The sequence below is a fragment of the Perca fluviatilis genome, chromosome 7, assembly GCF_010015445.1.
Source record: "Perca fluviatilis chromosome 7, GENO_Pfluv_1.0, whole genome shotgun sequence".
Lineage (NCBI taxonomy): Eukaryota > Metazoa > Chordata > Actinopteri > Perciformes > Percidae > Perca > Perca fluviatilis.
Window position 1 is genome coordinate 5760582 of NC_053118.1, and position 144179 is coordinate 5904760.

Genomic DNA, 144179 nt, shown 5'->3' on the forward strand with positions numbered 1-144179 from the left:
TCAATGTGACCCCACGTTATTCAATGGTATTTCTCCACTAGCAGCTCTGGCCTCGGGTCAATTTGCTACCTCGTTATTCGATGGTATTTCTCCACTGCAGCGGCTCTGGCCTTCGGGGTCAATGTGACCCCATGCGTTATTCGATGGTATTTCTCCACTGCAGCGGCTCTGGCCTTCGGGGTCAATGTGACCCCATGCGTTATTCGATGGTATTTCTCCACTACCGCGGCCCTGGCTTTCGGGGTCAATGTGACCCCATGCGTTATTCGATGGTATTTCTCCACTGCAGCGGCTCTGGCCTTCGGGTCTCTGTGACCCGCGTGTGCTCAATGGTATACGGGGGACGCTGGCCTGTCTTGTAGTAGTAAAACAGAAAGGGTAAGGGAAAAAAAACAAACCTCGTATTGTCCTACTAAACACTTTTATTATACACACACACACACACACACCCATACACGTATACACTGTACACATTCGTCTTCTTGTTTTTGTCATATTTGCTGCTTCTTCTGCTTCTTCTTCTTCTTCTTCTTCTTCTTTCGGACCTTTGTACTCGGTTCAGCAGCCGGCATGGCCCGTTGTGTGACTCTAGATTGGAAGCTGCGTCGGGCTCTCGCCCTCGCGGCACGCAATGTCCCCCAAGTTGAAGAGGTGGGAGAGGACACAGAAGAAGAAGACACAGAAGAAGAAAAGGAAGAAGAAGAAGAAGACGACGACGACAGCGAGTCCGACGACGAATGGTCATCAGGCGGGTGCGAGTCAGACGAGGAACGAGACAAACACGACCACGCAGGAGAAGACGACTACGCCGACGCCGACAACCGAGACGAACAAAGAGGAGGAGAACGAGGAGGACAAGAACGAGGAGGAGGAGAATGAGGTGCAATCGCAGAACCCCAAGAGGGTGTACGGCACAGGGGAGATGAAGACAACGAGGGCGCAGACGACGACGAGGGCGACGACGACGACGAGGAGGAGAGCGAAAGGTTCGTGTCGAGAAACGGCGAAATCGAATGGTCCTCGACCACGTATCATCCCCGTCGCCCTCGACCTCGCCGCCGCTGTGGCGCCGAATGCGAAGAGGAGGAAGAGGACCGACAACGAGACGACGACGACGGCGACGGCGACGGTGAACGAGACGACGGACGAGACGACAAACGAGACCAACGCCGAGGACGACACCGACAAGAGCCGGGACCCACAGAGTACGCGGCCGCTCGCGTTCGCGACATACTCTCCGCGTTCGAGCTGTTTGTCACGCCGCAAATACAGGACAAGGTACTGGCCGCCACGAACCTGGAGGGCCGCAGGCGGTACGGCGCAGACTGGAAAGCCGTGGACGCCACGGAGCTGTGCGCCTACCTCGGGCTGCTGCTCCTCGCCGGCGTGTTCAGGTCCCGACACGAGGCCGTGGCGAGCCTGTGGCACGAGGACAACGGCAGGGCCATCTTCCGCGCCACCATGGACGAGAGTTGCCAGACAGACTGCTAGTCTGCTGCCTGCGGAGCACGTGTCTAGGCCACTTTCACGTTGTCCCCGTTTGTTCTTCTCACCCTCCGCCGTGGCACAAGTCGTGTCTCGTGTTGGGTGTTGTGTCGCGTTTTGTTCTTCGTCAACCCCCGTAGTGTACAATGCTTGTGTGTGTGTGTGTGTGTGTGCGTATGCGCACACGGATGTTTTTAAATTTTTGATTCTTCTTTCTGGTATCCTCGTTTATTTTTATCTCTTTCTGCTTCTCATTTCCTCTTTGCACTCTGGTTCCTCGCCCGCCGACTCCTTTCCCTTGCTCCTTCTCGTTCTCCATTGTTGACGACGACACGGACGCCGACACCAAGGTCGATGCGCCTTCCGCCAGTACATACCCAGCAAGCCCGGCCGGTACGGCCTCAAGGTGTGGGCGGCCTGCGACGCCGCATCCAGCTACGTGTGGAATATGCAGGTCTACATGGGCAAGTCCGCGAGCGGCGCCAGCGAGAGGAATCAGGGCGCCCGCGTGGTGATGGACCTGACCGAGGGCCTGCGGGGCCCGCGCAACGTGACGTGCGACAACTTTTTCACCTCCTACGAGCTGGCCCGGCGGCTGCTCCACGAGAGGCGCCTCACCGTGGTGGGCACGATGCGCAAGAACAAGACCAAGCTGCCGCGCGCCTTGCTCGACACCAAGGGCCGCGCGGTCTTCTCGTCCAAGTTTGCCTTCACGCCCACCGTCACGCTGGTGTCCTACGTGCCCAAGAGGAACAGGAACGTGGTGCTGCTGAGCACGCTGCACACGGGGGACGCGCGGGTCAGCGCCGCCAGGCACGCCAAGCCCGACATCATCCTGCACTACAACAGCACCAAGGGCGGCGTGGACAACCTGGACATGCTCGTCGGCACGTACAGCTGCCGCAGGAAGACGGCGCGCTGGCCCCTCGCCGTGTTCCACAACATCCTCGACGTGTCCGCCTACAACGCCCTTGTGCTCTGGCGAGAGCTCAGGCCCGAGTGGCTGCGCGGCAAGCTCGACAGGCGCTGGGCCTTCCTCGAGCGGCTGGGCCGGGCTCTCGTGACTCCGCTCATCGAGAGACGCCGGCGTCTGCCTCGCACCAAAGCGTCCGCCGCGCTCGTCAAAGCTGCGACGAGCAGGGCGGCGGCCGGCGGAGAGGTTGACGGAGACGAAGACGAAGACAAAGACGGCGACGAAGACGAAGACGCCGACGACTCGGAGCCGACCGCGCCCCGGGTGTCCGGCAACAGGAAGAGGTGTCAGCTCTGTCCGAGGACAAAGGACCGCAAGACACACACCGTGTGCGGGGCCTGCAAGAGATACGTCTGCAGGAGCTGCACGCGGACCTACTGCGCGGAATGTGTGAGACCGTAGCCTCTTGGCACCGGTGTGAGCTTGGACTGTGTGCTCTGCACAACGAGCAAATGGACAAATGACGTGAACGCAGTGTGTGTGTGTGTGTGTGTGTGTGTGTGTGTGTGTGTGTGTGCAACAAAGTGACATGAACAACACTGTTGAAAATCTTTTGAATAAAAACCCTTTGACATATATCTGCTGTGTGAGATGTGAGATGATGTTACGCACGCACCCACACACACCCACACACACACACCCACCCACACACACACACACACACACACACACACACACACACACACAAGCCGGGGTCCCGTTGACCCGAAGGACGAGGCGACGGCGGTTGATGTGAAACCATACACGAAAGGGTCCCGGGGACCCAAAGCGCAACGCCGGGGTAGTAGGACAGTACATAAACTAAACAAGTCCCCGTGACACGAAGGACAACACAAGGGTTAATCCTTGAGCAAACCTGCAACATGCAACAATTCTGTGATCAACTTTTGTAATGTTATTTCCCTGTTTGGAATTAGATATTCTTAAATCAATAAAATGATAATCTACAGTATTACAATAAAAGCACACTTTAGTATTGATTCCAGAATCATAGAAATGTGTCATTGTATTTTGTGTTTTCCATGTATAAAAAAGCATATTTAATTTAAATAAAGTAATTGTGATAGAATAGTACCTAACATGCAGACAGACACTCGTGATTCTCGACAAATGCTTTTGGAAAAAAAGCAGAATGCAAATAGATTGTTATATATGTATATTAACTGTTTAATATAACTCACCTATGAATAAACATCATCCAAGATGTTAAAGAAGTATGAGAGCCAGAGAAAACTGACCCATTTCTTATGGATCTGCACACAAGTCTTTGATGTTTCCTGCACATCCTAAGAATAAAATGCAAGACATGATAAAAATTATACAGAGCTGTCAAAACGTTTAGCACTTCAGTAGACTCAGTAGGCTACTACACTACTAAATAAGGGCATATTCCCCCAATTTATATATTTTTAAAATCATTTTTATATCTATCTGTGACTTTTTCCACACACCATGATCATGTTTATTCCTTAAACAGACTAAAGCCCAGTCTCATCGACCGTCCTGCACAGAGAGTATGCCAGGCAGACACAGAGCTGACAACCTCGCAGCTAAACTAATGTATGCAGTGGAGAGAGACTCGGACATACGGTCCGTGGACAGCTGTACACGAGCGCTGACCGCGGAAATGTCTGAGCCTCTCGGACGACTGCTGGTTAACGGTTACTGATTAAGTAGGGTCAGCTATCTTAATTCATGGCACATTGATAAATACATAAAAAGGAAGGAATATAGCTAGAGATCAAGAACTCACCACCAGTATCCAACCTTGGTGTTTACACACTTTTTCATTTCCATCCGTTTTCCACACCTAGGGCATCTCTTTTTTTTTACATAGCAGTTTCTTTTGTTGTAGCCATTTCATCAGTTTAATATCCATCCTTTTTCCTCTTACGATTTTTTCTAACAGTTTCTTTACGATGCTCATGATGAACACTGCGTCAGAATCAACAGCCTCAGTTAGTATAGAGGGCCGAAGTCATGCCCCTTCCAGTGGACCTCAACTCGGAAAAAATATGAACGGTAGTGAACGGGGAGAGGCAAATTAGTTTTTTGATCCTGTTTGAATTGAGCCATGGATTACAAGTATGATGTTCGTCAATTTAAAAGATAATTTTTCAACTGAAGAAAGTCTCAGTTAGTCATAGGTTTGTCATATGACCACTTAGTTTTGTGTGAAACCGCTCAGTGAACTACATCTCCTGTCTCACACAATCTACCTCACCTAGCTTGATGGTCAACTTGCTCGTTAGCTAGCTAGCTTAGCTCTGTTCCACAACACATGTAACGTTATCTTAACTGCTGTGTTTTATCCAGTGAAGTGTTTTCAGCAGATAAGCAAAAGAACAAGCGAGATCCTCTGCTCATTAGAGTAATGTTACATCCCCGGTAGGATACACACAGACATCGTAGCTTCAGCGAGACGTCATCCATGAAGTGTGTAGTTTTTCTAATTACGTATTTTCACAGTCTTATACTTCAACAGTTTAACAACAAACTGAGACTTTCTTCGGTTTTAAAAATAATGTTTTAAATTGATGAACATCATATTTGAAATCCATGGCTCAATTCAAACGGGATCAAAAAATAATTATTATCTCTCCATTGACTCTTTTATATTTTTTCCCGAATTAAGGTCCCATGGACCGGAAGTAGAAGGGGCGGGACTTTGGCTCTCTATAGTCGACCTAGCTAACGTTACCGGAATTTAAAATATTGGTGCGATGAAAAACTATTGGCTATCTTATCCATCGGCCCCTGGCACTTCCTCTTCTTACATCTCAACCATAGACTGTAAGGTACACAGCTTACAGGAGTTTGCTACCAGTAGGCGGCGGAAGCGGGACTTAAACGCTGATTTGCGCTTCATGAAGAAAGACAGCACACGAACAAGACTTTAGGCGCCAACGCCATCATTCTTGCTGAGGACCCCGAGGACCCTGATCGCTCCTAGGTAATGTTAATGATCCCATACTGTATACAAGCTTTACCCCGGTTAACCCTCATTCTGCATTCTTCAGCATCTCTGACTGTTCTCCAGAGGTAAAAGAAATACCTCTGTGTGCATACTTACCACTTGACATGGAATAACGTGCTGACGTGTAAGGTAAGCGTGTTGTGTCACTTCCGGTGTTCCCGTGTTACAAACGCTAGTTTGCTGCTCCAGCAAAAACGTACTCAACTCTGCTTTATTGTTTAAATTAGCGGCTATTTGCCTGGATTGCATTTGAATTACAATTGTTCTACTCAAGCACTTTATACTTAGCTTCACTTACAGCGACTGACTCGCTGAATTTACAATTGTTCAAACGCTGTGCTACTTTAGCTTAGCCATTAGCAATGGCTAATTCATCTCCCTCTCTCTGCTCTTTCTTGCTCTGTGTGTCAAATGTTTAGCTATTCCTCTGCCTCCTTTAGTGATAACGATACATGTAATAAATGTAGTATATTCGCTGCTCCTGAGGCAAGGCTTAGTGAGTTTGAGGCTCGGCTCCGCACCATGGAATCAGAATCATATGCTTCCGTAGCTAGCCAGCGCCATGTAGCTCATACTGTAGATTCTGCAGCTTCTGCTAGCTGTCCCCCGGCAGACCCCGAGCAGCCGGGCGAGTGGGTGACTGTCCGAGGGAAGCGTAGCGTTAGATCTAAACCAGGGAGTAGGGTTGTGCCGATGGATGATATCATCGTCCATCGTGATGGCTGCCCGACATCACGATGGAGAGCAACCATCGTGATGTGTCTCCCCCCCCGGTCAAACACACTAATCCTAGTCGCGGGCGCTGGACGGGAAATTGACAAGTGCGTTGGTCTTAAACTAGCAAAGACACAAAGACAAGATTGGCTGTAGTGATACATTCTCTCTCTCCCTGTCAGCTGTAGCTCGCTCTACCTTCTAACGTTGGACACAGCGGTCTCGAGTGAGAGAGAAAAAAGCGTTAAAAGTGGAGCGCTATCACACTTTCCTTTCTCCCCTCATTGGACTAAGTTTGCCGACACTACTGTCTGTGTGCGTGCATCAATAAGTAAGTCTGAGGTCCTGTAGGTACGGGACGATGTTATGCAGGATTTATGAATGTACGTTAGCAACTAATTCACGAGGGTGCTATTTTACGTGTGAGCTAATATTGCGCATCTATTCATGTGCGCTGCAAGAGTTGTGTTTCTGTTTATTTAATGCGTTATTCAGTGCAAACATAACCGTGAATGTAGTTTAAACTCAGTAATGATGGTATGTTAGGTTATTACTGTCGCTCTGTTGAAGGCAGACGTCCCACTGTCGTTACGCAGATCACGGACATCTGATTGATTTTACTGCACCGTAGTTAAGTGAAAGTAGGTCATGTTGTAAAACCTACCAGCAGGGCACCATTTACAGAGGGCATTTAAATGTATCTACCGCTACCCCCCCCCCGTGCCCGACGACGATATCATCGTCCATCACGGTGTTTTACTGTAACCATCGTCAACTGCCAATTTAGGGGACATCGCCCAACCCTACCAAGGAGTGCACATGATGACGGTCGCTCTAAACCGGAGCATCTTCGCCTCTCTAACAGTTTCTCCCTACTCAGTGATACACCCACTGAGCAACCCGTTCTCATGCCGAACTCGTAAAATAAGTACGTTTGGGCAGTGTCCTTCAGCGTCTGATGCGACGAAAAAGGCACCCTTCGGCGTATTTGTGTAACGTACTGGGGAGAACCGCAGTTGGATGAGATTTAGCGAGTGGTATGTAAGAGGAAATTGCTGTGTAAGGAAGGTGGTTGGGGTGGTGGATGGGTAAAACACCGGACTTTCACTCAGGAGACTCGGGTTTGTGTCCCGCGTGTGGCATTTTGTTTCCCCGTCTCCGGCGTGTGTTTCCCGGCTTTTGAGGCGTCCTTTCCCCGTTGTTTTTCTTTTGTTTCCCCCGTCTCCGGCGTGTGTTTCCCGGCTTTTGAGGCATCCTTTCCCCGTTGTTTTTCTCCTAAACCCAACCTCCGCGATTCCGTTATTGTCGCGCTTCACCCGTCCCGACCAAGCGCGTCAAAAGGGACGGGAATAGTGGCGACGAAACCAATCAGCTAGCTAAACTTCAAGCGTGCATTAAAGATATAAAATCCTGGATGACCTATAATTTTCTGATGTTAAACTCTAGCAAAACTGAAGTTATTGTGCTGGGCCCTAAACACCTCTGAACCTCATTATCTAAAGACTTAGCTACTCTGGATGGTATTGCCCTGGCCTCCAGCACTACTGTCAGAAATCTAGGGGTTATTTTTCATCAGGATATATCCTTTAACGCCCATCTAAAACAAACCTCAAGAACAGCCTTTTTCCATCTTCGTAACATTGCCAAAATTAGGAATATCCTGTCTCAAAACGATGCTGAAAAACTAGTCCATGCATTCGTTACTTCCAGGCTGGACTATTGTAATTCCCTACTGTCAGGTTGCTCAAATAAGTCCCTTAAGACTCTCCAGCTGATCCAGAATGCTGCAGCACGTGTTCTCACAAGAACTAAGAAAAGAGATCATATTTCTCCTGTATTAGCTTCTCTGCATTGGCTTCCTGTAAAATCCAGGATTGAATTTAAAATCCTTCTCCTGACCTACAAAGCTCTAAATGGTCAAGCACCATCATATCTAGAAGAGCTCCTAATACCTTATTGTCCCACTAGAGCACTGCGCTCCCAGAATGCAGAGTTACTTGTGGTACCTAGAGTCTCTAAATGTAGAATGGGAGCCAGAGCCTTTAGTTATCAGGCTCCTCTCCTATGGAACCAGCTCCCAATCTGGGTTCGGGGGGCAGAAACTGTCACCACATTCAAGAATGAACTTAAAACTCTCCTATTTGATAGGAGATAGGAGATTTGATAAAGCTTATAGTTAGGGAGTGAGGAGTTACAGTATCCACCTAACTGGCCCACCTGCTTCTCTTCATAATTGTTAGATTAATAATATATAACAAAAGTAGAGGGAGGCAGGCCAGCACAGCCCGATCCGGCAGGGGGAAGTTTCAAGCCCGAACAGGCCACCTCTCCTTATGACCTGTCTCTCTTAGTTACGCTGTTATAGTTCTAGACTGCCGGGGGACTTCCTTCCTTTGACACACTGAGCTCCTTTCTATTACCATTTGTGTTCATCCCGTTCCAGAAATGCTTGTTATTAATCCTAGCTTCTGGGGAGTTTACTCCCTGGAGTCCTTATGTTTTTTCCCCCAGCGTATTTCCTTGGAGAACGTTGGCACCAAGATCCTGGTTGCAGCTGTCGCCGTGGTCCTGCTGCACTCCCTGCTGAGCTCAGCGGTGCCCTGCAATGTCATCCTGCGTCCTGCTAAACCCTGCTGCTTCCTGCTACGTCCATCCATGCTCTGCTGGGCCACGCTACATCCTGTAACGCCCTGCAGCACCCTGATATGACATGAACTATTACGACTACCATTTTAAGTCACTGTTCCATTATTAATGTGACTATTATCGCCACTGTTCATCGCATCCCCAACCGGCACCATCAGACACCGCCTACCAAGAGCCTGGGTCTGTCTGACGTTTCTTCCCAAGAGAGAGTTTTTCCTCGCCACTGTCGCACTGCTTGCTCTTGAGGGAATTACTGCAATTGTTGGGGCTTTGTAAATTATAGAGTGTGGTCTCGACCTACTCTATCTGTAAAGTGTCTCGAGATAACTCGTGTTATGATTTGATGCTATAAATAAAATTGAATTGAATTCTGTTAATATACATTTTAGTATTTGTGAGATGTATTTATTTGGGCTGTGACTTATATGTATATATAATGTGGGGATTCTGTATTTTTTCAGTTAATGTTCATATCTTAGAATTCCAAGCACATGTATGTATTTTTACTTTGTGAGACGTTTTTATAACACATGGCCTGTTAACTGCACACATCCATTTTTGGTTTTAAAAGACACATTGTTTTTTGAAAAAATGGGTAAAATAAATAAACTGTTTAAGTTTGTATTAGTCTCTTGCTGCTCTTGCTCTAGTGTACAATAGGCTCAAAGGATGGATGTTAATGTTGATGTTAAAGGATGTTAATTACAGCACACGATATTGCACTACTAACTTGTATAGGCCTACCTGTGGATACACACCTGTGTTGTGATGGTGTGTATTCTGAGGTACACACTATGTTATAAAGCCCCTATATGCAGGGTGATTTACTGTAGACTTTCTTAAAATGGCTAACATTACAGATATAGTGGAAGTGCACATCTTGTCGAGTAAGGCTGCAGTCAATCATGCTAGAGTCTTTAATGTAATCTGTGGTGTTTACTGTTCAAGAAATGCCTTTAAGCCAGTCCCTTGTGGTGAAACATAAAAATACTACATTACAAATAAAATTTGGGCAAAATGTATTTTAGATATATCTCTATTCAGAACATGTCCCATGTGAGTGCTGAACTATATTACTAGGTTACTGTATTTCTACTAATTAATTAATGTGAAGGCAGCATACTACTACTGCTGTAGTTACTGTTCTCAAGTCACCATTACACAACTAAATATTTTCATAATGATATTCAAACTTTTCAGAACAATGCCTTCTACAAGAAGAGGCAAAAGAGCCAAGCAGTTTCCTTCATCCATCGACGCAGATAGCATTGGTGGATCTGCAGAAGTTGAGGAACTTCACAATGTAGAGGAAATGAAATGTTACAGGAAGCTGGAGTCGAAAGTAAGTATGTTATTTATCACACTGATCCTTTGTAAAACAAAGTGCAATGGTGCAGATAGTAAAAAAAAATATCAACTATTAGATGAATGTAGATAATCAATAAGCATTGGTGTAGTATTTTCCCTTTTGTGATTGTAAAGCACAAAACAGAGAAAACCAAAACGTTATACTGTACTGAACTGTCAGAATCTATTTCCTTGTGATTTCTTTTAATGCTTTTTTTTAAATCACATGTAGACATGTATTTTTTCTTTTTTTCTTAATTAAAGCACCAAGAACCTCATCCACATTGGCTCCGACAGCCAAAGCAATAATTGAGCAGCAAAGACAGAAAATAACAGCCCTTGAGGATGAAAGAAACTTCCTAAGAGAACAGCTGAAAAAAGCACTGGACAAACCTCCCATTGCTGCAGGTGATATATCGCAAGCTCACTAAAGAAGGTTGATAAGCTTGTAGACAGATTGCAAGCCTTAATAACATCAATTGTATTTGTGGGGTTTTCATTTTTTTCAACATAGTATACTGTATATACAGTATGTTCTTATGCTACAATTGTTGTGCAATGAGAGGGGCCGCAGGTTTCATTTTCCCCAATTTTACTCCCATTTCAAATCTTTTTGTGTATGTACTAAATGTAACTGACTTAAACACAGCACTTAGTTTTCAATGTTTATGATCTAAGCTCCAACCATGTCCACATAACATTTTCTACGGGGCAATGATTTATATTAATACAGTGCAGTACTTCCAGAAACAAAAACATAAAAAATAGCTCCTCCTACCTAACAAATCAATTTATTTTTCAACGTTGGATAGTACAATATTATTCTTCTTTAACTTCTTTTACTTTTCCAGGAAAACATCAATCCCCTTCAGGCTCAGATTCATCTGATTCATATTCTTTAGACTCCGAATCTTCCTCTTCATCCAGTGACAGGAGGAAGAGGAAGAAGAAGACCAAGAGGAAGAGCATAAAAAAGGATAAAGGGGCACAGTTTGGCAAAAGAAGTAAGCTAAATGTTTTGTTCGAACTTTTAATTGGCAAATAGTCTAATTTGTTGCACAGTGCAGGGTTTCATTATCAAAGTTACTGTGACAAGCCCATCTGCCCAACATGTGAGAGTCCTTTACATTATACAACATTATATGTGTGGCAAGAAGCAATGCTTTATTGAACTGCAGGATGTTCAGGGTGACAGGACTATGGCTTGGTAAACAAGCCAATGTGTGATTTTTGTCCATTATAAAACAGATTGGGAGCCACTCAAGACCCTATATGTTGTAACTTTTTCTTTGCCCCAGAACCCCAGAAGATGTCCAACACAGGTACATGGCGGTCCTTAAAACCTTCCAGAAGACCCGAAGTGTCAACAGAAGTTGTGAAAAACACAACGTGGATCGAAACACCATCGCCTATACTGCTGTGATTGCAGAGGTCCATTTGGCAGCTGATAGTGAGGAGAAAGCTAGGGTTCCACCCTTTCCAGGTGGCTCTCTCCTAAAATATGGGAAGTAACTTAAGCTTTTCCTTGACAGGGAGCCAAATTTTGCAAAAATTGAAAAAAATATGAAGTAAAACGTACCTAATTCGTTTTTGTTTAATATTTGAGAAAAAATGTAAAATTTTGAGTTGAATGCTGCAGATTTTAGTTTTAGGGGAAATATTTGTATTTATAAGGTATGGCTGAGGTTACATTGATTTTTTTCCCCATTTGTATCAAAATCAGCCATTTGTGTTTTGTTAAAGGTCCAATATGTAATATTTGTACTGTAATAAATCCAAAAATGACACCAATGCCTCATCAGATATTAAGGAAACATGTTAAGCTGAAATACTATCTTTTCTGACAACAATGCTAATGTCACTATTTTTTCTTTTTGAAATTTACATTCCGTGACGGAATTTCTGTTTATGTTTTGATCTGTGTGTTGTTATCAACGGCCCAGTTTGACAGGCAGGCCGGGTTGCCAGATATACCTGTAAAAACGTAAACCCAGCGCGCTACAGCTGTAACGATAGTACAGCCATGAAAGCAGCAAACAAAAGAACAGGATAAATGGAGATAGATTCTACCCGACCTAAAAAAACAGTTGCGTGACCAGAGACGTAACAACCCCCTGGTAAATATTGGAGATGTATTTGAAAGATGGAGACAGCTTAGATCCCAAAAGGACGCAGAATTGGCTTATTTCCTCCTGAACAGGTAAGCATAGCTTCAGGCTAATTTATCACAGCCACTAGGGATGGGCATTTTAGGTCATTTCAACATTTGTGTACTCACATTGAATTATATAGCTAGAGTACCCGAGTTGGTTACTCGCAAAAACAATTGAGACATAGCCAGTAAAGTGATCCCGACTGGTCCTGGCTAACGCCGCCATGCTAACCCTGCTAACGTTACCAGGAGGACCAGGCAAGCGGGCCATGGCTGTTTACAAAGTGTAGTTCCAACCCGGTCTCACGGCAGTTCGTGTGAATATAAACGTTATTCTTAATCTATTGATACGTGTTCACGGAGACGTTTTTCTCGTTTTTTACGTGTAAATGTCACGTTATTTTCTCGGGGAAAGGACGCCGAATGTCACGTTATTTTCTCGGGGAAAGGACGCCGGGAGGCGGCCGAAAAGGAAGTTCCATAAACCGGGAGGCGCCCGCGAGGCGGCCCGCTGGGGATGCGCTGGATGAGGCGGCCGGGAGGCGGCCGATTCGTGTTGTCCGCTACGTAAAAACCAACAAAAACGTCTCCGTGAACACATATCAATAGATTAAAATAACGTCACATTTACACGAACTGCCATGAGACTGGGCTGTTCAGTCGGCATGGTGGTGGTATTTTTAGCAGTTCCTATTGTAATTCTAAGCCGAGGAAGTGTGCCTGACTGGCGTGTGGAGAGGACGGTGAGGCTGTTGTGTTTTTAGCGGTTCATACTGTAATTTTAAGCCGAAAAAGTGTGTCTGTCAGTTGCTTACAGAGCTCCGCGTGCTTTTATGACTGTCAATATAGCCAGCATCTAACGTTAGCTACTCCGCTGTGCTGTGGAGTAATGTCTGGCTATGTGAGACTAGCATCTAACGTTAGCTACTCTGCTGTGCTGTGAAGTAATGTCTGGCTATGTGAGACTAGAATCTAACGTTAGCTACTCTGCTGTGCTGTGAAGTAATGTCTTGCTATGTGAGACTAGCATCTAACGTTAGCTACTCTGCTGTCGTATATATCTATGCTCTGCTGTGCTATGGAGTAATGTCTGGCTATGTGAGAAAAGCGTCTAGCAACATTGTTGTGAATGCTGCGGTCTCAGCCTGGCAACCCCCGTGAACTTCGAGTCTGGGCAGGAGGGGGCGGGGGAAACGACTCTCCAGTATTTTGAATTGGTAGTGCAGTAACTATTTTAACCGCTAGCTGCCAGTATTACATACAATATTACATATTGTACCTTTAAGTAAATAATTAATTGATGGATATTAGTATAAAGATGTTCATACATGGCCTTCCTTTGTTCATACATGGCATTCCTTTGGAGTTTTACATACATCAATACTATAAAATGTTTTTTGTATTGTATTACCCTGAAATAAAATAGAAACAGGCAGTTTTGCATTTTGCGGCACTGATTCATGGTTGTTACACAGAAACTACCAGAAGCATTTCCAGGTAATATCTACACCTCTGTTATTCTAATATAACCATGTAATATAATAGAAACAGGCAGTTTTGCATTTTGCGGCACTGATTCATGGTTGTTACACAGAAACTACCAGAAGCATTTCCAGGTAAGAAGTTAAAAGATTAAACATTAACATAAGTTAACATAAAGGGAAATGTTTGGAACATAAAGGGTGGATGAATTTCAGCATTATAATATGGTAATTACCATAATTATTAAATAAGTTTAATCTAATTTGGAAGGTATTACGCTGATAGTAGCCTATAATATATCACCTTTTTACCCCAGTATTACTGTGATGTATTACCACGTTATTACTTTGGTAATTACATGATATTACCTATATATTACCTCTTTATTATCTCACTGTTACCCCACTATTACCATCTTATTACGGAGTCGTAATATGCAGTGCTGCCTGCATTTCTTTAAACCAATCACAATCGGCTTGGCCGGCGCTAAGAACCGGACGGAGCCATGGTGCCTCTGCTAAATAGCCTCGGTAAGGAACTTCATTTGGTGGAACATTTGCACCCCACAAAAGAAAACGCCACGTACAATATTAAATTAAGTTAACTGTTGACACAAAACAGTAACCTGATCTATTTAAATTAGCTGATACATGGCTAAACTTAATTTGCTCTTACCAGTGTATCGCTGTGTGTACTTGTCTACAGCAATCCCAGCATTGGTCCCAAAGCGTCCCAGTTAGAGAGTAAATGCAGCTCAACACATTCTTTGTGAATCTTTACAATCATTCACTGAAAGAACCAAGCAGGTCTGCCTTATTGTACAATCCAGTTTTAAGCATGTAGATTAGATTAGATTCAACTTTATTGTCATTGTGCAGTGTACAAGTACAAAGACAGCAAAATGCAATTTGCGTCCAACCAGAAGTGCAAAAAAAGCAGAAAAGTGCAATATACAAGTATACACAGGTGGTGCATAGGCAGGACAAGAACTATATTGCAGTGTTATAAGAGCAGAATAAATATGGCTATGTAATATGAATAATGTATGAACAACATGTACAGATATGTGCAATGTAGTAGCAGTGACATTAGTAAGAATAGAAAGAGTAGTAAGAATAATATAGATATAGATATATGCAGTGTATTAACAGAATATATATATATATATATATATATATATTGTGACGACCCCTCCCAATCTGCCTGCCTGTCATGTTCTGCTCCTTTGTCTGCAGGTACTGGGAGTGGGCGGGTAGGTGGAGCTGGCCATCTGGGTGTGGCTTACAGAAGGCATAAAACACTGCCTTCCTGGGAGTCTCACTCTCTCTCAGCTGGTCCTACTGCATCCATCCACCATTTTGTTCTTTGTTTGGTTTGTTACACCTTACAACACACATCACACCATTCATTCACTCATCCACACATGGCAAACACGACTGATGTCATCTACATTTACACACCCCACTATTGCATTTATGTTGAGTTAAGTTGTATTATTAGTCTATTTAGTTAAATAAACTACTTTTTGGTTACTCTATCTGTGTGTAACCTCCCTTTTGTTGCCGGCTTTGAGCCAGATGGTAACTATATATATTCAATTCAATTTTATTTATAGTATCAAATCATAACAAGAGTTATCTCGAGACACTTTACAGATAGAGTAGGTCTGGACCACACTCTATAATTTCCAAACAACAATTTTGGAACCAACAATTCCAGTAATTCCCTCAAGAGCAAGCATTATCAGTGGCTATTGCGACAGTGGCAAGGAAAAACTCCCTTTTAGGAAGAAACCTCGGCAGACCCAGACTCTTGATAGGCGGTGTCTGACGGGGCCAGTTGAGGGTGTGATGAACAGTAGCAATAATAGTCATAATAAATATAATGGAACAGTGACTACAATGGTAGCACACAAAAGGAAACAAATGAAAACAGAATATAGTGTGTGTGTATATATATATGAAAAACAGAATAAATATGGATATACTGAATGAACCATATAGACAGATATGTACAGTATGTATAGCTATGTGCAGTGTGGTAAGAGCAAGCATTAGCAGTGGCTATTGCGACAGTGGCAAGGAAAAACTCCCTTTTAGGAAGAAACCTCGGCAGACCCAGACTCTTGATAGGCGGTGTCTGACGGGGCCAGTTGAGGGTGTGATGAACAGTAGCAATAATAGTCATAATAAAGATAATGGAACAGTGACTACAATGGTAGCACACAAAAGGAAACAAATGAAAACAGAATATAGTGTGTGTGTGTATATATATATGAAAAACAGAATAAATATGGATATACTGAATGAACCATATAGACAGATATGTACAGTATGTATAGCTATGTGCAGTGTGGTAATATAAGAGTAGTAAGAATAAGTGTATGTGCAGGATGAATGGTATGAAGAGCAGTAGAATATGGCTATGTATAGGTGTAATTACAGTATGCACATCTGTAAATAAATAGAACAGTATGGGTGGGGTGGGGTAGGCTAGTGCAAATTGTCCGTGGGGTAGGGGTGGCTTAGTAGGTTAAATTGTCACCGGGATGCAGAGCAAGAGTTCAGTAGGGTGACAGCCGCAAGAAAGAAACTTCCTCTGAACCTGCTGGTACGGGTGTGGAGAGACCTGAGACACCTCCCGGATGGGAGTGGGGTGAACAGGCTGTGGTTGGGGTGAGAACAATCTTTGATGAAGCATCGCATGCCCTGGATGGTCTCGATGGAAGGGAGTGAGGAACCGGGGATGTATTGGGCAGTTATCACAACCCTCTGCAGTGCTTACCAAACTGTGACACAGTTGGTGAGGATGCTCTCAGTGGTGCAGCGGTAGAAGTTCACCAGGATCTGAGGAGACAGGTGGACCTTCTTGAGTCTCCTCAGAAAGAAGAGACGCTGGTGAGCCTTCTTGATCAGGGTAGAGGTGTTGAGGGTCCAAGAGAGGTCCTCAGAGATGTAAACACCCAGAAACTTGAAGCTGGTGACACGTTCCACTTCAGTCCCGTTGATGAGGATGGGGGGGTGTGTGCCAGCTTTAGACTTCCTGAAGTCCACAATGAGCTCTTTGGTCTTCTTGGTGTTGAGAGCCAGGTTGTTGTCAGTGCACTACGAGGATAGGTACTGGACCTCCTCCCTGTAGGCTGTCCCATCATTGTTGCTGATGAGACCAATCACTGTAGTGTCGTCTGCAAACTTTACAATGGTGTTAGAGCCATGTACAGGTGTGCAGTCGTAGGTGAAGAGGGAGTAAAGGAGAAGGCTCAGCACACATCCCTGTGGTACGGTGTTCAGGGTGATTGTTGAGGAGGTGTGATTATCTAACCTAACAGACTGAGGTCTGTTGGTTAGGAAGTCCAGAATCCAATTACAGAGAGAGGTATTGATGCCCAGTTCACTGAGTTTGGTGATCAGTTTGGAGGGGATGATAGTGTTGAATGCTGAACTAAAGTGTAACAATGCCTGTAACAGCATTCTCACATAGGTGTTGCTATCGTCAAGGTGGGACATGGCAGAGTGCCGTAGAGATGGCATCCTCTGTGCTCCTGTTCTGAAGGAAGGTGAATTGGAAGTGGTACAGTGAAGGTGGTAAGTAGGTCTTGAGATGTGCCAGGACCAACCTCTCGAAGCACTTCATTATGATGGGGGTGAGTGCAACTGGACAGAAGTCGTTAAGGCTTGTTGCAGTGGAGTGTTTTGGCTAGTGACAGATTGAATATGTCAGTCCAAACCTCAGCAGCTGCACAGCACAGGCCCTGAGTATGCATCAGGGGATACCATCAGGACCAGCAGCCTTGCATGCATTCATCCTGCTCAGTGCCACACACACGTCAGTGGTGGCGAGTGTGAGGGGCTGGTGATCTGCAGGCATATGAGTCAATGTCAGTGTGGGAGTCATGGATGGCCTGAGTTGCAAAGTCAGTGTTACCAAGACGCTGCTGAGGTGCAGAGTCAGCTCACTCTGGCCACACTTTGACCGTCCTTACTGTTGGTTTTACACATTTGATTAGTGCTAAGTACTTGGGCAGTAGAAACAGAGAGAGGTGGTCTGAGTGGCCTAGATGGGGGAGGGGAGCAGCTTTGTATGCATCAGCTACATTAGTGAAAACTTGGTCTAAAATATTTTCTCCTCTTGTAGGGCATGATACATTTTTATGGAATTTTGGCAGTACAGTCTTTAAATTTGAGTGGTTGAAGTCACCTGCAACAATGTAGGCTGCCTCAGGGTGCAGTTTGTTGTTTACTAATAGCAGAATGCAGTTCTTTCATGACAATCATAGCGTTAGCATCAGGAGGTATGTAAACTGCTGTTATTACAGTTGATGTAAACTCTCGGGGTAAATAGAAAGGTCTACACTTAACCATGAGATACTCAAGGTTAGCTGAGCAGTGACTCTCAGTGATAGTGATACGTGCACCACGTTTTGTTAACATAAATGCACAAACCCCCACCTCTGGTTTTGCTGGAGTCAACAGCTGTTCTGTCCGCATGGAGGAGGCAGCGTCCAGCTAGCTCGATAGCGATGTTGGGTATTCCGCTGTTAAGCCAAGTTTCTGTGAAAATCATGATGTTGCAGTCCATAATCATTCTGTGTGTGGTGATCCGCAGACGCAGTTCATCCAGTTTGTTCGCCAGCGAGCGAACATTGGCGAGTCGATGTGGAGTTAGCTTTAGCCTCTGCCGAATTCCACCGTGAGATTTAATCAGGTATAATAAAGTCTATTCTTTAACATTTGGTAACTGAAGTTGAAACCAATAAATTAATTTGATTATGTATGGTGAATTGTTCTGTTACTGGCTATGTGAATTAATATGTATACTGAAATGTACTGTAGAGGTTTCCAACAGCAGGACGTTAAGCAGTCTGCAGCTGCCGTTGTTGGAAAAACAACACAGACGGTGCATTCACTTGAAACTAGTACCCTCGTGGTGCATTCAAAGTTACTGTAAAATACCCTATTCTCTATTACCATATTTTTTTTATTTTTTTTTAAATTATATTTATGTATCGGTTCAGGCACCATTTAGGTACCGGCACCATTTTAAAAGTATCGTTTTCTCACCGGTATCAGAAAAAACCCAAACGATACCCAACCCTAATGTTAACGTACTCAGTGATTACACACAGAGACTGCCCAGACTGCCAGGACCGAACGTTAAGGCAGTCTCCCTGGTCCCCCTACGTTTGTTGGACTGATTAAACAACTAACCTGAGGCTGCTACTCTCCTCTCTCCTTTGTTCTGGGCAACAGTCTCAGAATAATAATGGATTCATAAAGGCAGAGGGATGTTAGGGAGATAAAACAAGATCTGCTTCCAGCCTAACAGTCTCTAATCACTCCTGGGATTGTCTTTGAGCTCTGCTCTTAAAGACGGGGAAACTGAACAAGAGAGACATAATAAAACATGGATAGACTGTTGCGAATGTATCAGAGCGAGAACGCTTCAGCCTGCAGTGATCTCTTTGTCTCTGAGTGGGAGGGGGGAAAAGATAAGTCACAAATATTGATTTCTTGCATCACGCAATTAACTCATATGAAGATAAATATTTCCTATTGACGCATTTTAAACAGTTCTAAATTACCTCGAAGGTTGAGCCAAAGTTAACTGTCAGGATCGGTTTCTGAAATTACCTTTTCAGCCAAACCACTTTATGGAATCGATGGCCTGAATAAGAAGCAATTAATTGACCTTGCAATTCTCTGTGAAGCTGCAGTATGACTTCTCCACATGCAAAGCATGGCCTTAGTCATATATATATATATATACTCCAATTTTAACATGAGAAATTACTTTTGTCAGCTGGAATGCTTTTTTGCTGTCTACAAATGTCAACCTAGGCCAAATTGCAACAGAAGCAAGCTCAACTGATTTTGTATCCTCAATATGTCCTGAGTAAGGAAAAAAAAGCCCTGATAAATCCCATTAGGGTTTCGAAAAAGACCCAAATATAGCCTATTCATACGCCTATTAATTATTTTTCTCACGTGAATAGGGTAAACATTTTAACCTTTAGAAATCACCATGAAAATGACACATTACGTACTTCAAGACAAACAAAAAATGTTTTTTGAAAGAAAACAAATTAATCAAAGCAAGTGCATGAAGGTAATCTTCCCCAGTGTTTCTTTTTGATCCTGTCATGTATTTCTATAGAAGCAGCCAGACTATTATTCTCTCCTCAGAGGAGCAGACAGCCAAGCACTGACATCAGCAGCTCCGTCTAATGGATCCCTCCCACTGCTCTGCAGCCTCCCAGTCTCCTGAAGGAACACTGCTGCTGGTCATGCAAAGCAGTCAGTATGCACTGCAGTCTTTTCCAAATGTTTCAGTGCTCTTACGTCCAGAGGTTGTGGCCATCTGTCGGCAGCGGCCCGCTGCCCTCTCCCAGGTCTAATTTTGTTGGCATATGGCACTGAATATCAAACCAATGCCATGCCGCCTGCAGGCGCAACCACACTGGCACAGACTGAAATACAAAGGTGTGCATGGAAGCATGTGAAGCACACATACACACACTAATTTACTCACACACTATTTAGCTGTAAGGTCAATCAGTAGAAAAGCAAAGACACACGTCTTTTGTGTAAACTGAACTTAAATGAATAAGCATCAAACACTGGGTTATTTAATTATAATACATTTATGATACAAACCGTGCCAATGCAATTTAGAAATAAATTTTAAGGACCGTGCTAAAGGTTTTGCTTTATTGTCCTACTATTACATGGAAAACACTGTTCTAGAATATAAAATAGTTATTCTTTTCTTTCCTAGAAAGACATGGCTGAATGGAAGGTAATAAAAACATTTAAGTAAATTATACACTATGTGTACTGTGATATGTTTTAGAAAAATTGTATATTTGAACCATGGCATTAACTGTGAAAATATGGGCTAAAGCATGCTAATGGTGCAGACTTAGGAGGAGTTGAATAATGGCCACAAACACTACATTAAGATGTCGCAGTGACGTTGACTTTTGATCTTTTGGATATAAAATGTTATCACTTCAATATTTTATACTTTTACAGATTTGTGTGAAATGGTGTCATGATTTTTTTAAGTAACAGTGGCCTTGACCTTTGACCTTCAGAAGCCAATCAGTTCAAATTTGAAGAAATTCCCTCCAGGGGGTCCTGACACATTGCATTCACAAATAACATAACGCTTCTGGCCACAGTTTTTAGCCGGCCCAGAGGCATAAAAAGTTGCTAACTTGACACATTCTCATTCCCAGCGCATCAAAAGGCAACGCTTGGTCAGGTGCCCTCTGCATTTGTTACTGACACAAAAAGTCTCCTTTAGCATATTTAGTCGCTCTTGGTCGGGACTCTTGGCGTGACTTTTTGGGTCGATTTAACTGACATGCGGCACAAAAACGGGACAGTTAAGTGGACCTTGAGTTAACATAAGTTTTTCTTCAAGATGTCTTAACAGTGTTAAAATTACAGTAATGATGCAGTGTACAAACTTGCAGAATAACAGTCTGGAATTACTAAGCAAAGCTAAAATGACTGGTGCTACGTCTCAATTTGGTTACTTTCGTTCAATCAATCAATCAAAAATGTATTTATAGAGCACTTTAAAATCCAAAGAGGACACAAAGTGCTGTACAGTAAAACAATAAATGGATACATAAAAGCCCTAAATACAAAACTCACACGACCCATATAATACAAATAAAAACAATAACAAACCATACAATGAACCAATACGATCAATATAACCAAACATGAATTGTCAATTTCAGTTTTCAAAGGCCAAAGAATAAAGGTGGATTTTAAGAAGAGACTTCAAAATAGACAGTGAAGATGCCTGTCTAATGCCTGTCAAATCGTTCCACAATTTAGGAGCTGCTACAAAAAAAGCACGGTCCCCTTTTAGCTTGCGCTTTGTTTTAGGCACAATTAGGAGCAGTTGATCGGCTGACCTGAGCAAACGGGTGGGTCTATAGGGGTATAGAGATGTAAGGAGTGGCAAGGTCATTTTGGCATTTAAAAGCAAATAAAATAATCTTAAAATGGATCCTTTGATATATAGGCAGGTAATGCAATGATGATAAAATGGGGGAAATGTGCTTGTAGTTACGTGTTCCAGTTAAAAGACGTGCAGCAGTGTTTTGCACCAACTGGAGACGAGCAATAGAGGACCCACTGACCCCCACGTACAGTTCATTACAGTAATCCAGCCGAGTGGTGACAAAGTCGTGGATTACTGTCTCAAAGTGCTGCCTAGAAAGGAATGGCTTTATTTTGGCCAATTGCCTCAAATGAAAAAAACTTGTTTTAACCACTGACCTAATCTGTCTGTCCAGCTCTTAAACTGGGTCAATTTTAACCCCTAGATTAGTGACTGTTGGCTTAATATATTGACTCAAGGAACCCAAATCAGCACAAGGGGTCCCAGCGGTGCCACCAAAAAACATCACTTCTGTCTTACTTTCATTAAAACTTAAAAAGTTAAGAGCCATCCAGGCCTTTATGTCATCAAGACACTTAAGTAATGGACCAACAGTTTCATTCTTTTTAAGAGGGACATAGATCTGACTATCATCTGCATAACAGTGAAAAGACATACCATGCTTCCTAAGTATGGAACCAAGCGGAAGTAGATAAAGAGAGAAGAGAAGAGGGCCTAAAATTGAGCCCTGTGGGACCCCACAAGACAGAGGAGCAGAGGAGGACACAAAATCTCCACAGCTGACACAGAAAGTTCTACCTTCCAAATAGGACCTGAACCATTTCAGTGCAATGCCCCTGATGCCCACACACCGCTCCAAACGAGAAATCAGGATTTCATGGTACACTACGGCACTGTGTCAAAAGCAGCAGTCCAGATCAAGAAGCATCAGAATAACACAATTCCCAGAGTCAGTAGCTAAAAGAATATCATTAAAAATTTTTAGAAGAGCCGATTCTGTGCTATGTAGGCTTTTAAAACCAGATTGGAAAACTTCAAGAATATTGTGCTCATCCAAGAAGGCCATTAATTGACTGCAAACTATCTTTTCAAGGATTTTTGCCATAAAGTATAGTTTAGATATAGGTCTAAAATTTGCCAGATCTGCAGGATCCAGCCCAGAATTTTTAATTAAGGGGTGGTCCCTAAACTTTTGAAACATACAGTAGTGCAACCTACTGTATGTTTCAAAAGTTTAGGGACCACCCCTGAGGAAAGGCTACTATTTAAAACTGCAATAATAGATGGCCCTATAGTAGGAACAACCTCCTTAAAAAGTCGAGGAGAGATAGTATCATTTGGAGAACCTGAGGGCTTCAAATGCCCAACAATCTTCTGTAAGACAGACAAAGTCACAGGTTCAAACTTGTCAAAGACAGCAGAGCAGAGGACAGGGATTGAGGGGTCATAAGCCGAAGGTGAGATTTGAGCCCTAATGGTAGTGACCTTATCAATAAAAAAGTGAAGAAACTTTTTACATACACCATAGGAGGCATCAAAACAGACAGTTAGCGGTACATTGAGAACTGAGTCAATAGTCTTACATAAAACACGAGGCTTGTTACAATTTGACAGAATAATTTCAGCAAAATATTTCCTTTTAGCTTCTTTCAAACTTGTCTGGTAATACCTCCAGCAGTCTCTTAACATTTGCAAAGATACATGTAGCTTATCCTTTTTCCATTTGCGCTCAGCCCTTCGGCACTCACGTCTGACAACACGGGTAGAGTCATTTCGCCAGGGTTCAACTTTAGTTTTAGATTGCCTAGATTTCAATGGAGCCACAGAGTCTATAGCAGTTTGGCACGTGGAGTGAAACCATAAGCTAAGCTCCTCTGCATCATTACATATAGAATCTGGTATGTCACAGTGCTGACTGAAAATAAAGGAGAACTGAACAGCAGTGGAAGAGTTAATAATACGGCAGCGCCGTGCAGTTGCGCACGGTTTAGCTGTATTACAGGCAAGCACAATCTCAAATAATACTGGCATGTGGTCAGAAAACACAGCATCTCAGATCTCTAATTATCTCTATTATGGATAGGCAACCCATAAGATAGGACAATATCAAGTGTGTGTCCGCGTTCATGCGTGGGGCCAGACACAGACTGCACAAGATTAAAAGAGTCAATGAGGTGTAAAAAGTTTTTTGCCAGCGGGTTTTCTGGACAACACACATGAACATTAAAATCCCCAACAATAAGGACACGATCGTATTTAGGCATAATTTCAGCCAGAAAGGCCGGTAGACTACTGCACATAACACTGTGTGAGAGCGACCCAGCTCAAATAAACTCAATTCAAAGCTGGTGAACTTGGATGATGGCAACAACTGCTTACATTTATAGACATTCTTATAAACAGTAGCTATTCCTCCTCCTCTACCCGACGTTCGCGGGGAGTTCAGCAACAGTCATGCGGTAAGAGTTCAGAAAAGGCACTGGACTCACCAACACTCAGCCCTGTCTCAGTCACACAGAGAAAATCCAATCCCCGGGACGTGAAGAAATCCTTAATGATAAAAGTTTTATTAGCTAGCAATCTAGCGTTTACCAGTCCAATCATGACAGAAAACGGCAGGTCTGCAGCACTGATTGTCTGAGGAGCCCGACACAGTGGCCGCAGGTTCATCCGATTTACCCCGCGCCAGCTGGGGCGAGGAGACCTCCGGAACACCTCATCCTGGCTGACAACAGGTACCAACCAGGCGTCGACAGGGTCCAGCACTCGCCAAGAAACGAGGAGTCGAGGCACCGCTCAATACTCAGTCCAGGAAGCAGAAGAACGTGCTGAGCAGGCCTTCAGCCTCACCAGCTGACCGCTGCGTTTTCCTTGGCAGCGGTAGTGTTTAGGCCTACGCCGGAGATGTAGAGTCTCAGGGCAGCAAAGGCAAGCAGGTATTCCCGATAGGAATGGGGACAAACCCTTACTAGGTCTTTGGCCGAGAAACAAAAATCCATTAGTGTTTGGCGATCGTAAACCAATATTGAATCAATGTTTTGAACAACAATTGACACGAACAGCACAAACACACACAGTATTGACAGAGAGAGATGGCGAGCCAAACACACTGGTGCCATCTGGCGCCATCGTTGGTACTGTAAACAGACATGTAGTACACTGTTACATTACCTGCAGACATGCATGATGGACATGTCTTTGATCTTACCTTAACTTTGATTATATCAGTGGAGTGAACACATTCCCCGCCATTGACAAGATTTTCTGTCATTTAGAACAGAACGCTTCCACGCCATTGATGAGATATTCCGGCAATCCGTGTTTACGCTGTGGGGCACTTTAGGGGATCTTGTGAAAGAAAAAGATCCACGTAAACCAGAAAGAGAAGATGGAGTTTGCCAGTGGAGCAATGGAGCAATCCCGTAAGTGGAACGTCATGGATATAGACTGCATAGATAGAGTTCAGATTTCAGTTCACAGTTCTTTATTGTCTCTTGGGTAATTTGATTTGCAGATGGAGGTACAAAAAACCACAAAAACACGGCAAGGCATAAAACATCTTAACAGCAAACACCCAACGGATTGATTAAGAACAAATTGGACAGTGTCAAATAAAATTCCTGTGAGATTGTCTGGAAAAGTGTCACTGAGAAGGCCCAAGTGATACTAATAAAAACGGTGCATTCAAGAGTTGTGCAAGTTAACAGTTTTTGTTCATAGTTAAACTATGTAACCACAAGTTGTAATTATTGGTAACACACACACACACACCTGTCCCCCAATTTGTGCATCGTTATTTATCCCTATTGTGAGCAAATTTACAGTCTATTAGAGTGCCATTAGTTAGCCACAGTGGCCTGTCTTGGAAAATAAGTCATTCTTTTGAATCTTTGAACAGACGGCATTTTATTGTGACAGCTTGATTTTTAACCTTCAGCAGAAATTAGTTTGATGACGAGTTGAGAGAAATGCACTCAGCCAGCAGATGTGTTGTGCTAAAGGCTAATTTGTGTATGAAATGTGCCGTCTCAAAGCCTGTATCCACAAAATGATGTGGATACACAGCCCGGTCTCATGGCAGGGCGTGAAATGGTCACGTTATTGAATCTATTGAGTCGTGGACAGGACACAAACCGTTTTTTTTTTAGGTGATTTCGAATTTTAAAGCAATGTTTTTCAATGGGAAGCATATTTCGTGATCACAGAACGATGACGGTAGCGAGTAGTATTGATAAGGCGAAAGTCCGCGCAGGGAGGTTGGTCAGGGGGGTGGATGGGTCAAACAACACAGGACTTTCACCCCGGAGACCGGGGATCGCGCGCCGCGTGTTGTCGGCGTGTCCCGCGTTTGACGGTTCCTTTCCCTGTTCTTTTTTTCCTAACTACAACCGTCCCGTTGTTGTGGTGTTTCATTTCTCCATTGTTGTGTGCCCCTGCATCTGGGGATGCGCCCGGGGATCGCGTCCACATGTGGCGGTCCGTCCTGTTGTTGTGGCCGGCGTGTGGAGCCTCGTTTCCCCATTGTTGCATTCCCCAAGAGCAGGTTGGAAAATCGTGACCTGTACACGTTCAAAATTCGTGACGTGTGTGTGTTGTGTGTGTTTCGCACAGGGTGTGTGTGAAGAGTCTAGTGCAGTAGTGTGGAGATGCTTGTAGTTAGTGCTTGCTGCTTTCTGCTTGTAGCTTCGCTTTTTAGCTACTGCCGCTGGCTAGCCCCCTTATAGGGGGTGAAAAGAGGAGCCGAGTGCACAAGTCTCCTCCGCCAGTACATAGCCTCGCCACCACCAAGACTTATGCAGTGCCTCCTCGCGGCCACACATGGTAACTGGGTACCTCGCAGTCCCAGGCTAAACTGCAGGGGATCTCGGAGCAGCAGTGGGCCCCAAAGATGTGGTGTGCAGGCCCACCACATGGTGGACATGCCCTGACGCCCAACAACCACTGCCCCAGCTATGGGCAAATAGCCCCACTGCCTTGTGAGTTAGCCTCTTGAGGCAAGGCTAAGGGAGCACATCCCAACAGAAAAACAATGCACTGGCGGTGCGTAATAGGCGGGCCTAAACAAAGCTAGGTCCCGGCAGCCTCCTGCAGCCATGATGGGGAGCTGGTCGTCCTGGGCTCACCCATGCCACCAGACCTAACTCATCTTGGTGAAGATAGTGCTACTGGGGAGAGCGCACCCACTTTAGCACTTTAAAAAATTTGTTGCGCAGGTATCCACCTCTGACTGGTTGAAGACTGGCGGCGATGGGGTGTCTGACGACGGGGGCAGGTTTGAATAGACCGGGAGCTCTTAGTCAGAGCCCTGCACGTCAGTGGCACAGGGTATTGGTCGCTAACAGCTGGGGCTGAGTGGCAGCTGTTCTCGGCAGACCCTTGTGCGACTGAGCAGCCCTATTCAGGAGCCGCACTGCTCACCACAAGTTGAGGAAAGGCCTAGAAAAGGTGGCCTAAAAAATGGCCACTCAACTCACACCTGGACAGGATACCACGCCTGTCGGGTCATTCCACTTCTGCGGTCGAAATAGAATAAATAAATCCTACAATCTTAAACTGGTAACATGGAACATAAGAACCCTCCTGGACTCCTATGGTAGGTCTGAAAGACCCCATAGAAGGACAGCCCTGGTTGCAGCCGAGTTGAGACGCTATGACATTGACATTGCTGCCCTGAGTGAAACCAGGTTCCTTGATGAGGGGTCTCTGACAGAGGAGGGCATGCGCTACACCTTCTACTGGAAAGGCTATCCCCCAGGTGGACAACATCTGCATGGTGTGGGACTGGCCATTAAGAACTGCCAAGACTCACCGAAACACCTGTGGGCATCAGTGAAAGACTGATGACCCTCCGTATCCCCCTGATGAAGAACCGCTATGCCACACTTTTAAGTGTGTATGCTCCAACTCTACCATCTGACAGTGAGTCTAAAGACTCCTTTTACCAGATACTGGATGAGGCTCTCCAACAGATCCCCAGGAGTGACAAGATCCTCCTGCTTGGGGACTTCAACGCTCATGTTGGGCAGACCAGTGGGATATGGAAAGGAGTACTTGGCAGGCATGGGACTGGTCAGGCCAACTCAAATGGCATGAGGTTACTTACCCTCTGCTCTGAGCATGACCTGACCATAACCAACGCTATCTTCCAGCAAAAGACCAAATACAAAACATCATGGATGCACCCATGTTCCAAACATTGGCACCTGATTGATTATGTCATCGTCAGACGTTGTGACATCAGAGACGTTCTCATAACCTGGGCCATGAGAGGTGCAGAGTGCTGGACAGATCACCGCATGATCAAGACCAAGGTCCTCATGAAAGTGTGCCCCCCCAAGCAAAAACGTGGACCCAGCAGGAGACGTTTAGACTTTGGCCGCCTGGAAGTCACTGCCATAAGGAATGAGTTTCGTCGCTCCCTGGCTGAGAAACTAGGGGAGCTAGAACTCCTCCTGAGGGGTGAAAACGCCACAGACCAGCAGTGGGCCTCTATTACTGAAGCCCTTCATGAAGCAGCAGCCCAAACAATCGGCTATAAGAGCAAGAACCATCAAGACTGGTTTGATAATAACTCCAAGCTCATCCATAACCTACTAAGTACTATGCACAAACTACATCAGGAATCCATAAAAAAACCTTTATCCAGCACCGCCAGACAGCAATGGCAAAAAGCTTGACGGGAAGTGCAGAGAACTCTGTGTGGTGGATGGAGAAGGCTCATGAAATTCAGTCATTCGCTGACAGAAATGATATGCACAACTTTTACAATGCAGTCAAATCCATCTACGGCCCAATAAGTCAGTACTAAATCAGGACTCGGATGCAGACTATGCCATCCTGGATGAACTGCCTGAATTTCCTCTTATTGAAAACCTTAGCCAACCTCCAACCTTCCTGGAGGTTCTGTTAGCTGTCCGCTCCCTGAAGTAAAACAAGTCTCCTGGCTCTGACAATATACCTGCAGAACTGCTAAAAAGATGCCAGTATTGTCACTATATATAAAACCAAAGGGGATAGGGCCAATTGTGGCAACCATAGGGGCATATCACTTCTTGCTGTGGCAGGCAAGGTCCTGGCCAAGGTGATGCTACAGAGACCGATCAATGATATCACAGAGTCTATCCTACCCGAGTCACAGTGCGGGTTTAGAAAGAACAGGAGCACAGTAGACATGGTCTTCACTACCCGGCAACTTCAGGAAAAGTGCAGGGAGCAACATAATTTGTCGACCTCTCCAAAGCCTTTGACACTGTGCAGAGAGATCTCTTGTGGGAAGTCCTCCTCCGGATTGGATGCCCCACTAAGTTTGTCAACATCCTCCGTCAGTTTCATGATGGAATGACTGCTAGGGTGACAGTAGGAAGGCAGCAGTCTAGTCCTTTCCCTGTGTGCACAGGGGTAAGGCAGGGGTGTGTACTGGCACCACTGCTTTTTAACATCTTCCTCATATGTGTCACCCAGCTTCTCCACAAGGAGATCGAAGACAATCGTGGGGTGACAGTAGTAGGCTTGGGTATCGAGTATTGATTGGAACTGGGACTAGCTTTGCGATTTTCCCAGAATCGTTCAAAAGTTTAAATTTCGATTCCTAGTTTCGATTCACAGTCCGCCGACCGGAAGAAGAAACCGCTGAACACCAACGAAGAAGCGGCCACCGGAAGTGTTGACATAACCGAGTGAGTCGAACATGGATAGCACGCATTGGCGGTCCAAAGTGTGGCTTCACTTTTCTAAACAGAACGAAATCTCTGTAAAATGCAACATTTTCAACAAGATTGTTTTGTGCATAGGAGGGTGAACGTCAAACATGATAAAGCACCTCCGAGTTCATCATCGAGTAGAAATAAATGTGTGCCCCATCTTTGACGCGCTGCGCTGACCGTCCTCCGCTGTCTCTTCCTCTGGCTCTGGCTCCGACCCCCAGCCTGGCACCGCAGTGACTGCACTGCAGTCCGAATCAGGTAAGTAAAACAATACATATACAATAAATAAGATATCTTGCGCCAACATTGAGGCAGCTAACAAATTAGCCCACGTAGTTTTTCATAGACAATTTACGACCTGAGATTGCAAACGTTAGCCAGGCTGGTGACTCCACGACTCCGTGATGTGCTGAGCCTACTCCGTTCACCATAGCGGCAAGGGGGAAGATGTCTGTGCAACAAAAGGAAGAGTGCTACAGAAAGGTCACTGCACACATCGTGAAAATGCTGCATCCTTTTTCAGAGGTGGAATCACCAACATTTAGGTTAGTTAAGCAATAACGATAGAGCTAAGCTAATTGATATTGAGCTAGGGTGCGTTTCCCAAAAGCATAGTTGCTAACCAGTTAGCAACTTAGTTGGTTGGCAATGAGAAATTGCATTGCAACCAACAAAGTTGCTAACTTAGTTAGCAACTATGGTTTTGGGAAACGCTCCCCTAAACAGTAACAGCAACATTACATGTTTGTTTATGTTTGCAGGGACATGGCGAAAACTCTTAACCCCAAATACACACCACCTTCCAGGGATTACCTGTCAAACACATTAATCCCATCGTGGTACAAGGTTGAGAAGTCTAACATTATTACAGAGCTCAGTGAAGTCAGCGCTGTTGCACTCACATGTGATGGCTGGAGTAGCATCACACAGGACTACTACCTCACTATCACAGCACACTACATAGAAAAGGGCAAAATGCAGCAAAAAGTGCTAAAAACAAAGGCTGTGTACAAAGCACAGACCGGTTGTGTTGTTGCAGAGGAAATTAGCGATGTTCTGTCAGAGTTTGGCATATCAGATCAAATTGTAGCAGTCACTGTAGATAATGCTGCCAACATGGATGTGGCTATGAAGCGCCTGCGATTTGTGAAACTGTGCTGTTTCGCCCACACACTTAATTTAGCAGCACAAAGTCTATACTCCCTAAATTCAGTGAGTCAGTGGGTGGCCAAGGTCCGAACCATTGTTGTGTGGATGAAGAGGTGCTGTGTTTTGTTAAGAAAAAAAGAGAATATTTCTAACTCCAATCTATGTGTTTTTAATTCTTTTGCATACAGACTTGCTCGGCTGAGGAGGATTTTAGGAAAGCTGAAGACTTCATCAACCTGATGAAGGTGCTCTACACCTCAACACTCTGCGTGTCCTCTGAAAAGAGTCCCACATGCGGACAGATTCTGCTTATCCTCAAAAAGCTTGAGGCACACCTGGCTGCAAAAGAGGGAGACACAGTCTTTGTGTCAAACCTTAAAAAACAGGTTTGGGCAAACCTATCTAAGCGCTACCAGGTAAGTGACTGAGGCAGGGCACCGGGAAAGAAATTGTTCTAGAATAGAAATACCCTGTGGCTTGTTAAAACATTTAAAGAACATGTGTTTTGCAGAATGATGAGATCAGGAACTTTTGGCCAAGTGGCCACTGCATTGGATCCACGCTTTAAACATAAATTGGATGATGACACCATCTTGGACCAGATCCAGAGAAATCTGATTGAAGTAAAATATCATTCATGCAAAACTGTCCTTTTCATCTATTAAAATCTAAATGCTAATTATGTTCTTTGTAGTCAACAGAGGAAGACGGTGGAGCTGATGGAGACACCATGCAGTCTGAGAATGAGGATGAGCAGGAGAGTGTAAGTGTACAATAGCTGATATTATATAGGTTTTCAATTTAAATAATGATCATGCCTTTAATGGAGGTTTTCCCTTTTTTTGTGATAATACTGATGAACCTTTTGTTTTGTTTTTTAGCAACAGCCTCCCTGCAAACTGCCCAGGAAGACTCCATTGGAGGAGCTGTTCGCTGAGAATGTCCATCAAGAAACGAGTGGAGAGAGATCTGCAGATATACCAGGAAGTTCCACCGGTCCTTATGTCTGAGGACCCTGCTGCATGGTGGTGGAACCAACAAAAGACTTATCCTTTGCTGTCAAATCTCGCTTTCTCCTATTTATGCGTTCAAGCTTCTTCTACACCCAGCGAACGTGTTTTCTCCACAGCAGGAGATACTATCTGTCCAGAACGTTCATGCATCCTGCCTGAGAAGGCAGATATGATCATTTTCCTAAACAAGAACTGTTTCTGATTTTATACTGTACCTGCTGCTAATCTGGACTGGGTTTTACAAGTTGTTTCTTATTGTTTTTTTGCTATTCTGCACCAGGTTAGCCCATCAGTGGGAGCACGGTAACATGTTTAAGTACCTGCAGCATCATACACTCATGTGTAAATGTGTTTTCATGAGGTTTTCAAAAATAAAGCTCTCTGAGGAAAGTGTACCCCTTTGAAAATATATTATTATATATATAAAATTTATAATATTTATATTCAAGTTGCTGCAGGCAACCACCAAACTGCACAGAGTGAGGATACTTGAGCTGCAGTATGCAGATGACTGCGCTCTCGTATCTCACTCTCCCCAAGACCTCCAGTCTGTCCTAGATGCAGCAGTCAGGGCATACAGCAGGATGGGGTTGACCATTAACACCACTAAAACAGTGGTAATCTGCCAGTGGAGTGCTAACATCCCACCCACACCACCCATCTTCAGTGTTGCAGATGAAGAACTGTCAGTTGTTCCATCATTCAAATACCTGGGGAGCATTATTTTTGAAGACAATAGCATTGATAATGAGATCCAGAACAGAATCAAACAAGCATCAACTGCCTTTGGGAGACTCCGGCGGTGGGTTTTTCAGAACAAAAACCTTCATGTCAACACAAAAATCTGCGTCTACCAAGCGGTCTGCATCCCCACCCTCCTCTACAGCTGTGAAGCCTGGGTTACTTACAGCCGCCACATCAAGTCTGTGGAACGCTTCCACATCTGCTGTCTCCAGCGCATCCTCGGAATCCGGAGGAGGAACACCCACACCCGCACCCATGAATGCCAGTAACACCAACACCATGTATACATGCCCCACCTGCAATAGAACCTGTGGATCCAGGATAGGACTATACAGCCATCAGAAAACTCACCGTTAACAGACAGAAGTGGACGTCATCATCGGATTCGATGGACAACTACAAGCAAAGCAAGCAAGTGTGTGTGAGTATGTGTGTGCATATGCCTGTGTACATAGGTTGAATTATAATTATACTGGGCGGCTTTGCATATAAACAATCGTGCAAACGTTTTTTATCTTATGCATAGCCCTGCATTGCCATCTCCTCAGCGCTGTGGAGTAAGGTCTGGCTACACCACAAATCCATTCTGAGATAAGAGAAAAAAATTATCTGGGTTGTTTGCATTTCTTCAAACCAGTCACAATCGTCTTGCGACGGTGGCTCTGCAAAATATTCTCAGGAAGGAACTTGTTTTGGTGGAACATTTGCAACCAGCAAAAGGAAATGCCACGTACAATATTAAATGAAATTAACTGTGTGAACACAAGACAGTGTGTTCACACATAACGTGAGCACCGGGTCTTGGTAGCTGAATATTCTATCGCATGATGAAAAAGTAGAGCAAGAGAGATTTTATCTTAGTTTTCATTTTATGCAAAACATTTTAGTCTCGTCTTTTTTCGTCAACAATAATGCATGTTAATTTAGTCTTAGTCAGCGTTTTTGGACATTGGCGCAGTCTCGTCATCGTCTCGTCTTAGTCATGGAAAAAAAGGTCGTTGACGAACATATTTCTATATTTCTGTCTCATCTGACGAAATTAACACTACTGGATACATGGTTAAACCTCATTAGCTCTTACCAGTGTATCTCCGTCTGTACTTGTCCACAAAAATCCCACCGATTGGTCCCAAAACCTCCCAGTTAGAGAGTAAATGCAGTAAACATTCTTTGTTAATCTTTACCAACATTCCCCCGAAAGAACCAAGCAGGCCTGCCCTATTGCACAATCCAAATTTACTTCAAAACTTGCCATTTTCAGCTTGTAGCTTGCTAGCTCAAAGGTTGTTGTTTCCTGTAGTGAAGGGATTTTGAGAACAGCAACACACAGAGAGCGGAAGGTGAGGGGCAAAGCCTGACAGGCTTTATCCTGGAAATGTACTTTCGTTGATTGAGAATATCTTATATCTAAATCTGCATCCGAGATATTGACATTACAGTAAGTAGTTATGACGAGCTTCACCTTACAGCACTTTCTGTCCTTCTGAATACTCAACCACATAAGCAGAATTTCAGGGTAGCATATATTTGTGACAAATATACAGCCTTTGGAAAACAGATTCTGCACACATCAGAATGCAGACTAATACACAATTCACGTTAGAGACGTTTGAGAAGCTCTGTCTCTCCAGGCGATAACATCAAGGTTAAAGAACATCCCTCTGTGTCTCCTGCTGCAGCTCCAAAGTAAATATTTTGCCGTCCGTCCAAAGGACTGCATTATTTTTCCTCTGTAGTGTGGCTGCTGTGTGGATTCCTGGCACTTCCCTACAGCTACTAAGTCAGCTAAGTCATCTCTGAAGTGTGAAAGCCCATCTTTGAAAGCACAGGAATGGCATTTTCTTTGTAGTTTTCCAAAGACTCCCACAGACTACAGGATTATGATTGCTACAGGGTTGTTTTGCTACACTTTGACATAATGAAACAAGCTAAGCAGCCGCAGGCCAGGCAGTACACAATGGCAAACCCAGCAAACTCCACACGTGAAAACAGTTTGTGTTTCGGGGTAATATTACTTCAAAATCTGCACCAAACTAGATTTTATTTGTAAAATATATCCTTCATAGTTGTCCAACAAATTGAGCACTCCATCCCCAGTTTTGATTTACCTTAGTTACACATGCTGTACACTTTGGTGTTGTTTTCCTCTGGTGATGTGATCACACTGAAAAATTCCTTAGTTCAATTTGTATGTACAGTAATGGATAATGTAGAGTCAGACAGTCATTAATGAGAATTAGGACCCAGACAGGGTGATGCAGGACCCCGACGCGAAGGGTAGGGGTCCTGCATCAGGGGTTTTCTAATTTGCTAAATAATGATCGGCTAGCTCTACATTATACTGCAGACTGCTAGACCAATCTGAGTTTTCTCTTGCAAGACTAAAACAACTTTTGAGCATGTTCCACCAAAACAAGTTCCTTCCCGAGGCTATTTAGCAGCGGCACCGTTGCTACTTCCGGCGCTTAACACCGCCCAAGACGATTGTGATTGGTTTAAAGAAATACCAATAAACCAGAGCACATTTTTCTCCCATCCCGGAATGCTGTGTGGACTAGCCAGACCCTCCTCTGCATCGATGTGGAGATAGGTCTGGCAATGCCAGACAACACGGCTACTGATACAGAGGTTACCTGCATGTGGTTAACTTTACCGCTGGAGAGCACGTTTCACCGACGGAAGCCAGATCGCTCCGGTGACTGAGCTAACTAATGCTAATGTTTGTACTGCTGCCATTAGCACTGCTAGCGATCACTGTTTCCTCCACCCTCTCTCTTTAAGTCCACACATCATCATTGTATCTATATTTTCTGTTAAACTATTTTATGCCTTTGTTATTTTATGTAGCCAGCCTTATGCTTTTTCTTTTTTTTTTTATTCAGTGCTTACTTGTGTTCAATTTGTATATTTTAGGACTCTTGTAATTAGGGCCCGAGCGCCGACAGCGGCGAAGGCCCTATTGGAACTGAAGGAATTATTTTCCCTGCAAATGAATTGCCTTTTTGAGGGCCTTAACATATTCAAAAGCTCACCAAAATTGGCCGTTGCATCAAGTCTTGTGAAAATGTACGTATTTTAAGGGTTTTGGGAATAGGCCCGCAACAATGGCTCGCTAGCACCCCCTACAAAGTTACTAAAATTGAGCCCCTGCAGTGCGTTTAACGTAGACTAACGAAACTTGGTCCACATATGTAGCATGTCAAGACGTACAAAAAACGTCGTTGGAGCCATACCCTAAACCCAATAGGAAGTCAGCCATTTTGAATTGAAAATGCGAAATTAGTGCGATTTTGGCCATTTCCACATGTCGTACTTTAACGAACTCCTCCGTTAAAGATGAAAAGTTGTTAAAAGAAAAACTTTTCGTCATAGGGCATGGCCGTGGCGGGGCAGACATTTTGTGTGTTTCCCCATCGAAACAGGAAGTGGGTGTAACTCAAGTGTACATTGTCCAATTGGCTCGAACCTTTTCATGATTCATGAGACTTTTACCAACCAAAATTGACTCAAAGTCATAGCGCCCCCTAGTGGCAACAGAAAGTAGGCCCAAAACTATATATGCTATACTTTAACGAACTCCTTCTAGAGATTTCATCCAAGCAACTTCAAATTTGGTCTACTTTAAACTGTTCACAAAATATTCAGGTATTCGGGGTGTGCTCAGTGTTTTGATATCTTTTACAGTTTTTGTGAAAAAGCTGTATCTTTAGTGATAATTTCAGGAAATTTTATCTATTAAACAGAGTGTGTATTGCGTCTGCCAGAGTGAGTGATGTCATCAAGTAGAGTGTGGAGCCTTAAAAAATTATCTTTGTCCCTTCTCTATAAATTGCTCGTAGACCCACGAGTTTTACTTGTCATACACAATTTATACATCAAAATGTAGGTATTGTTGTGTAGTTTCAGGCAATGTGCTCAGTTTTGTGATACACCTTTTAGTTTTGGCTTGTTGAGCTTCCAAATGACAAGAGTTCCACACCTTCCTCCATTGGCTGCCCTGTTTAACATTCTCCACATTTCCGAGCGAAATGCAGAGCAAACTTAACTTTAAATCGCTGATATGCCCACATTTTTAAGTTTATCCACATATATGTTATACCGATATGTTCGCAAAGCTGCTCAGGATGACGTCATTTGACTGATAGCAGTTATCATTTTGGCAGTCTGAGCCTTTATTTGAGTTCTTGCTGTCAGTGTCTCTGAATAGCTGCAGTGATTACAGATCAAAGAGATCTCATCACAGACATCAAAGGGTGTTTACAAACATGGTCACAGGTCATTAGTAGCCATGACAACCCTTTCACAGACAGTCAACTTGAATACTACAGGCATTAATATGAACATTAAAGCTGCAAGCAGCGATGGATGGGCCCTCGCGCCTGTGCGCGTATCGGGGATACTGGCGGACGCCGCTCCTTGCGACCGTGTATTTGCGTGGCACTCAGACACTGCAAATCGTCACCAATGAAAAGGGAACTCCCTGCTGAGTTCAACGATACCTCACACAAGACTCTACATCATATAGTTAATTAGCTGTGAAAAGGGGCGTGGTTAAATCATAGGGGGCGGGCAAAACCATCACCAATTAAAAAGGAACTCTCTGCTGAGTTCAATGATGCCTCACACAAGAGTCTACCTTAGATGGGTCAGCCTTTATGAAACACAAGACACTACCTTAAACAGTTCAAATGTTATGAAAGGGGGCGTGGCCTGAGTAAGTGGGCGTGGTTCAATTATAGGGGACGGCTCAGTATCACATGTCCCTCCGTTTCTCTGTCTCTGTCTCCCCTCTCTGTCTGTCTTTGTCTCCCTCCTCCCTCCCACCCTCTCTGTCTCTCTGTAGCCCTCCTTACTTCTCTGTCTCTGTCTCCCTCCATCTGTCTCCCTCCCTCCCTCTGTCTCCCTCTGTCTGTCTCCCTCCCTCCTTCTGTCTCCCTCTCTCTGTCTGTCTCCCTCCCTCCCTATGTCTGTCTGTCTCCCTCCCGCCTTCTCTGTCTCCCTCCCTCCCTCTGTCTGTCTCCCTTCCTCCCTCCCTCCCTCGTTCTCTGTCTCCCTCCCTCCCTCTTTCTTTCTCTTTTCTCTGTCTCCCTCTTTCTCTGTCCACCTCCCTCCTTCTCTGTCCCCCTCCTTCCTTCTCTGTCTTCCTCCCTCCTTGTCTGTCTCCGTCCCCCTTTCTCTGTCTCCCTCCCTCTCTGTCTGTCTCCCTCCCTCCCTACCTATCTGTCTCTCTCCCTCCCTCCTTCTCACTCTCTCTCTCTCTCTCTATCACTATTTCTCTCTCTCTCCCTCCCTCCCTTCCTCTCTCTCACTCCCTCTCTCCCTCCCTCCTTCTGTTTCTCTCCCTCCCTCCCTCCAGTGTCATTTCTGATTTGTGATTTCATCCATGCAGGCCGTTTCTTTTCAGGCAATATATTCACCTCTCAGCTCTTTAGGGTCATGCTTGTTTGTTCTACGCAATGGATATGGCTGATAATAATACAAAGTATTTAAACGTTCAGCATTTTTAGTCAATTTATTTGAACTTCCACTTTTGACAGTATTACATGTTAGCTTCCAGCTTTTATTGAAATGTTTTTCCACTGCTAGCTTATTAAGGTAATGCAGTTCAGCTTCCAACTGACACTTTTACATTTCAAATTCCAAGTTTTTCAGTAGTGCAGTGCAATCCATTTGAGATTTTTTAAACTTTTTTTTTTCATTTCTGCATTTTAATACATGTTTCTCCTAGCATTGTTGCAAGTCTTCTATACTTAACCCCTTAACACTCCTGTAAAATTAGCCAGAAACGCCTATCCAAGGCATACCCATAGTAAATTGGAAGCTGTTCTTGAACCATTTGTTCTACATGCATGTCTATGGTTTCTTTTGAAAGGTAACCCTCTGAGGCTTCTTTTCCAGCAGAATTACTGTAAGTGCTATTGGCTTTGAGTAATAGAAGTTTGAATATACTGGAAAATAATTTGTTTATGTCCGCCTGAATTATTTTTTATAGAACAATGCCTGTAGATGACTATTGCGGGGACCTAATAGCCTGAAAACACAATGGGGCTATAGCAAGAAGTCTTACACAGTCCCAGTTGAAATTCCATATCAATATCTCATAAAATGAATATTTTACACCCGTTTTTGTATGGGTATATGTCTAGACGTTCACGAAAACAGACATTTTGGTGACTCTAAAAGGACCCTTGGTAACGATGGTCACATACCTAGACTAAAAAGACTGCTACCCATGAACATTTGACATGACAGTCATCATTCAAGGCTCTATTGAAAGGTTACATTAAGACATATCCTATCTCATATCCAGAATCACTATCAGTATTTCTGACACAGAGTAACAGAAGCATAAACACAATAAATTGCAGTTTTCTAACTTTGTGTGTAAAAAAAGTCAAAACAAGTGGTAAGGTGGAAAAGTAGTGTATAAAAGGTAACAAAATATTTACAGCTATTAACCCTAATACACTCTACACTTATCTGCTACATGCGACAATGCACAAAGAACAAAAAGGACCCTTTGGTAAATCCAAATATATTTACAGGTTATTGGCAACATGCCAGACATTGTAAAAATCACAAGTGACAAAGCAAAAAGGACATTTGAAGACCCATAAAGGAACCGTTGGTAATGGTCAACAAAGTAAAACAAGTGCTATGCTGAAAACGTATTGCGGGTACTACTATATAACTTTTTACATACATATATCTATAAATTGCAGGAACCCAGCAAATCAAATCCATACTTCACTGTTAACCGTCAAGCCACTAAATAAACCTGTATGGAAAATGAGCACCTCTGCTGATGTGTTAAATTTGTTAACGATCATATGACATGAGACAACACCATCTCTCCTTCTCTCTCTGCGTGCACACACACGCACAGACACACACGGTCCGCATCTGGTGGTTGATGAACGCAGATATGTGCAGCAGGCACATTTTCAACAGGCACTGTACTAGTATTTACAATTACAGGTTACTGGCAACATGCCAGTCATTATAACAGTCACGGCCAGCGACAAAGCACAAAGGAATATCGCAGGTGGAGCACTTCACTGGTGTCTTTGCATGACACTGCCTGCACTTCAGCCGACCAGCAGTGCTGTGCCCACTGATATGCACTGGCCTGTGATGTGCTCCACATGGAGCAGGAGGTGGTTCGGGTGTGGCTGTGGAGGAAGACCCCGCCTCTGCCAGCTCCACTGCGAGCGTCTCTCTGACTGCCTTCTGATGCAGAGGTACCTCTCCTTTGCCAATTGCAAGGTCCTTCTGGAGGAGGAAGGCGTTCACAATTGCGATGTCCACGAAGTGGTAAAACAGATTATTGTACCACCGTTGGGTCTTGTGCAGGACTTTGTAATACCCTATGAGGGCATCTGAGTGGTCCACTCCACCCATGCACCTACAGTAGATGAACAGACAATATACAAAAACATGAATGTATACAGCACACAAATAACACTTCCAAGAGCATACATGAAAATGTAGTTGTAGTCCTTCACCACTAGTGGAACTGAGACGTCCTTCAACTGCCACTGCCCATCTGCACCTTTGACCCTCCTCTGCACTGTGTCCTCTGCGTGGGCCCTGTGGAGAGTTGAGCACAGAAAAACATCCCTTGTGTCTCGCCACTGAACAAAGAGCAGGGAGTTATTCCTGATCCAGCATATGCTGCCACGGGGAGATTTTGAGACCAGAATGTTGACCTTTGACCTTGGGAATCCGATTCTGTTTGTGCGGATGGTTCCGCATGCCCAAATCCTCTTCAGAAGGAGGTCACGAAACAGGATTGGACTTGTATAAAAATTGTCCACAAAGACCTTATGCCCAGCAACTGTTCATCAATTAGCTCCATCACTGCCTCATAACTGAGTCCCTTACCACTGTTTCCCTGGCATTTTCCCTCATAAACAAAAAAGTCCCATGTATAACCGTTCCTGGAGTCTGCCAGAACAAAGAGTTTATAACCCATATTTTTTCACATAGTTTTTCATATATTGTTTCAGACCAGTGCGGGCTTTTGAAGCAACCATTCACTCATCAATGGTGATTTCCTGGCCAGGGTGATAGTTTCTTCTACAGGAGTCCCTCATCTCCTCGTAGAGCGGCTTTATCTTACCCAGATGGTCGTAGGCTCCTGTGCCTCTCCTTTCATCATTAGCAGCATCCCCCACGGAGCTGCTGAGGTGAAGGGACTGGGAGATCCTGAGGAACTTTTTACCAGTTATTACCCGTCTCGGGAACAGCAAGCTATAAAGATGACCCCCACGCCAGTAATCAGTGAAAGAAAAGCATTTGACTACACCCATGTAAACAACTAAAGACATGAATGCAAACATGTCCTGCAATTTCAAATCAATCCACGGGATAGAGGGTGTTGAATGATGTGTTGAGCCACAGTTGTTGGTGTTTTCAAGTATTGTCTTCAAAACAGAGTTGGTAAAAAAGAGTTGAAACAACTGCACGGCTGTGTACGTAGCACTACGTATGAGCTGGGGTCCTGGGACATTTCTGGGTTCTGAAGGTGGGCTATGGTGGTGTGATGTCTGGAACGTCAACATCATTCCACCTCTCTTCAGATGGGCTGGTTGATCTGGCTTGACTGCAGCCTCTCCCTTTTCCTCGTACTCTACCTCTTTGTCTCCTGCTGTTCTGGGGAGATGAGGCTCCTCACCTGATGAACTGTCCTGCCGCTCCACGCCTCTCCATTTTCCTCTACCTCGTCCTCTACCTCTTGGTCTCCTGCTGTTCTGTGGAAAAGGAAGCTCCTCACCTGATGAACTGTCCTGCTGCTCCACTCCATGTGGCCACTTGCTCACTAGTGCAGATGTTGCTGGCTCCCAATCCATATCTACATCACATTTCCTATAATGTGAAAATAAAGAAATAACAGTAATTACAACTAATGTTCTGAATGCGAAGCCACCGAAAAATATTAACAAATGTGTAGATATTACCATAGATATTTACATAATACAATAACAGCTGCAAACTTGTAATGTATTATTTTCTCAAACGTTTCCTTCTTCCCTCTAACTGAAGCAGACGGTGAGCTCCAGGTCACAGCCTGTCTAAATATACGTATGTATGGCTGCTTGCCCATGCCATTAGTGTGCTTAAGGAGCAAAGGGCTGTTTTCTCACAAAGCAAATTATCTAAATCCTTGGCCCATAATCACTAGAGTCCAAAGGAATTAGTCTAAAAAAGAAAATTGATTGGTTGTTGTTTTTCAGCAAAATGTGGTTACTTTGTCTTAGGCTCTGCCTTACAGCTTCTCTTCGAATTTAGAACAACCAATTCCAACTAATATGCTCACAATATTGCTATATCTTCTGTTTGTCTTTGACTGTGCTCTTCCCTGCATTGTGTTTATACTGGGACATATGTAAAGAAACTGCTAAATATGTGGTGGTGTATAGGGAATAGAAACAAACATCTCTTACTATATAATAGCTTATAATAAGAGGTTCTACATACTCTCACTCAAAATAAAGGCCACATTGGACTTGATAAATAAAGGTTTTAGTTTTGGGAGTACATGTCTGCAATGCCATGTGATAGGCTGAATGCTAGTCAACTCTTGGCTCTTATTTTAAAGGGGTGATAGAATGATTATATAGGGTATTTTACACTGTTCCTTAAGGTCTCATAATAAGGTATGTAACATTGGTTGGGCTGAAAATTGCCCGAATGCTATTTTATTAGGCCCTTAACTACCCTGTGAATATGGCTCTATTTTGAACAAGCGCTTTTCTTCCAAATATGGTATGCTCATTAATATTCCGAATGAGCTACGTGCTGATTGGTTTGAGCAAACTACATAGAAACACATGGGAGAATCTCATATTTCAGACACTGCAAAGTTATACATTGTTTATCGGGCTATTCCATTACAAAATTCACTTCTGAAAATTTTTTATATGCTATCAACTATGTAAAGCTCAAATATGGGCCGCTTTATGAAAATGGATGGCTAATTGCAAATTTTATCCGACTGTGTGTCGGAGTTCAGCGCCGGTGCTGCCTGTGTTGCTGCCTCGCCGCCCGGCCTGCCTTCCTTCACAGACCCCGGCCTGCTATGAGGTACTTGGAGCTCCGTCACGACTGGCAGCCCACTGCACTCCATATCCGCGCAAAGTCACCGTCTCTTGGGCTAATGACAACCAAATGCCCCTGCCCTGACAGAGCTCCAGGGCCTGCAACTCCCCTCTTCCTGCTAGCTAAATGCCCAGTGTATGTGAGTGAGAGCGCGTTCAGCGAGCTTGTTACACCAGCAATCTCTTACCACAGGTTTCAGTTAATCTTTTAATGTGTGTAATTATAATGTGTTGAGTTATTTAAACAAACGATTGGGGAAATAAACGCCGCTTGTCCGCAGTGTGTTTGTATGACTGTGGCCTTTGTCAGACCTTCAGTACAAACAAGGAAATAAATAAGCACACACACACACACACACACACACACACACACACACACACACACACACACATACACACACAGAGCCACACACAAAAGACAAGAACAAGTTGGAGTCGATAGCCTAATACATTGAAAGCTACTGACTTAACTGCTCATGCAGGAAGGCTGATTTAGGAGAGATTATCTTGGCTTGATAATGACAACAGCATCACACTGAAATCAATGGAGCTGATGATGTTACTGCAGCTTGACTAAGTAAATGCATTTAACACTAACCAAAGCTCTTTTTAAGTCAATACATCCACTCTTCCAACTGAGGTTTGGCAACATCTTTCAATTATACAAATTTGAAGAAGAAAAGAAACAGGAGGGAGAAAGAAAAATGACTCGGAAGATGAGTGCTTCGCTCCTCAATTCAGCTGGTCACGTCGATTAAGATGTGAACTTCTACAATTCCAGTAGTTCACATCCAGCTCCAGGGCCTTATCTGAAATTAAAAAAGTCCCCTTCTCCCCGGCTTTGAAGTTTTTCTAAGCCACTCAAACAGTTCCATTTGCAGAATGTGGAAGCTAAAGGAGGCTTTGATTTTCGGAGTCGGCTTTGCCTGTCACTTTGTGTTACATGCTGGCTGATCTAAAGGCTAAAACGGGGCGACATTGCCATGCTGTCAGCCTTTCCCACCCCTACGTTTCAGCGTCTGATTCACCCATTATTGACTGTTGCACAGCCCAAATGATTGGCAAACAGTGCAAGGCTTGGGTTAAAGAACAACATTGCAGAAATAAATGAGACATGGTATTGCTTAAATGTTTCATTGTATGGATTCATGTCTTTTATTTGAATGGACGACTGGTGGTTCTGAATGTTTTTTTTTTGTTAACTTTTATTAGTGTTTGACCACATATGAGAAACAATCGAGAGCTCCACTTTGAATTTGGATGGACGGATGGACAGGTGGATGGGTGAGTGGATGGATGGATGGACGGGTATACGGATGGACGGGTGGATGTTGAAACACAGGACTTTCAAGCTCGAGTTCGCTTCCCTGGGAAAAGCAAATAATTTTCACCCAGGAAATGCTTGTTCCTTGGGAGTGTTTTAATCCAAACCACGATCATTTATTGGTGCCTAAACTTTCTTTGCCGCATAACGGTCATTGTTTCTTGCCTAAATTTAACCGCAATGTCCACCATGCTCTGTTCCCAGTTCCCAGTCACCTATTCTCAGGTAACTGAACCACCAACTACCGCTGACCTGACGGAGCACCTTGCAGAGCACCATAGCCGGTGTTGCAGGGCTCTGTAGCGGGTAAACACATCTACTAACTGCCGCTGATGAAGTCAGCATTTTCTCAGTCTACTATCATAACAACATTAAATATTATTTCATATTAAAGACCTATGAGAAGAATTAAATAAAACCATTTTTAGTTTTCAGTCTATACAACTGGTAACAGAATTTGCATTGGATTATAAACTATTTAACATTTGTTTTTTTATGATAAAAATAACAATATCTTGGTTGTTACACTGCATGAAAAGTGAGATTTTCGTCAGTAAGCAGCACTGTAGATTGTCGTGGAACTTCAGGTTTATGACTGTACACAGCAATTTACAGGCAACACTGAAAACTGCCGTGAATTATCGGAAATTGACATGGGCATTGCTTGGCAGTTGTCCCCCCATGACCCCCCCTCCCTCTAATTCTAGGGGAGGCTTTAACATGTAAATGAAAATGCTGTGAGCTATACAAATGCAAATCAGGGTAGCAGCAGTTTTACCCCAGGTGACATTTTTCTAAAAGGTAAGAAAATCTCATCCATCATTGTCTGGTGGAATGGAGACTGAGGCACCACTGTACAGTTTTCTAAGAGAAGTCTTTCTGCTGACACCAAAACACTGTGCTTCACATAAAGCATATCAGCTTTGTCATTGCATGACAAGGTCCCAACCATTTGTTTTCTTAAAATACTGGCAAATTCAGCACCATATTCACATGTCCATGGCATATGAAGCTGTTGGCTCTGCTGAAATGGCCTCATAATCTAGACTTCAATTGTCCTATTGTTATTAAACTTTCCCAGTATTCCATTAAATCTCACTGTAATTCAGTGTGTGCGCTGTTCGCGCCCTGCTGGTTAATCTGCTCCTCTTTGTCTTTCTCTATCACTCTGCCCCGCCCCCTACCCCCGCCTTCACTGCTTCGATAGAGAGCCGAAGTCATGCCCCTTCCGGTGGACCTCATGGGACCTAAACTCGGAAAAGATATGAATGGTAGTGAATGGGGAGAGGCAAATTATTTTTTGATCCCATTTGAATTGAGCCATGGATTACAAATATGATGTTCGTCAATTTAAAAGATAAGTTTTCAACCGAAGAAAGTCTCAGTTAGCTGTAGGTTTGTCATAGTACCACTTAGTTTTGTGTGAAACCATTCAGTGAACTACATCTCCCGTCTCACACAATCTACCTCACCTAGCTTGATGATCGGCTTGCTCGCTAGCTAGCTAGCTAGCTTAGCTCTGTTAAACAACACATGTAACGTTATTGTAACTGCTGTGTTTTATCCAGTGAAGTGTTTTCAGCAGATAAGCAAAATAACAAGCAAGATCCTCTGCTCATTAGAGTAACGTTACATCCCCGGTACGATACACAGAGACATCGTAGCTTCAGCGAGACGTCATCCATGTGTGTCTGTAGTCTTTCTAATTACGTATTTTCACAGTCTTATACTTCAACAGTTTAACAATAAACTGAGACTTTCTTCGGTTGAAAAATAATGTTTTAAATTGACGAACATCATATTTCTAATCCATGGCTCAATTCAAACGAGATCAAAAAATAATTATTATCTCTCCATTGACTCTAGTTCATACTTTTTTGAAAGATAGGTCCCATTGGCCGGAAGTAGAAGGGCGGGACTTCGGCTCTCTATTTGAAAAATAGCGGCGGGAGATGAGCCCGAGAGTTAGAGCAAAAGCTTCTGAAATATGGGACTATTTTAGGCCAACTGGTAAAATAGTTGTACACTCTGTCAAACCTCACTTGGAAACACACACACGGAGTTGTTTTTTTCTCCTCCGGTGCTCCATAAAGATGCGCTCACAGAAAAGGAAAATACAACGTAAGTATTTGATTATTAATGAAACAGCGAGCTAGTCTGTATACTGTTTATTAACTCTTGATCGTACAATGACTGTATTTGGATGTTAAACAGGCTACTTAGACTTGGCAGTAATGTTTTAAACCTGCAAGTTTAAACGAGGGCACAGTTTGTGTGCCTGGCTGCTTTCAGTGCGATTCATTACAGATCTAAGTGGGTGAGTTGCTTTATAAAAGTGTATTTTTTTGGTCTTACAGGAATTCAGTACGCCGTCTTCACAACTTGGAGACAAACTGTAGCAGGCGCTACGAAGGGTAAGATTTGAAGAATATGCTTTCATTAAATGAATTTAATTCATTCTTCTGTATAAGGACATAGATACGTTAATAGATACCGATCTTTTATTTTATTTTTTTTACAGACTAACCTCGCCTTACAATGAGGCTGTGACCTATATTTGCTCAGAGCTACATCTGCAAGTCCAGATTTACATGACGCTGATAATGACGCCATTGTGTATTTTTTTACTTTTTCATCTTTCCTTACATAAGTCACAATGTGACTTATGTTTTTTTTTTTTATTCATACCACTCTCGTTTAATTGTTTTCCAGCTGCCTGTAAACTACGAGACAGCACGCAGGAGCTTCAGGTAGAAACAGACAGATCTGGCATCGCAGGCAGAAGCTGTGAAGAGTTCAGCTCGGAGTCGGTCGAGAAGAAAAGAGGGTAAGATTAGATCCGTTTGGTTAATGTGAATATTTTTCAGGTGCATTCATAGATGTTTTGTGTCCATAAGCAGTGCATTGTGCAGTACTGATTGTCTTTATTGATTGATTTTACAGCTGCTGGAAGCGAGACAGAGTGTGCTGGCTGCGGGTGAGGTGGGCATTTGGAAGTGCGCCACCATAGACATACAGGACAACACACCACAGACGTTTGCAAAATGGACCGAATTCAGACAGAATGCTGCTTCTCGTGAGCGTGGGATATTTCTTGTGTGTGCTGTGTCTCCTATGCTTTGTACATAGTTTTTTCTGATTGCGTTTGTGTTTTGTGTCAATAAAGCTCAATCTTTGAATAAACAGCACGTTCCTGGCAAATCATTTTCCTACCCAATGTGAGTTGAGTGCAGATGTAAGTTGCGCATGCTCAGATTCAAACGGTTTACGGCATAACGCCAAGGGATCCGGATCCGGCAAACGTTTTACTATCTATGATTGTTTGATTGCTAACGTATCTAACACAACAAAGGCTGTCACTTGTATCGCGTTTTGAGCTACAAAACGCCATACAAGTGACAACCTTTGTTGTGTTTGATTGCTAACTTGTAGCCAGCAGTGAACGAACTTCGTTATGTATGTCCATTTTTATTGTATTGATATTACAGTGTCTCGTTAGCAGGTTCTTGTAGGCTACTTCAGCCTCTAATCTAGAACTGACATCAGGGATCATGCCGTGAAAATGTGATGCCTTACGCTAAATAATAAATTACTGCTATGTAATGTACCTATCTCATTATTCTGTGGCTAACAGCAAAACAGACTTGCTAGCCTACCTGTGTGGGGCTGTCGCAAAGTGACGCATACGCAACTCACATCTGCACTCGACTCACATCGGGTAGTGACAAGGATAACAATGACATGAATATACAACATAGCGTATATGAAATAAATATATAATACATAAATATGTATAAATATATATATATAATTTTATCATTATTATAATTATAATAATAATGGCCCAGGGTGACCAATAGCCTAACCCATGACAGACCTGTCAACCAATCACAAGAGATTTTTCTTGTTTTAAAGTAGTGGTTTCATCCAATAGTGAGTGAGGAAATTCAAGCCAGGCCAGACGTTCTCTGGCCGGAGGCCTGTACTACGAAGCAGGATTTGCCGTTAGCGAGCTAACTTTAGGTTCAACCCAGGATTTTCTGTATCACGAAGGTGGATCACTTGTTATCAGGTTCAATCGCCGTGGTAACTTATGCTGAACACCTAACCTGGTCGGGAGCAGGTTAAGTTAGAGATCAGAGATCAACCGGTGTAAAAGCACTGCCTACTGACCAATCAATACTCGATTGATAACAGCGTCACTATTCTTAGAAGATCAGGCAGAGCTCGGTGCGAGGAGAGAGAGGGGGAGAGAGGAGTGCGCTCATAAAAGTTAAAACATTTAGAGACCAACAACCCTGTTAACATTCCCTGATGGGTATTTTTATGAAATATATATACATATATATATATATATATATATATATATATATAATTTTTTTTTTATGGGAGGGAATTACATATCGGCTTCTTGAGCTGTGTGTCACCGCAGCACATCGGTTTGAATTATGTTTTTATATTTTTTATTTGCTCTCATGATCGCTTCCCACTGCCAGGGTTGCAACTGAAATAATAGGCTAAAGCAACGACAGTTTATGGAAAGCACAAGTGTAATTGTGGTCAGATCTTGGTCCTGACTGATGGGGAAGTGATATTGATAAGCATTGTGATTTACGCATCTACAGCGTCTGCTATTTTTTTGCCAGCTTTCCTCCTGTTTTAGGAAGCAGCGACTGTAGGCTGTTGTGTTTTCCCTGTAAAACCGAGTCTGTGTTCTTCATATTTATGTAGAATTATAGTTTGCTCTTCTTGTTTAAAGTATGCGGCTCTGATAGATGTTTGCGATTGGTCATGGTGCGCAAACAACGCCTCTTTTATGTGAACGCGTACGTCTCTAGATTGGAAAAACCTGGGTTGACTGAACTAGTTGATAACCAGCGTCGTGATACAGCTTATGCGGGACTACGGTTGTTAGGTTAGGTGAAGCCGGATAACCGAAAGAGATCCAGGGCATGTTGATTTTGCTTCGTAGTACAGGCCTCAGGCGCGGTGTTGCTGCTATTCATATGCTAATTAGATCCATTAACACCTCCGCGGGAGCTCTCCACATACGTCATGGTTCGTTTCCAACAATATGTGGCACAGACGAACGTGACGTTCACAGCCTGTAAATTGTCGATAACTGCCGAAAATTAGGGGGATTTCCGGGCGTTTCCAGGTGTTTACGAGGACGGAAATCCCACTTTTCATGCAGTGTTAGTTTTGAGAAGGGAGCAGATTGCTTGGCAACACACAAAAACACAAACCGTATCGTTACAAAAAGGAAAATGGCATCAAAGCACAGGCCACACTATTTCATGAGAGAAACAAAACCCTAAAGTATTTATGGCATATGCCAGAAAAACACAGGATGAGTGAGGAGATGAGATGAAGCAGTGCTCTGAGTGGTCAAAGAGGTCAGAGCTGTGCATTTGTCTCACCCTCGCTGCGGGACTGACTCACAGTCAATTACAAACAGACTGAATATGAAGGCGAGGTGTAGATCAGCTCCCAGCAGCCCTTATCACGCCGCTGCACAGAGAACAGCAGCAGCAGACACAACACACAGCACACACAGCAGACATGTAGTCAGTCACAAACACTGTCTGCAGAGTGCCACCAACGCAGGTTTGAAACTTATACAGATATTTCTGGAATCACGGGACTATCAGTAGCTACGTTTCAATCCACTTGTCAGTCGAATTATCTGAAGTTCCCTAAAAACATTCATGCGAATAAAGCCGGTGAAAGTGTGTTTCCGGGTGATCGACTCCGACCTGCGGCCCTTTACTGCATGTCCCCTCTCTCAAATAAAGGGCTAAAATGCCCCAAAAATAATCTTTAAAACAATGAAAGAAAGTGTGTTTCCAAATGGCTTTAAAGCAAATAAAAACCTATGCATGCGACGGTCAAATAGGTATATTAAATAGATTTGAGACATTTGACGGTGCTTTCATTAATTTCTGCACTGAAACGTAACATTTGTGAAGAAAGATGGCTAGCCAAAATGGGTCGCACCGTCTACCTCCAAATGATTCATATTCCATTTACCAATTAAGAGAAAATCCAATGAGATCCAACGTACAAACTTGGTGTCGACATTCATTAAATTCAGTTGAATTTTACTGTTTCCATAGTCTATATCCATGCTGTTACCTTCCGCTTTCTTTGTGTTGGAATTTTAAACTCTGGTGGATTTATGAGGACGATGGTTAACTGCTCCTCAGATCTCTGCAGGGTAAATCCAGACAGCTAGCTAGACTATCTGTCCAATCTGAGTTTTCTCTCATGTTCCACCAAAACAAATTCATTCCCGAGGCTATTTTGCAGAGGCACTGTTGCTCCCTCAGGTGCTTACAAGATGATTGTGATTGGTTTAAAGAAATGCCAATAAACCAGAGCACGTTTTTCTCCCATCCCGAAAAGGTGTGTGGACTAGCCAGACCTTCCTCTGCAGCGCTGTGGAGCCCTAAGGCATTTTTCATTCAACACCACTTAATATATCATAAAAACTTGTGGATAAAAACATGGTTAGTGATTTGTATCAATGTTTTATGGCTTAAAAATACAAAAAAGACAAAATACTCAGTGAACTTCAACCTCATTTACATCATTACTAGACACCACTGGAATGAATATGATATTCCTATAATATACTAGGGATAATGATAATGAATACTGATCGTATGACTACTTATATTAACCCCAATAGAAGTAATTTAAGATGTATGCTGTATGCATGTAAAAGTATTCATAATTGTTTTACCTTGCACCCACAAAATGTTGCTTTTCCCCACATTTGTCACTAATAAGGTTGCAGACATTCTTCCTGTAACCACAGACTGTAAAAATAGTGGACGTACTGTACCATCAGTGACGTCACCCATTAGTTAATATACCAGCTAAGGCTAGCGCTAGCTAGCTAGCTCACATCCATAGCACTTGATAATGTCACCTTAGTTTACCTTTTTTATAAATGTCAGCAAAAAAACAACCCTTTATCCGATTTTTTAAAATGGGTTTATAAATGGAAATCAGGATTTATAATAGGGTTTTGGAATTTTCATATCCCATTTTTGTGCAGCTATTTTGTTGTGTAGAATGATACACTGCAACTTTCGGGTCACAACAAAAAAGCTGCACAAAAATGAGATAGCTCCATGTCACAATCAACTCTTTAGATTTTTAATCTCATTACATTCAGATTAATAGCTTCCAATAATCTGTGAAATAGTTAAAAGTCACACAACTCATTTTGTAATCAATTAACCTACATCATATTTGTCATAGCAGAAGTGGATGACACTAAAAAAACCAAAACCCCTCGTACCTCAAGAGTATGCCACCCTGCATTTGACGGCACATAAAGTATGAGCATGTGACCAATGAAACCTTTAAATCTTGAATCTACTGCATATTTTTGCAACAAAACTGGTATCTCCAGAAAATACCAGCAGCTATACCATAACATTTACAGAGTTCATTTTCAAGTGTTTAAAACTTTGTTTGAGTGTTGATAAGAGCATGGTTTATCAACTTTTAATTAATTACAGTGATACAAATTATTCTTGTGAATGTTTAAACATGAATGAATGAATGAATGAAATCTTTATTTTGAACAATTTAAAAACATAAAAACACTAGACTCATTCAAAAAGGAATAGGTAGAAGTCATAGGCTTTATCATGTCCTATACCCTCAGTCTATCCTCTAACCTCAGTCTTCACCACAACTAAATCACAGTCAAACAAGATAAATCAAACAGACCATTTCATACAATACAAAAAACAACTCCAATTTACGTTCTTCTGACATGAGGATGTAAAGGAAAGTCTTTGTGTTCAAGTGCAGTACAGAAAAACTTTTTATCAGGTGTTGGGACCAGCAGTTGTGTTAAACCTGATTTTAACCAAAAAGGCCTCAGATTAAACTGACCTCTGGAGACAAGACACACATGTGGCACATCAGAATCAAAATCAGAAAAGCTTGCCAAGTATGTTTTTTACACATACAAGGAATTTGTTTTGGTGTTGTAGGTGCATGTCACACATTCTCTAAAATAAGTTAAACAAATAGGTTAAACAGAACAAACAATATAAGTATATATATATATATATATATACACACACACACACACACACACACAGAATGTATTGTATTGTATTGTGTATGTATACACAAGTTTACGCGCTGTTTCCCGGGTGGCGCCATAACTCTACACAAATGCATTTCATTTCCGCCGGAAGTTGTTTGCACAACGTCTGCCGGTGTAAACACAGCGATGTCGACGCTAGCTTGGGAACACGGTTCTACTACTTTGACTGGAGATGGCGCTACTCTCCTTCACCCGAATTTAGTGCAGAACTGGGAGGATAACATGACGACGTGGCCCAACATAACGTACAGCAAGATTTGCTCCTACTTCGTGCAATCCATGGCAATAGATGGAAAAGCAATGGACAATCTGAAAGCCTCCGAGGCATATCAATATCTGCACAGCAACAAAGTCGGTTGTGTCATGTCATACAAACATGATCGTTTTGTTTATCTGAAAGCAAATGTAGAGCCTAGCCAGTGTTTGAACAATGCATGGCATAATGCTTGGGTGCTGGTAACTGAAGCTGGAGAAGTCAAAACTGCGGGATGTACGTGTGTTGCTGGACCAGGGAGATCTTGTTCCCACTCAGCTGCGATCCTGTGGAAGGTAATTATTTGACCATTGTAGCCTAGGCCTATGTCTTCTTTTCAAAACGCTATAAATCCATCAATTTGTTATTTAAATTTTTTTTATTTTTCGTGTTTGCATTTATGAGGAAAAAACAATGTTAGGCCTACGTGACAGTTCTCCATTACGGACGTGAGCGCTCTGAAAGCGGCACTAAAGACTTTCAAACTTTCACAGACACCTCAAAACAGAAAGAACAAAGCCTTTAAAGCGAATTTCGTTTTGTATTAATTGTATCTTAATTTTAATCAATTTTTCATTAACCAAATTCCTGGATTTAATAAATAAAAAATAAATATAGCAGACAGACAATAGATAATGACAACATAAGGCTCCGGCCTGAACTGGAGCTTATGCATGAACCGAACACTTGTTTATGAATAAACAATTAAAATGTCTCATTGCAATATTTTACATATTCATAATTATCACTTTTGATGGTTCTTTGAGACAGCTTTTAGGTGCCGTTTACATAAGCGCACTCATAATTTAATTGAATTATGATAATAACGCATTTTCTTCATAAAGTGTATTTCTGCAAGCCCAATGTTCTGTATATTCATTGTAGGCTATGTGTGCAATGTATTACATCATACGACATGTGTGCAGTGAACCCATTATAATATCTATGCACTGTTTTTACTATATCTCTCTAGGTAGAAAATGCTGTGAGACAGGGGAAAACTGGGCGTGCCTGCACAGACGGACAAAACCAGTGGAATGCTGGGTCTAAAAGAAATGCTGGTCAGAGGAAGATGAAGTATGTGCGCTTCAAACGACACAACAGGAAGGATCTCTACCAGCCACCACCAACTTCACCGCCATCCTCTACCACTCCAGAACCGGCACAGGAGGTGACACTCTTTAGGACTCATGAAGAGTGGAGGAAGAACGCACTTGCCTCACCAATGGCAGCACTTTTCAATTGCCCTGGGAATAGCCTCCTGCAGCTCTGCTTTAATGCTAATACCTCCTCCATCACAGAGCCAACACCATGTCCACACCTCCATCTCCTAACCCATGATGAGCACCACACACCACTGGCTTGTGTAAAATGCAGAACCTTCTATGATGAATACATTAACATGTCCACAGCTCAGCTTGAGGAGATTGAGAAGGCTACAGAAGCACAGAGCAAAGAACAGGTCTGGCATGATGCGCGGAGAGTGCGCATCACAGCGAGCACAGCTAGAAAGGTGCCCATTCGCTCAACCACGGCGCCTGACAAGTTTTTGTCAGAACACTTACACCCATCCTTCCGTGGCAATGCCGCAACCCGTCAAGGAGCGAAGGGGGAGGAACTTGCAAGGGACTATTTGGAAACTCTGGGCAACAGCATTGAAACCAAAGGCTTAGTGGTGTGCGAAAAGGAACCATGGCTTGCAGCATCTCCCGATGGAGTGATAAACAACGACATTCTGTTGGAGATCAAATCACCTGTGATGGGAAACAAGTCACTTGCAGAATTTTTGGCAACAAAGAACTGCGAAATCACAACTGTGGCAAACGGAGATAGGGTAGATTACCACATTGCCTGCAATGGTCCAAGCTACTACATGCAGGTACAAATTGGGATGCACTGCACAGGCGCTCTGCACTCTCAAGTTGGTGATCTGGAACAAAACTGAGCACCTAGAAATCGAAGTACCCCGCCCGACCAAGGCTTTGTCCAGGGGCATATCATAAGGCTGCACACATTCTACTTTGCCCACATGCTCCGAAAATTGTATTGTTGATGATTTTGTGGAGGGAAGGTTACAGTTCTGCAGTAAATATCTCAGCATTTTAAAACCAAAATAAACTGCCTTGTTTAGGTCATGCCCACAGGAGCCAACAGATGTCCATTGTTTACATGATCTCTTTATGCTGTGCAATATATCAGTGTGCCTACTGTTTGAGTGAAAATAAAGTTTGATGTAATTTCAATCCTTAGAGTGCTAAAATTTATTTTAACACAGTTCATAATTCATAGTAAGCTCATACTGTACATAAATAACACTGGATTAATTAATGGTTTTGAGGAAACTAAACAAATGGCTTCAACAAGAAAAAATGCGTGTTTAATCCTAACAGGTATTAAAAAGTAAAATACAAAAGCAGCCCACACAATTACATCACTATGAAAATATTCATATATAATATTAAAAAATACAATGCACGCAGTATTTGTTGTGTTTATCTGTATTTAATGAACAACATGGCTGGGTGTTGTTAGACAGGGACACAGGGCAAGATTCTAAACCTCACTGATCAGTGGACTCCTCAGGTTAACTAGGCCAGCACAGATGGTTAAGATGTTGTCCAGTTTCGGTGCCATGCTGATGGGAACAGTCCGGGATAAAATCTTAAACACCTTCAGTCTCTGGAGTGCTCTTTCCACATGTATGCGGACATTGGCTACTCGCCTGGTGCGTGTCGTCTCCTCATTGGTCAACTGATTGCGCCTGTAGGTGAAAGCAGGGATGTTCAAACTGACCCTTCTCTCATCAAGCAAGTCTCGAATGGTGAACCCACGGTCCGCCATGACCTCATCACCAGCCCTCAGATAGTCTAGGAACCCACTGTCCATGGTGATAAACTTATCACTGCTTCTGCCAGCATAAGCATCAGATATAAACATGATTAGCCCATTAGGGGCCACAGCAACGAGATATTTCACAGTGTTGCGTGATTTATACTGGCTGAAAGTGTCACTCCTTGAGTCGTGGTTTGTGGCTCTCTGCATGGCACTTTCGGCACAGTCAATGATGCAGGTGGTTCGAGGGTAGTTCCTCTGAAACGACAAGGGCATGGTGGCACGAATGGTCTCTCTTGGAAGCCAGGGGATCAGGACTTTGAACTGTTCACCCATCACGTCAATCCAGTGACTAATCACAATGCTTGCCATGGATGTAGACACATTGAAGCGGTGAGCAATATCTCCTAATATTAGGTTTAGTTTTAGTTTCATCAAGGTCATAAGTATTTGGTCAACAACAGGAAGGGTAATTGATGGCTTACTGAAAGGCAACAACACCGTCACCAGAGTGAAGAATTGAACCATAAGCACTCCTGTATACAGCCGGGACCTAGCATCATCAATGACCGTGGTGCTGGTCACAGTAGGACCCATTTCTGCCTCGCACTGTGTGGCCTTGTCTACTTTAACAGACTGTGTTGTTGAACAGTAAATGTGATCAATATGTGACGGATCCTCCCATTGGGTCTGGGCATCACGAAATTTTGGTGTAGCAGGCTCGGCCTCACAGACAGGCTGACAGGTTTCAGGAGCATCTAAAAAGGGGAAGGGAAAACATGGATGGAGCTAAATTAATGCAGGCATAGAGTCCTCTCACTACAAACATCACAATGGAAAAATGTGTACTACAACATTGCACACACACAATCATCATCACAACAGCCTGCCACCTTGCATTGTATTTATGATGTAGACTAAGGCACACGCAGGCAGGCAGGCACACACACACACACAATTAATGATGTAGCTATCGTGGGCATTGTTTGTCCCATCTCCAAAACAATCAACTGCCTTAGCAAAATACCAGTAGCAATGTTAATGTATGACTACTTCTTCATAATTAACAGTATTGTCAGCTTCATAGCTAAAGTTGCTGAACTTACCCTCAGATTCAAATCTGCGTTTCTTTATCTGGGGGGAGGCAGTGGTCCGCTGGGTGAGTTGACGCCTCTTTGGCTGGGGAGGGCGGTTGTATCCCAACCACAACTCTGGGAAAGGATTATCCTTGGTAGGTTTTTGGTCAACAAAGTGATAGGAACAAACAAAAACGTTGAGGGGTGGTTTCTTTAGATTCAATGCCTTCAGCCAGGCCCTTGATTCCGAGTCGGTATCAGGCTTGCGAAAAAATGTAAACAATGGAGCGCATGGACATTGCCTTTTCGTAGCTGGTTTGTGGTCGTAGCACTCTCTATCTAACCACTCGTTCAGGTGCTTTCTCGAGTTTTTGCAACCAACTACCGCACACGTCGTTCCCGAACCACTTTTCTTCATGTTGTAATTGTAATTGACTGTTATATCCTCTTTGTCACTGCGATATCAGTGCTTTGTCGGCACAACGGAGCTAGCTAGCAAAACAAACCCAGCCCGCCAGAACGGAAGTGGATTGCATCGACGGGAGGAGTTCAGGAAGTAGAGCGGAAACAGCTCAAAAACTTGTGTATATGGACTCGATGATGGTTGTGTAGAAGTGCACCATCATTGTCTATAGCAGGTTGAATTTCTTCAGCTGCCGCAGGAAGTACATCCTCTGTTGTGCTTTCTTGACGAGGGAGCTGATGTTCAGCTGATGTTCTGGGAGATGATGGTTCCCAGGAAGCGGAAAGACTCCACAATGTCAATTGTGGAGTCACATAGGGTGATGGGCAGGTGGGGCTGAATTCTTCCTGAAGTCCACAACCATCTCCACTGTCTTTAGAGCGTTGAGCTCTAGGTTGTTTTGCTTGCACCACTTCACCAGGTGGTCAGCCTCCCACCCGTAGGCGGACTCATCACCATCAGAGATGAGTCCGATGAGGGAGGTGTCATCCGCGAACTTCACAAGCTTGACAGACTGGTGACTGGAGGTGCAACTGTTGGTGTACAGGGAGAAGAGCAGATTAGAAACAACACAGCCCTGAGGGGATCCGGTGCTGATGGTCTGTGAGTCGGAGAGGTCTTTCTCCAGCTTCACATGCTGCTTCTTGTCAGACTGGAAGTCAGTGATCCACCTGCAGGTGGAGTCAGGCACACCAAGTTGGGAGAGTTTCTCCTGGAGCAGAGCCGGGATGATGGTATTAAAGGCAGTGCTGAAGTCCACAAACAGGATCCTGGCGTAGGTTCCTGCAGAGTCCAGGTGCTGGAGGATGTAGTGGAGGGCCAGGTTGACTGCATCATCTACAGACCTATTTGCTCTGTAGGCAAACTGCAGAGGGTCCAGGAGGGGGTCGGTGATGTCTTTGAGGTGTGAAAGCACAAGGTGCTCAAAGGACTTCATAACCACAGAGGTCAGGGCGACGGGTCTAAAGTCATTAAGTCCTGTGGTCCTTGGCTTCTTGGGAACAGGGATGATGGTTGAGAACTTGAAGCAGGCTGGCATGTGACATGTCTTCAGCAAGGTGTTGAAAATGTCTGTGAACACCGGAGACCAGGGTGCGAGCTACAGGGGAGCTAGGGGGAGCTCGGCTCCCCTTAATAAGACATGGGCTCCCCTGAAAACGTGATTTGTGAAATTTTGGGGGGGTCTCTAAAAATATTGACAATGTGTCATTTTGACGTGCAATTTCAGTTTTGTGTAATGTGATCATCGTGGATTATTATGTGTAAAACTGCAAAAATATCATTCATGCATGTCGGCGATTTGAACCTAATTCACTTCAATAAAGATAACTATACTATAGTATACATACTATATACTATATTATACATGCTATTTTTGTTATGAGCATCAAGGCGTGGCGGCGCGGCGGTGCAAATTCAACTCATGTTTAGTGCATGTTAACTCAAAGATTCATAGAAAAAATATAAACGTTGGAGGCCATTAATCGGCGCGCAAAGCCCTTGAAATCCATTCTGCATTAGGCTAAGCATCATATAGCCATGGCAAAAAGAAAACAAGGCAGTTTAATTCATTTTGGTTTTACTAAGAAATTGTGTAGCGATGACGTTAATAGCACGACTAATTCACCTGTTGCACGCCCTGTTAGTTAGCACACCTCCCCCCGGGGTGACAACGCAAGGAGAAGCTGAAGAAATAATGTCCTCTCTGGCTGAAGACGATCCTAACCCCTCTTGCTCCTCTCTCTCCCGTTAAATTGGAACAGCCAGCAGTGGAGAGACTGGAAGAGCCCGTATACATGGCTGTTTGTTAAGGAATGGAAGCTGGGGTGCGTCGCTAAGGTCTAATTAACGGAGGAATTATGGTATTCTTTGGTAGCCTGAGTAACTTTAACCGTTGTTCATGTGAAATCTCAAAGACAGCCCGATGCTTTGTTTATAGACTAGTTGTGGCTGTTTGCAGTTTGACCTATCTATTCCTGTCGATAAAGTATAATAGGGTAAATCCTATAGTGCATACACTTGTAGCTGTTATGTATCTTTGTAAGTCATTGTAAGTCGCAAGCGCACGACCCCCCACGTGGAAAAAAAGTGGGCTCCCCCGAAGGCCACGGTATAGTTCGAACACTGCCGGAGACAGCTGGTCAGTGCAGTGCTTCAAGCTGGATAGGGAGACAGCATCAAGTCCAGCAACTTTCCTGGGGTTCTGTCTCCTGAACAGTCTGTTGACGTCTTTCTCATTGATGGAGAGAGTCGTCACTGAGGTGGGTGGGGAGGTGGAGGGGGGGACCTTTAAGGTGGGGGAGGTGAAGGTGATGCACTGTAGCTGGAGCTGTTGGGAGGTGTCGCGGGGGATGGTGTCAGGGAATACCCTTTGTTGGGAGGTGTTGAGGGGGATGGTAACAGGACTGACCCATTGTCTATCAAAGCGACAGTAGAACTCGTTAAGGTTGTTGGTTAGGCGTCGGTCGTTGGTGGAGTAGGGGGGGGTTATGGGCTTGTAGCTGGTGATCTGTTTGAGCCCTCTCCAGACAGAAGCAGAGTTTTTTGCTGAGAACTGGTTTTGGAGTTTCTCAGAGTACCGTTGTTTAGCCTCTTTCACCGCCTTGCTAAAGTTGTACTTTGCTTCTTTAAGTCTGTCTTTATCCCCACTCCTGAATGCCTCTACCTTTTCCAACCTTAGCCTTCTGAGTTTGGCTGAGAACCAGGGTTTGTCATTGTTGAAACTCACCCTGGTGCATGATGGAACACAGCAGTCCTCACAGAAGCTGATGTATGACATCACAACCTCTGTGTACTCATCAAGACTGTTGGTAGTAGTCCTGAATATGTCCCAGTCAGTAGAGTCCAAGCACGTCTGGAGATCCTCCACAGCTACACTGGTCCACTTCCTTGATGTCCTCACTACAGGTTTGCAGAGCTTTAATTTCTGCCTGTACGCAGAGATCAGGTAGACCATGACATGGTCAGAGAGTCCCAGTGCAGCGCGGGGGACGGCGTGATAAGCATCCCTGACTGTGGTGTAACAGTGATCAAGAATGTTCTCCTCTCTGGTCGGGCATTTAATGTGTTGTCTGTATTTAGGAAGTACGTGAGTGAGGTTTCCTTTGTTAAAGTCTCCAAGGACAATTACCAAGGGGTCCAGGTTGGTCTGCTCCACGCATAGTATCTGGTCAGCGAGCATGCGCTGTGCGACCTGCACGTTGGCCTGCAGCAGGATGTAAACACCGACCAGAATGAATGAATGGAACTCATGGGGTGAATAAAAAGGCTTACAGTTTATGATGAAAGATTCCAGGTCAGGAGAACAATGCTGCTGGATCACTGTCACGTCGTTGCACCAACCACTGTTGATGTAGAAACAGATTCCTCCACTTTTAGTTTTGCCAGAGAGGTCCGTGTCTCTGTCTGCTCTGTAGAGTTGGAAGCCTGCCAGCTGCAGCGCAGAGTCCGGTATTAATCCACAGAGCCACGGCTCTGTGAAGCACAAAACAGTAGATGAATAAAAGTCCCTGTTTTTCCCCAACAGCAGTTGTAATTCCTTCACTTTGTTGGGCAGTGAGCGCACTTTAGAGAGAAATTGAGCGTCAGCGTCAGTTCTGGCAGGCCAGGTAGTCAAGACGCTGCTAATGCTATTGGCCAACAACACGGTCTCATCAGCTGATCTGCTCCTGCAACACCCCTCGCTGCTTAATGGCTACACTCAAACAGGGCGCCCTATTTAAAGCAGATTCAGTTTGCTCCTACCTGCTTGCTGCTCGCTTCTCTGCCGCCCGCCACCTCCCCAGCTCCTCCTTGTCGTGTATAACGTGGCATTTGCTTCTATGTCATCATTGCTGCTCTGTTCATGTGGGGGAATAGTTCAGCTCACACAGTCCTAAACTGTGTGAGCGTTCCCTAATGCTGCTGCTGTTCTCTGACTCTCTGCTATTTCATGGTGCTCATGAAAGGCCAGAGGACTCTCTGAACAGAGCCATACCGCCAAAAAATTGTTGTTCTCCTGATGTTCAAGAGCTCTTCTCTGGAGAAAGAGATCCGGGTACCATCGCAAAAAACAAAGTTAAAACACAAAACAACGCACACAAACACACCGAGTCGACCGTCTGCGGCGCCATCTTAGATCTTGGACACAGACAAAGAGATCTGGGCCTAGGTGGAAAACCCACAGCCCCTGTCACCAAACTACCAGGAGAAGAGTCACAAAATGGCTCCAGGGAGGGGGCTGCAGATAAGGGTCACACCTTCCTGTAACTTTGATTCTTCCAATTGGTTCAGAGGTTCCTCAAACACAGCATGGGGCCTTAAACTATAAAACCTTCTGACACAGCCCATTGACGAGCGGCCGGATTGCGTTCTGTTTTTCCATGGAAACCTATGAACTGATGGACAACATACAGTAAGGGTTAGTGTTCTGGGCAGAGATGTAGAACATAGTATGTTTATTAATGTGTAAAGGCTAATATTGCCGGTGTTTACCATTATTGTGTTCGATTAATAATGTGCTACTGGTGCACGTCTGATTATTAATCTGTGATCGGGACCGCGTGTCCCATTATTTTCTGTGAATGTACTCTGATCATGGTGCATTTGTTGATATGTTGTGTTGAATATGTAGCTTGTTCAGACTGTAAATGCTACATTGCTCCTCCCACTGTTGAGGAGTTTAGTTACTGTTTGGCGAGATAATCTCTATGGGTCCGTCTGTTCACAGCTGTGAAGCAAAGAGAACGCCACCCCGCGGTCTGTGTAGACCGGCGGAGCCATGTTATCTCCGAAGAATCAGCTGTTTAGCACACCAGAGCGGTTATAATGAACGTCCCCTCAGTCAGATGGAATTCTCAGTCTGCCCTAACTTCACGTTAGTCCAGAACTGAGTCATTATCGATAACTCTTTCTTTCCCCTTTGTTCTTTCACTAACCGCTCACACACACACACACACACACACACACACACAGACACACACACACATATACGAACAACTGCGCTCCTTGGAGCGTCTTTTTGTCAGCCACACGTTAGTTGGAGAGCTAGCTAACTAAGAGCTAGCTTAGCCACGTGGAGCTGAAACGTAGCCCACCACCGCCTTCTTGAGGCTAAATAGCTTTTGTGCAGCTAACACATAGCCTAGCTTCAACGAGCTAACGGCTAATCTGGGCGTGACCACTGTATATTGGTTTTAATTGATCGAAGGATTATTGATTGGCCATTGATAATTTTGAAGTTAATAAATTCTACTATATTTTAAATAGCAGTTGTCTGTGATTGTGTATTTGGTTGTAATAATTGCTGGTTGAACACAGGTCAGTGCTCAAATTCACCCTTCTCTTTGTTCCTTTAGAATATACCAGATAAATTAATCAAATGAATTCAGATCGGTATTTTAAAGGGAACACCACCTAAATGAGACTGTTTCACAGTTTGATTATTGGTCCCTGATTCCAGGGTGGTGCCCCGTTTAGATTGTTTGTCGATTTGATAAAGTTATTAATAACCATATTCATAACTTTATTCATATTGATAAAACATCTTTGATAATTTGCCAATAATTGAATCTGTACCCTACGAATTCCCCACACAGGAGAGTGCATTCAAAGACAAAAATGTGCGATATTCTCTTAATGATGGTTAAAGTTGTAGAGTTTTCACTTTTTATCCAAAAAGGGAGGAAACCATCCAAAAACACAAGGACAAAGGACTCACTAATTAATGTTATTGGCTGTTTTTTGGCTGTGAGGTGAGTCGCTGTGGCACTTTGCCACTCCCCTGCATTAGGAGGCGGCACTCGGTGACTGCCTCTCAGCCTGCGTTAGTGGGAAGATTTCAGACATGACTGACAGGGAATTGGCTAAATGAGATATGGAGCTTTCTGCTTCTAATGTTGGGAATGTCTCTTTAGGTTTCAAGGGAAATGTTTCTGGCAGTGCCACTTATATCCAACACGTAGTCTAGCCAGACACAGTCATGGGCAGCCGGGCTAAATCCAGACGCCCAGGGTAAACAGCATTTGTAATGGGATATTAGCCTGAACTGTTCCCTCATTTGGAGTGTCTGTCTCATTTCATGGCTGACATCTGAGAACTGCAGAGATGTATTTCAGGCAACGAGCATCCACCTTAATCCACTGTATCTAATCAGTCCTGGCATCTGTCAGTCACACTCTGATGATCTAAGCCAAATGTAGCAGCATCTGGAGAGAGCAGGTGTGAATTGCAGGTAATGGCTGCAATAAATGAACGTGATGTAACCTTTACCCCACTGGAGAGCCACAAAACGCACTCAGAGGCGGCATAGAGGACTCTGTAATGTTATTCACAGCTACTCAAACAGACACACTAATGGGCTCTTTATATTCTCTGACAACAACTGGCATAGGACGTGGATGGGCCCTTTGTTGTCCCCTGTGACAGTTAAAGTCAGAGGTTAGAATTTATTTATGAATATTTATGAACAAACACCCAGACGATAAGGAGTGAGCAATGGAACAAGTTTGTAGAGAATTCCCATTTTTTTTGTTTACAAGTGGGTAAAGCAAGGTACAGTGCATGATAAATTCACCTAAAAAATAGAGCTTGGTGTTTATACAGCCCATACCACTAAATATCCCTGTCAAATTTCATTGAGCACTGATTACAAAAAAGACAACAGTTGCTAAAAAGAAAACAAGTCTTCAATACATTCCTTGTATTTAACGAGCTGATGCCCTTAAAGGCATGACAATATCGATATGTGCCTTCCAAAACGGTTACTGATTACTGAATCACTAGTAAGTAAGTAAGTAAGTAAAATTTATTTGTATAGCACATTTCACAGATAAAAATCACAAAGTGCTTCACAACGAAATGCAATTCAACACAAGAAGTCACAATACGAGCACATTGAAATACAAACAGAAAATATAACAAACAACCATAGAAAACCCATCGACTAAGCAAAAGCCTGCTTGAACAGCAGAGTCTTCAGCTGCCCCTTAAAAGATTCGACAGAATCCACACAACGTAGCGAGAGAGGCAAGTCATTCCACAGCCTAGTCTCACATTGCCAGACCTATCTCCACAGCACTGTAGACTAAGGTCTGGCTACACCACAGATACATTCCAGGATAGGATCACAATCATCTTAGGTGGTGCTAAGCTCCGGGCGCAGAGACCGTTACTCTGCAAAATAGTCTTGGGAAGGAACTTGTTTTGTTGGAACATTTGCACCGGCGAAAGGAAACGCAACATACAATATTAAATGAAGTTAACTGTTCACACAATACAGTAACGTGAGCTATTTAAATTAGCTGGATACATGGTTAAACCTTATTTGCTCTTACCAATGCATCGCCGTGTGTACTTTGTCCACAGCAATCCCACCAATCGGTCCCGAAACGTCCCAGTTAAGAGTATATAACGTAAACATATTCTTTGTAAGTCTTTACAATCATTCCCCGAAAGAACCGATGATCAACACTTGCCATTTTCAGTGTGTGGCTTGTTATCTCAAAGTTTATTGTTGTTTCCCGAAATGAACGGAATTTGAGAAAGGCAACACACAGAGAGCGGAAGGTGAGAAACACCACGTAAGGATGTCAGGCAATTATTCTGCAAATGTATTTCTGTTGATCCAGACTGAATTACTCAAACTAATTTTGAGTAAATTGTTTTCAGATCTGTCACTAGTGGTTATGGTTTGGTTCAACTTGATTAAACCCTCTGGACCCTAAACGATCGTACACGATTGAAAACGGCATCTCCGATTCATATTTTAATCATGTTGATGTTTTTCAACCAATGGGAAGGCAGGTCTGTCACATAAAGAGTATACAGTGGGAAAAATAGATCACTCCAGGGAATCCGAGCGAGAACAAAGAGTATATAGTGGGAAAGATAGATCACTCCAGGGAATCTGAGCGAGAACAAAGAGTATGAGTATATAGTGGGAAAGATAGATCACTCCGGTCTATTACCATTCTACAGAGAAGAATTGTGTCACTGTTTTGAGATTTGGCATACATTTGGGCCTTTTTTGAAGAAATGTAAATAGTTTGTCCTTTATATGAGTTATAATGTTCATTATGGTTATTTTTGCACTGCATGACTCCAAATATATAGAAATGTTTTAGACAACACAAATGCTTGTGTAGCATTGCTGTGTGTGTGTGATATCAATAAATATGACATTATTATTTTGATTATTGGCATAAGTGAATGTCATTAGGGCAAAAGCGTCTGGACTTTTTTTGAAAAAATGTATATATTTTGTCAACTGTATAAGTTATAACGTTTATTTCTTCACAGTTTGACTCCCAAAGACATATGGCTCAGCTTTTACTGCTCTGTGTGTGATATCAATACATATCTGTGAGATTCATGTTTTATTTATTTATTTGTCTTTAACTTTTTTGACATTCAAGTGACCTCACTGCAGCACACATATTCTAATAGCCCAGTTTGTCCTGAAAAAAAATTATGTTCATAGATTGATTGTTTTATCTCACATTCAAAAATAGTCAAACTATTTCTCCTCTCTTTGTCTTTCTGCTCTATTTTTTCCTCTATTCTCCATCCTTGTCTCCTGAATTTTACAAGTGTTCCTGCTGGGACAATCAATCCTTAATCACCCTTCCCCACTGCAGCCAGTGAGACAACTCAATCGGCGCTAAGATATGCTAATCTTATTCCTCAGATGATTACACCATGGAGTCAACATTGATCTTCCATGACCTCAGAAAAACATAGGCCCTCAAGTCAAAAAGACTGATGGTGATGCGTTTTTTTACGTGTGGAGTATTGCCTCTGCTGTGGATCAGTGTGTGGCTGAACTGCTGTGATCTATTTGAGAGCGGTGAGACACTGGACAGGCACAATGGAATGATAACGGCTCAACGCTGTAGACCAGTATAGGACGTAAAGATTCAGTCAGGGTGGAGATGCATTTAGATCATCATGGGACTTTAAAAATTTAAAACAATATGTACTTGTGCACAGTGTGTTTGGTTCTTAAGATATGGGATCTGTACATGGGATCTTTTTAGGACTTTATTTATTTAATGTTATTTTAACCGGGAAAGGTCCCATTAAGATAAAAATAAGAAAGAAATTCAATGGAGTCAATGGAGATAGGATGCAGCACACAATATACAAACAAGTGATTTTAAACAAATGCAAGACTGAAGAACAGACACTACTACAATATATGGTATTGCAAGGAACAAAGTGCATACAAGCCACGCATCCAAAATATCAGTTTAGCCACTGACACCCCAACGATCATCAATCAGAATGCCCGGGTATTTTTAGGAGTTAATCTTCTCAACTCCTGTGCTGGTTACTTTAGCATTGAGAACAAGTTTAATTGAGAAAGGGTGTTATGGAGAACAGTACAAGCAGTTAGTTAGCAAGTGATCAACGGCTTCAGCAAAGGTTGACGCACATTGTGTATCATCAGCATAAAAATAAAAATGTGTCATATCTTGACCAAGATAATTAATGTAAATAGGGAATAGAAGTGGGCCTAGCACAGAGCCCTGTGGAACACCCTTGCTAGCAGACAGAACATCAGAGTAATTCCCATCATATTTACGTAATGAGACCTATCAATGAAGTTGTTGGAGAGCTCTATGTTAAAAATTCTCTGTTTTAGTATATGATGGTCAACCGTGTCAAAAGCCTTAGGTAATCAATAAAACGAGATGCACCATGTTATGTTTTATCAAGTACCAACTAATTAACCAAGTAATTTACCAACTTTAAAGATGTCGTAATGGTGCTATGATTTTTCCTAAACTTTTCTAAACTTTTCCTAAACCCTGACTGAGCTTTAGATAAAAATGAGACAGGGTTGTGGAATAAGGCTAGTCGGTCAACGGTGACTGCAGAGATTGTGCATGATGTAATTTCTAAGAAGCAGTTAGTCCCATGCACCGCAAGATGGAACTCATTTTATGATGCCCTGGCTCGTATATCTGGGATTCCTGGGATGTGGCGAGTGGGACTTTTTGGTGCGGAGCACCTTTTTGACCCGCTCAACGCCCAGACCCAAGGAAGACAACGACAACGCTACCTGGGGAATTTCACCCTGAGAATAGGATTTGACTAGCTCGATAGTTAAACCACCAAAATAGAGAAAGCACACAGGTTCGACTTATGCACGAAACCAGAGACGTAGTTCCATTAAAGACAATCATTTTATTCATACAATTACTAAAAAACATCAAGTATAAAATACCATACCCACTGAAATAGGGAAGATGAGTGCTGAGGCCTTACCAGTGGAGGGACAGTGTCAAGGGGTGTGGGATCTCAGGGAAGGATCACCCCAATCACACGTGAACACTCGCACACACACGGTGGTGAAAAACTCAAAATAAACCAAAGGGAGAAAAAAACACCACACAGGAGGGAGACACCACCACCGGGGACACCGACACCACCACCTTCGGCACTCAGTAACTGTGGGAGAAAGAACACGTTGCCTAGAGCCAAACAAAAATAACCAAAGATTAACAACAAATAAACCATAAAGTTTAACAGAAATGAAAGTCTTTATCACAACTTAAACAAAAAATAGAAATTAACCAAAAATCACTTAATCCTAGCTGCCTAGACCAAACAAAAATAACCAGGATTAACAACAGTTAAATCATCAAGTTTCAACAGAAATTAAAGTCTTTTTATCAGAATTTAAAAGAAATGGAAATTAACCAAAAATCACTTAATCCTAATTTAACAAATAAACCCATAAACATAGACCCCAATCTCCACACACATATTATTAATAAGCACGGGCAAGCCAAAGAAAGGCAACGCTATCGTCCGTGTCACAATCACTCAAATACAGCCCTGTAGGACACCCAGTTGGGCAACAGATCCTGGCGCTGAAAGGCGTGTGGAGGCGTTCAAAGCCTGGAATGAGCTCATGTACAGCCTGTTGAAACCGAAGTCGGTTGAGACAAAACAGCAGCGTGGCAGGGAAGGCAGGGGCTAGTGCAGATACCAGCGCAAGCGAAGCAGTTTACAACCCTGGGGTACACACAAACCAAATTCAGTAACAGTTTATGATTAAACAAAATATACACCCGATGCCACTGGTATACATACATACAATCACCAATAGTGCCGATAGTACAGCTACACGGAGCCTACAATAGAACGGCCGATTACTTAAACACTCAGTCAGGAGAATATCCAAGAGGAGAAAAGATTTGCCCAACCTACCAGCAGCAAAACTCAACCCGGTTCCGTTACAGGAATAGTCGGGTTTGTGACAGGGACACTGTCGAATTACCGTGACTGCGAAAGGTCCCAGAGTGGAAACTTGGCTCCGGCAACAAAGAGTAGAGTGTCAAGAGGGCAAACCCCCTGCCTTTCTAGCATGCAGTTACTTTCTGATTGGTCCAGAGAGAGTAAGTGTGATTGAAAACATAGCGACCAATCAACCTGCTACATATAGTTGAGCTGAACACCATCTCGTCCAAGTAGAACACCAGTTCATTAGGGAGTACTGTACGGTCATGAAGCCACTTTCAGTTGCCTTATACATTCTTCAGGGAGAAAATCATTGTTTCCATGGCACATTCCTACCCACGCTGGAGACATTGATATTCAAGACCCTGCAACTGAAGAGTGGCCTGCACATCCTAATTGACCTTCCAGAGGCAATTGTCACAGTAAGAACTTTAATTTATTTTAGATCTTTAACAAATTACCCGATAAATTCATTTATATTTTATGAATGGGAAAAGATAACTCTATTCTATTTTAGCCAAGCATTTACAGTTATGACACATTATGACTACAGATGATGGATCTTCAAAGCCTTGTTGTAAAGAAATAGAATGTATAGGCATATAGGGAAATAAATATAGGCTAATGTAAAATTAAATATCTATAAATATGTTCATAAGTCTATAATGCTCTCTCTCTCTCTCTCTCTCGCTCTCTCTCTCTCTCTATGGATAGGGATAGATACAGATAATATAATATGGACTTTGCATCCTTATGTATCATTTCAGGCAATCAAAACAAGATTTGCAAAGGTGCTGGAAAGCGAGGATGCTGTCTTGGCTGCTGTGACTTTGCCCAAGTTCAAACTACGTTAGCTGCTGACACAGGACAGGAAGGACAAGGCCAAGGCAAGTCTGCTGGCAGAGTGTCGGAAAATTGTCCAAGAAGACCAGCAAACAGGTACCAGCCCACCAACACGCCACCTCAACACAGACTCTGCCATAGAGGATGAGTTCTTTTCCTTTGAGGATGAGGATGACACCTCTGCAACTGCTGAAAGTCAAGTTGCAGATTATTTCAAATCAGGAGAACAAGGGATAGACTCTCTTAATGGATTAGCACTGATAAAGAAAATGTCACTCCGGCATAATGCAGCCACTCCATCCAGTGCCCCAGTAGAGAGACTTTTTAGCTTGGGAAAGCTAGTCTTGACTCCACTGAGGAACAGGCTCTCTAACCAGAAGTTTGTGAAGCTTTTGGTTTTGAGATACAACCACTGGTTCAATGACATTTCATTTTCATTTCATTTCATTTTTTATTTATTAAACAGGAAAAGATTAAAGACAATCGGGCCTGACTCAGTGTAAAACTGATTTTCAGCAGGTTCCTGCTCTGCAGAACATAAACACCATATACACAACAAAAACTCCTAGACAAAAACAGTCACAAACACACAGACCAGGAGAATGAGCAACAGGGCAAAGCCATAAAGCTGACTTGATGGTCGCAGGTAAACCTCTCCATTAAATAGCGAGCAAATGTTAATTTAAATGATGTTATTGACGTTAAAGTTCTGATGTGCTGTGGAATGTCATTCCAGACTTTAGTGAGCACATAGAAAAAAGATCTCTGTCCATAACAGTTTCTAAAAGCCGGTAAAGGCAAAAGTCCATTTGTTGCAGATCTGCATACGCCGCGACCTTGAACTAGGTTTTGGAACCAACGTAGACAGAGCAGCTACAGTGTGACCATTTAAAATTTGATAATACAGTTTTATCCCAAGGCTTAATTTATAATTCTCAAATGTCAAGGCATTACACAGAGATAGTGCAGTACAGTGGTGAGTCCATACAGGAAGCCTAACATGTAGCTTATAGGCTTTGTTATAGAGTCTTATTACTGGTTCAAGAATCTCATTTGTTGTAAGTGACCAAACAGGTAAACAATACGACAAAGTGGACATAATGATGGCATGAAGATAAGTCTTTGAAACAGAAAGCAGCAAATATGGTCTAATTTTACTATAAACAAATAACTTTTGGTTTAACTTTCTGGTTAGGGTTCGGACATGCTCACAATAAGTAAGATGTGAGTCAAGAGAGACTCCAAGATACTTATAAGTGGATACAACTGAAAGTTTTTGATTAGAAAACATGATGGGATTGGTTATGGATAAATGTCTCCTAGGTGAATAGAAGTACATGCATTCTGTTTTCATGGTATTAAATGTTAAATGATTCTCTTCCAACCAGTTATGTAAATGCTGGAGATCTGTATTAAGTTTGTGATTAATTGTATCAATATTTGAGCCAGAAAAAAAATAACAGTGTCATCAGCATATAGCAGAGAGCTAGAAAAATTAAACACATAAGGAAGATCATTAATATACATAAGGAAAAGTAAAGGACCTAAAATACTGCCCTGTGGAACTCCCGTGGAACACACTCGTGGCTGTGATGTTACTAAACCGATTTTCACAGTCTGAGACCTATCACTTAAATATGATCTAAACATATCTATTGTAGAGGAGGACAAATGAAAAGTAAGAAGTTTATTTAACAAAATTTGATGGTTAACAAGACAAGAATGGGTGGATGGATAGCTAGATAGGGTAGCTTGGATGGATGGGGAGAATAGAATGATGGATGGTTGGATGACTTGAATGGATTGATAGATGAATGGATAGAAAAATTAATGCATGGATGGATAGATGATTGAATGAATGTTCAGGAGCTAAAGTTGGATACAGTATGTCTGAAGTTGTGTTGCATCTAATTACATTTGCACTAAAAAGAGTGTATATATTTTTTGAATACATTTTGGTATATTGCTTAAAGAGCATAATTAAATTTAGATTTATTTGTTGGCTGGCTGCAGCCTCTTGAAGTGAGATTGTCAATGGCCAGAGAAAGAGATTTATTTTAATGGAGATGTATTTCAAATTTTATATGTATTATCTGTTTATATTTGGATTCCTTAGTTTTGCTATACATTGCACTTTTCAGTTACACTGTTATACTTTTTCATGAAAGTACCGTATATCTATCTATCAATTGTCTGAAGTTTTTTTTTTGTTTTATTTGCGCTACAAAGAGTGTATATATTTGTTATTAATTTTTGGTATAGTGCTTAACAAGCATAATTAAATTTTGCCCAGTTGTGGCCTGTTGAGGAGCAATAAATATCAAAAGTTCCAAAACATCTATTGTGTTATTTGTATCAATCCACTAGCCTGACAAGCCAGACCCACATCCAGATGTAGGGTCTGGGAACTCACCATTGACGGAGCTCAATCCGAGGGGCGGGATAAATGGTTGTCTTTCAAATTCCCTCTGCACGTAATAGGATAGCGCTACAACCAGGCAGAGCAACAAAGAAGGTAGCGGAGCTAGTTGATAGATTAAACTTTCCGGCCATATCCGGTCGGCAAAACTCCGAACACATCTTCCTTTTTTAAGAATGATTTCTGTGCAGTTCTTTTCTCAAAGAAAAGCTTAACTCCAAGTCTTCCAGAAGACCGCTGTTCCCAGCAGCAGCAGCCATAAGCCCCGCCCACCGACTCTATACACGATGTGATTGGCCTTACCAAAATTTGGTTTTTCCAGCTCGCAAGTCAATGGAGAGTGCCTAGACCCCCTCTGGCTGCAAAATAAATTTGCTGCCACTAGGGTGCGTCTAGATTTCTAGGCTATCAATCCACTATATAAACATAATATCTACATACATGGCATTTGATTGGAGGCTAGTCTCACTTTGTCCCACAGCAACATTAAAATAGTTTGGATTTGTGTACATTGTTTCTGTTAATAATGTATTGTATTAAGTGTCCATTTTATTATAATATTCAGGTTTATCATAAATAATTGAACATGCTCATGTATTTTAAGTTACGTTAAAGAGGGGTGGAGGTGGGGTCACATTTGAGCATTTAAAAATTTACTTTTATAATTTGTAACTGAGTAAATAATTTAGTTACTTTTTGGAAGAAGTAACTAGTAACTGTAACTAATTACTTTTTGAAAGTAACTTGCCCAACAGTAGTTGACATGAATACATTTCTATATGTATTTAAAATATATGCCAGGATTTAGTTTGTGTTTTATATTAACAAACAATATATTACATAATACCACAATACACACTATTACATCCCAATAGCATCCCCTACATGACATGACCTACTTTAACTCACCACTGGCAACATATGCAAACATTTCTCTCTATGAACTGCACTGCACGTAGCCCTTAGCCTCTAGCAAGCTCATATATTGCTCTAGCAGTTAAATTGAACAAGGGATGAATTAGTTCTACAATCTATTAGACTTAACCTGCAGGGGCTGATATGTCTGAATGAGGGTGGTTGGGATTCTTCATGCACATGGGAGAGTTTGTGAACTAGCCTTGAATCCTGCAATTAGACTCATCTAACACATCTGAACATGTTTTACCCAAAATCTGGAAGGCCTGTCCTTCAGCTGAATAAAAGTGATATTTGTGCTGTGGCTGCTCAAAAAGCATCTTACCTTGAATATATACAGAATATAATGATTGGCCCCAAAGTACTACTAATCAGATCTATTTATGTGTGCATGGTCGGCACCATGGACAGCACCTGTTGATGTCTGGGCTCACACTAGATGGCAGTATGACTCAAGCCAACATTCCATCTCCATCACTCCTCCTCTACCCCTCCTATCCCTCTTGCAGCCCAGCCCAGTTCCCCTTTGCGTGGAAGCTGCTCCAGCCTCTTTAATGGAATGTCAAGAAAAGGCAGCATTGTGCCTGCCTGTTTGAAATACAGAGCGAGTTTAAACAATCTGCTTCCCCCCCGTTCAAAAAGCTGCGGCGTTCCTGCGATTCCGAGGGTGTTCTCAGTTCACTTTCAGTAACTCAGATAAACTCCCCGTGGTTGCTGCTCGGTGCAGCAACATTGTTCACTCCTTACTAAAGGGATGACAAGCTGGTTGCTCCCTGGAAATATTTTGTATTGTTGGACTTAAAGTAGCCGCATTTGGTAAACACTGCTTAGCAAACACAGAGTGCCCGGTGCCTACAGTGTTCATTGATAACGCACATTCAATGTGTTCTTGCTCAGATACAATTTCTGTGTGTTCAGAAAAATAGATCTTGGTGTCACTTGCTATTTCTCATCTCGTCCATCACCTTCCATCACTGTGCCCTTGCCTCAGAGGACACAGAATTTTGGTGTGATTGAGTGTGACGTAACATAACAGTACTGTCATTGGACTGAGAAATGCACACATGCTGTTATATGACAAATATAAGGAAACAGTTAGGCTTCTATCTCGTTCCGTGTACAGGGCACAGGTATTCTTTTTGTCCTTATCCTTTTGTAACCCTGAAAAGGTTGATCAGGGAGATCTGAAAGGTTTTTGTACGTTAATGCCAGAGATGTTTAATTTTCTCAACCAATAGAGGAGCATATAATCATCTACTTGAACTCTAAATATTGAAACTACCATTATGTTACTACTGTAGTTGTGCAGAACCTAGTAGCTCAGGTTAATGACTATAGGTTCACACTGTGGTTAGAAACCCCAACCCTAACCCTAGATGATGACTTGTTGTGTATATTTTTTTATTTTCATTGAACATCCACTTTATATTACCTTTACTTATGTATTTTCCATGCCAGGCAGTATATTTTTACCAGATGTTCTTATTAGTGTTACAGGTTTGTTTTTAGCAACACTGGCATGTAAGGATATGTTTATCTTAGATCTTGTCTCTTAGAAATGATGTGTGTATATATTTTAATTTACTTACAGAACATAACATACACACACCTTGTGTGCGTGTTGACGAAGTAGCCAGTCTCATCAGCCAAGACTACCAGACTTTTTCAATCATGATTACAAGTTTAATTAAAAAGTGAGGCTTAATACGTTAGTTATTAATAAGCAAACCTTTTATATTTGTTTTCAAATAAAATAACTATTTAGGTTTTTTACTTAAGGGGCCAGCCTGATGAAACAGCTCATTCTTACTCTCAACGTAAAATACTGAGGCTTAGTCAATGGCTCCCAACGTTGGATACAGACGCAAAAATCCACCTTTAGCGTCTGCATGGAACGCACCGGGCATAGTAGCAGCTCGACCGCAGCGCTGTAAGATAACGTAGTATTAAGAGCGACGAAAGCGAGGAGTATACAAGACCGAACATCATTGTAGGGAGGTTGGGGTGGTGGATGGGTCAAACAATACAGGACTTTCATCCAGGAGACTGGGGTTCATATCCCATTCTTGTCCCGCTTGTCACTAAAGTGTACATTTTGTAACCCCACCCACCATCTTTTTCTAAACTTAACTGTCCCGTTCTTGTGCCGCATGTCAGTTAAACGTACGTCCCAACCCAGAGCTTTAAAAAGTGATGCCAACGTAGCATGTCTATATATGACGCCAAAGGGCTAGGTGCGAGTCCAGAGGGAGTGTCAAAAGAGATGCCAAGAGTACCAACCCAGTGCGTCATAAAGTGACGCCAAAACTCCGGAACCAAGCCTGTCTAAATATGACGCTAAAGGAGACTTTTTACGTCAATAAAAAATGGCAACGGTACCTGACCAAGCGTAGTTTTTTCTAAGCAATGGGAGGGAGAATGTGTTGGAAGAAACAATACCCACATCAACAAATTCCATTTCCAATAGCCCTCAGTGATCCATCTCTATCACTATCTCCTGTGTTGTTTTGGGCATATGGACCACAGGAGATCGTTTCAGCTGCTGACATTGTCACTGTGACGAGTCCGGGTGGGAGTAAAGCTTAGTCTGTGGCTTCCTGCTGGATCGATGCCGGGCTTTGTGTCTCCCTGGTGTTATCGAGTTTCGCATGTGCTGGGCTGCATTGGCTCTATTGTCTCTTTAACTGCCTGCACTCTGCTATGGGTTAATGGAACAGGCTCTGCTGGAGAGCAGCACTGGCCGTATACTTGGCCTCCCTATATACTAAAAGTCTGTGGCTACTAGGAGGTGACTTTTGAATATATTTACTGCACTCTGTACAGCAATCTGAAATGTTCCACTAGACAGTAATGCTGCACTTGTGCTGTTTGTGTGTTATGCTGTATACTGTATGGGTGTTGAAATTAATCATTGCATTGATGCATCGCTATGCGGACGTGGACGATTCTGCATCAATGCAGAGACAGACCATAATTGATTATTGCCTTACTTGTTGATTTTATAGTTGCTCCTTTTTTGGTTTTTGCCTTTTGTCTGTTGTCTGCTGTGTTCAGAAGTGTCTTTTTTAGAGCAGATACAATAAAAAGGGGAGTTTATATATCTGACTGCTTGAACTTGTTGATGAACACCATGTGTAGTAATCTATAATAATATTGAGGCGGTGATGCATCGTGATGCATCATGATGCAACGTAATGCAATAAAATGCATCGTGATATTGATTTGAATCGTTGACAGGATAATTGTAATCAAATCGAATTGTGAGACCAGTGAAGATTCACACTCCTAGTATACAGTCAGAAGGATGGGAACAGGGCATGATACTTTATGTCAGTCTGCTGCAGCTTGGATTAATTTACAGTTTTGCAGTTTAGTTTTATTTATACTGTAATAACACACATTTGATACTTTTTTTTTTAAACACGCATTCAGAACAGAAATCAATGTGGACTTAACTGTTGAAGAATATATTTTGTAGAGTAAAAGGCCTTAAGCCATGATTCACCTTGTTTTCTCTGTTTCATAAGGCCTGTGAGTGATAAAACGTGTAGGGTGCGCTGGAACAGGATGCACCCAGGAAATAACTAACACTGTAACAAACATATCTCCAGACAAGGGAAGCAGAGGAAACAAAGGTGTAGTCATGGTTTTGCGCGACCTTCGGTGGGAAACAGTACTGCTGCTCCCTGTATCAAGGACAAGGATCCTGCAAAGAAGAATAAAGAGTTAGGGATTGTTAGGTTCGGTGTCAGACTCCGAATAGACTTGCTGGTGTCAGGGCGAGAGAGAATTGTCTTGAAGGAAATCTGATCCTTATGCATAAGTTGTTATTTCCTTGCAATATCATTTACTAATGTTTGTTATAGACTAACTGAGCGAATCCTGTGTATTGATTTCTGGTCTACCATTCAACGAACACAACTTAAAGGTGCAGTCTGTGAGGTGACCAATTGGAGTCAGAAAGACTCTGGCCACTGGGGCAATACCAGAACTGGTCAAAAAACCTTCACTGTGGATCGCTTTTCATTGCTTTGACACAAAATGCATTCTTTGGCCACATCAACCTCCACGAGAAGTGCAGCATACTCAGGCAGCCTCTCTTACACCTCCCTAAAGCTGAACATTCAACACGTTGATCAGGTCTGTGCTGCTGGCCACGGAACTTTTGCACATATTTTCTCGCTGATGTCCTGAGACATATCTTCAATGTGGAATGCTTCTATTGCTGTTTTGACATTTAATAGCTAGACTGGATATTTATTGCAAATGTGTTAATTCTATTTTTTATAGTCAAAAATAACATTTCAGATATCCACAATGACATTCTTCCTATCCCGAACCAACCATCTAGATATCTGCAATATAATTATAACTAGAATTCCCATTTCAGATATCTACAATACAATTGTTACTAGTCATAATTTAATTTTAGATATAAAAAGATGCTAGACATAATTCTGATTGTATATATCTGAAATTGCATTTTATTCATAATGCCAGTTGTTGATATCCATAATTTGTACTAGTCAAAAGGCATTTTAGAAAATTCTGAATTACATGTAACCCCTGGGTTATTTGGCCTGAAAACCCTAGGTTTTTTTGTCATGTAATGTTTGTATCCATATTACATTGGAGTAGTGGAATTTAGTAAAGACAGTAAATGCAACAAATTAGTTTGAAATGTACTGTAATTACATGTGGTGATGTGTTAAAACCTAACCTAATGAGTTTCACATTGTATAATGCTGTTTGTGCATTCAACCTCTAGTCATGAGAGCAGTTTGTGACTCTATCGTTGTCCAGCCACCTCGGAGAGAAGACGTCGAGTAAATCAACACATAAAGCGGATACCGCAGCAGTTATGTTTTTTCACGGAATTGTGTAATACTCCTACTAATGCCGTGAAAGATAACTTGGCAGCCGCTGTTAGTTCGAGTCACAGTGCAGTTTGTTTACTGAAGGAGTCGTGTGTTAGCCGCCAGCTTAGCAACAAGCCACAGTGCCACTAGCTTGCATGAACTTCAGAAACGTCAGATGCTAGCTTGGTAGCTTTGGAAAGGACAACAGAGAACCAGATAGCGCACTGGGTGACCAGGTAAAGCCCAGCTGCACCTCTGGCGACGTGGGAGGAGAGAGTCTCTTTTCACCAGACTGTTCAAGGACTGTTTACCAAGGACCCGTGGTCTCCACCGACAAAGACTGCGACTAGTAATGTAGGCTCACTGTATTCCGGACACTTCTGACAGCTCACACTTGGCTTTTTTTTTCGCAAGTTCTATGAATAAAAACTTCATTTAGTTTGGCAATATATACATATATTAAAGGCGCACTTTGGAAACTCACCTTGTCTCTTCCTCTTTCGACTCTGACCAACCTCCAGTGTCCAGAGCCATTAATTTATGAGAAATCAACGTGAGTTTACGAAGTGCGCCTTTAATGGCTCAGAAAATGGCGAGGTGAGGGTCTTCCACCAGGATGACAGGCAGAAGGGAAAGACTTAACATAGCAATGTACTGGTTCAAAGCATGATAACCCACCATCAAAATGACAGAAATGTTCTTACGGCCTCATAGAATATTTATGAGTTAGTTTTTGCAAATATTTTGACTTTTTGAAGGGACATACACATTTACATAGGCATTTTGTCTGAGGTGAAATTCCCACCTCAGACAAATACCGTTAGCTCTCACGGTAAAATTTAATAGACAATTGCCGTCTTTTTTGTTTATTTTGTTGTGTGGGCTCACTTATATCTTGTGCATTTTTTTTAATTCATATTTTGATTGTTGATGTTTTGAGTGACGTAACTATGTGAGTATTTAAAGTGCCTTTAGTATACATTTGCTATATTACTGCTAGACTTTAGCTTTGCCATGAAGGTCAAAAGGTTGAAACTGCAACTGCTGCATTTATTTTCTTGTTTTTGTCAGGTAAATATCCCTGAGACTGGTAATTGGGCAGTTGAACCATTTTCATATTATTTCCACTATCATTGTTGAGACCTATTTAGGATTAATACATGTTTTATTTTTGAAACTTTAAAGGTGCAGTAAGGTCTATTTTATTAAGGTATATTGTTTATATGGGTTTAAAGGTGTAGTGTGAGTTAAAGCATATACACATATATATGGAGAGTTTTTTATTCTTATACAAGTAGACAGTCACACATTAAAAATATATCAGACATAGTACAGATAGTATTCATGTAACCCATATAGAATATGCTGTCACTAAAGGGTTAACTAGTCGAGTGTCAAATTACATGATGCCAGTAGAGGGCGCGCTAGCGCTGTTTTTACGTTCGTCATTAGGAATTTGCCATTTGTAGCGAGTTGCATTAGAAGAAAGCTCTAGTTCATCTGGTGGAAATAAATCGAAAAAACAGAAGATATCTAGTCAATTCTAATCAGGAGTTGTGTGGATAAGATTATTTTGTACTAGTAACCCAAGGACTGCATTGTGGGGGACGCTTTTCTGTTGTTATTCACTGTGTTTTCCTGCCGAAACCTCCGGTGAGTTTCTGTTGTCTCAATGTGCACATTAGCTTACTATATTGCTAGCTAACATGAGGGCATGCTATTATTAAAAAAAAATTTTTTTTTTTTTTTTTTTTTTTTTTTTTTTTTTTTTTTTTTTTGAGCATTCAGCTAAGTACTGTGTTATAAATGTGGTTCACTGACGTAAAATGACGAATGGGGAAATAATGCATTTATTGTTGTTCAATAGTTTAAAAGCATACAGTTCATTATATATTATGATTTAAAAATGCATTAATCCTGTAAGGAACATCATTTATTTAGGAAAAGAAATGCTATTGTTTAATTTTGTACCATGTTTTGACTTTGCCAATGCAAAGTATGGTCTCTAGTCAAACAGACTTGTATGGAGCATAGTCGTACTGTGATATGAACAGTTCTCTTATAACCGTAGCTAATAGGTTTAAATGTGTAACTGGTTTATCGAGAAAAAGTAAATAAGGTACCATATATGGAAAAAGAGATAGAAAGAATTATAACTGTGTTTTTATCTATTCTGTACTGCTACGTACAAATTGGTTTTATTCCGGATTTAGTTTGGTTCCAAACCACACCGAGTACGATGGCGAGCCTGTCCCAGTGAGTGATATTCCACAGAAGGAACGTTGGACGCAGTGTGGCCAGCTGTGTCGGATTCTCTTCTGCGGAGTGACTGAACTGATTCGTATCCAGATCTCGGATATTGGATTCCATGGATTCCAGATAAGGAAACTTGAAGGTTTTTTTGGTTTACTACCCGGGTAGAGTGACTTTCTATTTTACCAAGGACTATTTATTTTGTTTTCCTCATTTTTTAAATGAAAGAGCTCTATTTTATTTTGGGGTATTTTCTAATGTAAGGTAAAATTCTGTGAATAGTCTGTTACACTGTGATTGTGTAATAAACCTGCCAGCTGTTCTGTTTAAAAAACAAAAGAAGTCTCCTTGTGAGTCTTGTCAATTACTGCTCAGAGCCTAGGTAATAGATATATAGCTATCATTCTAATTCCAGTTAGAGGTGCTACATTCATATCGACTGTAAGTAAACAAATCTGGGCACTGTTCATAAGACCTGTAGGGCAGAATAGTTTTACATGAAAATTTACTTTTTTCCTTTTTTTTCTTTTGACTTTCCAGAAGTCTTTATTTTAACATGAACATGGTTAAAAGAAAAGCAGGTTTTAGGTAGTTTTTTTCTTCGTATGATTAACAATAATTAATCACTTTTTAAATCGTAAGTAAAACTAATACATGAAAAATGCAGTAACTTTAACATGAATGGAACTGTTTTTGTCATTTTCTTTCCTTCACCCTGTGTTGTGCCTTTGCTCCCCTACTATACTGTCACACAGCACCTTGGCCACAGCTCTCTTGGTTTTGTGTTCTTTCACCCAGATGAACCTCTGCTCTGTCTTATCCTCCTCTGCCTGGATAAACTCCACCAGAAGGTTGCTGATGACCCCTTTTCTATGGCCGGTGGTGCAAACAATAAACCCACTCAGTAAACCATACACATGCTGAAACGCCTGCTTACTCTGCTTCTCTCTCTCTCTCTCTCTCTCTCTCTCTAGGTTGCGCAGAGCTCGCAGTATCTCCTTGTTCGCCTTGGTGAGGAAGGTAGTGATATTGGCGGGGTTGACAAGGCTGCTGGATTTCACGCGTACACTGTAAAAAGACTATTGTAGATTTTACAGTAACTTACTGGCAGCAGGATGCCAGTAACTTACTGTAAAAGTACTTACAGTACCATTACTGTATATTAATTTACAGTTGTTATCCGATTACTGTATAACCATTTACAGTATTTATTTGTTACTGTATATTAATTTACAGTAGTTATCCTATTACTGTATAACCATTTACAGTATTCACTTACTACTGTATCATCATTTACAGTAGTTATCCTATTACTGTATATGAATTTACAGTACCTATCCATAATATTGTATCTTCATTCACAATATACAGCATTCACAGTACTTCTAGTACGTTTACCTCTACAATATTATTTTCAATGATTTACACATTTACCAGTATGTGTTACAATATTACTTTATTAAAAAGTTAATCTAATTTTACAGTAACAACAACCTGGGGCTTGTGGAAAGAGTGGGTCTGCACTGTGTAGGCAGTCAAAATCAAAAGTTGGAAAACAGAAGCTAATAACATGAACATAAACAAATGTGTGAGTGTGTGTGTCTATGTCTATGTGTGAGTGTGTCTGTGTATATGCGTGAGTGTGTGACTGTGTGTGTATATGCGTGTGTGTCTATGTGTGTATATGCATGTGTGAGTGTGTGTCTGTGTGTGTGTGAGAGAGAGAGACAGAGAGAAATATGAGAAAACATGGAATTAAGTGTGATGGAGATAAAATGTACTGAACTGAAATCAACAAACTAACAGCATTAACATAAACAAGTGTGTGTGTGAGAGAGACAAGAGAGAGAGCGAGAGAGAGAAAAGTTAGCTACAAATGAAGTAATCGTAGACTTGCAAGCCATACACCAAGTGTCTTCACATAGGCTTTAAAATGCAGCTATATGAACAGTTTGGTTCAACAGTGTTCTGCTTTCTTGGGAACTTGAACATAACAGAAACTAGGGCTGCACGATTATGGCCAAAATGATAATCATGATTATTTTGATCAATATATTGATCACGATTAATTATCACGATTATTTGTTGATTTTAACCAAAACAAATTTTATTGTCAGTGGCTAATTATAACTGCTTTCACATCAATAATGTGTTACATTCCTCCTTTATTGAAGAATACTATGAAGGAGCCATTTCAGCTGTTTCACACGTGAGTTTGCCGTGAAAAGATAAACGCAATTTTCTACGCGGATTATAGTGCCACTTAAATGTCTGATGCTCCAAAACAGATGTTAGAGGTAACAGAAACACCGCTGCATGTCACACTAGTAAACACTAATATCTCGGAAGCATCGTTACATTTATATTACACGTTTGCACACAAAGGGCACGACCATTGTGGCAGAAAATGCTGCTTACAGGCGTCACTAACGTTACACTAAATCCTGCAGTAGCCACCACGAGGCACCTGCAGTAGCAACAGAATAGCCTAGCTCCTACCAACCAGTTTACATTCACTTGAGCCTCACACGGGGATGAAACACAAAAGAATACTGAGAAATAAAAACGCAAGAAACACAGCAGCTAACGTTAGCCTACCATTAGCTACAGTAGTAACTGGATTAAACATGGCTAAAATGCTGACAGCTAAACGGTGTAGTGTGACTATTTCACTGTAGAGGATTCCAACAGCAGGACGTACAACAGTCTGCCGCTAAATCTATGAGCAGAACGGAATCTCCTATAACACAAATAGGCAAAATCATCTTAGCAAATTTGCCCCATTGGACAGATATCTGGTGATTTAGGAGGCCATTTGAGTATTATTGGATGTGCATTTGTGTGTGTGCGCGTGTACGTGGGAAGCCAAAATCGTGATCGTGATTAAAATTTGATTAATTGTGCAGCCCTAACAGAAACACACAATTATCATTCTAAACATGTATAAAATGGATCATTTTAGGTAATTTTCAAAATCCACCAGGTCTCTTATGAATGCAGCCACAACAGGGTTGAGGTTGGCATTCTTTCGTTGCACAGTCTTTCCTGTCCGTCGGCTGATCTGTGTTCTGGATTGGCATTTCGAGCCTTCGGGATTGATCCTGACGATGAATCTGCAAGCATGAGGGGGGGGGGGGGCAAAAGACTCTCAAACCAGTGCTGACCACTTATTTTCTGCTTTGGGCCAAGTATTGACATGATATGAGAGTACAATATCTCTAATATCTTTAATTTCAGCCAAAACATAAAAGCACAACCTGGAGTTATCCTAGAATGATCCTGTTACGAATAATTAAGTTCATAATGGACAAACCTCTGAATGAACTCAAGAGTATTCTCTGCTTCCGTCTGATACTGGATGTTGAATGAGTAGAAGCAGCTGAATAGGAACGCCAAAGCAGAATAAAAGTCTGGCAGCTCCTGGGGTCCGATGATTACCTTGCCATCGACGGTGAGCATCCAACCATTGGCCTCAAGAACGGAATCCCCTATAACACAAATAGGCAACATAATTTTAGCTAATTTGTCCCATTGGACAGATATCTGGTGACATAGGAGGCCATTTGAGTAATATTTTATGTGCATTTGTGTGTGTGTGTGTGATTGTGTGTGTGCGTGCGCGCGTGTACGCCTTACCATGAGCAATCAGCCTCGGGGTGCTAGGAGCAGAGAGACTGCCGTTTATGTCTGCTGCAGTTGCGGTCACCTAAGAGAAAAAAACAAACAACAAAAAAGAGCAAATTTCTATACAAAGATGACATAATTGTGTCATTTTTTACAGTAGCCTATTTTCTATGGGATCCTCTTTTTTAAACACACAGGCATAAAAACACATGAATTATATCTTTAAAAAAAAAAGCAAATGCAAAATGTGTATAATTGTCCTCGCAGTTGCCCCTAGTCATCTGTGAGGCATCATTACCAGGAAGGCCTACTTCAACACGGTTTTCTAAACACTGGGGGTGTTTTCTAGTGACATGTGATGTGTAAGATTATCTAATGCTTCTCACAGTTCTCAAAAGGGACATCTGACCAACTTCCCATCTCTGATGTGCCACTTTAAATGGTTGTACAAGCAGGGTAAATTGTCAAATGTTTGCCTACATCCCTCCACCTGACAAATTACCTCGCTTGATGGACCAGCCCTAGCGGACAATGAATGCTTAGATGGCGGGGAATGTTTCCGACGCATGTGTGATTTCAAGGTTTGGAGTGTGGGAAAAGTACAAGGACATGTCTGCAAACCACAACCAAACCTGAAATTTGAGAGATTACCATGTGTTTTTACATGCTGATAAAATCTCGGAAGCGTCGTTACATTTATATTACACGTTTGCACACAAAGGGCACGACCATTGTGGCAGAAAATGCTGCTTACAGGCGTCACTAACATTACACTAAATCCTGCAGTAGCCACCACGAGGCACCTGCAGTAGCAACAGAATAGCCTAGCTCCTACCAACCAGTTTACATTCACTTGAGCCTCACACGGGGATGAAACACAAAAGAATACTGAGAAATAAAAACGCAAGAAACTATACCAATATTACCGTATAGAAAACAAAAGCCAAGTAGTTAAATTGGACGTGGACGGTTCCACCTTCTAGCTAATGTTACTGCTAGCTGCTAGTTGTTAAGCTAGCTATCGCTAGCTAACTTCTCAAAGGATATCGGCTGAGCAACTTTATAACTGTTACCAAGGGTTGACATGACCAAATGCAATTACATAGTTTAGTAATATTATGCAACTAGTATACCTAATGTTACACTGTATAAAAGTGACAATATTTAAAACAAGCTAGCTAGCTACCGCTAGCGATACGCTAGCTAACTACCGCTAAGCTAACTATAGGTATACTAGCTAGATAGCTGAGTTGGCTAACGTTAAAGCACAAAATTCAGTTCATAATCTGAGCATATGTTCACATTTCAAACAAGCGTCCACAAATGGCTCACCTTATGGTTGCTCTGCGGGTCCAACATGAATTGAACACAGACTGATACAGACTACTGATGTTTTATCTCCTTCGACTAAACACCGCCTTTCTCTCTCGTCCGTCTTCTTCATTCGTTTTGTCTTTTCCCTCGTCGACGTTATCTCAACCGTTCACGCAGTGCACGTACCCTTTTTTTAAAAAAACACCTCATTACTATTGGCCATTTCCCCCGCGCAAATGTATTACTGTAAATTGATAAACAGTACATAACTACTGTAAAAAATAGCCGTATTTTTCCCATAATGCTTGGCGGTTAGCAGTAATGTACTGCATTTAATCATTACAGTATATTAATGCCCTTATGGCAGCATAATACTGTTAAAATTACGAAAAACCGTTACAGTGTACAGCTTTGCTGTGCGTCTGAAGGTGAAGGTCTGAAGAGAGAACAAAGTTCCATGGAGGTGTTTCTTGGGAACTTTGACCTCAGGCAGCATTGCATCAAACTGCACCTGATGATGAACAGGAAAGAGCTCCAGCTCGTCATGAACTACGCTTTCAGCATTCACTCTGGCCCCCGTGGATTGTCTTGTGTGCTCATGTTCAACTGGACAAGCACCTGGAGAGTGTGTACCAGCAAATAAGAAAGGAGCATCACAAGGGAATTATAAAACTTGCCAAGCAACGGGCAGCGTTGATGGCCCTCAGGAGGTCCAAGTCGTACCCTACAATGGTCAGTAGACTCAACCTTGACCAGCTGATCTGCAGCAGTGGGGACGAGGAGGAGCAAAAGCCGGAGGGAGCGATTCAGAAACCAATCTTGTCTCATCCTGGGCAGTGTAGGCAGTGTGGTCACCTGAAACCAAAGGTCCACCACCTCCAGTCACTATTTCAGTCTCCCGATATTATAATAGATGAGGGTAAGTCATCTGGCTGTGTATTTTTGTCAGGGGTGTTGCCTACACCAGCTGGTAAGGAGACACTAGAGAACTGGCTGGAGCAGGCACAGCTAATCGACGAATTTGATTGCCCTGGTAAAGAGAAAAGAAAAAGAATTGTTGAAAGTTTAAAGGGGCCTCGTCTTGAAATAATCCATCCATGTGCTTGTTCAAAAGAAAAATAGAGACATAATCACAATCGTCTTGGGCGGTGCTAAGCGCCAGAGACTGCAGTGCCTCTGTAGTTTTAGTTGTGCAACAGAAAACTCAGATTGGACAGATAGTCCAGCTAGCTGTCTGGATTTACCTTGCACAGATCTGAGGAGCAGTTAACCATAATCCTCATAAATCTACCAGAGTTTAGAATGACAACACAAAGAAAGCAGAAGGTGACGGACATCCGGCCGAAAATTTAGACTTTCGGTGGAATTTCCGGCTCACCTGAACACTCTCGGAAATGAAACATCCATAGGGATCCTAAATATATAGGGATGCATTTTTACCTCACAAAACATTAAACCCTATAAACAGCTGTTTATTTTAAAATCATCCTAATTTCAATTAAAAGTAGGAAGTAGGAAACAATAATGGCTGGACATCATGTACAGGTCATTATAATATTGTACTTTTTCCTCCAGTACATTAATCTGACATCTTTAGTAAGATTAGGTAAGATTTTTAGCACATAAAACACATGTCGTTTATAAAATACAATATTTTATTAGGGACCGTTCGGTATTTATGCAATGGACCACCGGAGGAAAATAGGGGAGGGTCATGTGTTGTTATTCTTTGTTGATGGGAGGTCCATCCAATTTTTTTTAGTCTACGGGGGAGGGTCTCCCAACTTTTGTATTCATGAGAAGAGCAAAATTTCAAAGTGGCTTGTTTGGTGCATATTTATCCATGTAGCTCCATGTAGCTCTCTCAGTCTCGGCCCCTATCGCTAGCAGATGGGTACCTCCCTATTTAGTCAGCCAGACCTGTAGCTTAGAGACCGTGGGATTTACCAAACTGAATAAATCCCGCTCGCACATAACACAAAACTGCTTTGCTAGCTCAATCGTGGTGTAACTGTTGTAAGCTGAAAAAATTATTTTATTCATTAGCATGATTGCCGTACTGCTTAGTTCAAAAACATCCAAAACACCATACAAAAACATAGCTGACCAGACGCAAGCTTTTATTTTGAAAAGCCAAAACTCTCGCTATCGATAGCACCAGCCGGCAGCCGGGAAGGCATGAGACAGGAGGTATATCCTTTCTATCCCGGTGATTATTTGTGAAATTGTGCAAACGACAGCCTTTTCAAGGGATTTGAGAAGGAAGGAGTGGTAGCATGCAAGCTCCCAAATTGACGCTCGTCTGAGAAATGGAGTTTTGGATAATGTTCAGCTTTGGCAGCTTTACCTATGCTAAAATATACAATGACTGAGGAAGCCTAGTGACGAGTCCATAGAAACCAGTGTTGAATTACCCAGTGTGTTTTGCTGAATGGTCTCAATGTTTTATTGTTTTATTTCATGTGAATACTAGTCTACTAGAGGAGTAACTTAGTATTTGAAGTAATGCAGTAATGCAGCAAGTGTGCATTTAGTTTCCATGCTTATTGTGTTTCCACAACAATGTTAGTGAGTAAATCTACTGAAATGGCCACCACACCATAACAGAGGAGTGTGATGCGTCAAATGAGAATGCAGCCGTTTAGCCACCTATGTCATGGCTGTTAAAAAAACAATGGAAATCTGTAAAGCTTTGCCAAGCGCAAATAAAAAAAAAAATTTGGCGGCATTTTAGCCTTTATTTGTAATATGACAGCTGAATATATGAAGCAGAGAGAGGGGTGGAATGACTTGCAGCAAAGGGCCAAAGGGAAGAAGTTAAGGGGAAAATACTTTCACCCAGGAAACGGGTACTGGAAGTACAATTTAGGGTACTAGTGTTTTAATCCAAACCACAAACTACTCTTAATCAGTCGTTTTAGTGGCTAAACTTAAATATAACGTGACCGGTTGCCGTAATTTCTTAAGATATCATAGAATTGTTGTGCATACGTTTTTTTTATCAATATCATACAAACCCTAGTCTATATCCACAATGTTCCACTTCCGGGATTGTTCCGGGGCCGCTGGAAATTCCGCCAGATGTCACACTTTCTTTGTGTCGTAATTTTAAAGCAACACTATGTAACTTTTAGCTGCAGCTGTAGTTCCAATGAGACAACCTATAGGGGGACCGAAGCGGCAGGTAGCGCAAGCTGTAGTTCCAATGAGACAAACTGTAGGGGGACCGAAGCGGGAAAAGTTACATAGTGTTGCTTTAAACTCCAGTGGATTTATGAGGACTATGGTTAACTGCTCCTTTTTTTCCTCATCAAGATGGCGCCGCGTGAGTGGTAGTCTGTTGCAGCAGCTCTGAGCCTTTTTGTATTTTTTTTTGTATTTCTCATATTTGTATTTCTTTTTTCACGTTTTTTTCTTCTTCCACACTTTTCTTCAACGTATGTGCATATATGGATGTACAACTGTGGAGATTAGCTGTGTTTCTATTCCTTTTTTCTGGACTTCACAACTTCGCAATGGGAGACCCGTTTGGCCGCGGCTCCATTGTTTACAACACTCAGGAACAGCTGTTAGCACTGAAGAACACTCACTGTGTTACGGACTATATTAATTTCTGTGTGGAGAACACCATACCTAAGAAGAAGGTTTGGTGTTTCTCCAACAACAAACCTTGGGTGACTCCTGAGCTCAAAGCCCTGCTGAATGAAAAGAAAATACTTTTTAAATCTGGGGACAAAGAAGAGCTGAGGAGGGTTCAAACACAGCTCAGAAGGGAGATAAGGAAAGGAAATGACAGCTAAAGGAAGAAGTTGCAGGTACGCCTCCAACAAAACAACACAAGAGAGGTCTGGAGAGGACTGAAAACCATCTCTGGTCAAAAGAAAGACAGTGTAGAGGCTTTGTTTCTGGTGACCGTGACAGGGCAAATTAATTAAATCTTTGTTTCAATAGATTTGATTCTACCCTCTCCTCCCCCCTCCAACCATACTTCAGACCTGTCAGTGACTCAATCTTTTCCTCTCTGGCCACTGCAGACCACCTCATCCCCCAGGGCTTCTGAGACATCAGCATCCCCCACTTCACACATGTCCACTGCTTCTGATTCTTCATTTATGGTTGTTTCACACCCCTTCCCCCATCTTTCTCTCCAGGGAGCACCTACACCTCCCTCTAGCTGTCTCTGTATTCTCTGACAGTCAATCACGTGAAGAAGGAGCTAAAAAAAGATCAAGGCAAGGAAGGCCCCGGGCCCGGATGGAATCTGCTCCAGACTGCTTAAAGAGTGTGCAGATCAGCTCAGTGAGGTCATCCTGCACAGCTTCAACCTGAGCCTGAGTCTGGAGCGAGTTCCAATCCTGTGGGAGACTTTGTGTGTGGTCCCAGTTTCTAAAACTGCGCATCCCAGGGAGCCCAATCACTTCAGACCGGTGGCCTTAACTTCTCACCTGATGAAGACCTTGGGGTGGATTGTATTACAACACCTGAGAACCCTGGTGAGCTCAGAACTGGACCCCCTACAGTTTGCTTTCCAACCAGGCATAGGGGTGGATGATGCCATTATCTATCTATCACACAGATCACTGTCACATCTGGAGAACACTGGGAGCACTGTGAGGGTCATGTTTTTTTATTTCTCCAGTGCTTTCAATACAATTCAACCATCACTGCTCTGGGGGAAGCTATTGGGAGCTGGAGTTGACCCCCACCTGTCTGCATGGACCATCAGTTACCTCGCTTACAGACCACAGTATGTGAGGCTTGAGGACTATGTGTCTGATGTGGTGATGAGCAGCACAGGGGCACCACAGGGTACAGTGCTCGCCCCGTTTCTCTTCACCGTGTATACAGCGGACTTCAGGCACAACACAAGCAGCTGTCACATGCAGAAGTTCTCTGATGATACTACCATTGTTGGGAGGGTATCAGAGGAGAAGGATCAGGTATACCGGAGGTCTATATGGACAAAAAATACTACACCGTTGAACATCCAGGGTGTTGACATCGAGATGGTGGAGGCATACAAATATCTGGGTGTTCACCTCAACAATAAACTGGACTGATCCAAAAACAGAGGTCCTGTACAAAAAGGCCCAAAGCTGTCTTCATCTGCTGAGGAGGCTGAGGTCCTTTGGTGTGTGCAGGGCTCTGTTAAAAACATTTTATGACTCTGTGGTTACGTCTGCAATCTTTTATGCAGTAGCCTGCTGGGGAGCTGGGAGCACAGAGAGGGACAGGAAAAGACTCAACAAACTGGTGAAGAGGGCTAGCTCTATTCTGGTCTGCCCTCTGGACACCATAGAGGAGGTGGGGGAGAGGAGGATGTTAGCCAGGCTGGCATCAATCATGGGCAACACCTCTCACCCCCTACATGAGACTGTGAGTTCCCTGAGCAGCTCCTTCAGCAGGAGACTGCTGCACCCTCAGTGCAAGAAGGAGCGCTACCGCAGGTCCTTCATTCCAGCAGCAGTCAGACTCTTTAATGCAACATCATAATGTAGCACTGCTAGCTGTTTCTGCAATATGAGCCATCACTGGACAATATTTTGCACTATGCACATGTATCTATTTATTACTCTGTGTCACCTCCAACTATGCAATATGTCATCTCTATTCATTCACACCTTACTCATCTGTATATCTGTGTTTATATACTGTCTGTTTATATGAGGTTGTTTATTGTGTAAATATGGTTGTTTTAGCCCGAGTCTGGAAGAACCAGCGGTAGCAGAGTTATGGGACCCAAGTCTAAATTTACTACTTACACTATGTGAACACATGTGAACAACTTTAAATTTACAGGGTAGATAGACAATGGGTCATGGACCACACCTACCAAAAATTACACATGTGGACCACTAGGTGGCACTAGTGGTCACACAACATTTATTTGTTTTGGCCAATAACTCAACACATTTAAATTGGAAGATTGGAGGATCTGCACCAAATTTGGCAAAGATCAGCCATTAGGAGGCACTGTATCTAACGTACACCAGTTTCGGCCCTTCTACTTGATCAATGTTAATGCGATATTTGTAACTGCAGAGTACAGCAGACCTTGCAGATCACACCTCTCGTTATTCACTGTTTGCCTCCCCACGTAACGCTTTGGGTCCCGCTTTCGCGTGCTCCCCAGGTCATCGGGGGCGAGTGGCGCAGTTCCCCGGGGCGTTGGTGGCGACTGGCATCGGAGGCTTGGACACCGTCATACAACCCGGTCTCACGCCAGGTCATGAAATAGTCACGTTATTTTGATTTATTAATTTGTGTACAGGTCACGACGCAACAACGGGGAAATGAGGCGCCACACGCCGGCCACAACAATGGGACGGGCTGCCACTCGCGGGACACGATCCCTGGGCGCAGAGGCACACAACAACGGGGAAATGAAACGCCACAAAGGGGAAATGAAACGCCACAGGAAAAGATGAAAGGGGAAAGGAACCGTCACATGCGGGACACGCCGACAACAGAGGGACGATTGTGGTTAGGAAGAAAATAACGAGGAAACGTACTGCAACAAGCGGGACGCGATCCCCGGTCTCCGGGGTGAAAGTCCTGTGTTTTCTGACCCATCGACCACCCCGACCAACCTCCCTGCGCGGACTTTCGCCTTATCAATACTACTCGCTACCGTCATCGTTCTGTGATCACGGAATATGCTTCCCATTGAAATACATTGCTTTAAAATTCGTTATCGCCACACGAAACAAACAACATTTACGTGTCCTGTCCACGACTTAATAGATTCAATAACGTAACCATATCACGAACTGCCATGAGACCGGGCTGCATCATAACTGCTTGCAGTTCTAGTTAGGGGTCCAAGCCCGAGGGGGCATGGGAACCACGTAATGCAAGGCAACGCGATTCAGATCTCCAGCGGAGCTGTGGAACCCTATTGTTTTTCTATGGATTAATCTTCTTCATTATTTTTAGGGGTCCAAGCCCGAGGGGGCATGGGAACCTTATGACCTGTCTCTCTTAGTTACACTGTTATAGTTTTAGACTGCCGGGGGACTTCCTTCCTTTGACACACTGAGCTGCTCTCTCCTCTCCCTTTCTATTACCATTTGTGTGCATCCCGTCCCAGAAATGCTTGTTATTAATCCTAGCTTCTGGGGAGTTTACTCCCAGGAGTCCTTATGTTTTTTCCCCCAGCGTATTTCCTTGGAGAACGTTGGCACCAAGATCCTGGTTGCAGCTGTCGCCGTGGTCCTGCTGCACTCCCTGCTGAGCTCCGCGGTGCCCTGCAATGTCATGCTGTGTCCTGCTGAACCCTGCAGCTTCCTACTACGTCCATCCATGCTCTGCTGGGCCACGCTACATCCTGTAACGCCCTGCAGCGCACTGATATGACATGAACTACTACGACTACCATTTGAAGTCACTGTTCCATTATTAATGTGACCATTATCGCCACTGTTCATCACATCCCCAACCGGCACCGTCAGACACCGCCTACCAAGAGCCTGGTCTGTCCGAGGTTTCTTCCCAAGAGGGAGTTTTTCCTCGCCACTGTCGCACTGCTTGCTCTTGAGGGAATTACTGGAATTGTTGGGGCTTTGTAAATTATAGAGTGTGGTCTAGACCTACTCTATCTGTAAAGTGTCTCGAGATAACTCGTGTTATGATTTGATACTATAAATAAAATTGAATTGAATTGAACCTCATATTGCAAGGCAACGCGGTTCACATCTCCAGCGGAGCTGTGGAACCCTTTTGTTTTTCTAAGGATTAATCTTACTTATTCTTCTCCGCCTAAAACTCCGACTACAGCTTAAACCATACATGGTGGGGGGTTGCCATTTTATTTTATTTTTTTATTTAAGTTTATTTGAATAGGGACAAGTATGTTACGTAAACTCATGTTACATACTACAACATTTTAGCCAAAGCTAATTCTCAATGTCAGTCCCTAGTGGGCATTTACATAAAGTTCAATAATACATAGCTAAAATAAACATAATGATACAGTATAACACAATAACAACGAAGCCGACAGTCAGTGGTCACATTTTTTACCTCTGATTAAAGAGTCTTTAAGTTTATGTTTGAAAAGGACCCAGTTTGACTCTCCTTTCAGTTCAGTGGGTAAACAATTCCAAGCTTTTGTGCCTTGTACAGAGAAAGCTGATTGTCCAAATGAAGTACTACATTTCGGGATCTGACAGTTCCCGTTCTGAGCTCCTCTAGTCCTTGAACCCACAGCCCTGAAAGCAACTATGCACTCACTCAAGACCTGTGGGTTTTGCTGATTTAAGCATTTATGCATCAACTTCAACAAAGAAAAGTTAATGAAATTTGCAAAAGATAAAATGTTTAAATTCCTCAGACTAACACAATGATGTGACCAATTGGGTTTCCTATCTAGGATTTTAACTGCTCTGTTATAAATCATTTGAATTTGCTTGACTGTGACCATGTGCAGATGCAGTAACTTATATGCGAGAAGATCATGGCATGCATGAAAGTGTGAGCAGCATAAAACGGTAGGTAGTCCCTGATCAATCTGAATGTATAAAGATTTGCTTTGGCTACTCAACATTTTTTTAATATGACTGTCAAATTTAAGTTGAGAGTCAAGTACAAGGCCCAGGTATTTGACCTCTGAGACCTGCTGGATCTTATGCCCATCTATCCGTAAATTTAGTTCTTCTGATATGGACTTGAATCTTGAAGCAAAGCAAATAGACATATTTAGAATAGACATACTTTTTAACATTCAATGTCAGACCTGCATTTTGAAACCACACCGCCGCATTCTGCAGGTATTTTGTCAGTTCATCAGAAACTGCATGCACATTTTTCCCTTGCACATAAACCACTGCATCGTCAGCGTACATCTGAAATCCTGCTGTAGGACATGAGTTTGGCAGATCATTAATATACAATGTAAAAAGCAAGGGCCCAAGAATGGACCCTTGTGGTACTCCTGTATTCATTTTTAAGAATGTAGATATTTCATTATTGACCACCACACACTGATCTCTCTGTTCAAGATATGATTTAAACCACTGTAAAGCTAATGGTGTGAAGTTAAAATTGGACAGTTTGTGGATAAGGATGTCATGATTTAAAGTGTCAAACTTTTTTGAGATCCAAAAAGACGGCGCCAACAATTTATCCCTTATATATAGCAAATTTAAGTTGTTCCACAAAGAAGCAATTTGCCGTTTCAGTGGAGTATTGAGGACGGAAGCCAAATTGTAATGGGTGTAAAATGTTATTTGATTGTATAAAAGTCATAAGTTGACCATACACTATTTTCTCTAACACCTTTGAGAATACCGGTAAGATGCTTACAGGCCAATAATTGCATGCCTGACTTAAATAATGGCATAACTTTTGCCTGTTTCCAGATTGTGGGGAATTGTCCGCTCTGAATAGACAAATTGATCGAGTGTTTTTATTTTGTTTCAGAAAGACTGTATTTATGTGAAAATGATCCTTACTATAACTGTTGTTAACTGAATCTATCGCTTCAAGCACTTTTGTTTCATTGATCTGTTGAAGTGAGAACAAAGAGTATTGGTCTATTGATTGATGTTTAGTGAACTTTAGTTGCTGTTCTACATTAACTTGTTGCACCAGTTCTTCCACTGACAAAACAAAGAACGTATTAAATTCCAGTGCTATTTGTTTACTGTCCCTGATCTGCCTGTCTCCATTTCTAAGTTCATGGATGATCTTTGATTTGCGACTTACAATGGACTACATAATTATATGCGCTTCCACATTATGAGAGGACTTCCCTTGGCTTCTGTTATTGTTGTAATGTAATACTCCGCTTTTGATTTTCTTATATTTTTAGTGACTCGATTTCTTAGACTTTTAAAAATATTTATATCACTACTTAGTATGGTCTTAACCGATTTTTTCAGAGCCAGATCTCTTTCTTTCATTCATTTTTTCAACTCCTCATTGATCCAGGGTAATCTACTTCTCTACTTCAAATGCTTTTGCTTTTTAAGAAATTAAGAAATGATCCCTTCAACCTTGTTCATTACGTCTTTACAGCAGCTATGCACATCGTTGTTTTCCATAATTGTGCTCCAGTCAAGAGCATTTAATTCATTATCAACTGCAGGAAAATCTCGCTTTAAAATGGTCAATATATTTGAATGAGTTTTGTTTATACTTAGCAGATGTTTTTTTTGATAATGTTTGGGCGACAAGAATCATGTTATGGTCAGACAAACCAGTTAGAAAATTGTATGATTTCAAAATCCGATCATCCTCTCCATCAAAAACTAGATCTATTTGTGTTCTTGAAGATTTTGAGATCCTTGTGGCACCCTTAATTAGTTGGGTGAACTCAAATTTTGTCATTAAGGTTTTGAGTTTTTCCTTTTACCAGAATTAGACCAGTCTATATTAAAATCACCTAGTACAATAACTTCGGACTTATGGGCCACCAATTTCAACAATTTACTCAACTCATCATAAAACGCATCTTTAAAAGAGGGAGGATTACATAAAATCACAATTTTAAAATGCATACTTGATGATAATGAGATTTCAACACAAATATATTCAATATTTAGTTCATGATCAAAAGTGACTTCTGTGCATGTCATGTAATCTCTTAAATAGAGTGCCACTCCTCTTCCAATTTTCCTGTCATTTCTATAACATGTATAACCTGGGATATCAATTAAACCTGTTTGAATCCCACTATGAATCCAGGTTTCACTCAGGCCTAAAAAGTGTAAATTCAAGTCCATTACCAGTTATTTAACCTCATCATGCTTTGGCAACAGGCTCCTAATGTTCAAATACCCTCCAAAAATGCCTTTAGGTTTACTTTTGCTGTCCCATAAAATTTTCGCATGGTTCACAGTGGAAAAAAACTGGTGAGATTCATGTTTACTCACTGTTTTTAAAGATATGTCAGGCATCTGTCTTTCATTCCGATATGGGTAACAATGATTTCCCGAGTCCTACTGCGCTTGCATCTCCATGATACTGGACAATGTTCCACTGTCAGAGCTAGACAACCTTGCCACTGAAACAGGGCATACGCGCAATAGTACATCCTCCTGCGATGAAATTCTCTTCTGCGCAGGAGCAGAAGAGTGTAGCACCGGTTCAGCCTCGTTCACCGGCGCTTGTCCCCCTGCACGCTCTTCTCCGGGGCACAGCTTCCCTCTGGCAACAACGCACCCATCGTGGAAAGGAGAGCATCCGCAGCGGTGTCCGAGACGTGGAAAGACGGTGTACGCAGCCGGGCGGCGTCCTTCACCTGTGTCATCCCCACCTCCAGTGCAGACCGAGCTGCAATGGCGGCCGATGGACTTGGCGACCACGAGATGTTGCCGTGCGTAACAGGACCTGGATTGAAGTGAATGTCACCGGCTAACAGCATTAGCAGACATAGCACTTTAGTAGTTTTTGTCCAAACGGCTAGCATCTTTTTCTTTCGAGTATATGGTATGTCTGATTTAGTGCTGCGAACGGTTCTTGCAACCCCGTTGTCCAAGATTGCAGTGAAAATGAAAAATTTACCATGTCCATATCCAAACGTGTTAGTACTTTGGAGGTACTGGAAACAACTCTTCTGCGAAAATGTTCGCTTTACTGTACATTTGTACCGTTGAAAACAACGGCACTCCGCCACAAAACCCAAGTAACTTTAAATGATGATGAGAGGGGTGGCGTGTTCCTTTACTTAGGAAAGCTTTCTTGCGTCTTCCACTCCATTGTGCTTAGGGTAGGCATGTTTTTCTTCAAAATGTTTAGAAGAGTAGGCGCCACCAATACTTTATAAAACAACACGAGCAACACAGAGCCCAACAAATTGTAATGCCATGCATTATTTTGGTCATGGACCACACCTACCAAAATTACACATGTGGACCACTAGCTGGCGCTATAATGTTTTTTTTGTCTTTAACGCCCACATTACACATTGCACATTAGAAATTCTTACATCCATGTGTTCCTTGAATCAAGCTGAATCACATGATATAGGCCACGCTCATTTCCGCGTAAAAGTTTTTTCGCGCAATGCGCAAAACCAACTTTTTCGAACTCGTCCCAGGCCGTGCGACCGATCTGCACGAAACCTTGTACATAGCATCTCCAGATTGCCCTGACGAAAAGTTATCCAAGGAATTTTGCTACGTTAAAGTATGCGCATTTGACCACCAAACAAATTTTCCTAGCTAGCAACCACACATATCATATATCTTGGCCAAATGAAAACCTTGTTCAACATCCCACTACGATGCTCTGTACCAAATTTGGTGAAGATCGGCCTTTAGGGGGCGCTATAAGCAACATTTATTTGTTTCGGCCAATAACTCAATGCATTTAAATGGGAAATTTGCAATTGCAATATCTTTGCCACAGTAAATGCAATCAACACGAAACTCGTTTGGCATGCCGCTCTGAGGCTCTGCACCAAATTTGGCAAAGATCGGCCATTAGGGGGTGCTATAATCAATGTAGACATGTTTGGCACTTTAACTCAATCTTGCAATGGGAATGTACCACAGACCTTGCAGCTAACACTTTTCAATATTTACTGATATTTACCTCGTACCATGATGTTTTGGTTTTTGCTTTCACATGCTCCCCTGGTTTTCTATAATAAACAAACTTCTTAACCCACCTCAGGGCTCGAGAGTGCGACCAAAATTTGTAAGGGTGCGACTAAGATTTTTCCTAGGTCGCACCGGTGCACCTAACGTCCTCGCATCCGCTGCCTCTCCACTAACGAAGCAATGTTTTTTATATCGATATGGTTTAATGTTGCGTTACATGACCCATTCCTTCTGGAAAGCCGTACCTGTGTTTGGATTTGGATCTCTCCTCCGCGCAGCCCCGCCCCATTCACTCACACACCGGCCGGCTCACCTGCAACATGGAGAGACACAGCGCCGCTGTTCCAAACTCCGACATTGTTTTTTTTTTTTTAACACAGTGTATATTGTTAATTATAAGAGAGGGAAACCTGTATTGGTACCAGTGTTTCCGCTGGTAACTCTGTTACTGCGGCCGCCACGGCGAAAAACACATTATTAAACTAACTTCAGTTCGTTGAGTAATAGCGTGTAAGACGGAGCATGCTGGATCATAGTTCATAAAAATGCAGCGCAGCGACGATACAGACATTTCATAGCCTACACAAGACTGGTGTAACGCCGTCACTCTCTGAGTAGCCTAGCATACGCTTCAGTCCATCGCACTCCCCCTGTCTTTCGGTCGTTCTTTTTTTTTTTTTTTTTTTTCGGCCTTTATTAGGAAAGCTGAAGATATGAAAGGGGAGAGAGAGTGGGGGGATGACATGTACAGACATGAAAATCACTCACCTTTCCGAAATTCGCCGTTTTGAAACCAAAATAGGTGACCCCATGGAATCGTGTAGATTTGAGAGGAAAATGTTTAAGGGGAGGGGGGGTGTAAGTACTCGGGCCTGGTGCCGTATGACTATTTTAGAAAAATAAATAAATTAAAAAGTCCACATGGGATTTGTTTTAATGCGCTAGATTTAACCATACTGTCTATAGCTTTGACCAATCATCGAACTTCCACCAACCAATGAAACGAGTTCCACCAACCTTCTGCAGCGCATGTTCAAGGAAGACGCCGGCAGCGGTAAGACAGGGCTTGCTAGTCATTAGATGCTAGTCACAAAGCTTCGGTCCGTGCATTCTGTAATACGAGTACGTTACCGGCAACGACCGCTACCGTTAAGACTGCGACTGTTCCTTTACTGACCGACCGTGATACAAACAATACGTGTGTGCACGTTCATAGCGGAACATGATTTGTAAAAGCTATCTGAAGCCCAAACTGCCTTGATAAAGCTGTCTGTTTGGAATCAGCATGGCAGGTATTTAAACATAACGGCCTTGTCCCAGAGTTTAGACTTCTAGCTATATGAAAAGATAAACAATGCCACGTTTTTAATAATTGTAAATAAAGCAGCTAATATCAGCATGGACAAAATCATGAATGTACTAATTTGCTTTTTTGATGATGACCTGGCCAAAGTAGTAAATTTTAGTTTTCACAATGATTCATTTTAGGATTATGATATTATTGCAATATGTAAATCCACATTGACTCTTTATTTAATATATGGTTGGAAGAAGTACAAATGTATCCAAAACTTTTTAGTCTTTAAAAATTATGACTTTTATTATTGTGTAATGTCAGAAGGACTTTAACTGTTTTGCCAGTCAAATTAACTTTAATGAGTGCATATTGAAATATTACACTGTTGGTTGGCAAAAAATCAGATTGATGCTTTAAAATATGGAATATTTAAAATTTTCTTCCGGGGGGGGCATGCCCCCGGACCCCCCTAGAGGGGTAATATCCTTCTCACTTTTTTCACCCCTGACCCGTTTTCATGCCTGTCATATAGGAAAGGGCTGCAGGTCGGAGTCAAACCTCTATATTTACCAACTGAGCTATCCGGGCGTCCTCTCTCTCTTTTAATCAGTCTGTTATTGTTGTTGAAAGCTTATGAAGGAGCTTTCTCAGGCTATTTATTTTAGATAACTTTCATTTACATGTGTTGCAGCTGTATATTTTCAAACTGGTAAAGAAAACCCTGTCTTTGCATTTTATTTTAATCACAATCTGTTTTAATAAAAGAGCTTAAAAAATAAAAGAGAAAGTGGCTTTGACTTAAAACTGAACATTTAGCCCACTTTGTAAAAAATACAGAGCTATATATCGTGTATCGCCATTCAGCGTTACGGCGATGCGAGGAAAAATTTGGGTGCACCTAAATTTTGTGCTGGTGCACCTAAATAAAAAAAGTTAGGCGCACCAGTGCAACCAAGGCAAAAAGTTAGTGTGGAGCCCTGCACCTGACAAAGTTTCTACAACCTTCAGAGTGAACAAATGCAACGCTTTTCTTTCACTTTTTCAATCCAAAATCAACACCATTCATAGGCGCCGATATGGAAAATACTGAGCACCCACATGTGCCAGACTGCCAGTAGGCTACATTAATTTACAACTAAACATTGCAGTTGGTGCTAAGTGGAGAGTCTGTCATAGTGTGATTGGTTATGTCGGTGGCATTGATTATTAATTTCCCATGAAGCTGATTGCGGTTACGTGTCAGTTAAACTTCTCATCTCCAATCCTATCCTTATTTGTGAGAAGTGGCGCTGTCCTGAGTTGAAAGCCTACTTTACGGCTTTGTTATCGAGTTAATAGGTGCGTGTGTTCGTGGCGGCCGCTGTCCATTTCCTAACCCCTTAACGCCGACTGTCGCTAATTTGCATCAAACCCCTTCCATTCCGACTGCAGGCGAGATAGCGTGTGTATTCCCCCCAATGCCGGTTTGTTTACATGCGATACATACCTCGGAACCTTTTGCATGCACTGGTTTCTCGTAGGACCGGTCAGAGTGGGAGATACATCCGGTTCACGGAAGCGAAATTAAACCTAACCGTACCCCTAACCCTACCCCTACCCCTAACCCTAAAGAAACTACTGTCAATGTTAGGGAGTAGGAGAGTGTTTTCTTTCTTGCCGTTGTCAAGATCCAAGTATTTGTCAATTACAGTTTAGAAGTTCTAACAACTTTGTGACATGAATGAAATCTACTATGTGTTTTACCCTACATACTCAGAAAATCTTAGGAATTTTTTACCAACTATCAGAGCGAATTTCCAGGGGGCGGGGGTTGGTTGTGACGTCCTGAGGAACTGCCGTATGATCTCCGCCTACAGGAGGAATAAAAATCTGAAAGACATTTTAATTCACACAAACCTAAACAAGAATAATGACCCTAGGGAAGCGCTTCGAGGCTCGGATGTTGGTTTTATGAGTCTTCCCCACATTTTTAACCCTTACAGCAGAGTTGGTTTTAATCCGGGGCAGGCCCTGCAGCACACAACCATCAATGTGGTTTATGCAATTAGGTGCGGGGCCTGCCACAAACTGTATGTGGGGGAGACAAGAAATGCACTATACTTAAGAATTAAACAACACCAGTATGTTTTAAATAAGGGCGATGGCACAACTGTTTTATATGCACATTTTAAACTCCATGGTTCTGAAAATGTTCAAAGCATGGGCCTGGAGAGTAACAAGGCCTGGACCACGGCTCAGCGTCGGGCAGCGGAGAGGAAGTGGATCCATCTTTTAAAAACCATAGACCCTACGGGTCTAAATGAAAAATATTAAAATGGATCCACTTCTCTTTTTAACCCAAGTTTTACAGGGTATTTTTAGAAATACTTCCTCCCACTGCTCTGGTCTCTCTCCTCTCTCTCCCCAGGTTTTATCTGGACCTCCTCTGTAGCGCATTATACCTGACCTTTCTTTTCCTTTCCTGCTTTTTCCATCTTTTTCTATTTTAAATGACTTTTTATTGTTTATGGTTAATAACTATTTATTGTAAAACAATTTTTATTATTTAATTTACTTTTTTTTTAATTCTTTCCTTTTTTTTTTTTTTCTTTTTCTCCATTTTTACTATTCTTCCCTTTCGGGGGTTTTAATCTATTCCTACAGAGGAGGTCCTACCCAATACCTTGGTTTTATTTATTTTAATAAATGTTTTGAAGATGCCTTGGTTGTCCTTTTACAACTTTTATTCTGTCTTACTTACATTTTAAGAATTTTATTGGATTTTTTGTCTGTCTCTAATATATAATCTATATTTATTTATTATTATTTTTTTACGAATTGAATTACTTTCCTCAAGATTTTAGCATAACTATACACATGCCATTGGTTTTATGCATTTTTTACTAACAGTTTGGTTTTATTTATATGATGTATTTGAAATTGTTATTTATTGTGTGGCACTTTTTTATTTACTTATTTTTTTACTTCTTAAAGCACTTTTAACATAGCACTTATTATTAACCCTGAATGGTATGTGTATGGATATTTTTAACCTCAAGAGCAAGTAACGCAGACAGTATTTAATTTTTCAATTTAAATAACATTGTTTTAAGATTATAATATTTTATATTTTATATGGGGACACCAGGCTTTTTATAATTTTATTTATCACACGACTGTGTTTCTTTATATATATTTATTTAAAATATTTTTAATTTAAATGTTTATAATCTTCTGGGAGAGACAACGGAGTTGTTGTGGAGTTGACCTTTTATTCAAAGTTTTAAATTCCCGCTGTCCTTCCTTTGCAGTGGTTCTTTTAACCTCCTTTTAATATCAAAACACCCCTCCCTTTAACAGCCCGGTCAATTTTTTTTAACCGAACCTGGTTTTTTAAGGAGTTTTTTAAAGTGTTTTTATTCACACCAGTGGTCCCCCTGTGCCCGTGCCCTCGCAGCACCCATCCTGGGTGTTGCGTTTTAACCCAAACCTACCCCTACCCCTAACCCTAAAGAAACTACTGTCAATGTTAGGGAGTAGGAGAGTGTTTTCTTTCTTGCCGTTGTCAAGATCCATGTATTTGTCAATTACAGTTTAGAAGTTTTAACAACTTTGTAACATGAATGAAATCTACTATGTGTTTTATTAATTTTACCATTTTGTAAAGAATTTTACCATAATGCCTAATTTTCATCATACCTAAATTTATATCTATTCCATATGCTATAGACAAATTAACAATCTCAACTTAATTTAGCATCAGCTTGGAGCCAGAAACACACATAATATTTTGTTTATATAATTGTGAATAAATTCAGGCGTCAAGGGGCTAAGGTTCTGAAATGCAAATGACTTTTGACTACATTTTTTTTTTTTTTTTTTTTAAAGGGAATGCGCCTGTGAGTACCCACGGAGGAAAATATAAATCGGCGCCTATTACACCATTTACAACAACTTGACCACCTCCCCTGCTCCTTCAACCACCACACCTGCCTCCCCCCCTCCAACCTCTCAGTCACTCTCATTTCTCTCCCTGTGGTCAGAGAGAGAGAATTGTTAAAAGGTAGTCTGTATATGCATGGAGATGAACTGTTAACCACTACATTTGCAACGGCGACGTACTGCAGACGTCGCAGCTCACACCTCTCAATATTTACTGACATTTGCCTCCTCATCGCCAGGCTTCAGGTTCCGTTTTTTTGCGCTCCCCAGGGAGTCGTGGGCGACTGGCATGGGCGGCTTTGGCCCCGTCATAACTGCTTGCAGTTCTAGTTACTATTATTATTAAAACTCATTATATTCTATTTTCCCATCTCCTATAGTTTATGTGTACTTTTTCTTCTATGTCTAATTAATGTGTATTTGTGTTATTCTGATGTGTGTACATTTTTCTTTTGAGCTGCTGTAGCACAGGAATTTCCCCAGTGTGGGATTAATAAAGTCTATCTTATGTTGTCTCTGCAGGGTAAATCCAGACAGCAAGCTAGACTATCTGCCCAATCTGAGTTTTCTGTGGCACGACTAAAAGAACTTTTGAACGTAAACATATTCCACCAAAACAAGTTCATTCCCGAGGCTATTTTGCAGCGGCACCGTTGCTCTGTCCGGCGCTTAGCACTGCCCAAGACGATTGTGATTGGTTTAAATAAATGCCAAAAAACTCTCTAACTTGGACGTTTTGGGACCGATTGGTGGGGATTTGCTATGGACAAGATGCACACGGCGAGTACACACTGGTAAGAGCAAATGACGTTTAACCATGTTTCCAGCTGATTTATATATCTCACCTTACTGTATTGTGTCAACAGTTAACTTCATTTAATATTGTATGTGGCTTTTTCTTTAGCGGGATGCAAATGTTCCATAAAACCAAGTTCCTTCCCAAGATTATTTTGCAGAGCCACTGTTGCTGCGTCCAGAGCTTAGCGCCGCCCAAGACGATTGTGATTGGTTTATAGAAATGCAAACAATCCCTGACCATTTATTCTCCCATCCAAAAATGCTGTGTGGACTAGCCAACCCTAGAGCAAGACTATACAAACCCATTCATGAGTATGCGTTGTACACCTTGGTTATATAAGAAAAGTGAAGAGTGAAAAATTTAAGAAAGTGAGATCTTGTGTACAACACCTTACCATTTTGTGTTAAGCACATAAGTTTATCCAGTCTGATTGTAATGTATCATCTTTTTACAGACACATTATTTCACATACAACATTACATTAACACATAGCTTTGACTGTAAATGTGGCTTTTCCTTGTTCATGAGGTTTTAAGGTTTGGGAGAGGGGTTTGTTAATGTGGACATGTAAAACTTTATTTATGAATGTCTCTCCGACATGATTCAGACGGTGAAAAATGTAACTAATTAAAGCCACTGAAGCTGACAATGTAAGAATAACACCTTAAAAAGAGAAGACTGAAAGGATGTTACCTCCACCAAGTGAAGAGATGATTTATGTTGTTGACATAACGACAAAATGTTGCTTACGGGCAACATGTACCTCACATTCTCCTTGACAATGAGAACAGCTGTTTATCTTTGCCTGGGAGCATCTGCCCTTGGTGGTGTGTTTCATTTCATTGTTGCTGCAGGCAGGTGTGTATGCATGATTTATTTAACAGATACAGGACTTCACTGGTGCCACCGCCTGTTACACATACACTGAAACTAGTTAGGATGTGCAGGAAACACATTAATAAACAAAGTAATTAAAAATATATTATTTTGCAAGATGAGAGCACCTTGTAAATTAGTAATGGTTTGAAACCCAAATGTTCTTTATGAACGTAACCTCAATAAAAAAATATTTATTTCATAGAACTGCAACAAGGGCGCTGGTTTTGGTTTCAGAAGCATTTTCTCGCTGTTGGGCAGAAACACTGTGTCTCCATATTTCCTCATTTTAATTTCTTTCATTAATCAATGCTTTTTGTTACCCTTCATGTCTGTCTGTGGGTTTTACAAATATTTAAACAGTGACAAGGCCATTTCGTCTGACTACGTCTAAGGTAAATAGCTCAATGAAATGTTTTCAAATTTGGCTTTTTTCATTTCCTGAAAAAACACAGTTTTGGAGATACAAGGTTTTCACCCCACAGCGACGATTTGCCTTTTCAGTATAAAGAGCGCTGTTCTTTACTGCCTTATTTTTGACTTATTTTCAATTGTACCGTCTTTTTTGGAAGAATATTAAACCTGTAACTAAAAATACAGATAAAATCATATTTTTTGCCCCAAAAATGCAGAATGATATAGCACTTTTTTCAGCCCGTTCATTCTGATGAGATTTGTTGGCGCATGAAGCCAAAAATGTTCAACTGCTGCATGTAAATTTACCCGTATAATCAGCACTGCTACCACACTTCCGCCGACCTAGCCAGCTACTTCAAGTTTACCGCTCAATAACTTTAATGGGGATTCAATTATTTAATCATTCTGAGGCATGCGGTTAGTTTAGGAAGTGCTTGATTTGATATGCAGCAGATTAATTGTGCGGCCCTATATGCCGGCCTGGCCCGCTGAGTGGTGGGCTGTCACGGCCATCAGGGCCTTCTCTTTTGGCCCTGTCAAAATCAAAAATATATTTTTTTCATAATTAAATTAAGGTCTGTCTAAACGTGTCTGAATTCAATTACTTTCTCAGTACACAACGATTATATTTCCAGAAATAATAGGGTTATGTGTTCATAGTTTTGATGCCTTCAGTGAGAATCTACAATGTAAATAGTCATGAAAATAAAAGGAAATGCATTGAATGAGAAGGTGTGTCCAAACTTTTGGCCTGTACTGTAAGTCACAATAAAATTAAACAAGGAAGGATAAAGCAGTAAAAATTACTTACACACAATGGCGTCATTATCAGCATCATGTAACTCTGGACTTGCAGACATAGCACCGAGCAAATATGGGTCACGGCCTCGTTATGAGGCAAGGTTAGTCTGTAAAAAATGTACGGTTAAGATTGGTATCTATTAACGTATATATGTCCTTATACAGCAGAATGAATGAAATTCATTCAATGAAAGCATATTCTTGAAATCTTAGCCTTGCTCCGGCTCGTAGCGCCTGCTACAATTTGTCTCCAAGTTGTGAAGACGGCGTACTGGCTTAGCTCTGCCCAATAATGAATCGCGCTGTAAACAGCCAGGCACACAGATGTGCTGCTCATGTTTAAACTTGCGTGCATGGTGGGGTTTAAAACATTACTGCCAAAGTCTAAGTAGCCTGTTTAATATCCAAAGACAGTCATTGTACTTCTCAAGAGTTAATAAACAGTACAGGCTAGCTCGCCGATTCATTAATAATCATATACTTACATTGTCTTTTCCTTTTCTGTGGGCGCATCATTACAGAGCTCCTGAGGTGACATGGAGGAGAAAAAAGAACCGCTCCGTACATCTTGAACAACTCCTGTGTGTTTCCAAGAGAAGTTTGACAGAGTGTACAGACAACTCTTTTACCAGTTACCAACTCTCGGAGTCATCTTCCTCCGCTATTTTTCAAATCGAAGCAGTGAAGGCGGGGCTGGGGTAGGGGCAGAGTGATAGAGAAAGACAAAGAGGAGCAGATTAACCAGCAGGACGCGAACAGTGCACACACTGTTGTGGAGGTGAATTACAGTGAGTTTTAATGGAATACTGGGAAAGTTTAATAACAATAGGACAATTGAAGTCCAGATTATGAGGCCATTTCAGCAGAGCCAACAGCTTCATATGACATGGACAAGTGAATATGGTGTTGAATTTGCCAGTATTTTAAGAAGACAAATGGTTGGGACTTTGTCATGCAATGACGAAGCTGATATGCTTTATGTGAAGCACAGTGTTTTGGTGTCAGCAGAAAGACTTCTCTTAGAAAACTCTACAGTGGTGCCTCTGTCTCCATTCCACCAGACAATCTTAGTCATGCCACTATGCACAATGGTTGAGCTCTAGGAGACTGTGATGCTGTTTGCATGGAATGCACATTTTACCTTTGTGGCAAAGCCTGATTAAAACTAAATGTTGAAATAAATTGTTTTGTGTATCTTTTTTTACATAACATTGGTCATTGCAAATGACATACACAGTAATTAATCTAGCATACTTTCATTAAATAAATCAATTCAAGCTAAAATGTAAGAGTCTACAATTAGGCTATACTGAGCCTGATCTATTTTAAGAGGTTTTCTTAAAATGAAGTTAATACCTTTTAGAAAAATGTCACCTGGGGTAAAACTTCCCCTGCTGCTACTCTGATTTGCATTTGTATAGCTAACAGTTTTTTCATTTACATGTTAAAGCCTCCCCTAGAATTAGGGGGAGAGGGGGGTCATGGGGGGACAACTGCCAAGCAAGGCCCACGTCAATTTCCGACAATTCATGGCAGTTTTCAGTGTTGCCTGTAAACTGCCGTGTACAGTCGTAAACCTGAAGTTCACGACAATCTACAGTGCTGCTTACTGATGAAAATCCCACTTTTCATGCAGTGATTTTTACTGAGGAGCTGGATTTTCCATGTCATCTAAACGGATCACAGCTCAGTGGACCAGCACTAGTAGTATTGTTAGCCTTTCGTTGAAGCTGCCATTTCCCATTTGATTATAACTTTGACATCAGCCAATAAAATTTTGATGCGTAGTGACAGAACACCCCAGGGGCCTAGCGATGTGTTGGCACTAGTCCCCGCTGATGTCATCAACTAAGATTGAACCTTTTTGCAGGTTGTGAGTGATGTAAGTGAACCAGGAGTAAACCAAGCTATGGCCGCTGCCTTCACACCACTTAACAATCCTGTTTCCGATCTCCTTCGTGTGCCTTTTTCAAGGTGATCGTTTGGTGAGAAGAAATAATTTTAAGAGTAAGACCTACACCTTAGCTGGATAGGCTGACCAATGCTGGCAAAGGTTTTGTTCAGCACTTCACTGAGGGTAACTACGACCGCTATGACTGGCTAACAGGTAGCACTGAGCGGAACAAGCTACTTTGCTGGCCGTGTTTGCTTTTTAATACCAGTGAGGGAACATTGGACTCAGCTGCATGATCTGACTCAGCTGCACTCAATCTCCCATTACCAGTGGCATAAAGATGCCAGCCTTCCAGAGGCTCAACGCCAGATTATTGCTAGTAAGTCTACTAGTCTCTTGTTGCAGATACTTTTTGCTTGTCGTTAGTTCACCTCCTTTTAGTTTTTTTCTTTCTCTTAAGATCGCCATGTCAGTCCGGATCTGTTCATCTTACCTGGTTCCTCCACTCTTCATTTCAATGCCTGGAAACCACCATCTTCACCCTGCCTGTCACCTGCTCACCCCCACACCCAGCCTTTGCTCCGTTTAGTTGTTCCTTAAATAAATCCTGTTCCTTGCTACTCTGTCTACCGTGCTCTCTGTCCGCACCTGAGTCCTCCTCCACCCAGCCGTAACACAAAATGCCCCAAAATAAATATTAGAAAAAAAAGGGTCAGATAGCGGTTGCAAGTGATACGCACACAGTTTGTTGGAGAGAGAAAAAGCCAAATCCATTCACTTTATCCATTCACGAATCAGGAGCGGACAATAAAGCAATGCTGTGGCTTTGTGCTACTCTATAAAACTTGTCTGACACAAGCTATTGATCCAATCGACATAGACCTAATGAGGTTAAAATACCAACTGGTCAACATATAACTTTGTGATCCATAATAATAATAATAATATTGTATGTCCCTCTCCCCAACTTGGTTTCTCCTAATGTTTCACGTAAGAGTTCACCCTTGTGTGTGTGTGTGTGTGTGTGTGTGTGTGTGTGTGTGTGTGTGTGTGTGTGTGTGTGTGTGTGTGTATTGGAGAGGGGGGAGAGAGAAAAGAGAGAAAGAGACTTGAAAGACAGTGTAAAGAATTCAAGACACTTTCAGACGGAGATAAACTGAAATGTGTTTTAGGCGAGAATTCTAACTGCTGCATCCATGCAGCAAATGATGTTGCCTCCTGCCACAAATTAAGAGATGATCATGGAAACAGCACACAGGAGGAAACCACCACTCCTAACACTTGAACACCCACCTAGATCAATATCTTCCTGTAAATATGTAAATTTGTTAGAGTTAAATTGTGACAAAGTTGTAACAATGTGATGAGTTGTACATTGTACTCCTCGTGCCTCTACCACTAAGTTGGTGTTCATGTTATAGTTAATTTCCTTTTAATCATACTTATATTGCTTTGGCATGTCTCCTCATGCCAGTAAAGCTCTTTATATTGTAAATTTAAAGACAGAGGGAGAGTGAGAGATAAAGGGCAACAAGGGCATGAGGGATGAGAAGTCCTTACCTCAGCGTCACATGAATTTGTCAGCTGTTTGGGCGGAGTTAGCAACTCCTTCAGCTGCACGGCTTCCAGGAATGCTGCTCTCATGTACCCTTGCCTATAGCTCCTTGGTGATCCCTCCTCAATGCTCGCTCCTCGGGGCAGAAATAAGAGCTTTGAGACAGCCTTCACAGAGGAGGGACAGAACAACTTCCGGTTCAGCAGAGGACCGAGGAGCCGAGGAGCTATCAAATAACAGCAATGAGATGCAGCGCAGGTGAAGGTCAGTCCCCTGAAACAATCTACTTATAAACACCTTTGCTTAAAGCATTGGCCAGTGTCATTGTGCAAATAAAACTAATGAAGTGATGCCTGTGGAGCTAATGGCTATGTCAATTTTCAGGCCAGCATTGTAAATAAGAACATGTTCTTAATGACTTGATTGTAAAAATAAAGGTGGAATGAATTAAAAATAGTTAAGCTAGACCAGGGGTCTTCAACTTTTTTTAGTCCAATGACCCCTTAGCTTAGAGAAAGACAGAGTAGGGACATCTCTGAGCTAGACAACTTGAGCAACACTTTATTTGCTCACTTTTTAATCTGCCAGCTGAGTTTGTGCATTTCTATCCTCCACTGGACAGTCTACTTGAACTGTCACAATGCTACTGCTGCTCACCGTTTCCGTTTTCCTACACAGTCAACCTTCCACTAGTCTATATCCTTGACGTTCCACTTCCGGGATTACTCCGGTGCTGCAGGAAATTCCAACGGATGCATGTATTTTCTGTTTCCTTCCACTTTCTTTGTGTTGGAATTTTAAATTTGGTGGATTAATGAGGACTATGGTTAACTGCTCCTCAGATATCTCTAGGGTTTTTATTTATTTTATTTATTTATTTTATTAGTTTATTTGTCAGGAACAATGTAAAAAATACATTAATCTTACGAAAAGATGTTTTGTACCAGAGTTAGCTAATGCTAGTTTCCATCTGCAGTCCCCGGGCAGGTGCACACAATATTAAAACATATTACAAATAACTGTCAATAGTAATAAGAAATACATGCAAGATTACATTAATCAGATGTTTAAATAAAAAACTAATCAAAAAACCATCACAGCTAAAATATATACCTCAATATTACATTTGTAAACTTTTAAGTGTGCTGATGCTCACATAGCTGGTTATCAAGGATATATTTCTTTAAGTTACGAGAGAAATTATTCAAATCTACAGACAACTTTAGACTGCCTGGGAGTTGATTCCATTGTTTAATGGTTTTAAATGAAAAGGCTGTCTGTGCAAAGGCAGAGGATCTTTTCAGGATAGCACAATTTCTGAGCGCAATGTTCTGTTCGATTCAACAAATTTTTTCATTGAGGGTGGAGCAATATTATTAACAATTTTAAAAATGGTTCTTAAGTTTGTATATCTAATTAGGGAATCAAAACTTAATATTTTATATTTACTGAGAATATTGCAATGATGATAGCGAAGGGCTTTTCTATCAAGCACTTTTAATGCTTGATTATAGACCGATCTGAGGGATTTTAGTGTAGTCTCATTGGCCTGAGACCAACAGGACAAACAGTAGGTGATGTGTGGTGAGATCATGGCATTAAAATACATGAAAGATGCTTCAATTGTCAAACTATTCCTAATGTGTCTAAAAACAGAGATATTATATTTAATAGAGTTGCACATTCTTTTAATATGTTTTTTAAAACTTAGAGTTTGGTCCAAATGGACACCTAGATATTTTATCTCTGTGACATTGTTAATTTTGTGTCCATTAAAATAGATGTTAGGCATATCTTTAACTTTGTTGGATTTAGCGAAATACATTCCAACAGTTTTTTCGATGTTTAGTGTTAAGCAAGAAGATTTAAGCCAATTACTTATTTTGTCCATGGCTGAGGACAATTTAGTAGCTACTTACTCCATATCCCTCCCATACATTAGATGAACGCATCATCCGTACATGATGATCCATGCCTTTCACACGCACAACAGCCGAAGATCATTGATGTAAATACTGAACAACAAGGGTCCCAGAATGGATCCTTGCGGGACCCCAGTTGTGCAGGGCTTCAGAGAGGACAATGTATTTTTTACCCTCACACATAGTCTAGCTATAGTCTAGCTAGCTGTCTGGTAAATCCAGACAGCTAGCTAGACTATCTGTCCAATCTGAGTTTTCTCTCGCACGACTATTTTGCGGAGCTTAGTGCGGAGCTTAGCGCGCCCATGACAATTCTGATTGGTTTAAAGGGGTGATAGAATGCAAAACCGATTTTGACCTGTCATAGTTGAATAACGACAGTTCGGTGGGTAAATGGGACATACATACAGTTGAAACCAGATATTTACATACACTTCAGAAAAAAACACAAACTTTTATTTCTTTACTGTCATACATTAAATCAGAGTAAACTTTTTCTGTTTTAGATCAATACATACTAACATTTTTAGCATTTGTTAAATGTCAGAATCAAGCGAGGGAGAATTTGTATTTTTTTTATCACTTTCATCAAAGTCAGAAGTATACATACACTTCCTTAGTATTTGGTAGAATTGCCCCGAAACTGTTTCACTTGGGCCAAACGTTTTGGGTATCCTTCCATCGCCCTTTTTCCTCCAAATATACCGTTTATCATTATGGCCCCACAGTTCAATTTTTGTTTCGTCAGACCACAGGACATGTCTCCCTAAATTAAGATTTTTGTCCCCATTTGCAGTTGCAAACTGTAGTCTGGCTTTTTTATGGTGGTTTTGAAGTAATGGCTTTCTTCTCCCAGAGTAACCTTTTAGCTCATGGTGGTACAGGACTCTTTTTTACTGTGGATAATGACACTGTCTTACCAGTTTCAGCTAGCATCTTCACAAGGTCTTTTGCTGTTGTCCTGGGATTGATTCGCACATTTCGCACCAAAAAAACGTTCCTCTCTGGGACTCAGAATCCGTCTCCTTCCTGAGCGGTATGATGGTTGTACATTCCCATGTTTTTTATACTTGCGTATTATTGTCTGAACAGATGAATGTGGGACCCTCAAGCATCTGGAAATTGCACCTAAGGATGAGCCACACTTGTGGAGGTCCACAATTCTTTTCCTGATGTCTTGGTTGATTTCTCTTGATTTTCCCATGATGTCAAAGAAGGAGGCTCTGTGTTTGAGGTGTGCCTTTATATGCATCCACAGGTGTGCCACCAATTAACTCAAATGGAGTCAATTAACCTATCAGAAGCTTCGTAAGCTCAGAATGGAATCATCTGGAGTTTTCTTTTTGTTTAAAGACACAATAAACTTAGTGTATGTATACTTCTGACTTTGATGAAAGTGATAAAAAAAATACATAAAAATTCTCCCTCGCTTGATTCTGACATTTAACAAATGCAAAAAATATGTTAATATGTATTGATCTAAAAAAGAAAAAGTTTACTCTAATTTAATGTATGACAGTAAAGAAAAAAATGTTTTTGTGTTTTTTTCTGAAGTGTATGTAAATATCTGGTTTCAACTGTAGAAGCTCTAAATCCCATTGACGCCCCTTTACTATGAAAATCTCATATTTTGAAACTGCCACTGAAAACGGGCGAATCTCAACAAAGCTGGAAGTTGACGTCAACCTCCCAAGACCTGTAACTTTGTCACACCCATGGGTGTATTAAGAGAACAGTCACGCCCCAACATTTACATAGACTACACAACTGACCTGAGATAGGTAGTCTTCTGAATCTAGGTCATGCAGATCTCTGCTATTCCATTACAAAATTCACTTCTGAAACCTTTTTATGCGAAAAATCAACTATGTAAAGCTCAAATATGGGCCGTTTTACGAAAATGGATGGCTAATTGCAAATTTTGTCCGACTGTGTGTCGGCGTTCAGCGGCCGGTGCTGCCTGGGTTGCTACATCGCCGCCCTGCCTGTCCTCTGTCACAGACCCCGGCCTGCTGTGAGCTCGATTGAGCTCGGCCGGCGGCCCGGTGCTCAATACCCGTGCAAACTTACACTTTTCTGGGTGACTGGACTACCAAACACTGCTGCCCTGACAGAGCTCCAGGGCCTGCAGCTCACTGTTCTCATTCCCGTCTTCCTGCTACCGGCCGGCCGGTGAGTGACTGAGAGCGCGGTCAGCGAGCTTGTTACGCCCGCAATCTCTTACCGCAGCCCGCAGGTTCCAGTTAATCTTATAATGGATATGTGTGTTGAGTTATTTAAACAAACAATCTGGGAAATAAACGCCTCTTGTCCGCGAGTCTCATTGATAGAGCCCGTGGTGAGCTGGAGTCCATCAATGAGAGCTAGCTAGCCTCAAATCGGACACAACGGTTAGCTTTATAAGACATTGGGGTTGATGTTATATAAGTGGTGTGACGAAATTCAAACTGTAAATATACTATAGTTATGCTGAAAGTGTAGCTAGCCAACTGCAATTGTTTCCCATTGTTTTGAATGGGACATATAGCTAGCTAGCTGCTCATCCTAACAAGATGCTTTGTGTTCATAAAAATGCCTTAAAATCAAATCGGACACAACGGTTAGCTTTATAAGACATTGGGGTAGATGTTATATAAGTGGCGTGACGAAATTCAACTCGTAAATATATTATAGTTATGCCGGCAGCCGGCTGCGGAGCTTCGGTAGTGCAGTATCCACAAAGGGTGACTTTGCCCTGGGTATGGAGCCCAGCAGGCTGCCGCTTTCTCGTCAGACTGTGTGGAGCTCCTAAAGTCCGACACGTCTTACCAAATTTGCAATTAGCCATACATTTTCGTAAAATGTCCCATATTTGAGCTTTATATAGTTGATTTCTTGCATAAAAAAGTCTCAGAAGTGAATTTGGTAACGAAACATTGCAGTGTCTGAAATATGAGATTCTGTCGCATCTCTAATGTGTGTGTATTGGGGATTCACTCAACCAATCAGTGAGCGTCTCTAATGTGTGCTTATGGCAATTCGCTCAACCAATCAGCGCACAGCTCATCTAAATATTCATGAGCATACCATATTTGGAAGAAAAGCTCTTGTTACAAATAGGGCCAAAACACAGGGATGCATAAGGGCCAATAAAATATCAACAAGGCTATTTTCAGCCCAACCAATGTTACATACCCCATTAGGAGACCATATGGAACAGTGTGATATACCCTATATAATCATTCTATCATCCCTTTAAAAAAATGCCATTAAACCAGAGCACATTGTTCTCCCATCCACGAATGTGGAATAGCCAGACTTCCTTCAGAGCGCTTTGGAGAAGGGTCTGGCAAAGCGAGACTAACCTTCCACTCAGAACTCAAATGTGGACTGAGCAACTTATGTCTCCTGATTTTACTTTGGATTGTTAAACAAAATTATACTTGTAGAGAGTGATGAAAAGGCCTCACAAAGCCTCACATCACGAATCTGTATTCATATTTATCCTGTAAATAAACATCTGTATTCAATATGTTGGGTGGTGTGACTGGGAGAGTCAAATTATCATGTTGACTAATATAAATAAGAAAAGAGAAGGCAAAGGGCTTTGATTACGGACTTTCTGTAAAAAAATAATTAAAAAAATTCAGTTTTTCCTGTAATTGAGGTCCAGCCAACAAATTTCAACTTGAAGCTGCTGTGTGTGTGTGTGTGTGTGTGTGTGTGTGTGTGTGTGTGTGTGTGTGTGTGTGTGTGTGGCAGTCGACAAAAACTAGCAAGTCACAACAAAAGCAACCACAATACCTAGAAAATTAATTTCCTGTAAAAATTGCATTTGAATGTTGACATAAATTGAAATGATAGCAAGTCTAAACAGGACTAACTGAGAAAAACAAAATGCACAAAATATTCAAAAGACAATATTCCTTCTAATGCTGACCTTACACCAAACAATTTTTCAAGCTATTCCACTGCTGCAGACACATTTTTTAAATATCGGAATTAAATCCTGTCACGGTTTGTGACCGGCAAAGCCTCTGGGGCGCCGGAGACTGGCAAAGTCTCTGGAGTCTCAGGTCTTCAAAACTCAACATACCTTCTTCATTGAATAACTGGTCTAGAGTATAAATACCTCTATTCCTCCACTGCTTACAAGCAAAAGGTTTGTTACCAGACATTAAGTGTGTATTGTGCCATATTGGGGTATTCACGTGCCACTTATTGATGTAGCGCAGGTGCTCCTCCACCTGTTTAAAGTTGGTCAATGTTTTGGTGACAATGGGGCTATAGGTTAGCATACACTTTTTTTAGACAAACACCTGCAAAGGCCAGGTCTTGCAGTCTTAGACTTCCAATGAGTTTTTGCTCTATTCCTCTCCATGGAACTGTAGATGAGGGGTCCAGCCACACTCTGAGGGCCTGTAGCTGAAAGGCCTTGTGATACATTTTAAAGTTGGGGAGGGCCAGGCCTCCAGTGTTTGTGGTACGTTGTAAGGTAGAGTATTTTAGCCTAGGTTGTTTGTTCCAAATATACTGCCAAATTAGAGTATCAAGTTTCTTCCAGAAATTTATTGGTGGGAGTAGGGGGATCATTGAACTTAAATTCACGCGGGGAGCTATGTTCATTTTTACAACAGCAATCCTGGACCGCAGTGATGCTGGCAGCGTGGTCCACCTGGCCAGATCCCTTTGAACATTACCTAACATAATTTCATAGTTGTCCTGGACCACTCGCTGTAGTGATGCATGTATGATGATTCCCAAATATGTAATTTTGCTTTGGGTTGGTATTGTAACACTAATTTTGGATTGGATTGGAATAACTTTTATTCTCAGCAAGAGGTTAAAGCAGATGGCTTTTCTTTTGAAAAGGTGTCAGAGGCAGTTGTACTTGAGAAGCTTAAAAATTTAAATAGCTCGAAAGCCACTGGCTTTGACAATATTCCTTCTAGATTCTTAAGAGATGCTGCTGAGGTTATCACCCCATGTATCACTCATATCATTAACATGTCTATAGAGCAAGGACATTTCCCCAATGATTTTAAGCTTGCCAGAGTGATTCCACTTTATAAGAAAGGGAGTAAATTACGCCATGGAAACTATAGACCTGTTTCTATTCTGTGTAGTCTGTCAAAGATAATTGAAAAGATTATTTTTGAACAGATTGACAAGTATCTAGTATCATACAATCTAATCTATGAGTTCCAGTCTGGCTTTCGTAAGTCACATTCCACTGACACTTGTTTACTGTATCTAACTGACTACATCAGGAGGGAGGTAGATAAAGGTCATTTTTGTGGTATGGTCATGTTAGACCTACAGAAGGCCTTTGATACCGTTGACCATGGCATTTTGGTATGCAAATTAAAAGCCATTGGTTTTAATGACTTAGCAGTCAGATGGGTGAGGTCCTATCTGAAGGATAGGAAGCAGGTGGTGGATATTGGGGGAACAATGTCTCAACCACTATGCATAGACTGGGGGTTCCCCAAGAAAGTGTCTTGGTTCTTTTTTTTTCTTTATATTATAACCTTAAGTCTGTATGTTTATGTGAACTTTTTTTATATGCAGATGATTCTGCATTATTGGTTTCTCATAAAGATAAGAACATAGTCGAAAGAACTCTCAGTGTAGAACTATTGAATGTCAGCAGGTGGATGTCTGACAATAGGCTATCGCTTCACCTAGGGAAAACCGAAGCCATACTGTTTGGGTCAAAGATAAAACTGAAAAGATCCCCTGGTTTTAAGGTTTTAGTTGGAGATAATGAGATTAATGTAAAGGACTCGGTTACTTACCTAGGTTGTGTGCTGGACTGCCACTTGACTGGAGTGGGCCAAGCGCAAAAGGTACTTGCCAAAGTAAATCAAAGAGTACGTTTCTTGGCAAGAATCTCAAGATTTCTGGACAAGAACGCAATGTTAACTCTGGCAAGGGGTCTAATTCAGCCTTATTTTGACTATGCATGCTGCTCATGGTATAAAGGTGTCCTACAGCATCTGAAAATAAGGCTTTGAGGCTTATTCTGAACCTCCCCATGAGATCTCATCTTGATACTTCTCATTTTGAGACTATTGGGTGGTTAAAAGTTGAAGATCGAGTCTCTCAGATTCACCTGTGCATGGTACATAGGACTGTGTATGGGGTTGTCCCCAAATATTTAATCAATTATTTTAACAGAGTAAGAGATGTTCACAGCCACTCCACCAGGGGAAGCTCTACTGATTTTGTACCTCCTAGATTTAAGAGTAATTTAGGTAAGGAGTCCTTTTTGTATGTAGCAACAAGCCTGTGCAACAGGTTGCCAGGAAATCTAAAGATGGTCAGAAGTTTAGGAGGTTTTAAGCAGGCACTGAAAAAATGGCTCAGATGCCAATCGTAGTATGAGGATTTATTACTCATCACAAACCATACATATATTAAATAGATACATAAAACAATACGTTTTATGTATCTATTTAATATATGTATGGTTTGTGATGATTGATGCTTGACCTGCTGCCACTTGCTCACGACCCTCCCCCCCCCAGGGACCACAATGGAAATAAGACTAATGGCTTTATTGTGTTATCCTGACTTTGTTTTGTTTTTAATGTATGGTGCATAGTTGTATCGTATTTTATAATGAAATGGGCAAATAAAATCAATCAATCAATAGCTGATGTCACATGTCTGTTGTTCAATAGAAGAAGATTAGATTTATTCCAATTAATTTTATAGCCGGAGATTGAGCCAAATTCGTTGAAGATCTTCAGAATTTTTGGAATAGAGTCCTCAAGATCAGAGATGTACAACAAAATATCATCTTCAAATAATGATATTGAGTGGTTATTGGATTTAATCTGGACATTACATATTTTATTTTGCCTTATGGCTTGGGCTAACGGTTCAAGATAGATCGCAAATAGCATGGGGGAGAGCGGGCATCCCTGTCGAGAGCCCCACTCGATGGGAAATGGCCATTGGTTGAGACAATGGCTGTGGGATTCACATATAAAGTATGAACCATGTCAATGAATTTGGCCCCCAAACCAAGCCTCTCCATTACTTGCCACAAGTAGTTCCACTCTAGGCGGTCAAAAGCCTTTTCCGCGTTCACTGATAAAACTGTTGCCGTTGTTGGAAGGTTTCTGGCTTCTTCTATTACATGAAATAATCTACGTACATTGTCTGCAGCGTGACGCTTTGGTTTAAAACCTGATTGGTCGGGGTGGACTAGCTTCTCAATAAAGCATTCTAAGCAGAGTGCCAAGACTTTGGAATAGAGCTTAATATCAGTCCCAATGAGGCTGATGGGCCTGTAGTTTGAGCACTCCGTAATATCTTTGCCGTTTTGGGTATAACAGAAATTAGTGCAGTGTTGATTTGTTGATGAAAAGTGCCCATCTCTATGGCCGAGGTTAAAGTTTGTAAAATGATAGGTCCTAATACGTCAAAGTACTGTAGTAGAAGTTCTGATGGAATTCCATCCAACTCGGTGTTTTCCATTTTGTAACTGTTTTTAATGCTGATTTAAGTTCCTCTAACATTATGGGTTGACCCAGTTCTTCTGCCTCCTCTAGGTCAAGAAGAGACAGATTTAGCTCTTTTAGGAACTCCTGGCATTGTGTCAGATCTGGATTGCATCCAGATATACATCTTGACATGTTACATATGTTTACCAAGTTTCGTGAGTCTACGTTAAACGCACTGCAGGGGCTCAATTTTCTTAACATTCTAGGAGGCGCTAGTGAGCCATTTTTGTGCGCCTATTCGCGAAACCATTAAAATACGTAAATTTTCACCAGACTTGATGCGACCGCCAAATTTGGTGAGTTTTTGAATATGTTAAGCCCCTCAAAAAGGCAATTCATTTGCAGAAAATAATAATAATTCCTTCAGTTTCAATTGAGCCTTCGCTGTCGGCGCTCGGGCCCTAATAATAATTTTGCCTCACTTTGTGCATTATGAATTCAGCTCTCCTTCTTAGCAAATCATTTAGCTCTACTCGACTTTTGACTAAAACAGTATGTGTAGATTTAGAAAAACATGTCTTTAGAGACTGCTCTAGAGATTTACAACATTATTCCAACTCCGCAATCCTTGCCTCTCTTTTTCTCTTCAAATTTACCGCAAAGGAAGATGTGAAATCTCTAATAAATCCTTTAGTTGCTTGCCTAATGAATGCCGGGTCCAAAACTGAGTCAGTATTAATTGATATAAACTCAGCCAGTTTGGCTCTAAACTCTGCCTCAAATGCTGTGTTCTGGAGAAGGGAGTTATTAAATTGCCACCTTCTAGATCTTTCTCCTAACACATCACAATGGAATGTGGATATCAGCGCATTGTGATCAGACAGAATTGCTGTTTCTATTGCTATCGTGTAGAACATTGCCTTAAACTCACTAGAACACAGATTATAATCAATGCGGGAGTGGGTGAGGTGAAAAAAAGGTGTAATCCTTGCTAGTAGGGTTGTGCATCCTCCATATATCTGTAAAATGGTGGGATTCCACAACTGCTCTAAACATCTGATGTCTGATGTGTGTTTTGGGGTCTTTTTTTGTGTGGTTGCCCCCTGATCTATCCTGATTAAAATCTAGCACTGCGAGGGGGGCGCTAGAGAGCCCGAACAAGATGGCAGCATAGTGTGACGGCTCCCTACAACCTCGCACATGAAACAGCCCCAAACCTTTGCAAACCTGGACAACTAGCTACATAATACAAATAATGCCTAAACCCAGAGTGTGACATCTTCTCGAACGCCCGCAAAACAAGCTCACGAAGCACGAAGATATCATCTCCGGTCGAGAGTGTCGTAGCTAACAGCATGGCTAATATAGCCGACGTGCTAACTGAGCTTAAATCACTCCGCTCCGAGTTCAGCTCGAAGCTGGACGGAATAAACAACCAACTGGGGGAGCTGACGAACTCTATCTCGGTGATGGAGAATAATTTAGGTGAAATTAAACGAGATGTAACAGCTAATGAACACCGAATCGAGGAGGCTGAAGCCCGCATAGTCACTACAGAGGACGCGTTGGACAAGACCGAGAGGGCTCTGGCTAAAGCAATAAAGCGGCTCACATACCTGGAAGAAAAGACCGAGGACCTGGAAAACCGCGGTAGGAGGAAAAATATCCGGCTGTTTGGTCTTAAGGAGGGAGCTGAGGGTAAGCGTCCTCTTTTGGACTTTATAACCGATATGCTACCCCAGTGGCTGGACATCGAACCTGACAGAGTATTCATACTGGAAAGAGCCCACCGTACCCTGGCCTCAGCAGTTCCCAACCAGAACCGAGCTGTCCTCCTCCGCTTTCTCAACTATCAAGATAAAGAATTCGTCCTACGCTCCACAAGGCAACGGGACATTACACACGACGGATCCAAACTCGCATTCGCCCAGGATTTCTCAGCGGAGACGATCCGGCGAAGACGGGAGTTCAACGGTGTAAAAAAGCTGTTTGTTGACATGGGGACCTTCCGAGGATTTCACCTCCAACCGTGCAGACTGAGAGTGCTACACAACGGGAAGATCCAGATGTTTTCGTCCCCACAAGAGGCTGAGGAATTCCACCGCAAAATCTCCGCTAAATAGCATACACACGACCAGGTTTGAATCGAATTGTTTTCCATACATGAAGAGGGGTTAGTGCATTAACTTTTGTGCAGGTAACAGGCTAATCACCGGGCCTGGTGGTGGCCACCTAAGCCAAGTGGCTCTAGAACGGTGGGACATATGGACAAATCACAGCAGGCATACACTGGTTACTATCAAACAGACTTATGCTTTATTTTTATTTTATTTATTTATTTTCCGTGAAAACTTGCAGTCTCTGTATATGACTGTCACTTTATTTTGGATATATGTGATATTTTTCTAGCATGGTAAATAGTGGAGAGCAATGGTATTGAGCTTGATACTAATTCAAATCTGTTTTAAGTTGTGTTATATAGAACACAAATGGCTGGACACTTTGATTTTTATATACTTGAAAATAATATTATACATTATATATTTGTATGCTACTGTTCATTTAGACAATTTTTTTTTTTTAACCTACATGCTTGCTGTTAAGTGGAGTGAAGTACCACCCAAGAAAGCTAAGCTTTAACTGTTTTCCTGCCTGTTCTCCTGCACAGAGATACCGCCTTTTTCTAAACACGATGTGCGTTGTTGACGGATAACTGTTACTTGCCGGTCAACTTGAGGGTGTTATCTGTTTCAGTGGGGTTGCCTTGTCGTTTGGGGACGAGGCTAGGGTTTTGGGGAGGCGGGGAGGGGGTGGGTAGAGGGGGCCCCCCAGGCTCTACCTATGTTATATGCTTTTCCTTTATTAGTCTGTTAGTTTTATATTGTTTTTACCTTTACTTTTATTCTAGCATGGTCACACGAAACCAACGTAGCAGGCAAAACTCTGTATGTCTAGTACACTTAATGTAATAACGTTTAATGTCAGAGGCCTTGGCCACCCAATTAAGCGGAAGAGAGTTCTTACATTCTTAAAAAAAGAAAAAATAGACATCGCTTTCCTTCAGGAAACTCATTTGTCCAATGAGGAACACAAAAAACAAAAGAGATTGGGTCGGGCAAGCTTATTTCTCTAGCTTTACCAGCAATAAAAGGGGAACAGCAATACTCATTCATAAAAAATTACCTTTCATATTTAAGGAGCAATATAACGATTATGATGGCAGACAAATACTAATTAGGGGGATGCTATATGGACAAGAACTGACATTGCTGAACGTATATGCACCAAACGAAGATAACCCTAAATTCATGCTGGATATGATCACCCTATTTAATCAATATAATACAGACTTTGGAATAATTGCCGGATATTTTAATTGTCATATGGATAGTAACTTAGATAAATCCTCAACCACGCTGTCCAACCCCAACGCTTCTAAGACTCTGAGGTTAGCCTCGGCTGATGTAGGCCTGGTCGATGTTTGGAGAGAACTTAATCCTACAAGGAAAGACTACACTTTCTATTCGGCTAGACACAAATCATACTCCCGATTATATTTATTTTTTTTACCTCAGGATCATCTCTCATCCATAGTTTCATGTGATATAGGGCCCATTCTTATATCAGACCACTCACCAGTCTACCTGCGGTTATCCCTCCCCCAGCAGTCAAATCAAACCAAACAATGGAGATTTAATGCCTCACTCCTCGCAGACTTTGAGGCTTGTAGTAATATTAGAAAATGGTTAGAGCAGTACAGACAGGACAATGCATCCCCCCCTGTTACTCCGGCAGTGATGTGGGATGCAGCTAAAGCAGTAATTAGGGGCCAGTTGATCTCTTACGCATCTGCAAAAAAAAAATCTATTACTAAACAAACAGAACAACTTAAGAAAGAGTTAATCAATCTGGAACAATGTCATAAACGATCTCCTACTGAGGAAAACTTGAGAAAACTAAATGCAGCCAGAACTAATCTTAACCTCATTCAAACAGAACATATCAAAAAACTTCTATTCTTTACCAAGCAACAATATCATGAATATGGTAACAAGTCAAGTAGACTTCTAGCCTATCAACTCAAAAAAGAACGTGCAGAAAACACAATAAAGTGCACACGTAATGCGTCAGGCCAGTTGAAATATGATACACAATCAATTAAGTCCTCATTTCTTGATTTTTATACACAGCTTTACGCATCAGAAAATCCCTCCGCCACGGATATCCACCGATTTTTGGAAAAAATATCCCTACCCTCTATCTCAGAGGATGAGAAGGAGCGGTTGAGTGCACCATTCACCCCAGAGGAGGTGTTACAAGCAATCAAGTCAATGCCCTCCGGAAAAACTCCAGGTTTGGACGGATACTCTGTAGAATTCTATAAGGCTTTCTGGGTGCAAATCGAGCCACTTTTCATGCCCATGGTTACTGATTTTTTTGAAAGTGGTGTTCTTCCTGATACTATGAAGACAGCAATAATATCTTTAATACACAAGAAGGACAAGGATGCTGCTGAATGCGCATCATTTCGCCCAATTTCATTACTTCCAGTTGACTTTAAGATACTGTCCAAATTAATTGCACGCAGGCTGGAAAACCTGTTGCCCCAGATTATTAATCCCGATCAGTCCGGCTTTGTGAAGGCGCGCTATGCATCTGACAATATCCGGAGACTATTAAATATAATTGACCACTCGGCCCTACACAATAGAACAGCCCTACTACTTTCGCTAGACGCAGAAAAAGCGTTTGATAGGGTCGAGTGGTCATATTTGTTTGCTGTTCTGGAGAAATTTAATCTTGGTGAAAAATGTATTGGGTGGGTCAGAACTATGTATAGCAACCCACAAGCCCAAATATGTATAAATGGTACCCTCACTGAAAAATTTGATTTGTTTAGAGGCTGTCGGCAGGGGTGCCCTTTATCTCCATTTTTATTTAACTTGGCTATTGAACCACTCGCAGAAGCCATACGGGCTAATGAAGAGATTGCTGGTATCAATATCGGGAAAACACAGAACAAAATTTCACTATATGCTGATGATATAATCCTATACTTAACCAGCCCTGAGCTATCAATCCCAGCAGTATTAGACCTTATTTCTAAATTTGGAACAATATCGGGCTATAAAATCAATTTGACGAAATCCAATGCATTATTAATTAACTCGTCAGTTTCTAATAGACTCAGAGCAATCTCTCCGTTCACCTGGGCCCAGAACAGCTTTAAGTATCTTGGGGTAAATGTGGCTCTAAAACTAAAGGATCTTTACTTCATAAACTACATTCCATTGCTTAAAAAGATTAAGGAGGAATTAGAACATTGGAAAATGCTCCCCATCTCATTTCTCGGACGAATACATGTAATTAAAATGAATGTTCTGCCCCGTTTTAACTATTTATTTCAGTCACTGCCCTGTTACTTGGATAAAACATTCTTTAAATCTATAAACAAAATGTTAACCTCTTTCATCTGGAAAAATTCCTTACCAAGAATAGCTTTTAAAACTTTAACAAAATCTAGAGAGAAAGGGGGACTGGCATTACCAGACTTACAGATGTACTATTGGGCTGCCCAAACAAAGGGCCTGATTAGCTGGGTGCAAAAGCGTAATAATGCACACTGGATAGACATAGAAGAAGAACTTTGTAATCCTATTTCTACAACTTTGCTGCCATTCATTAACAACATAAATGCACTACATCAGATAACCAAAACATATGTAGTCTACAACACTCTTCGGGCTTGGCAAGATATAAATAAGTTCTGTGGGAATTTTGGCAAAATCTCCAGGCTTTCCCCTTTATCCTTAAACCCAGATCTGCCACCATCTATTGGCAGATCTTTGTTCACAAAGTGGAGAGGAAATGGTATACATCAATTCCAACAATTGTTTGCCGGGGATACACTCAAGTCCTTTTCTGTTCTAATGTCAGAATATGAAATTCCGAAACAGGACTTTTATAGATACTTACAAATTCGCCATCTAATAAACACCCTAAATGGGGAAAAACGGCTGTCTTTGGGGCTGACGAATCTAGAGGAGATTTTGGTAAAATCAACATCATTAAAAGGAAAAATCTCTGTAATTTATAGTGCTCTGTTGGACTATTACAGCTCTTCCTTGACCTCTCTTAGGAACATATGGCAGAAGGATATGGGACGTGCTTTTGACGAAGATCAGTGGGATACAATATGTCAGAATGTTTTTTCCTCACTGTCCTGTAATAAAATAACTGAACAAAATTATAAATTCATGCACAGGGTGTACCTTACTCCGCTCCGCTTAAGTAAAATGTTTCCTAACTCATCCCCCAGATGTCATCGTTGTAAAACATGTACAGGGTCAATTATGCATGTTTTTTGGGAATGCAGGAAATTAAAACATTTCTGGAAGGCGGTACATGATCTAACTGTTAAAATTGTGAAAACCCCGCTGGACATTACACCAACACGGTACCTCTTTGGTACGGAATTGGACAAGACCCTGGACACCACATGCAGGAAGAGGATAATCATAATGTCTTACATAGCAAAGAAATGCATCTTGCTCAATTGGAATCAACAAAGACCCCAATCATTTAATCTGTTTAAAAAAATCCTAAATGAAACTTTGAGACTGGAACAACGCACATACGCCCTAAAAAATAAGGGGGATGCCTTCCGCAGGATATGGGAACCGCTTATGGACCTCTGACACTACCATGTCATAACAGAGTTTGACATGTTTACATAACATTCACAAAGGATGAACTGTGATCTGTGACCATGGACTGACCTGATCTAATTTTCTGTATACATTTTTTTTTTAATTTATTTTAATTTATTTTTTATTATTTTTATTTTTTTTCTCTTCTGTCTGTTATGTTAAAATGTTAAAAATCAATAAAAAGATAATTGAAAAAAAAAAAATAAAAAATCTAGCACTGCATTCACGTACGGAATATGCGTCTCCTTCAGGGTTTTTACTAGCCTAGAAATCTAGACACACCCTAGTGGCAGCAAATTTATTTTGCAGCCAGGGGGGTCTAGGTACTCTCCATTGACTTGCGAGCTGGAAAAAACAAATTTTGGTCAGGCCAATCACATCGTGTATAGAGTCTGTGGGCGGGGCTTATGGAAGACTTGGAGTTAAGCTTTTCTTTGAGGAAAGAATAAAGAACGGAACAGAAATTATTCTTAAAAAAGGAAGATGTGTTCAGAGTTTTGCCGACCAGATACGGCAAAAGTTTAATCTATCAACTAGCTTCGCTATCTTCTTCGTTGCTCTGCCTGGTTGTAGTGCTATCCTATTTTGTGCAGAGGGAATTTGAAAGACAACCATTTATCCCGCCCCTCGGATTGAGCTCCGTCAATGGTGAGTTCCCAGACCCAACACCTTGATGTGGGTCTGGCTTGTCAGGCTAGGTTTTTGCCGCAGTTTACGGCCTCTTGCCCGTTTACGGCTTATGGTCCGCTCTGTGCGTTATGGTTGCTGTACATAAAACCAACTAGCCAACCTTGCAACCAGGTTTGCAAGTCTTAATACCCGATAAGAAGGAGAAACAGAGCTACTTTTAAACATTATCAAAAACTTTGATATCAACAGGTTTTGGATATGAGAAAACATCACGACGCCGACCTTTTCAAGAAGCTGGTTGAAGGAATGAAAGACGGACACTGTGTTCGCACGGTCCAATAAGTCTGCCACCGTTCAAAAATCATATTTTGCACAGCTGCATGTAAACGGGTATATTAGTGGAATATTCACTTTCATTAGCCATGTAAACATTATTCAGAACATTGGAATAAGGGCAAAAAACGTAATATTATGTGCATGTAAACGTAGTCATTGCCACTGTGCGTTTGTCTGCAAACTGTTGCTTAAGTCAAAAGGTGTTTGTAGTAATCCTGGATAATTAAAAGTTAGTCCCTCACCCCCAGGTACACACACATAAACTCACCAGTCACATTTCCTCCAGCTTCACAAAACACTGTTTATCCTCCTACACACACATTTTCTGTGATGCTGTCTCTCAGACACACATTCACATCCACTTACTTAGTTTGCACACAAAGTCTGTTGACAGCCGGGGATCTCTCAGTGCAGGGGTTGATGTGGTGAACAAGTGTATGTGGCTGGTGTTGCTGTGTGTGGGAGAGGCAAGTAAAATGAGCATCTGCTATGTTGCTCTATAATCAGCATAGCTGCGTAGGTGGCGGAGATGAGAAAACTTTGGAGAACGATACCAGGATGCAACGCGTGCCCTCACATCCACTGGGCCGTCACTGAGTTTTATGACTGCTACCACACAAATGGGGGTACGCAAGGAGGTGGGACTCACTTTATGAGTGATAAGAGTGCGCCAGCTCGCAGAAAAACAGCTGTTAACATGGTCCACAGCAATGCAATTGCCATCACAACAGGCTTCATTGCTGGCTCTGCTTCCCAGTTGGACTGGAGAATTTCCCTGGGTTTGCATTGACGCATGGCCTGCGTAGTTTTTCTAGTTTGAAATACTAGTCTAGGTAAAATACAATGGCTCCCCAAGAGGGACAGACAGAGAGAGAGAAGTAAGAGAAAAAGACAAGAGTGTATAGTCTGATGAGGATGACCTAAATTAGACTTTGAGTGATGCAAATGGGTGTTTAATATGTGTTTGCGTGCTTGTCTGAAGGCATTTAATTATATGTTTGTCTGTGCATGTAAGTGTGTGTGTGATCCGTGCATTTGTTCTTGCACGCATGTGTGTCTGCCACAGTGTAATGGTGCCAAGCCCTCTAGCTACAGGCTACAATCCAAATGAGATCTGAGGAACTGTATGTCAAGCCAGCTATTCATCAAACGTAACAGCAGTAAGAAGCAAGATTGAATGGCGGAGATAGCATCTTCAATCATCGAGTGTACTTTGTGGGTTTCATCTCCACAATATATGACATACAGGTCTGTCAAGTGAATATGATAATGTCTGAATAGATCTTCTATGGGTGGTGGGGGGGAGTTCCAAGATGACAAACACCGAGGTGCAGCGGATATTGTGAGTCTGTAGTATCAACAAAATAAGCTTCATACAGTAGAAGCTTCAGAACACTGCTGCTGATTTAAGGATGTTCAAGCAACTTCACATCCAGTCATATTACTGAAATGTAATGATGGCCAGAAACATTTATATAAAAATAATACACAAAATCAGTGAATAAGCTCAATCACAACGTTCAGATTAATTCAATACAAAAACTGGTTCGAAGGGGGCAGCTTCTAGCTCACCTGGTAGAGCGTGCGCCCCATGTAGGCGAAGTCCTTGCCAGCGACCCAGGTTCAAGTCCGACCTGACTAACAAAGCTAACAAATGAGGGTGGAGGCATTTAAACCCCTCTGTCCTCTCCCATCCACTTTCCCTCTGCTCTCCAAGTGGCCTCAATTAGTGATGTCATTAATCAGCACAGTTTTTCAATTGTGCTGCCCAGTGGCTTGTTTGAATTTGGTTGACCAATCACTAAAGAGTGTGCTAGCTGACCCATCCGAGCAGGAAGGGGGGCCAAGAGCTCAGACAGAGTGGGTGCTTCTCATGTCGCTTATTTGATAGCGACTCGGTCCTCCAGCACAGAGGAGGTAACATTGAGGAGCTATAGGCGAAAATACACAAGAGTAGCCTTCCCGGAAGCCGTGCAGCTGAAGGAGTTGCTAACTCCACCCATACAGCTGACAATTTCATGTGACGCTTCAGAGGAAATAATGTCCAATCCTCCTAAAACACATTTGCTTGTTGCCTCTCTCCTCCCATGATTTACTCGCACCTCTCCCGTACCTCCTCTGTGGGAGGGACTAAGAAACGAGGAAGGAATGCAAGTGGAGGAGTAGAGGAGCCAATTTAAGCGACATGAGAAGCACCCAGTGTTTCAGGCAGAGGAGCTGCAGCAATGGGCAGTATGAGAAAAATAATGTTTTTTAAACATCAAAGTATGTAAAACCTATTCAAGTAGGCCTCAACCGTACAAATATGACACTGAAAAGAGTATAATAGCAGGCTGTGTAACAAAAAATATGATCCAAGAAACATTATGTTTACCCCCATAAGTTATTATATAAATGCGTATTTAAGGAGTAGGAGCCCATTGGATGGTTTAGGTTTTTATGTCCCGAGTATAGATTTGTGGAGGCACATACATGCTGTGAGTAAAACATTAGAATGGTTAAATAATGCAAGAGAAGCCATACATCACAAGTGTCCCCTTTAATCATGGCCTAATGCAGTAGACACGTGTAGACTTCCTCTTATAATTTATTTCACTATACTCTTAGCAGCTCTGACGTACAGTATCTCTGCCAGTCTGGAATCTGTTTATACTGTGCACCGTGTAAATGTAAGGCTTTATTAAAAACGCCCTTGCCCAGGAGAGCTGCTGCGCCTGTGGATATTGTATTTCATAATAACAATCAGAAGGGTAAAGTCTTCTTCATATTAAAGCTGAGTCACTCTGCTGTGCCCCGTTCCCTCCACACCAACCAGAGGTTAATGAGAACTGTTTTCCCACAGCTCTACTCATTTTCCTACGGATGATACTCTGTGGTCACATTATTGTGTTATTGTGCTGCTCAAGATGCACAACAAGTTCATGCAGCAGTGTGTTTCTGAACTGCACTTTACCAATAATGTCAAACCTGTCAGTGTGTGTTATATTTGTCCTTTGAGGTTCTGTGGGTGGCACTTTTTCCTTTTCCTGTTCAGTCTCTGTGGCTATCAAGATTCACCTTAATGACGCATTTCACAAACCGTCATCATCAAACTCATCACTTCTGTTTTTTTTCCACATGAAAAGGCCTACCAATGACTGTGTGTTTAACTACAACAGGAAAAGTCATAAAGTGGCTATGGGTTTATTAATTAGGCCTACTGTGTTGCATCAGGAACAAAACATGCATTTACGGACTTCCGGTTATGGCGTCGAGCTGAACGGCAGCACTTCTCCCCGCTCCGCCGCTGAACTTCAGATAATTGCTGCAAAACCGCCTTTCTGCTATCCTATAATTACTTAAAGTCAACCTAATTTCATTATAAATTAAACATGCCCAGGGGAATATCAGGGAACAAGCCTAAGAAACATCTCAACTCTCTAGACTTTCAAGCTAGCGAGGACAGTGTTTCTGAACCCGAGCACAATGAAGGAGACGCCATGTTGATGGACACAGACAGCGCACAGGTGAACGACGTAACTAGCGCAGATATTATGCAAGCTATTAAATCCCTCAAACAGGACTTTCATACAGAAATTAACGGCGTGTTAACTGCTATCAAGGATGTACAGGCGAACATACGGGAATGCAACGGGCGCATCACGCAGGCTGAAGAACGGTTATCCTCGGCCGAGGATTCAATTAGCGGTCTGCAAACAAAAGTCAGTGCGCTGGAAGGAAAGGTGAAGTTTTTGGAAACGAAGGCAGATGATCTGGAAAACAGAAGCCGCCGCAATAACATGAGAATCGTGGGCATACCAGAGAAGGAGGAAGGGGTGGATCCTTGTGCCTTTATGGAAAAATGGTTTACCGAAAATCTGAGTGTGCACCAAGGGGGTAAGCTTCGCTTCAGAACTCGAGCCATCATGGCGCCATTTTGTTGCTAACTGGCCATCACCTCCTGTTAGCATTCCGCTTACCGCCATTTTTTTTTTACGTCACTTGACTGAGAATAACTTTACATCCGAAGCGTTTAAAGACTCGATTTGTCCATTGTTTAGTTCGAAAGAAACACAACAACGTATAAAAGGCTCCATTACCTTGTATCTCACGTTATGGCTCCGTAGCATACGTTTTTGTAAAAATAGGCTAACGATTGTGTCATAACCAAGTGACTTACTGTCGCACAGTAGAGGAATTACCGTATAGTACAGGAGAAGCTTCGCGAGGCAGTTTCGACTTACGTTAGCTGTTTAGGTTTAATTACTAATGTTAACTAGCATGTTAGTTAGCAATAATTAGCCTGTGCTTATGTTATCTCCTTACATATACCTACACTCTCCGTCTCTGTAAGATTGGGAATGATTGAGATTTCTCTTGGCACAGCTACCAGAACACTTACAACTTTCAGACACGTTGCTCACGTCACATTTACACTGTCTCTGTCAGTTGGAGGCTGCGCAGTAAAGCTGGCCATCTGTCAGTACCCGATCCGTTCCACCTGCACAATCCGTTCTGCGCATGTACAAGATCACACGTATGCCATGACGTAGGCGCAGATGATAATGCTGCGTTCATGCCACCTCGAAATAACAGGCACCGCCCCACTGGTTACGTTGTTTCTGCAGCTAGATTCAGTCTAAAATAACGTTAAGTTAAACTTAATGGGAAAAGCAAGCTACAGCTAAATTAAGACATTACAGTAATAACAATAAAGACAAGTACTGAGTGATTGTATTTTAAATGAGCACAAGTAAAGTAGAACTGACGTAACAGCTGTTATATATGTTAACGTTTATTTTCAAGTTTTATTTTGAGGGTCTTTTAAAGTTTACATGCTGTCTCAGCTAGCGGTTAGCCGAATTAGCTGTTAGCTAAACTAACGTTAGCTTAACTGTGGAGGCTAACGGCAGACCGCTGCAATCAGCTAGCGGTTAGCCAAATTAACCGTTAGCTAAACTAACGTTAGCTTCCCGGTGGAGGCTAACGGCAGACCGCTATAATCACCTAGCGGTCCGCCGAATTAACCGTTAGCTAAACTAACGTTAGCTTCCCGGGGGAGGCTAACGGCAGACCGCTATAATCACCTAGCGGTCCGCCGAATTAGCTATTAGCTAACTAACGTTAGCTGGAGGCTAGCGTGTGAACATCTTGCGCATGCGCAGAACGGATCGTGCAGGTGGAAGCGGTGCCGTTATTCCAAGGTGGTGGTGGAATGAATGCAGCATTATCATCTGCGCCTACGTCATGGCATACGTGTGATCTTGCACATGCGCAGAACGGATTGTGCAGGTGGAACGGATCGGGTACTGACACCATCACTGGAAAAGTGCTTCTAATAGCCTTCACTGGTCTCCGTCCAGAGCAACGGGGTCTATTGGTCCATTAATATATATGTCAATGGTGTGCACCCGCCGGTGATATTGGAGAGGGCTCACCGCATTACCGGATCGGCGCGCGCCCCCACCTCCACCCCGCGAACCTTCATTGTGAAGTTTCAAAACTATCGAGACAAGGAGCGTGTCTGGAGAGCGTCAAGAGCAAAAGGCCAGCTGATCTACAAGAACAACAATATCAGGTTCCACCCGGACTTATCGGCTGAAGTATATAAACAACAGCGAGACTATGAAGTACGGCAGAAGCTGAGAGAGAACGGAGTGGACAAACACAGGATGCTTTTCCCAGCCAAGTTGCTTGTGACCCACGGAGGACGCACACACACTTTCAACACACCTGCTGCAGTCTACCAGTTTATTGCTGGTCTGAGAGAAGAAGACTCATAACGAGACAAGGGTGACGCCTCTTCTCATTCATTACTCTTTTCTGCTTTTCCCTCCTCTCTTTGCTCTCCCTTGGATGTGACGGGGAGGGTGGGGGGGCGATAATACCCTGGTTCGCTACTTTATTATGGAGGTAGGCTGCTAAGTTTTTGCTTGTTTTATGAGAGGCCTTTTTTGATTTTATTTTATTTATTTTTTACTTCTATGTGTAGGCTGTTTTTGATTTTCACACCTGCTTAAGAACTTTAAAGGCTAGCATTTCTACAGTTACACTCCAGATGATATCTGGGACGTGGACTAATTGCACTGTGAAATGTCAGAACTGTGGAAACTATTTAGATAGGTAAGCTTGCCTCTGCTGAGTAGCGGGCATAACACAGAAGGGAAAGAGAGAAGTAATATGGTGGGACTTGGTTTCTGTCTAGTTGGATGATGACTTCATGGGTGCAAAGGCAATAGCGCTAAACTTTCTCTAGTGGCGGATTAAGAATACTTTAAAAACAAAAGAAGAGAAAAATAAGTAAATCCCTGCAGCAGGAGCGGGAGACATAATCGCAGGATGTCTGTGATGGTTGTAGGAGACACAGACCTACTGCGGGACTGCAATAACGAACTTGCAGTCAAGGCCCAGACTCCTTTATGGAGGTTCTGGATAACAAAAACAGTTTTTTCACAGTCAACTCAAATACATTGTGTTGTTTTGTTTATGTTACTGCAAGGACGACTCATATGTTTATGGGTGAACAAATTGGAAGTCTGGATGCGAAATGTTATCATGTATATAGTTACAGTGTTCGTGTTAATGTTTTATTTTACAACATGGGATATGTATAACAACGAGCCTCAAGGTCACATAGAACTGCAAAGTGTAAAACAGTTTGCATACGTAAGCGTTAATGGATAGCATAAGAGTAATTAGCTATAACGTTAAAGGCTTACATAGCCCCATGAAGAGGAAGAAAATTCTCAATGAGCTTAAACATCTTAAAGGTACAATAGCCTTTATACAAGAAAGCCACCTATGAGATTCCGAGCATATGAAACTCAAGAGGTCGTGGGCCAGCCAAGTGTATTTCTCATCTCATGGTTCAGGGAGAAGGCGTGGGGTGGCAATATTGCTGCACAGCTCGGTGCAATTTTGTTTACATTCAGAAATTAAAGATAAAGAGGGGAGATTTATTTTGGTGAACGGATCCATTTGTGGTGTGACTGTCTCTATGCTGAACATCCACGCTCCAAATGAAAATAATCATACATTTTTTAAGAAAATTAGTGAAATCATTATAGAAAAAGCTAAAGGAATCATCCTGATTGGAGGCGACTTTAACTGCACTTTGTCAAATAGGATGGATAAAAATCCACCATCATTTGCCACACCTTCAGGGGCCAGTAGGATTCTAAAGCAAATGACAGAGGATCTGGGTCTTATTGATGCATGGAGACATATACACCCAAGAGACCGGGTTTACACATTCTATTCAAACCCACACTCCTCATATTCCAGGATTGATTATTTCTTTATCGCTAAAAATGACTCTTACAGAGTCCTGGATTGTAAAATACATAACATAACACTAAGTGACCATGCCCCGGTTAGTTTGATTTGGGATTTAAATAGGCGTTCTAACCCAAGACTATGGCGTCTAAATGTTTCACTCCTAAATGATAATGCGTTTAAAGACCATATAAAGGCTGAATTGGCTCAATATCTTCCCTTTAATGACACGAGTGAGACGTCACCAGTGATCTTGTGGGAGGCGGCCAAGGTAGTTTTGAGGGGAAGGATAATCTCATTCTCATCAGCTAAAACGAGACTTAGAGAAGCCAAACGTAAAGAACTTGAAGAACAAATCAAACAGTTAGAACTGAGACATAAAAGTCAACTATCTACAAATGATCTCAGGCTATGTTTACACGGAAACGATCTGAAGAGAAAACGCAAAAGTGGCGTTGCGTTATCACTTTTTATTCTGCGTTTAGACGAGCGTTATGGAGGGGAAATCTGCGTGCATATGGTGACGCAAAAGTGTGTGAAATTCGATGTAGTATGCACTCCAGGTGACTAGGTGGCACTGCCGCTCACCACCAAGGTACCCACCTGCGTAGAACATTCATTCTACTTCTCTCCTTAGTAGCGCGAAACCAAAACATGCCGAAGCGAACAACAAAAGCTCGTCTGGAAAGACGAGGAGGTGGAGTTGCATGTTTGTCTGATGATGACCGGCACAATTGACCGTGATAAGCCACAACACAGCACCCACGGGAGCACTACCAATACCCTGAGCCTCGCGGCCCTTCAGCCGCTGCTTGAGAGCGTGAGGCAGCGGGCAGAGGAGGCTGAAGCAGACCCTCCTCTGCCCGCTGACCGCTGACCTCTGCCCGCTGACCGCTGCCACTCGCTCGCTCTCTCTCTTCATCCGTAGCGTTGTCGCCTGCTCTGGCTCAAATGAATAGCCTACATATCGTCATCGAACTATAACAACCTTATCCACATTGTTGAAATCATTTAAATATTGAGCCATTACATTGAAATTCTAACAGGAGCCTATAATTTCTGTAGCCTACTCCGTAACAACAGACGCCTTTTTCTCGTCTCTCTCCACACCTCTGTCTTCAGACTTTTTAGCGTTTTAACACCTTTAGACGCGGACATGCTGTAAGATGGTTTTGGTGGTTTCACTTTTTTGCGTTTTTAAGCCCCAAAAACGCCGTCGCCGTATAAACGAAAGGCACATCCGATAAAATATTTTTTCGTTTTCACCCGAGAGCGTCATCGTGTAAACAGGGCCTCAATCAGCTTAATGAAGCCAGGAGGGCCTTGGGAGACTTGCTTACAGATAACACTGAGAGAAGTTTAAGATTCTTAAAACAGCGCTATTATGAGCATGGGAGTAGGGCTAGTAAATTATTAGCATTCCAACTTAAAAAACAGATGAGCCTAACAGTTGTACAGAAAATTTAAAATAACGACCCAGATAAACCCTTTCTGTATAAACCAGATGAGATAGCGGGAGCTTTCGCCACTTTCTATAAAAAACTGTACTCAAATATGGACACATGCACAGAACTCGAAAAAGTCGATGCCTACTTGGAGGGCATAAATCTACCGAAGCTGTCAGAGTAAGACTCACAAGCTATAGATTGACCCATTACTAGAGAAGAAATTGTGGAGACAATCAAAGGGTTAAAAAAACGGCAAAAGCCCGGGCTCAGATGGATACTGTAACGAATTTTATAAAGCCTTTGTAGACGACCTAAGCCCTATTTTAGAGAAAGCTTACGCTTATGCATTTGAAAAGGGGGTATTCCCACCAAATTGGAAAGAGACAATAATTTTGGTTATTCCTAAGGAGGGAAAGGACCCTACAGTGTGCAGTTCATATAGACCCATAGCACTGAAAAATTCTGACTGTAAAATATTGACCTCCATACTGACAAAGAGACTTAAATCAGTTATTACGACTCTAGTGCACCCAGACCAGACAGGCTTTATTACTGGTCGCCAGCTGTCTGATAATATACGTCGGTTACTGAATGTTATGTCTTATGCTAAATCGAAATCGGTGCCATGTATGGCACTAGCTTTGGACGCCGAAAAGGCATTCGACCGTGTCTCCTGGCCTTTCCTTTTTAGAGTTTTGAGGAAATTCGGTGTGGGTCCTGGCTTTATTAAATGGGTCCAACTGTTATGCTCATCTCCAAATGCATCAGTAAGGGTAAACGGGTGCTTCTCACAAAAATTTCAGTTGGGGAGGGGTTGCAGGCAGGGGGACCCTCTTTCACCTCTCCTTTTTGCCCTTAGTATAGAACCCTTTGCACAGTTAATACGAGATAGCACAGATATAAGTGGTATTGAGGTGAGCGGAGAGGAACACAGGTTGTCACTAAATGCAGACGATGTAATTGTGTATATCTCAGACCCTATAAAGTCTGTCCCAAATTTAATGAAATGTACAGAGACCTTTGGATTTTACTCGGGTTACAAAATAAATGTGGCTAAGACAGAAGCACTCATCATGAATAATTTAGTTTCCCCACAGTTGAAATCCGCTTTCTTATTTAGGTGGCCCAGGGAAGGAATTAGGTATTTGGGAATAAATATACCCCCTGACCTTAGCTTATATCAAAGTAACTATATTAAATTGATAGATAAAATTAAGCAAGATTTGAACCGCTGGACTGAACTTCCTCTTACTTTAATAGGCAGGGTGGAAGCTGTTAGAATGAATGTTCTCCCAAGGCTCCTCTTTCTTTTTCAAACTCTACCAATCTCTCCACCTAAATCTACTTTTAGTCATATAGATCGTCTCATCTCAATTTTTATATGGCAGGGTAGGAGACCCAGAGTCAGGTATAAAGTCTTACAAATAGCAAAAACTAAAGGGGGTTTAGGCCTTCCCAACTTGAAGCATTACTGGTTAGCTTCACAACTACGTGCAATGATAGTGTGGTTATCGGATGACACAAGTACAGGATGGCTCAGGATGGAAAAAAGTTACAGTCCTGACATTGCTTTGGCGGAGATCCCCTTTAATAGGATTAAATCCACCAGAGATCTTTTGGGAGAATGGTCGAACACAACATGTGTAGCTTGGAAGGAAATACAACAAACGTTTAAGCTGACAGGTGATCTCTCCGTTTTGAGCTCAATTGCTTACATTAGAGATTTTCTTCCCTTGAGACTTGATACAGGATTCAAAAATTGGAAACTTCTGAACCTTCATTATGTACACCAATTATTTAGTAATAACAACTTCAAATCATTTGAACAACTGAGAACAGATTTTAATTTGCCAAAAACTGTTTTTTTTAAGTGTCTCCAATTAAGGAGCTTCATACTCAAACACCCAAACCGGAACAGATTAATAGAGCCCTCCCTTTTAGAACAGTATCTATTGAAAATCCAAGATGGAGAACATATGAGGAAACCAATAACCAATGTTTACAGAATCATTGCCTCAATGACAAAAGATAATTCATTTTATGTGAAAGACAAGTGGATTAGAGAGCTACGGCTTGAAATAAGTGAGGAAGTTTGGTTGGAGATATGTACTCAGGCCCACAAAGTTACAAACGCCAATTCGTGGAAGGAATTTCAATGGAAGATAAATAACAGATTTTTCAGAACACCACAAGTTGTGGCTAAAATGAATCTGAATCAATCAGCTCAATGCTGGAGGGGGTGTGGAGAGGCAATGGCTACTCATTCACATATTTTTTGGCAATGCCCACTGTTAGATGACTTTTGGAAATCCATTTTTATATTTATTAATAAAGTACTGAATGTCGATCTGCTAAGAGACCCTCTGATAGCAATTTTAGGGATGAAACCAGGTGTGATACACAGTAGGAAGAAAATGTATTTATTGCAGATATTACTGGTAGCAGCAAAGAAAACTATTACAATTAAATGGCTTAAAAAGGAGCCGCCAAACCAAGCTGAATGGTTGACAACTTTAAGAAATATCTACACTATGGAAAAAATTACATACTCGCTGAGACTACAGAGAGAACTTTTCATTGAAAGATGGGCACCATTAATGACGGTGATGGAGGACCGTCAGAACTAAAACTCTGATTATATCTGCCGGGTGAACTTGTATACAACCCATGTTTTGTTTTAAGTTGATGTTTGTTCTGATTACGTTGCTTATTTTCAATCTTTTTTCAAATATTTTTCATTTCTTCTCTTCCTTGTAATCCTAGACATGTTCTCCTGTGGACTTGACCATGTACGTAAGAACGTATGAATGTTATGACCCCTTGTAAAGGATTTTACTTCCGGGTAATAGCTACTGCTGTAAAAGGAGATCCGAAGAGTATTCAAAATAAAAAAATAAGTAACTAAAACATGCATTTACTGAAAGCATAATAACTTAAGTGTCACAAGAATTGAACACGTAGAAACTGCATGAGAATGTACAAGAATAAGTATTGTAATTTCCCAGTCACCTGTTATGTCCCCACATAGAGTTCAGACTGTAAATGGTACATGGACCACTAAAATCTTATGAATTCCCATATCTAAACCTAGTCTATATCCACGACGTTCCACTTCCGGGCGTGCCGACAGAAATTCCACCGGATGTCACTTTCTTCGGCTGGATGTCCGATACCTTCCGCTTTCTTTGTGTTGGAATTTTAAACTCCGGTGGCTTTATCCTCAGATCTGTGCAGGGTAAATCCAGACAGCTAGCTAGACTATCTGTCCAATCTGAGTTTTCTGTTCCACCAAACAAGTTCCTTCCCCGAGGCTGTTTTGCAGTGGCACTGTGGCTCTGCCCGCCGCGCCTGCCATGCATTACGATTGTGATTGGTTTAATGACATGCCAATAAACCAGAGCACGTTTTTCTCCCATCCTGGAATGCTGTGTGGACTAGCCAGACCTTCCTTCGCAGCGCTGTGAAGGAAGGTCTGGCAATGTGAGATTAATCAAAACCTAAAGTATGCAGATGTGTTGGACCTTGTTAGGGTCATCCAGCTCGTTAACCCTCGTTAGGTGCCTGGCTCAAATGATGTCATTAACAAGTACCATACAGCTGGTACAATCTGGTAATATTCTTTATTTTTATTATTGTCAACGGTTTCCATCAAAAGACCCAAACCAACAATAAATTTATCCTACTAACGTAGCCAGAGAGCTCCATTGTATCCAAAAACTATTAAAAACATGAATAAGCCACACTATTTTACCGGGTGACATGTTCCTTCATCATGCCAAAAAAAATGCACTTGTTCCTCCTGTCCCAGCTTAAACAAATGAAACAATATATTTTTGAGTAGCTTTTTAAAAATTTGCATCCACTAGGAACCAATGGGCTTGGGGCTAAGAGCCATAGACAGAGTAGGAAAGTAATAAGATACTGAGGGCGTTTTCACACCTGTAGTTTGTTTGCTTTGGTCCGAATCAGTTAGCGAGTTAGTAAACTTGGAGCGATTTGCCCTTGGTTCGGTTTGGTTTCACACCTGGAAAAATCCAAGCGTACTAAAATGCACCATTACAAATCACGCAAGAACGTCCAATCCTCTTATTGGTCGGATGTGTCTGAGGGTGGGAGCAAGAAAGTAAATACAGGCAGAATGTCCTGTGTTCTGGACTAGTGCATATTTCTTGCATCTCCATGGTTAAACCAGCTCATTTCATTAAAATGATCAGACACTGTTTCGCGAGAGACATTACTACGTCTGCTTTGGTCACCGAGACATCGCTCTGCTCTGCCAGCGTCTATCTCCAATTTTAGCAGCAGCTGGTTTGACGAGTGACGGACGCAGAGCTTGACCGCAGTCTATTTCTGTGAGAGAAACACTGCAAGCTGCTACAGTTTGCTGCTCTGTGGTGGTGATTGGTAACTTTCAAATCCATAACCTATTATGACCACACATAACTCGTTATCTGTGTGACATCAGGGATGACTGAAGAGGAGGCTGAGATCTGGATGAATGAGAAGAGGAGTGAGCTCTGGTAAGCTCAGACCTGAGTGCTGGAACACCACATTCTCACGCCCATGGTGTCAAAAAGCGTCAGGTGACTTTGGTGGGACTCTTGGCATCATATTTGGACGGGCTTAGTCGGGACTCTTGGCATCACTTTTTGACGCTCTGGGGCACTCGCTGTCTGTCAACTGCTCATATTTTTCATCTTCTTCTAAAATATTAGAAACACTAAAGCAAAACCAGAAAACCTAAGACGTTATAAATGTGGTTTTGCTTCATTAATAGTGAGAACAGAAGTGTCGACCAGTTTCCCTCAGATATTCTGTCCAATAGACCAGCGACCATTTTGACCGTGTGACATTTGTTTACAATGTTTGGTGTGTTTGACATTGTGCAATGCAGTATAAACGCTAACCGAACCAAATGAAAAAAGCAACAACGTTACAACTATACCCTCCGAATCGTAGTCCAGTCTAATGAAGCTTAGCATTCAGCTAAGTTCAGCCAGCATTACTATATTTAGTTACTCACCTGCTTCCCATTATTGGCTGATTAGGGGCGTGTTCTCTTTCAGTTAAACCAACAAAATTTAGACACAATCTCTATCAGCCAATCACATTCTTGTTATCAATATATGTTATCAATATGTTCTTAGCTCCGTTGCTGTCAGCACCCTCCTCCCGCCGCTCACACCCAGTTTCTCATTTCCAGCCAACCCATTCTCACTCCCAACTCGTAAAATATTGACCCTTGGTCAGTGTCTCTCACTTTAGTGTACACACCGGGCAGAGCAGCAGCTTGACCACAGCGCTGTAAGATGATATAGTATTAAGAGAGACAACGGTAGAGAGTAGTATGAAAGACCGTGTAAGGAGGTTGGTTGGGGGGGTGGATGGGTCAAACAACACAGGACTTTCACCCATGAGACCTAGGTTTGTGTCCCGTTCTTGTAACCCCGACCACCATCTTTTCCTAAACCTGTCCTGTTCTTGTGCCGCATGTCAGTTAAACGTACGTCCGACCCAGAGCGTCAAAAAGTGACGCCAAGAGTCCCGACGCCAAGGGGCTAGATGCGAGTCCCGAGAGCGTCAAATAGTGACACCAAGAGTCCCGACCCAGAGCGTTAAAAAGTGGCGCCAAGAGTCCCAACCAAGCGCGTCTAAATATGATGCTTAAGAAGACTTTTTGCATCAATAACAAACACCAAAGGCACCTGATAATGTGTTGTTCCAGTACTCAGGTCTGAGCTCACCAGAGCTCGCTCCTCTTCTCATTTATACAGATCTCACTATCACCACTAGTGTCTAGACTCCATCTTGGAAATCCTACAATACTCAAGGCTTCTCGACTGCTTTAAAATGTGATTAATTCACAATGGGAATTCGATGATGTCACGATGGGGTCTAACTGAGAAAGGCTTTTCTCATTTATCATTTTTAATGTGCACATGTCAATAAATAATTGTTCACTCAAAATGAGGTCTATAACTATAGGTTTGAAAGTGTGCTAACACATTGTCGGTTTTTGGCTGTGTCCAAAATCATTCCCTATTTACTATATATATATATATATATATATATATATATATATATATATATATATATATATGGTAGTTCACTATATTTCCCCTCTGTCAAGATGGGATTGAACGAAAAAAAGATTTTAAGGCTTACAGTGTGATTTGCGGACAGGTCTATCAACGGATCAAAGACCGCCATGGTGATTGCCGCTGGCTCAGTCCACTTTAGCTCAGCCCAGACTTCTTCCTCTTTGATCAAATCTGGATTTGAATTTTCTACTCTAAGTAGAACTAACGAAGACAGCAGCGAGCAGTAAACCCACAAGTAGGTTTTAATCCCCAAATCTTCAGCAGCTTGTAATTTAATAACTATGTCACAGGCTGTGATCAACAAACCTTCCACAAACATGTACATTATAGGAATAAGGCGCTAGGAGGCAGTAAAATTATGACATATTTCATCTTTTGATAAAATCCCTGTTGGTCAGAATTACAAAAATATGCCCCAATTTCTTTTGCCTTGCTTGCTCCCATTTGGGTCAATTTGTGAGTCCTCTGGCATAGATTCCCAATGAATAAAGTATTTGATAATGAATGAATGCATCAGGAACAGCAAATTATGGGTAATATGAGCAGCAAACCCAAGGGTAAAAGAGCACTATGCTGACTTTGACTTTGAAAATTTGTGGTCATTTTCACATGAGACAGAATTGAAGATGTTATGATTAGCGGAAGATAGTGGACCCAAATGCAGGGAGAGACAGGAAGGCAGGAGATGATTTGAGCTTGAGGATTTATTTTAACAGAAAACAGCAGTACAGAGACTGGAAAGCACACTGAAAAACTCAGAGGGAAAACTTACAAAATCACGCAGGGAGAAATAAAAAACAACGGCAACAGGTTACAACACGCTGAGCGGACCAGGGGTCCGTTCCAGGTGGGAGGTTTAACAAACTCTGAGTCTAACCCTGATGTCTGAGTTGACTTACACTGAGATGGGAAACTCTGTGTTTTCGGTTCCAGAACAGCTGATTTGAGTTGGTTCAATCAACTCGGAGTAGGTTCACTCAGGGTTACGCGCGTGCACAACCACTATAAAAAGGCAGTATGAATGGAGCCATGATTCTACGATTCACCATGGTAACAACCACAAACAAACGGGTCGGCGGAAATACTCATGTGCACAAACAGCGAGTTTGAACCGTTTGAACATGCATTTCGTTAAAAAAAAGCAACACAGCGGCTCCTGCTGCAAAAGAGAGAGAATTGGTGTGGGAGAAAATTGCTGCTTGAGTCAATGCGTACGCATTAATAGTGTATTCATTTCTTTAATTTATAATATTACTGGTGAAAACTGGAATTGTATTATACCTATAATTTCGCGAAAAAGTAAACTACAGGCTACTAATCCCATTCTGAGGCTGCAGCACCATATCATTAACAGAACTATAATGTATAATCATTTATTTCTTTTTAATTGCTCTCACTGGTTTGTGTCCAGGGAACACTACAAAAACGTTTAAAAAAACGTTTCAGAACAGAGTTTCACACTTTTCTGACGGCTCTGCATACAGTGGCTTTACTATTACAGTACGATCCGCTACACTGTTATAAAGAAAACTGCCGTTTGCAAAAAACGTAATGCGACACAAAGAATCTGCTGGGATGTTAAAGCCTGTCCACGATGGTGGAGGTTGGTGATATGAGGACGGATAAGGTATCTACATATCTAATGGACTGTGATTAAAAAATACCTCTCAAATCGGTTATGTGGAAATGAAAATACATCTATAGTCGGGACTCAATATCATCTCCCAACGTAAACTCTCTGTGAATTAATACAGCTTTTTCATCAACGGGATCGTCGACAAAAGGACATGGACATGTTTGAGAAAAAAACGTTTTATAATCTGCCTAACATAAACCAATACGTTTTTTTTTATTCATGCAGATAACAAACTGCATTAAAATGCGCCTGCTACAGACTGAATGAATGAATGAATGAGGAAATGAGTTGACTGAGAGAAACTCAAGGTTTTTTTTCTCAGTTTCTCTCAGTCTCCTCCCTCTCAGAGGGAGAAACTCGAGGTTTCTTGAAGACATCCTGCTCACGACCAGGTTAGGTTCACAGGGTCAGTTACTATAGTAACTGAATCTGAGGTTAAGTTACCTCTCTTTCTGAAACGGAAAACTCAGAGTTTCCCTCATCTCAGGGTTAATAAACTCAGAGTTTTCACTAAACCTGCTTTCTGGAACGGGCCTCAGGACACAAACTGACGGGCAAAACACAAGGACGCATAATGATCTGACAACAAACAAAGGAAACACAGGGGCTAAATAAACTAGGTAACGAGAAGACACAAGACAAGTGACACCAGGGCTGGGGAACAGGTGGAGCACATCAGACAATCACACGAGGGAAAACAAAGGAAGTAAAACTAGGCATGACAAGACAGAAAACAGACTATCAAAATAAAACAGGAAACATAAACAGGGAAATTCACAACAGGGAACACAATAAAATATACACAGACCACGGCCCTATTTCAGGTAGAAGGTTTAACAAACTCTGAGTCTAACCCTGATGTCTGAGTTGATTTACCCTGAGATGGCATGATATGAGTTAGTTCAATCAACTCAGAGTAGTTTCACACGCGTGCACCTCCACAATAAAAAGGCAGCATGAATGGAAAAATGATTCTATGATTCACCATGGTAACAACCACAAACAAACGGGTTGGCGGAAATACTTATGCGCACATACAGCAAGTAAAAAAAAAAAAGCAACACAGCGGCTGCTGCAAAAGAGAATTTGTGTGGGAGAAAATTGCTGCTAGTAAATGCGTATATTCCAATATAGTGTATATCATTTTTAATCATAAGTATAGCCTAACATTACTGGTGAAATGGTATTGAACCTATAATCTATTTCATTTGGGTGCAATCCTGCGGGCGAAAAAGTCCTAGTCCTACAATCCCCTTCTGAGGCTGCAGCACCATCATTATCAGAATTATAATCCATAATCTTTTATTTCAAAGGGTTTACATCATTCACCTGCAATACTGTGGAACTCCTTTTAAAAACGTTTAAAACCCGTTTCAGAGCGAGTCACACTCTTCTGACGGCGCTTTGCTACAGTGGCCTTTACTAAAATGCTCTGCATCACCAATGTTGTAAAGACAAATGCCTTTTGCAATAAAACATAATGCGACACAAATAATCTGCTGGGATGTAAGAGCATAGATGGGTGACATTAGTGATATGAGGACGGATAAGGTTATGTAGGCTACATAACTGATTGATTGGGAAGAAAAACAATGCTGCTCAAATAGGAAGTTATCTGAAAATGTAAATGTCGGGGCTTCAATATCATCTCCCAACCTATGTTTAACTCTCTGTGAAGTAAAGCAGCTTCTTCATCAATGGGATCATAGACAAAAGGAAATGCCATGTTTTGAGAAATAAAATGTTTTATAGTCTGCCTAACATGGTTAATAAACCAACATATTTTTTTTTTCATTCATGCCGATAACTGCTAAAATGTGCCTGATACAGCCTGAATGAATGATGAGGAAATGAAAGGGCGCTGTGTCAGAGGGAGGAGACTGAGACAAACTCAAGGTTTCTTGAAGAAAATCTGCTCCCGACCAGGTTAGGTTCACAGGCTCAGTTACCATAGTAACTGACTCTGAGGAGAAGTTACCTCTCTTTCTGAAACTGAAAACCCAGAGTTACCCTCATCTCAGGGTTAACAAACTCAGAGTTTTCACTTAACCTGCTTTCTGAAATACCACCCAGAATACACAGCACGGGATAAATTTACAAGACAGGGAACAAAAAATACAGAAGAAATATACAAAAACAGGAAACCTACAGAAATATACACACAGGAAACAGAAATAGAACAAAATGCAAAGCAAAATACCGAAACCATAACAGAAGAGCTCACATGAATTATATGAAGAGTAATGCTGTAGCCATAGGTACATGTGAATGCACCGGTATTAGCTGACATGATCCTTTTATATGATCCAATTAGTGTGGTCCATCTCCTGTGTGTACAAATGCCCATACCCTTTACCTTCTGCTTTACAGTCACTGAAGACCTATAAACTGAGAGTGATCCATCCTCCAGAGCCAGTTACGGGGCTCCACCAATGCTTATTGCGCTCTGTTTACAATGTGTGCATGAGGTTTTACAATGGAAATTATCATTATTTAAATAATGACAAAATACAGTACCAGTCCAAGGTTTGGACATACTTTCCCATTCACTTGCATGAGAAAGTGTGTCCAAACTTTTGACTGGTACTGTACTGCATACATACAGATAAATAGAAAACTATAGATATAACAATGAAAAAATGCACAAAGGTGCACTTTTTTTGA

The 144179-nt window shown here is 41.9% G+C and overlaps 3 protein-coding genes across 6 annotated transcripts; 1 reads left to right on the forward strand and 2 right to left on the reverse strand.

Moving 5' to 3' along the window:
- Nucleotides 1–39802: 39802 nt before the first annotated feature.
- On the reverse strand, nucleotides 39803–105246 carry LOC120562245. 3 transcript variants are annotated; one of them, XM_039805867.1, is made up of 3 exons: nucleotides 105082–105246; nucleotides 104607–104703; nucleotides 39803–41173 (listed from the first exon to the last, which is right to left on the reverse strand). In XM_039805867.1, exon 3 carries the CDS (start codon nucleotides 41155–41157, stop codon nucleotides 40342–40344), a length of 816 nt encoding a protein of 271 aa, XP_039661801.1. In that variant the 5' UTR covers nucleotides 41158–41173; nucleotides 104607–104703; nucleotides 105082–105246; the 3' UTR covers nucleotides 39803–40341. The 3 variants fall into 3 exon arrangements, with proteins under 3 accessions (XP_039661801.1, XP_039661800.1, XP_039661802.1); XM_039805866.1 differs by lacking the exons at nucleotides 104607–104703; nucleotides 105082–105246 and adding an exon at nucleotides 41279–41331; XM_039805868.1 differs by lacking the exons at nucleotides 104607–104703; nucleotides 105082–105246 and adding an exon at nucleotides 41266–41323.
- On the forward strand, nucleotides 52296–54061 carry LOC120561876. Its single transcript, XM_039805194.1, has 2 exons — nucleotides 52296–52412; nucleotides 53090–54061. Exon 2 carries the CDS (start codon nucleotides 53189–53191, stop codon nucleotides 54059–54061), a length of 873 nt encoding a protein of 290 aa, XP_039661128.1. The 5' UTR covers nucleotides 52296–52412; nucleotides 53090–53188.
- LOC120562243 lies at nucleotides 54640–56608 on the reverse strand. 2 transcript variants are annotated; one of them, XM_039805858.1, is made up of 2 exons: nucleotides 56055–56608; nucleotides 54640–55355 (listed from the first exon to the last, which is right to left on the reverse strand). In XM_039805858.1, the coding sequence occupies exons 1-2, from the start codon at nucleotides 56440–56442 to the stop codon at nucleotides 54670–54672; spliced, it is 1074 nt and encodes a 357-aa protein (XP_039661792.1). In that variant the 5' UTR covers nucleotides 56443–56608; the 3' UTR covers nucleotides 54640–54669. The 2 variants fall into 2 exon arrangements, 1 of the variants encoding a protein (XP_039661792.1); XR_005639715.1 differs by lacking the exon at nucleotides 54640–55355 and adding an exon at nucleotides 55664–55706.
- Nucleotides 105247–144179: the final 38933 nt, after the last annotated feature.

Coding starts and splice junctions, on each gene's coding strand:
- LOC120561876 (XM_039805194.1), top strand. CDS start 53,189: ATGAAGTATGTGCGCTTCAAACGACACAACAGGAAGGATCTCTACCAG.
- LOC120562243 (XM_039805858.1), bottom strand. CDS start 56,442: ATGAAGAAAAGTGGTTCGGGAACGACGTGTGCGGTAGTTGGTTGCAAA. Junction 55,356..56,054: donor ACGCAGATTTGAATCTGAGG/GTAAGTTCAGCA, acceptor ACCTAATATTAG/GAGATATTGCTCACCGCTTC.